The sequence below is a fragment of the Coturnix japonica genome, chromosome 3, assembly GCF_001577835.2.
Source record: "Coturnix japonica isolate 7356 chromosome 3, Coturnix japonica 2.1, whole genome shotgun sequence".
Lineage (NCBI taxonomy): Eukaryota > Metazoa > Chordata > Aves > Galliformes > Phasianidae > Coturnix > Coturnix japonica.
In genome coordinates this window covers 16,877,445-17,021,623 of record NC_029518.1, presented here as the reverse complement: position 1 = coordinate 17,021,623, position 144,179 = coordinate 16,877,445, and the positions used below count along the sequence as shown (strand labels likewise).

General features: G+C 39.6%; 2 protein-coding genes across 2 annotated transcripts; both read left to right on the top strand.

The window, feature by feature from the left end:
• The first annotated feature begins 29,646 nt into the window (after positions 1–29,646).
• RRP15 (ribosomal RNA processing 15 homolog) lies at positions 29,647–57,486 on the top strand. Its single transcript, XM_015857274.1, has 5 exons — positions 29,647–29,771; positions 33,201–33,469; positions 35,601–35,698; positions 36,569–36,770; positions 53,314–57,486. Exons 1-5 carry the CDS (start codon positions 29,711–29,713, stop codon positions 53,464–53,466), a joined length of 783 nt encoding a protein of 260 aa, XP_015712760.1. The 5' UTR covers positions 29,647–29,710; the 3' UTR covers positions 53,467–57,486.
• Positions 57,487–63,238: 5,752 nt separating this feature from the next.
• Positions 63,239–125,818, top strand: TGFB2 (transforming growth factor beta 2). The gene is made up of 7 exons (XM_015857278.2): positions 63,239–63,858; positions 101,281–101,444; positions 116,757–116,889; positions 117,006–117,116; positions 119,468–119,642; positions 120,204–120,357; positions 122,363–125,818. Exons 1-7 carry the CDS (start codon positions 63,516–63,518, stop codon positions 122,519–122,521), a joined length of 1,239 nt encoding a protein of 412 aa, XP_015712764.1. The 5' UTR covers positions 63,239–63,515; the 3' UTR covers positions 122,522–125,818.
• The last annotated feature ends 18,361 nt before the right edge of the window (positions 125,819–144,179 follow it).

Below are 144,179 nucleotides of genomic sequence, written 5' to 3'. Positions count from 1 at the left end.
TTGACCTTCTGTAGCAAAGGCTGCAGCTTGGCTAAATCCATTACTGAGAATAGAGTTTTACATACCTCACAGTGTAACCTGGGTTTTAAATTTTGCTAAGCTTTACCAAAAACCAAAAACAAACAAACAAAAAACACACCACAAAAAAAAAAACAACACCACAAAAACAAACAAAAAAAAATACAGAAAAACAGAAAAGCAAAAATAAAAAAGGCCAAACCAATAAATAAACAAATAAATAAGGAAATAAAACAAAAACCTCTTTCCCCTAACTTTCAGCAAAGGATAAATTGAATTTAAATAAATAGGCAATACTAACAAGATCTTATGTAGCCATATTGAGTGGGGTGGATGACTAAAGGCTTTGGCAGTGGAAAATAGTCCCTCTTCTCTCTAGTCTGAAACAATCTTGATGCACCACAGAACAATGATTCCTCTCACATTCAAAGAGGGTTTCATCTTCTATAAGAGATTTGATTGTCTCATCCACAAGACCAGTTATGCAGCACCTCAATTAATGCACTCTTAGGAGTCCTTCTAAAGGCATTCTGGGCTGGCTTGAGACAGAAGGCAACCTGCTGAAGTCCCACATGAGAAATATTGCTCCTGTGATCTCTGTGATCTTATGAGAGAGGCGCTTAGGCAGGACTGCTAGGAACTTATTCTCACCTCCTCTTAACTCGTGTCTTCCAGCTCATCCTGTCTGTTCTGTTTATTGTCAGCAAAACAAATGAAGAGATAAAATAATACAGAATTCTCCATCTTGTAATGCTGTAATAATTCCAGAAAATTTTATTTGAGACTGTACAATCAATAAGTAAACAGAGGTTAAACAGATGTTTGGTTAAGTAAGATTATTGTGATGTGATAATTAACAAACAAAACTGCTCACCAATGTTGAAGGCTCGCAGTTACCTCCACAAAGGAGCAATCTCCAGAGAGATATTCTTCCTTAGTGGCAGTCAGTCCTTAAATGAGGTCTAGGAGTGGTGCAGCCAGGCTCCACACCTTATGGTCACACAGCTGAATTGCCTTTAACTGTGCTCCTGCAGCTGACTCATTGATTGCCTCAGGTAGTCAATCAGAGGTTCAGACAGTGATCAACAGTTCCCATACAGAGATCAGATAGAATTGTTACTTATGACAAACTTTCTATGCTGGTGCATGTCACAGTGCTTTTTCTCATGCTAAATTTCAAGTAATTTTGAGTTAAAATGTGAATTAGCAGTTATGTTTATGCTTGACAGCTAAAGCTATTTTCTTGCTTACTATCATAATGGTATTTCTGGGATTTAAAAATTTATATGAGAGAATTATAGTTGTAGAACTTGTTCTCAATTATAATTTTGTCATATATTGGCTTGCAAATCACTAGATGTGTATCTCAAAAGATGTTTCTAAGTGGGGAGATATTTAGATAAGCATTGTTGTTTTCAAATGTGCTTGGTGCCTGATTCCTACAAAAACAGTAACTTTTCAGTCCTCACTCAGAACCACGGTTGCCATACAGGCACTTTAGCCCCATATATCTTTTCAAGACTACAGATTTTCTGAGCAAAACCTGGCCACATTAAAGATGTTGCCATTTAAATCTATAAACAAAGGTTTTACTCAATTTATATAAATATAAATACCATCTTCTCAATCTATCACTGCACTGCACAGTACAAATACATTGATTTTTAGTAGAGATTTTCGAGTAAGAAATTTTAATAAGAAAAGCGTGGATAAATTTTTAAAAGAATTATAACAACAAAGCTCCCTCCAAATTGAAGACAGTATCTAATACAGGTGAGTAAGAAAAGGGTTAAAAAAAAAATGCAAGAATTCAAGAAGCTTCGATGACTTTGGAAACACAGATCAAAAACAAAGAGACTGGAAGTATAATTAACTCCATTACTGCTCAGTCAAATGAAAACAGCTGTGACACCCCTTCTTATTTATGACTGTAGCAAATAGCTCTATTCCCTTGCTGGTTATTGCTGTAGGACAGCAGTGGTTCTACAGCAGGTGAAATAGAAACAAGCTGCTAATATTTATGTCACTAGATCAGGTTATGGATAAAAGATTTATGCAAAAGTTCTATAAAAATATCTAAGTAGCTTTTATATCTTCCTGCAAGCAATCCTTTTCAATAGCAAACTAAGTATCTCTTTATTAAATATGATTCTGCACTCTAAGTGCATTGTGGCACAAATGCAGCTCCCCTGCTGTTAAAGATGTATTTTCACTATAAACACAGTTTTGTTCACCCTGTAAAACTCATAAATAAAAAGCCATTTAGGTCTCAAAGGCCCTCGTTGTAGATCCTAGCTGGACTATGTCAATGACATTTATACTAAATATGGACTTGGATAGCCAATAGCTTGACAATAGAACTGCCTGCAGTATTTTGAAGAACCTGCATTTACTTTTAAGAATACAGAAAGCAAACCAGAAAAATAGTTTTCAAGTTAAATCTCTTATTTTATTAGGAGATGTCATTAAATCAGATGCTACCTTCTTTGATATAAAAAATGCGAGTAGGCATAAGATTTCCTAAAGCATTTTTTTATCCTGCAGCTTTAATTACTTTGCTTCCTGCATCCAATCAGTCTTACTTCTCACTCAGACAAACTGCCCATTAAATAATGACTGAGAAATAGGATTGTCAATAGCAGAACAGAAAATAAAGCAAGTAGAATGTTGCACACTTCACTGCTAACCTTTTTACCCTCTCCTTTGATCATCAACCATCCCTCCGCCCATTCCCCTTCATTTTTGATGCTGCCCACATTCCCCAACTTGGTCACCCCCCACTGCAGAACCCATCTGCACCACCACAGGCCCAGAACACTTTATCTTGCCACCCTTCTATTATGTAGGAGGAATTTTTTGAGCAACTTTCTGGCCCTTCACTGTTGTCTCTTGTGGGTACATCTTCATCAATGGCCACTTTTTTCCGGGGCAAACCTTCCTATACCACCCAAACAAGGTTGGCTCCTCCACCTACCCCCTGGGATGCCTTGCAAGATCTGACTCTGATAAAGTTATGAGCAAAATTTCAGCAGGTTCAATCTGTAGGCAGTCCTGTGGGTACAGCCACAGCAAACACATTAAGGCAACTCACCTTGTCACCCCAACAGTGAGCTACCGCTTTCTGCTCTTCCACAATGCAGATTTCTGCTGCTTCTAGGTGAACTATTTCATGAATAGATATGAATAGATATTCACAGTCAGCTGTAGATAGTAGTTTTCTCTCTTCGAGCCCTAAGCCTCCCAAGCCGATGGGAAAAAAATAACTGACATGGTTAAAACAGAAATAGACAGGCATACTTTTGCAGACCTAAACGACAAAGAAGGCAAATGAAAGGGAAATGATCTAAAAGTTGCATGTGATGATAATGTGTGTATATTCTGTACAAAAATCTTAGCTGTGGGATAGATATCATTTTTGTCTGATTATGGAAGACATTAGAAACCAAAAAAATGAGAAAGTTAGTAATTGTTAGAGAATTGTAGCTAGAAACTACAAGTGAAGCAGTGAAAAGAAGTGATAGGGAAGACAGGATGTGCAAAGCATCAGAACCTAAGGATTCTTGTTTCTTGTTTGACCATGTAGTGGAAATGCTAAGTCACGGCTCGAACCAGTGCTTGAGATTCTGGTGGGAAGCAATGCACCTGAGTGACTGGAAGGGATGTAGCCAGAATCCATCCCATTCCCAGACCTCATTTAAGGACTGACAGTGAAGGTGAGAGTATCTTGCTGGAGATCCCTGCCTACTGGGGGCTTTCCAAAGGTGAGCAGTTGGGTTGGTTTTTTTCCCTTTGTTTCTGTGTCTATAGCTGCTGCATTTGGGCTTGTTTTCATTTGCTGCAACCTAAGACTGTGCCACCCTGCTATTATTGCTGTACTTTCTATCATGTTATAGCATTACAGACAAGCAGCTAGAGGAGGATGAGACTGACAAGATACTCCAACTGTGTCATGCCTACAGGTTTGAGCTACTGAGGCAGGCTCTGACAGATGGCAATGAGCAAGAAACTGTCTTCTCAGGAGTATGTCCTTCTCTTGTCTTCAGCACAAGGTTGCAGACAAACCGTAGAATATGGTTCACATGATAATATATGTATTTTCATAGCATCATCCTTGCTATTTTGTAGCTTGCCAATAGCGTAACTATAAATTTTCTTATATCGTAAAATTTTCCTATACCATAATAGCAAAATTAGATCATCATAGCAGTCATTTTTGAAGAAGCACAGGAGGCTACCAACAATCAGCAGAGGAATAAATTAAAAATTATTTTGTAACCTTAATGTCAGATCCATGCAGAAAGCAGATTCATTACTCCAGGCACACATTCTTGCATTTGGCCTACAATCTAAAGACAGGCAATATTTAAGAATTAAGAGCAAGAAACAGATTGCCCTGGTAGAAGTCTGTTGATCTTCCAGCAACATAATCAAGAGAAGAATGTAAAATATTTGATATTCATATTTCTAGAAATAAAACAATTATTCTCTTAGAGTAAATATGATGCCATTAAATAAAATTTATCCAGAGAATAGACATAAAATAGTATGCCAAATCAAAACACAGGAGTTAAAAGTAAAATTAAAAATAACATCTGAATCAGACATACTGCACTTTAGTTAAAATAACAGCTAAATATCAGCTCCTATTCCTGCATAGGAACATCACTGACCAGCAAAAGACTGAAAAACTATTTTGTCTTCAACATAGTGAGGCTATATGAACTCTACTGAAGGGGGGGAAAAAAGGAATTTTAATTAATAACTGAATTGTTTATTAACCTCAAAATAAATTAATTTCTTTATCTGCTCATAGATCACTGAGATAGTAATAGTAATTAAAAAACAGATAAACTGTTCTAAAAGTCTACAATTTAATATACTTGGGAACGTGGGTTCTTAAAGATACAAAAATAAGGACGTTAAAAATCACCACACTGATAAGGTTCTGCTTTAAGAACAAGACCTCATATGCCAACTTTCAACAGAGAGTGATTTCTTAAAGTCAAGTCATAAACCCTAAAACTGAGATTTCATGGAGACACTATAATTTATAATACTTCTGCAGTTTTCAATTATTCAGATGCTCATGGCCCAACAAATTGAATAATGAATGGAGTAATGAATTGAACCCTGACAAGATGATAACAGAAAATATTATGAGTAGTCAATACACAGCTTAAACCCACTTACAGAAAGATCCCTCAAAGAAATAACTTGTTTGAAGGGCACATTTCTCCTAAAATCCAAAACACTTGCAGAAAAATGTATGTAGGAGTTGCCATTAACAAATAACCACTAACGGCACAAACCTGCAGAACAGTATATTTCTAGTGACTGAATTGTGAATCATAATCATAAATAGGCCAGTTATATTTTCTGTGGATGTGGGTTATGTATTTCATTATTGCTTTTTTTTTTTCCCCTCCTTCTAATGCCACACAGAGAGAAAAAGAATGGCCATATAAATTCTTAAACACTTTAGCTTCAGGCTTAGCCTTGGAGGTGTGATGATATTCCACAGATTCTAAAGCACTCCGGTCTTAACAGTATTTACTACGTTTGCATCAACACTGCAAGCGAGAGACGTAAATAATGAAATGATAAATATACTGTCCAGAAATAGTGAGAGGTACTGCATGGTTTTATCTCCCAAGTAGTATTTAAAGAAGTGAAAACAGTCACCAAATTCTGTGTTTATAAAATAAAATAAAATAAAATAAAATAAAATAAAATAAAATAAAATAAAATAAAGTAATACAGATTAAAATAGAATGTTCTTATGCATCATCAAAGAGAGATAACCAGTCTTACATACTGAAACTTTGATGAGACATTAAACATCTGCTTTGAACTAGAGGTAGACAACGTTGCCTTCCAAAAACTGGCCCTGAGGTTTCTGCCAAAATCAAAAAGAACCTCTATTGAAGTTTGAATCATACTGGGCTAACTATATGAACAGAGAGAAGTCCTCACCCTGCTGGAGCAGTTCTGAACCCAAAGCCAGTTCTCTTGTGGCACACTGCACTGGAATCCAGGGCTGGTCCTTGGGGCTAAGCCTATGCTTACTGTGTTCACACTGAAGACCCAGATAGTTGTAAATGCTGCAAAGCTCAAGACCATGTGTGACTACGCTTTTGTGTAGCACATGACTGTGATTCTTCACCAAAGAAAGAAACATTTGAAAAATGAAAATCAATTATTGCTACTGGGCATAAGCTCACCTATGAGTGAGGACAGTGGGAGCTGTTGCAGAGAAAGCCTATAACTATTTTCATATTGGTTGAAGATGGGTTCACCTTCACCCCAGTGGACACCAGATGAGTGGTGCTCAGCACAGACCCTAGGGCAGCAGAGAGAAGCCCATGGGATTCTTTCTGACATACTGTGTGTAGCTGAACTGTCTTAGTTTCAGCTGGGATGGAATAGTTTTCTTCAAACACTGAACACAGGCTGGAACTACTCTACATAGGGACTCTAATAGAAGAATTAAAGCCATTTAAAGGGATATAGCATATATCAACCAGAGAAAAGTCACCTAAAATATGTATTCCTGGAGCACCGACACTGTTCAAACTCTTTTTCCCTTAAGGTATTTTCTTCCTCTGGGACCTGTATTTGATACTCTCCTTCAAGATTTTTCGACTGCTTTTCTCCCACAGGTCTCATAACAGAAAAAACATAGCTGTACCTTTATCACTACATTATATTTCTTATACTTTGTCGGGTACCTTTCTAAGAAATTTATTTCCTTTATGAAAATCAGGCAGCTGGTGTGGATTCTGAAGAGCCCTGGGCAAGGCTGTTGTCTTTACATGTTTCATCTAGGGAGCCTGTATTATCTGAGTCCCTGTTGAATAATTTGGGTTAGACAAGACTCAACATTTTAATAAAAGTGGTCATTTGTCTCTATGTCTTATTTTGCTCACTAAGAATGACAGATATAGTACTAAAATAGGGGTAATATTTAAATTCTACCAAGACTAGTGTTTTAATATTCCCTCAACGTGTCAGGCTCTCCAGATGAAAGATGTCACATCATTATAAAGCCAATATTCTGCAGTAGCTTCAGTTACTTCTGTACTTTAGATCTTCATCATGTAAACTTATCTCCCCTATTCTTACCACTAGCACAGCTTGCTGCTGGTGTTTGAAGTTTAGTCCTGATTAGGCAGGATCAGAGCAGTTTGGTGGCCCTCATCTACTACACACCATAGAGCAACACATAGGCAAGTAGTTCATGCTGAGGCTAATATGGATTACCTGAGCAAATCCATTGCTCAGTAAAGGGATAGCTTCTAATTTACATATTGGTATTTTAAAAGCTCAAAACAGCAGCTTTTTGGAAACTGTTGTCCTATCCAACTGATCCACCTTCTAAGACCTAACAGCTAGATGATGCTTACTGGAAATCAGCCTGGGTCCCAGCTTACGCCAAATTCCAGGTATGTGAATTACATGTTACCAACTCAAAATCATTGCCCAAGTGACTTTTTACCTGTTTGAGGTAGAAGCAGCACCTCACTCATCACCATGATATACTACAGGTCTGTGGGCACAAAGAGACAGCAATTGCATTCACCAGCAGTGTTGAAGCTAGTTCTTTTTTGTTTGTTTTTAAAGTATATGTACTGTGAGTGCTTTTAAACAGATATTTTTGGCTACATATTGTCCTAATATGATTCAGCATGCCAGTGAGAGGATTTTACCTCATGAGCTTCTAACAGCCTGATGCATGACATTTATTACAAAGTTGAAGCTTTTCTGTTGGAACCTCTTTTTTCTAGTACCAACACATCACTGGTAAAAGCATTTACTTACATAGTGGACTTCAAAAATGAAGTACACATGAAATGCAAGCACTTAAAATTCCAAGAATGTTTATAAGTGTTATTATCTTTCTAATTGTTACAGAAAAATGAAATGCTAAATCATGTTTTATTGAATCATAGCTTCTGTGAGAGAAAATCTTCCATATGACTGGATCATGTGTCATTTTACCAACTTGAAAGACGCTTGAGTTAAATATAAAGTAACAAATTTGTTTTTTTCTTTTTTAAAATAATGCTTCACCATCAGATTTTCTAATCCAGTCAAAACTGCATCACTTCAAAGACTGATGGACAAAACAGTTTTATCTAATGTGCTAAGAAAGAACAGATCAATGAACACTTTTGACTTATCGAATATACTGACTTGATCTAGTGAACAGACAGCTCTACTTGGTGATTTTGAGTGGATTTCTTTAGTTTTGGATACAGAAATCTATTAAACATATTCAGACAAGTCTTTAAGAATGCGTACACACAAATTTAAAAGTGTATATAGTTCTGCTGGACTCTGTGGAAGCTGTGTTTAATGATCTGCACCTATGAGTGTTTTGCTGGATGAAAGCCATATAAAACATTGACATATGGATTAAAGCATATGCATCTATAAAAAGTATATTTAAATCAAAACTGTAACATCATCCTAATTGCACTTAGGTCCTCACGTACTTAGAATGTCCCATGCAGTGAATGCATATCCGGCACACAGCAGTGGACTGTCCAAGATTATGTGTCCTAAGTACCTGTAGATCTGACACTGAAGTCTGATTTGGAAAGGTAAATCACAAAGAGTACATGCAGTAGATTCCAACATTAAGAAAGGCAGCTTTATAAAATAATGAGACACTGTATTCAATATAGAATTTCTCATTTGTAGAACTACTTATGTTGAGATTCTGAGTGGGAAGGGAGGGGGTGTTACCCAAACTTTTTCTTGCTGGATTCATGTGAGGCAGAGTCACTGCAGCGCTAATTCCTATACTATAACCACACTCCTTGCCATAAAGAACATGAGAAAAACAGAAATCCAGTGTGCCACAAATGATAGCTCTGGCTGGGCTGTGTTGGATCACATATTAATTCTGGTATCAGAGATCAAAGAGAAGACTAAGTTTCCAGCCTTGCTGTATGCTGTCCTAGCAGACTAGGTGTCCTAGCTTTCCCCACAAACTTTCCTAAGCAATAAAGACAAATGATTCCTAATCACAACTTAGAAAACTATACTTTCTAATCCTTTTTTTTTTTTTTTCTCTAGAAAGTCCTTTAGGATTCCTTGAAGGGATGCATCTATACAAGCAACTGAGCAACAGTGTTGACTGATCTCTAGCTGTTCAGAGATGGAGTCATAAGTCTCACAGCAGTCTTCACAATGGAATAATGATAGGCACGCTCATTTTACAGATGGGTATGCAGACAGGAGTTTTCTGGGGCTAGATCCTAAATAAGCTAAGGCTGTTCATCACTTTCAAGGATGTAGAATCACAGCTACAGAAATGTATTGGTATTGCAGCAGTGCCCAGGCTAGTCTGCAGAAGCTCCTGCTACCTACGCTAGTTACTATTTCCCTAAACTAAACATGCATAGAAAAAAAACACCTGTTTGCAACTGAACATTGTACACAAGTTGATACATTTACATGTAACCGAGTAATAAAATGTTAAGATACTATCCAGGCTTTATCTATAATGGTGATACTTCCATTTTTATTTTTATTTTCATCTCCCAAGCAGAATGCTGAGACAGAACACTCTTGAGACCCAGAAGTGACTCTCCTGTAGTTGAAAGCACATCTGGCATGGCAAAGCCCTGTACTGTGTTTTTCACCAATCATTTCACCCACCTGTAACAGACAAGACCTTGTCTGTCAGTGGAGGTTGAATCTAGTGCTAAAAGGACTCTAGGTAGCATTAGGCAGACTATGGAGATTTTAGCAGGACTTCATCTGTAAATGCTTAATGGCTTTCTGCACTGCTCACCTAGGACATCAAGCTTTGTGAGAAGTCAAAATGACACAATGTCCATGTATGCTTGTACGTTTGATGTATGTTTAATATGTATACACAAGTCCCTGGGATTTTTTGATACTAAAATACACAAGAAAGGTGGGGGAAGAAAGCAGAAAAAACTCGCTGCTCATTAGTGTAAACCTAGTTCTTGGTACATTATGGAAAATTAGTAGCTTTTAAGAAAGGGCTTTTAATTGCTTAATCTAAGTAATGTGGACAATGGCATACGTGTTTTATTTTAGGGTCTATCTAGCCCACTCAGAAAATGTAATGGACCTAATTTTCATTTAGTATAGGTCTGTGCAGTTCCTAAAACATCTAAATGGCTATTAATTTAATCAGGTAATTTAACTATAGCTCTAGAAAAGGCCACCAGCTAGTTGTCACGCAATGATTATGAGGATGACATTTCTATCCCATGATGCCAGAGGCAGACTTTGATACATCATTTTCTTTTTGAAGGTTAAACTCAGATAACCTGCCTTTGGCATTTAATTAGCTACATATTAAACACTCTTTTAATAATAAAATGATTAAAAATTTTATTGCTTCTCAAATGAGGCCCTTTTAGATAGATTTAATGACTTGGTTAGAGCACTGTAGTTTGTGAACCAAACCTTAGTTAGACCAGTATATAGTATAATGATATGCTTTACAGCTTGCAAAATCTGTATTTTATTCAAATGACTGCCATAATCATTTTGGGTAAAACTTATAGTGCATTCTTCTGTATTTTTAAGTCTAACTGTTAAATGTCATTGGAAAGTAACAGAGAAGCACCTGATTTCAAAGATTTAGGGAAATGATCAAATTCAGACACAGTAACACTAAGATGCAGTATGATTAATTTACTGTATTTTATATGGAAATTGTTTATCCTTTAAAAAAAAATTCATTCTTCACAGTTTAATATATGTGGGAAAAAAAAACAAAAAAACCCAAAAAAAACCAAACACAAACCCTCATGTTCATTTAGCAAAGATAATAAAGCATGGAATAATAATAAAACAGTCTAACAATCTCCACTCTTTATTTGGTATAAATATGTTAGAGATATAATGAAAACTGACACAAAAAAGATAATATTTTCCCCATTCTTGCATGGCAACATCAATGTCATGACTACAAAATAGCTGTAAAGATAATTCCATGGGCTATGCCATCAGAGCAAGTATCACTATAAGGCAAAGTAAATACATGCCATTTAAATATGTATAGATAAATATATATATATATATATATATATGACATCTGCATACATGCATATTTTTCTATATGCTTAAAACAAACAAGTACATACATAGTATCTAAGGATTAAGGTAATTATTAAAAGCATAGCTTTTTGCAGCCAAGAGTTTGGTGCACCAAAATCCCATTCCCTTCACAGCCAGAACTAGATCCTTACAGAGTTAGTGGCAGCAAAGCAAAATGTAGGAATCAACCTACATTCCAGTCCCCTTAAAAATGGTTCCTTAGGGACTTATTTATCCAGTTGTCCCGACAATTACCATGCATAAATAAGAAAAATCATCTCCAAGTCTGGAGACAAGCACTTCACACAACTTTAGTAATGACATATTAAAAAGATTTAGCTTTCAAAAACTCTACTTTTACAGGCAGAAAGGACAGATTATTTTCTTTGCCAAGATATGTTTGATAAAGGGAAAAGGGAGACGGTCAGTACTATGGATAATTTTGAAACTGCTTTAGTCCCTGTCCAGATATAAATTATGACCATCTAGATGTAGCTCTGCTTGTTGGAGCACGTTGTAGGGAGTAGAAGTCTCTCTCTGTTCTTCTCATGACTCCTGTGTCAAGGCAGGATCACAGCAGTAAAATGTGCATCCCTGAGCTTCTCACCATTGACATCCACACAATTTTACACCTTGTAGTTGAAGCCACATACTTAAAGAGTTCCCGCAGGTGATTGCATCAGGACTGTGAGCATGTTGACGGGGCTCTAAGTGCCCCAAATGGCTTCTCATACAGAGGTTATCTGCTGCTGTGGCTTGTTGCTAAGTTGGCGTGGTTTTTTCTTGGACTTGTAACTGCAGGCTTACATGGCATTCAAAGGGCAGATATAACTGTGCAAGAAGTCTGGGCAGCCTGGTTTCTTCTAGCCGATGAGTTTTTCTGCAGCAGTATGAATGTATGGATGTTCCTAACATGTTATTTCTCAACTTTTTAGGCCACACCTCATTTCAATTAATTAAGACGTCATGCATCATTATACATTAAAGTGAAAGGGGAAAGTGGTGCTTTCTGTCTCATTTAGCACATGCAGCATATAGCCCTTGAGATGAGACAAAACCAGACCTGCTGCCCAGATATAGAACCACATAGTATATTTGTATTTTGGAGCCTCAGTAAAAGCCTTATCAGAGAGAAATTATCTAGAAGAAATTGTAGAAGATGCACCAAGAGAAAAAGACAAGATTACCTACTCTTAGGAAGATTATGTAATCTATTGCAGTATGCCTCCATTTTACAAAATATCTGTTAATCAACATGAAAACCATACCACGTATGGTTTTGTCTTAAACCATACCATGTCCCAAGAACCGAGGGTTATGGAGGCTATTTCTCATAGATAAGGGACGGGTTACTTGAGGAGATGGTTTATAACAGAGTGATGACACTCACACTACTGCCTTTATGGTCATCTTTTGCAAGGGATTTAGGGGAAAAAAAGGTCTCTCAGTTTGTTCTTAAGCATGTACAGATTTCAAAAGAACTCTACAAGAAATACAGCTGGAAAGAAGACAGGCCAAGGATTTTCCTAAGAGCCAGACAAGCATGTTAGAACAAAAAAAAATCAGTCTTTTTAGACTTTTATTTAGGAGCATCTGTTTTAAGAATACCTTCCATCCTGGTTAGCCTTTCCATGGCTGCTTTTGTTATCCTTTTTCTTTTACTTGAAAGATGAATCTTCCCTTTCAAACTATCTGATTTTGCAAGCTATTCCGCTGCTTTAAAGTAACAATAAAACAAGCAGTAAATTTGTCTTGAAATGCAAATGCTCTCTTCCAGTCATGCATATGCCTGTTCTGGGAGCATACCCACCCTCTGCAAAAATTCCTAGGCATACCAGCTTTCATATTCTCATTTTTCTTTGTGAATAATGACTATCTCTTTTCTTATGTTACACTTCTGTGACCAGCTATTCAGTTTCTGCTTTTCCACAGGGGAAAAAGCTATGATCTTAATATCACAGGATGATATTGCAGTATATTATTTTATTATCTATCTATGGTGCAGGTGAACTACTGAATGAAGAGGGTTCAGGCAGCACCTTTCTTGCTTTTACTCCTGGTTTTTTTTTGAGTATATATACAGCTTGTAGCTGATTTCACTTCTTAAATTCTACGAAGGGGATTCCTGGTGTGCTGGATTCTATGGCCAAGGAGTAAATCTATACATAAACACAAATTGCTAGTACTTTTGTTCCTCTTACAGTGTCCATGTTAGCACAGGGCTGAATATACCTACAAAATCAACACAAGTTCCAACAGGTCCTGCACAAATGCCAACAAGCACATAATTGGGTAAGAACCTCACTTTTGGAAAGACAGTCAGAAAACTCTACAACCTTCGGTGATGCTTACCTAATTCATTCAAACGTATCCGTTATAGTTAACTCCAGCTGGATTATATGTATTGTAAGGGCCCAGTGGCTCAGCTGAGGTAGTTGCTCTTTGCAATGAAAGAGAACCTTTCCCTTTCTCCCAGGCATGAGTTCCTGCACTCCCTGATACCTGACCAAGTCAGTCCATCACATACACAGAGAACAAATTTGGAAAGAATAAAGTTTTTTGGTTGCATCGTAAGCTGAGCTGGCTCACCAAGGAATCAGACTAGTACTAAACATGGCTTAAGGGAACAGCACTGTCTGGAAAAGGACAGTTTCCTCCAACAATAGTAAGGCTTTTGATGTTCTCAAATTATGCCTTAAATAGGAATGGAAAAAAAAGCTCTTCAGAACTCCTTCAGTGTAAAAAGAAAGCCAGTTTTAATCAGTACCTTTGCTGAGGAAAGAAAGTGATCCAACTTTGTATACATCAAAGGCTAATCACTAGCCTAACACCCAGATCTCTAAAACCATGGCATCCTACAGGACGTCCCTAATAACATGAGTAATATGATTCAGACCTGCATTTGATAATTGAGATCCAAGCTACCTACAGAGAAGTGTGAAGTGGAGCTGGAAACAAATCACACTGCAAGCAGAAGCCATAGAAATTTCAGATATTCAAAAACACATTCCCAACTAGTACTTAAAAAAAAAATAAAATAAAATAACAAAGATCTGTATGTAATGTTATGAGCTCATCCCATAAAAATACTATTAGCAAAATCAAGGACATTTATGGCACAGTGCTAGCAATGTTTACAGTCAGAATGCTTTAAAATAAGAAAATGAAAGATTAGATGGTCCCATAGAAAAGTTAGATGCACATTTTGTTGGGGTGACTGGAATCTTTCTATTGATTTCAGTGGACTTCCAGTTAGGAGTCAAGTCCTTGAATTCAATAGGTAGCTTTCTGCCTATGTAAGTGGAAATAAAAAAACGTGACTAGACTAGAACAATATGTGTTGAACTTCAGGCTTTCAACAAGTATTTTGTATACAATATTTTTAATTAGAACGTTCAGTGTAGTCCAGGATTATACTGAAATCTGAGCAGAAGATTTTTGTATGACAAAGATACCTAGGGTTTGACTAATAAATGTATGAGACACTTTTTAACAGTAAATAGTTCTTTGTTAAAAAATTGAAATTATTCTATAAATTCAGCTTTACCTTTTGTTATCTGAAACATATGAAAGGAACTCAACAAAAAACTAATATTGAAACAGACATGCAGTTCTATATTTCAGTATTCTTTAGGTCTGAATCTAATAGTTCATTTTAGTGGCTTCTAATTTCTGGACTTTTCTATGTACATTTTGGCATTTTGTTATTTATTTATTTATTTATTTATTCTTAGAGACTGCTTTCATGGTCTGAGCTACAACAAATCTTACTGCTAGTTCTGAGTACAGAAGACAAACACTGGTGTAGCATACAGTGTGTAACATTTTTGGTGGAACTACAGTTAGAACAAGAAGTTATCATACTATTTAAGATTTTTTTTTAATGAACGTGGACTGAATATCATGAAATTACATATGCTGCATTTGTTGTCCCAAAGCCATCTGAATAAAAGAGCATCCATTTTACATGAACCTGGACTTCAGTTACTGATGGATGTAGCAGCTTCTATGAGTTAAAGGCAGTACTGGAGGAAAAGGTAACTTGGTCCGACATCTTGGATCTACTCCATTTTATCCTAAAATTCCTTTTTTCTCTTCCAATTGTCTGGAAAGTTTCTACTGAAAATATTTGAGTAGCTTTAGACTTTCTTTTAGTCATGTTTCACTTCATATCACTTTTTCCTAGAGCATGTTGTCCATGTCTGTGTCCTGCATGATTTTGACAGACAAACTCCGTCGCCTCTCTGTGCCAGCGTTCAACCACACCAAGGAAATGCTTGCTTGTTATGGAATTGTTTGAAAATATTAAGCATACTTTGATCTGGCAATTGCTTCATGCAGAGGGATCAAGGACGAAGTTAGCTACCTTTGTGGCACCAGTATTGTAGGAGTGGTGAGGAAGTTATTGCTTTTTTGCTGATAACCCCATCCACTAGTATTCATCTCTCCTTGCCTTCAGTACAGCAACTTTGAACATCTTTCCATATAGGTAACATGTTCTCAGCTGTAGTCTATTGTAGCTGCTGAGTCCCATACACAAAACATAACAGTGCATTTTGATTATTGAAAATGCTTTGGCTGTAGTCATCTCTGTTGCAGAAGAGCAGTTTGATATGCCTAGTGAAAGTGCTTGCTTCACTGAGAAATAAGTAACGGAAAATACTGCCCTACTCCAAACGTTTCTTTACCAGCAATTTCATTTTTTTATTTTTTAATAACTTCCCTCAGATATGTACATATTTCGTAAGTATGATTATGGCAAAGATTCTTTGTTTTACAAAACCAAGTAAAATCCTGTTTGATCTAACAATTGCTATCTGTAAAGCACAAGAATTTTCCTTTCCATATATGAATCATGGAATATTATTCCACAAACACACAAACAAAGAAAAGTTGTTGTTTCTCTGCACTCTTACTGCCTTGCTCTCTCCCCTCAAGGACAGAATCTTGTGGGTTTCATGTAATTTGTATGAAAATGAAATGCTTTCCAGTTCTTTCATTTATGTTATGCAAAGTCAGTGTTCTCCTCTCCAGAATTTAAAGCATACCCAGTGAAACTTGACAGGTAAGGGAGGGAAGGTGGAGGAAGGTCTTAGAGGTCTGAGAAAGTGAATATAATTTACAATGCCTAAAACCATAAAATTTCATTAAATATGTAAAGCCAGCACAGCTACCAGGAGAGGAAACTATGTAGGGCTGGCCCTGAGCACTGAGGACACACTCCTCAGAGACTTGCTGGTGTCCTTCAGTGGAAACGGGACTGCACATTGGAAAGCTTTCCTGAGCTGTCTTAGCAGATATCCTGCATCTGTAATGTCTGTAATACATTTCCCCTCCCAATTAGTCAATAGCAAACAAATATATATGCAAATGTCACACTTCATCTGTCACATCTGGAAGTTGGCGTGAATGAGAAACCCTTATCCTCTTGCATGAGGTGTAAAAACTATTCCTTTTCTCCATGGGAAAGTAGCCAGACCTTTTGCATTTTCTCCCAGGAAACTTATCGACTCATGTTTTCAGCATACGCCCAAGGTGTATATACCGAAGAAATGCAAGAGTGAAACTCTACTCTCTGTCATGAGAAAAGCCCATCATCAGGCAAAATTTACCCTTGCCTCTCATTCTGAAATTCTTTCCTGTGTCCCCTCAGATCAATTCTAAAGAAACCATTAAAGCATGTTTAGGGAAGCATTCTCTTTCAGTAAGCAGATTTTTCCCCCAAAATGCCAGTTCTGAGCTTTCCCAGGCATATCATGCTCAGGCTGATGGGACCCATTTCTGTGATCTCAGTTAGAGCAGAGTATACTTAAAGACCCCAGGCACTCATACAGGCATACAGGCAGCCAGACTATATACTTCATATCATAACTGTAGTGGTCAGGTAAAACAGATCTGATTCCAAAGATTTCAAAATGTCTTATATTCTTTAAAAGGAGTTCTGAGTCCATATGATTTACTGAAATACCTGAGATAACCGGAGATTGAGCTAACTGAAATTCATCTTTATACTTTTAATTTCTTACTTGAGCAATTCAATTCCTTAATTTTGGAGGTTGAAACAAAAGTTTCATAAGCATGGTGTTCAGCCTCTCAGCTTTGCTATGGATCTAGAAAAAACAAGTCCTTCATAGAAACACACCTGTCTCCCTGTAATTCTCTAAAATACAGGATGCGATTAAAGGGCTGTCACGTCTTAGTGCAAGTATAAAAAACACTGGGGTTTTCCCTTGCATGCTTCACATTTAATCAATTTAAAACATGACAGTATTCCTAGAAAACCTTGTTTCTTAGCATATAAAGGCCCGGCATTCAAGCATTTTTGAGTGATAATTCAATAGGATTAAATTACACTCATGTGACAGCTGAACCACACTAATGAGGTACATTTCAGTAAACTGTTGACAGAACTGTCTAGAAGGCTTCTTTAATTTACCAACATGTAACAACATGGGAAAAGCATTAGTCAACTAGATGAAGATGAATAAGCATTGAGGTCTGGGAGCATTTTACATTAACACATGACAACCTAAAAGTGTTTTTGTCACTTGCTCTATTTAGCCCAAGGCAGTCACTGCATAACTGGTACCTGTTAGTGTGATTGACTTACCAAAGCAACAAAAAGGATTATATTTAAGAATTTCTGTATGGAAAACAAGCCGGAGAAATGTCTTCCTTTTTTCTTAAGAGATAACAGTTGTTTTGGTGGAAGATGTCTTACAGCTACAGTAAGGCTGAAAGAATATTAAAATTGCTTCAAATAGACTGCCAGAGTGCTACATCAGTTTTGTTTTTTCTTCATTTCAGAACATTTTAAGCTTGTTTAAAACATCATTCCATATAAGTGTTGACTAGCAATAGTATATACAACAGTTCACTAGCCAGACAGTGTAGGAAGAAGAGAGAAGGATGCAGAGACAGACTCCATAGCTTCCAGTAACATAAAACTACTCCTTCTGTATGTCAGATTCAGCATATATAGTCATTAGTATTTTTAAATAGAAGCTGAGGGGTAGTGAAGAAACTGATGGTATCAGTAAATGGTAAAACTATAATGAATACCAAAATGCATGAAGACAAAGCAATGCCAGTAATTTTAAATGTGCTGTTTCCTGTAGGTGTAAATTAGCACAGGCAATTTTAAAGGCATGATGAAAAGTGTCTTGCCTGTTGCATTCAACTGATCTATCTGCTGCATTTTTAAAATCAGGAAACTTAAGTACTTGCAAATATCTTAAGCAAAAGACTTACTGGAAGTGGTCCACTGAAAGTGTGTCTCTTGTAATCAGGTTGCATATTTAATGAAGTGAAAGAAAATACTTACTCTGTTCCTCCTTGGTATCACCCAATACAGTGTTCATGGTCCTATATGAGGTTTCTTTCCTAATAAGGACTGTATGCCCTGAAGTACTAAAACATTCTCTGATGAAGGGAAGAAAAAAGACGACTGGACCAGAACACAAGATTTCCAATGTAGTGGAAACAGAACAGTACATTAAATAACACTACAGTTGAGGATTAATGGGAAACAGGATTTTTTGTTGGCTAACCAATGGAGAAAAATCAAAAGACTATATTCGCTTGGATGGGGGTCCAACCTCGAAAAAGAGCCATAACAATCTTATTACATTGATTTACATAGAACAGTGGGAAGGGAAATGAGACAGAAGTGTAAATTGATCTTACCATGAGTAAAGCTGATGAGATCAGGAAATAACATATGCAGTCTTTTTTTTAAAAAAATCATTCTTTACCAGTTTGGATTTGTGCTACTTCATTGCTATGTGTGGGTTACCTATTACCCTAAGATTTTTCTATTGCACTATTTGAACACACAGTTTCCTTTGTTGGTTTCTAATTCAATTAGAATTAGTCATTCCAGCGTAATCCCAGTTTCTGTGATCACAGGATCGAACATTGTAGTTTCATACACAGTGAACAGGCTGGTGTTTTGAACAGACCATGCCTGTAACAAAAAGCCAAGAATTTTGAGTGTGTTCATAAAACTGTTTTGAAAATACAGAGAGAAATGTCTCAAATGAAAAATATCTGGAATGAGGAACAAAGGAGGGGAAAGGTAGCTGTCATGTTCTAAAATTGTTTCTGAAGGCTCTTATAATCCCTGTGATAGCTTATTGAAAGCAGTGATGCCACAAAAATAGAGTAGAAAAATAGATACATGCTGTGCTGATAATGCATCTTTTTTAACAGTTTGAGTCTCTGGGGCTAAAAAGGGCCGGTGCATGACTTTGTCTTTCCTCCTTTCTTTTCCCGCTCTTAACTCAGATGCAAGTGTATTTATCATGTATCAAGCAGAAATCTCTTTTGTCACAAAAGCTAACTCCATAAAGGAGTTTTACTATTTTCTGGAAAGAGGATTTACTTGTACAGCTTTCATTGCTATAGTTCATAGCATAGCTCACAGTCATGATGCATTTATCCACACAGAACTTTTTGAAGGAGGGACAACGCTTTTTTTGAGCACTGGGGTTAGAGCACTCAAACTCTAAACTTGCTTAATACCATATAAATGTCTGCTCCAAAACAAGAGCTTAAACTCGGGTCACCCACATTTTTCTGTATGGGAAAGTCAGCAACTGAAAGAGCTCTCTTTTCAGACTACCTTCTAAAAACACATACACCACTTCTTAATTGTTTTTTAGGTCTACCAAATGTTCAAAGCTACCAGATGACACTTTGATTATTTGATCAGGCATATTGATGGTTTTAACTAGGTTTCTTTCTGTTCATCTATTTTATTATCAATAGTTTCTAACTGTGGTGTAATCAGTGAGACTGAAAAGATTGGCATGTGTCAGTGTAAGGTAACTGTTGAATCACAGCCTAAACCAGTGATTGAGCACCTGGGGTATGGACCACCATTGGCCCTGGGAGCACAGGTGAAGGCAATTCACCTATGCAACCTCTTAGAATTCATTTAAGGGCAGACTGCTGCTAGAAAAAAATTTCTTTCTGGAGATCCCTGCTTTGTGGACTTTTCCTCTGTGAGCCTAGATCTTTGGAGGTGGGTGAACAGTCTGTTTTCCTTAGTTCTTCCATTGTTACACCTCTTGTATCAACTTTCCATTGTACTGTTATTTCTCATTGTTAAAATCTGCTATCTGGAAAATGCTAAGAGCCATAGAATCCAAACCATCAATTGAAGCAATTTGACTAGCCATTAGAAAGCATGGGAATTCAGTTAACTTTTGTAAATAGTACCATTTTCAACTTAATCACAATCTTTCCAGTATACCTTGTCTATAGTACTTTAAATCAAGAAAAATTTGCAAATTCAGGAAAAATATCAAGGGCAGGAGTTTAGCAATGATTTCTGTTGGGTTTTAGGGGAAATAGTCAGAAATGCTGAGAGATTGTTTCTGAAGATGTTGGTTGTATGTTGATTCATTATTGGAAGTTTGTTCAAATATCTCTCCACTCTTCCATTTGGCTCCTTGAATCCAACGTCCTGTTCTTATCTTCACTGATCCAGTACAGCCTCCCATGTTGAGCCATTTCCCAAGGAGGTCCAGTGTTACTCTTCAGAACATGTCTGTGTCTGTGTGGCATCAGAACAAGACCAGCAAGTACCACCCTGAATAAATTATGGTCATCCTAACAAGCAGAGCATCTAACCCCAAAGAGTCTGTGTTACCTGTTTGTGATTTGAGGTCTTGATTTGCCCTAACAGAAAAACTAGGATAGACACAGCAAGAATATTGTTCTACACCTTTTTGCTGTGTGAATAAAGTGTACCCCAAGCTGCTATCACTATGTTCTTCAGACTCTGAAAACTGACAATTCCAGGTCTGCTGTTCTTATCAGCTATGAGATCTACCAGTTAAAAGATGGCACACAGCTTGTAATGACAAATTGCTTAATTACTAGTTTGGCAACACATAATACTTTGTATTTGCTGTTAACATCAAAGCAGAAGAAAACGAGAAATACATCTATTACCCTGAGAAAAAAGTCTACTGTTACCATAAATTTCAGATAAAGAAATGAAGTAGGTTCAAGTTTAATCACACCAGCAGTAAATCAAATATCAAATTTAAAACAACGAATTACAAAGAGCCTCCTCACAGTCACTTAGCATTGATAAATTAGTAATGTAATATTAAATTATTCATATCTTTTTTTTTTTTTTTTCCTTAGGACTATAATGATATACTGTACACAGCACTGATAATTTACTTAGGCTGAGTCCATTCATTTAATTATGCTGCTAAACTTGGTAGGCCAATTGGTCATCATGAGAGTTTCCAGGCAAGCTAATCACAAATATATAGAACATGTCCCTTATTGTCCCCAGCGGCTAAGTGCTAAAATGCTATTTAGTGCTCAGAAGGTTAATGTCCTGCTTATGTAAATTGTCCAATTTAACATTCAGCAGCAGTATCATAAATTCTGGCTCCAGGATTTCATTAAACGTATGTTCAAACTAGTTGACCTTAAAGGTTAACAAGCACAAGTTAAACAGGACAATTATTTAACTCGCTTCTTATCAAGAGACTGAAGCGTTCTAGCCATTTAATAGTTATGCATACTTCACAATTAGAATTCTTAAAAGGTCTCTGATAAAGCGGCAGGTCATGAATTTTCATAAGGATGTCAGATAATAACTATTTATCTGCACTTGTTTTTCTTTCTTATAAACTTAAACTTTGATCTTAACATTCAATTACAAATGATTCCACCGAGAAAGACTAGGTGACTCAAGGAGCTTGTCTTCACATTAATTTGAATTTAAATTAAGCTTTAAAAACATCGCATCCATGTTGTCTCCTACAGAAATTAATTTGGAAGTTAGCAACCTACTCTTAATGCAAAAAAACCCACAACTTTGGCCTTTCAGCATTGGTCAGTTGAAAAGCATTGAATGCCAAATGATTAAATCAGGCTAATCATAGCATTCTTTATGTAAATCACAGGAAAAATGCCACCTTATACATTATAAAATAATTTAGACAATCACCTTGCCTCTTGATATGTTAACCGAAGATGATTCTTTTTATTATTTCTCAGAAGGATTTTCCAAAGGCTTTTGTGAAGTATGAACAACTGCAGCTCCAAAGGGGTGGCCACTAGTGCCACTGCTGCCTATGGCAGAAGTGATACACTGAGAGCATTCCCTGTGCTGACATTTTGCATCCCAAATTCACACTTCCCAGTGCAAGAGGATCTAGTCATAGCTTCAGAAGTACCGTAGAACACTAAACATATAAGAAAAGTCTCAAAGCTGACAGAAATTGTAAAAATATTATTTTTCAAAGCTCAGTTGCATGAGGTGGTTATATTAACCAGATAAAATAGCGACAAGTCATTTAATACACATAAATGATGCGATTCCCATAGTATTTTAAAGAAAGGAAAAAAACACACCCAAACAGGAGATAGATCAAATTACTAGACAAGAGAAAAATTCTTTTCCTTTTAGAGCATAATTACACATTCACCCATCTCACAGCATGATTTTGTTTGAGGCAAAACTGAGAACGCCTTTCGCAAAATAGGACCAGAAGGTGCTTTGGAGCAAAGATTTATTTATTTATTTTACTAGTAACTACAACAAAGATGTAAGCCCATGAAGATAGGAAGCTGACAGCAAGTATTTCAATGTTTTATTTCAAAAAATTTCCTGTCCTAGCAGGGACCATAGCACTAGAGATCTTGGTAGTCAGGGCATACTAAGAATACAGTTATGTCATGTTAGCCTTCAGGGGGGAGACTTAGTGTTTCTACTTGCAGCAGATTTATACAGCCTGTGGAAGTATAGTATATTGGAGTTTTGTGTAAGTAGAAGATTACGTTGGTGTGGTTCATCAGAGTTTTTGTTTCCTAAAAGCACTGTAATTTAATGATGAAAAAGGAGATGGTGAATAATCATTCATCTTCTTTTAAGGCTTATTGGAAGTCTTAAAGAAAGAAAATAGTTTTCTGACATATTGGATGTGACAGCACTTGATGACCTCATGTGTTGCTCTTTTTCCAAATTTCATTTTTTGAATTCTGGCTTCAAATTCTTCCTGAAAGAAGACATAAATAAAGCTGAAAAGCTAATGGACTAAAAACACTTGTGATCAGGTTTTCATAATGAAGATTATTAATGGCTTCCTCTGCACATGCACTGGCATATAGTGCAATATTCATTTCTAAAGTAAGATTTAGAGCCCTATTTGCAATAAAAAAAAAAAAGAAAGATTCCATTATATAGATACATGCAATGGATTTCTAATAAGGATAAACAGAAACATTTTCTACTTAAGGCACAAAGAAGTACCATAGAGCTTCATTGGGAACTCACACCTGTATGAGGGTTTCACATTTGTCTCCTTAGACAGACATGGGCATGTTTCCTTTATTTTTGTCAATCATGCTGAAAATCATGGATCTGGTTTTAAGCGCTAATTCACACACATCTTTCTTTGGCTTTTCCTGGAAATGTAAACCTTCAGACCTGAGAAGTCAGGTGGAGATAGTAAAGGCTGTCTTCAGACAACATATCAGTAAATAAAAATAAAGATGTATGCCCTCCCACCAAGCTTCTAACCACCTTCTTCCAGTTTTTCCTCCTTTTTATCCTTAAGGATAGTAGTAGTAAGGATAGTAATGATGGGTTTAAATCTAGAAACAAAGACACAACCTGAAAAAAATATATATATCCCTATACAAAAAGCTGCCTATTTATTAATACAGATCACCACAAACACTCTAAACTGACTCTTCATAAATCCCAGTCTAGCTACAAATTTTTGTCCTGATACTGAAAGCTAAGTTTCTTTTTTTCCATCTTGGTACCTCCTAGCAGCTGCTCCCCTACTGGACAAATTGGCAGGAAAACTATCACTCAACATTAAAACAAGAGCAACTACAGAAGTTACCACTTTTGGAATAAGCAGCATTGTTTCTGTGACTTTGTGCTCTTTCAATCATTTCTCTCAAGACCAATCCAAATGTTCGCTGAAACAGTACTAAATAAAAAAATTCAGCTTCTGTACAGATTGAAATGAAGACCTGTAAAGTTAACTTTTCTCAAAAGCTTTGTAAGTAATAAATCAATAAATCTCAAACAAAACCATAGGCAAATGAACTGAAGACCTTGCTGATATGTACTTGGTGGTAGCTGCAACCCAAAGATGACTGTGTTTTTGGGTGGGGTGGTTGCCTCCTCAGAGGGAAACTTAAGAGCGTTCTTTAAAAAGTTCCAGACATGAGATTCTTGATAGACCTCACCTTGTATAAATGAGCTTTTACTATGGTTAGGACTTAAGTTCTTATTCAGTTAAAGGAGAATTAGCTGCATTCACTGATTTGCAGTGTTTTATGTTGTGAGAAGGAGGGAACCCAGGAAGAGGAATTGATTTTTATAAACACATTACTTTGTAGCAATATATCTGAATACAAGGTTTAGTTTCTTGTATTTTATATATTCTTGTTTTCTTGCTACCAGCAAAGTTCAGGTTGCTGAAAACATACTATCACTTGAGTATGATAGAGACTAGCTGTAAACCAATTCCCATTGCACCTGAACTACTAGTAGAAAACAGGATCATTTCATTGAAGATATTCTGATATGACAGCTGTGCCTTTTTATCAGCAAACAGGTGCAAGAAGCACATTCCAGTTACAGCTCACATGCTTGCAATCTCATGCATTTAGGCTGCATCTAGATAGTTAAGCACATGCTTAGTAAGCACGTTTCAAGCTCACAAGCACTAACAGAGAGATTTTGTGCTAAGATTTCTTAAGAGCCTTAGAGTCATGCTGAAGCTTTTTGAAGTGAGGTTTTTATGAATACTCTCTGAAGTATAACTCACACAACTGAATGTTAGTGAACATAGATGTTCCATAGCTTGATACTAAGTGAGGTGTAAAAACAGATGCAGCTGCTGATCTTGTGCAAACAAGTTTGAAAGTAAACGTTAAGTCCAGCTAAAAAACAGAACTTCCTTGTCTTGCAGTTAAAAACTCAAGCTTATTTATTATGAAATCTTTCTTTAGCTCTTACATCATTGTACAAGGATATTATCTCATCATCCTATAATATAGTTTTTGCTTTGTAGCTACTATACTGTTTTTGGCTAACTCTTCTGCATCTGTTTTTAATAATGACTTTTATAGTCAATGTGAAATCACCTGGCTTTAGGAGGCTGTCACGACTGTTAACAATGTAGACTCGGGATGATTTTATTATTTGAGATAATTAGACATAGCTTAAAAAGATTAAAGTAACAAATAACCTTCTTTAAAATAAACGTGTTTAATCTCCATTAGACAATTCTGTAATAATAAATGCCTTAACTTGTAGGCAATCACCTTAGAGAATTATTTTTTTCCTGCAGTCTACAGTCTACTACTTTATAACTGGTGAGACATTCGTATTGATAGAATTTACAGCAACCATCACTGCAGAATCCTTAATGAATACAAACTAAGTGCCTATTCTGGCACGTCTTTCAATACTGAACACTTCTATTTTGATTTGGATATCTTTCTACTATACAGAGGTTGAAACCATAGTCGTCTCTGTGATATCCTAAGAACAGGGACAACTCTCTAAACTTACTAAAACTGCTGTTTTTTCATGTTTGCAAGCTTGTTTTTTCCTTCTCTAATCACGTTTATCTTTAAATTCTTTAAAATTATCAGATAATTAATATGGCTAAGTATGATTTCAATTTAAAAAAAAAAAGAAAAGAAAAAGAAAAAAAAGCTTTATTAAAGATCTGGGAAAAATATTGACTGTTTTCCTTTGTTCTCCAGTCTTCCCTGCTTTTACTGAGGACACAAAAACACATTTTGAGAGACGAGTTCTTTTACTTAAGTGTTTCTTGGAACTACAGCTAACTCCTGTGATTCAGATGGAGAAAATCTGGCATGAATTCCTAAATTCCAGTTACCAGTCAATGTCACTAAAACATCACTAGCATAATTCATTCCTATGGAATACAGAAACAAGTATGATTATGCAGCCTGAAGAAGTTAATGGAACTAGCAAAGAAGAAACAAAGAAGAATTTAAGATTTAGACACCAGGTAAATTGAATCCTTTTATCTCTCTCCCATTTCCTTATACAAATGTAGAAGAAAATAATTGCTCATCAGCACGATGAACACACACCTCTTAAACTAGGCAGATGTATTTCAAATGGCATGATGGTTTTGGTTGAAATCTAATATAAAATAATCAATATCTCCATACAGTTAAATTGAGATAGCCGCAAACTCAAGCACTTAAAAGTTGGGAAAACAAAATTTGAGATTACCCAGGATTATTCCAGGAATTCCATGTGCTGTGATAACCTGCCACATTCAACAGGCAATTTTTCACTACTTCTGTTTGGCATCATTTTTTCATGCCATGTCTCTCAGTCCCCAGAGCCTTTTATGTATACAGTGTGGTTTTCAACACTTAGGAGGATAACAGTTGTTCAAGTAGTTCAGTAGTTATCTGAGTTGTAAAAGACATATTTATGTTTTCAAATATAGGTATAAATGTATTAAAATGTTATGTTTATCTTTGTGTCTTTCCCCTTCCCCCCCCCCCCCCCCCCCCCCCCCTTTCTGGCATATTAAAATTTACTTTGCTGTGTGTAGGACTCAGGGTCCAAATAAATACTTAGTTGCAAGAAAAAGAGAAAGTTTCAGCTAATCTTGCTGGACTATAACCTACACAAGGCAAAAAATTTGCAAAAGGTCATGTAGTATTTGATAATGACTTATTAAATGCCAATTCATGGCATTTAGAAGAACAGTGATTGTCAAGTGACAGAACAGTTTCTGTGGTTTACTCATGGGCTGGTCTTCTTTAATCTGTAAATACCCTGAAGAACTGGGCAGAAAAACATGGCACCAGCTAACCAAAGAAATGGAAATGAGAATAAACATGTTTAAATCCTGTGGCAGTGGAGTGCTTTATCATGCTCATCTTCTATCTGGAATTATTGATCCCTTTTAGTGCAGCAACCAGGCTGTGAATATGACCTATGAAAGTGGCAAAGATTTTAAACTTTATTACACTGGCTTGGGATTCAACCTTCATTGGAACTGAAAGGACAATCATTCTGGGGATACATGTGATTCAAAGCAATTTGTTCAAAAAGCAAAGAGGAAGAGAGTGGTAGCAGTCACTGGGGAAAGTCACAAAGGAAAACAAATCAGAAGCACTGAAACATTCACTCTAGATAAGGCCACAATTCATGAGAAGTTCAGGATAATGCCACAAACCTATGAGGAACGTGTAAATGCTCAGTTCTCCTGGATGCCAATAACAATTCCTAGCACACACAGAACAGGTAATATGATACTTTAGAAATGATCACAGTGCTATTTTTATTCTTAGTCTATTCTTTTAAAAATTAAGCATGAGGATTTGATCCGAAGGCCACTGGAAGCAGAAAGTCTCTGTGTTTAAATCCACAGTGCTGGACTGATATAAAGTGAAAAGCACTGCTCTTGTTGAAAGCTCCCTACACTACTGCAGGGTCATGGATACTTACATATGTTGTGTGTTTAGAGAGGAAATGTACATATCCATGTGTCTTTCTTCATTCTCTTTGGAATTTAGTTTTCTGCAGAGTCTGAGAAAATCTGTTAATTCATTACCGCATCATGCGTTGAATTTTGATTCACAAGTATTTACATCTTAACTTCATCCCTTCTCTAAATTAGGTTCTGACTCTTATTAGGGTCCCAAATTACAGTTTGAAAGCAGTTTAAGTGCATGGGGAGAAGTGCTGGTGTGCCTGCTGAGCTCTGTTATTATTTGTTAATTACCAAAAATTAAATATATATATATATATATATATAATGTTGAGTTGTTAGATAATTGTCATGCACTGAAGATCCTGAAAAGAATGAGATTTGTGGTCACAAGGGTCTTTTTCTGGAACTGTTGTTGCTGGTTCATCACTTTCCAAGAGCTTCACCAAACTGTTCGGCAAATCTCTCCAGCTAGCTCAGCAGCTCCAAAGGAAACAACATCAAAAGAAAGCATTAGACTGGCGCTAAAACAGCGAAACAGCAAGCTCTGAAAGTCCCTCATATTTTAACACAACTCTCACAACTCCTCTGAGGTACGTAGGAATTCATAAGGATCACATCTGTGGCCCACAAACTATTCCTTTATGAAAGAAAATTCTTTCCAAATTTCTTAGCCTTGCCAGGCTTGTCCATGAACATCAGTGATGCCAGTGATTTTTGTTGCAATAAATAAATAAACAAAACAACAAAAAACAACTGCCCCACAGAGCAGCCCCACTTCTTTTTAAAGCTTCATACCACCATTATTTTTTTTCTCTTTTTTTCTATTTCACTCTTTTGCAGGCTCCTTTTTCTAAACTACTTATGCTCTGTCACCTCCTTGGGAATTTAAAATACTATGAATATATGCTCTTTTCTCTACAGTAAATGTGGATAAGAAACCCTTGTTATGTGGAACAAGAAGTTCTAGTATCTAGGAAAATATCTGGATCCAAACAGGCAAGAACCTCAATATCCACCACAAGAACCCATGTATTTGTAAAGCACAGTCTGGTGTACTAATTCAGGGCAGTTGCTGTTGGAATACCTGCTTCACACTCTAGATATTTTGATACGATGTTTGTAAGTCGTGTGAAATGCCTCATGGATCTCAGTGGATTAACGTTCTTCTTAAAACTGGAATTTGTTTTGAGGCACAAGCAGGTCTTCCCCCTGTAGCTTGATATGATAAGAAAAGTAAATGCTTTTTCTGATCTACCTCATGTTTATTCTCTCTCCCTGCTGGAGGAAAATGGTGCCACAGCAGGCAAAGACACCTTTCATACCCTTCCAATGCTAAGGTATAAGCTGCACACAACCTCTGGCCAGCTAGAAAAGGCTGGTGCATCCAAGCATATAGTGATCCGGTCTCCATTTCTATTTCTGAGCTGGTTATTTTCTGACTCAGAGTTGGTTATGTCTTATTTTGGTTGTCTGCTCCACATATAAAGAGCAAAAAGAAGAGTTCTCTACTCTTGCCTTTCTGTATGATGTGATGTACACCTCGCTATCTCCTGGCTGAAATATAGTAATTTAGTCCATTATTGGACCATGAATATTTTGGGGATTAAGAAACTCCAGCTAATACAGATTTCCACAGGACAACCCCAGATTAATACACTTTGCTTTGCCTATATTTCATCCCCAGTCCTCTCTCATATAGGCTTCCAAAGGTGTGAACAAGCAGTAACTTCATAACCAAAGTAATTGGACTTCTGGTATTTTTGATATATGAAGATTAGGCAAACAAAACAAACAAACAACCTCAGAAAACAGAAACCCACAACAATCCACATTTAAAATCTCAGGAAACACTGGTGAGCTGCATATCTACGCGCCACCTTTTTTACTTGTTAGTTGTTGGCTGCACCGCATACGCAGATCAAAGTTTCATGCTCTGTCTCATTAACCATGGTTTTATTACAGGAAAGAAAACAAGAACTACGGCAACACGTCCAGACACACGGAAACCTCTCACATGCCTGCAGACCTCCACCCCAGTCCGACCCGGAACCTTTGTGGGGCGGAACGCAGGTTGGCGGTGAGGGAGTCGGACCGGAAAGTGCTCAGAGGGTGCAGCGAAGATGGCGGCCACCGTGGAGATGTCACGAGGGCGGTCGGCAGCGGGCGAGGAGTTTGCGAGTGGTAACAGGGGGTAGCGGTAACGAGGGGGGGGATGTTCCTGTGCTTTTCCTTTGGTCCCCTCCCTGGGTTGTGACCATCCCTCCCTCTGCCCCGTGTAGCCTGCTGGCGGGGTACCACAAGCCTCAGCTCCCCTCAGGCGTGTTCCTATGGCCGACGCTGTTTTTGGGCTGCTTTTGGGTTCCCCCCGGTTTCTTCCACTGAACACAGCCCGCAGGCCGCTTCTGACGGGGGCACAGGCAAATAATTCTGGCTACCGTGTGTGTTGGGGGGGAGTCTGGGGGAACAGAGATACTTTATCTAGTAAATGTGTATGTTTGGTGGCCCTGCCAGGCAGGGGGGTTGGAACTACATGATCCTTGAGGTACCTTCCAACCCGGATCATTCTGTGATTCTGTGTGTGAGAGGCAGTCAGCTGAATCTCGGGGGAGGGGCGATTGGTGTTAGAGCTTTCAGAGCTTCTCTCAGCAAGGTGGGTTTTCTTAAATGTACGTGCTTACACTTAGATTGCTGAATAGTTGCAAATGAGGGGGAGTACCGAGATGTTTAGAGCTGGGGCTGGAGGGCTCTGTGGAGATCTGAGAATGGCCTTTCAGTATCTCTTTAGACTGTTAGAAAGGAGGGAACAGTTTGGTTAGCAGGGTATGTTGTGATAGGATATGGGGAAATGGTTTCAAACTAAAAGGAGGAGATATTCAGCTTGGATATAAGGAAGAAGGTGTTTACAGTCGAGATGGTGAGACATTGACACAAGTTGCCCAGAGTGGAGGTGGATGTCCTGTGCATGGAGATTCTGAAGGTCAGGCTGGACAGGGCTCTGAGCAACCTGGTCTGTTGTAGGTGTTGTTGATAGTTGCAGGAGAGATGGACAAGATGGCCTTTAAGGGTTTATTCCAACTCAAATGTGTTATGTATATTCCCACCCCACAGTGAGGTCTTTTTGTATGGAAACTATGTTAGACTTGAATCACTCTAATTTAATACACAGCTCTGAGTATCGTTTCCGATAGAATTAATATAATTTACATTACTTGGAGATATCTCTGCTTTACCTATTGCTACTGACACATACTCTCATACGTTCAAAACTGTCAGTGCTGGCTAAATGCTGAAGCCTCAGTCATTCATCTTTCTGCAATTGTTAAAAGTGCTGGTTACCTTGCAAAATGATTTTTGGTATTATCTAGTATTATTCTCTTAGTTTATTTGGAGAGGGTGTTATGTATAGGAAAAAATGAATGCATGGAGTTGTGGTTTATTTTGGTTCATGGCAATTTTTTAAAGCCTGTTTTGTTGTTTTGTGGTTTTTTTTAATAGATAACTGAAAGTTGTTTTGAAGCATGTGGCGTTCACACTTGGATATCTGTTAGCTGTTCTGCTGTGTGTAAGAACCACAGGTTGGGACTGTTTCAAGTTGTTTGGTAATATCCTACCTTGGAGGTGGCCTAGATTTGGAAACTTGATAGATTGTTTTACATGGTAGGAGCCAGGGTGTGGTTGTACAGCTACTTATTTATATGCAAAAGTGTGATCTGTTTTTAATTCCTTTAAAAATTTGGAAACCAGAATATGGAGACATACCAAAAGGAAGCTGGGGGTGGGAAGAAGAAGCTTTGTCGTAGTTTCTGGATGTGCTGAGCAAATTTGCTGCTTCTGATCTTCAGTTTTATAGTAAGGGATATTGTAAAAAATCATGTCTTAGTCCATACGGTATAAGTTAAAACATTGAAGTGTTCACTTTAGCTGTAGTAACAAAGTAATACCTATGTAGGTAATGAGCAAGCATTTAATGTTTCAGGTCCATGTTTGTTATATGGAGATAATGTTACTTTTGATGATAACCAAATGTTTTCCCAAGTTCTGAAGGTGACTGTGTGTTCAGACTGGCTTATAGCACTGTTTTGGTGTTGTGGTGTTTTATTGCTGGATCAAAAAGAATGTCGAGAAAGTAGAGTAATGAATTAGACTTATGTATCTTTAATTGAATAGGTAGGATGGATTAAAAACAGAGAAACAATAATAGCTGTCCCCATTATTCTACGGAAAACAGATCTTGTCAATTGCCTCCTGACTTCATTATCGTAACGATTGTTTTGCTAAAGTTAATTGAAGGAATGTAGTAATGTTTACGAAGTTAAAGCACTTGATCTGGTGGAACAAAACTTCTGCAATTTTTGAAATACTTTTCCTGAAGTAGTGTGAGAGGGATAGATGGATGAAAGGCAGTGAGCTGCGTGTTAAGCGGATGAGCATCGATTAGCTCATCTCGAGACCATTGGCTCTCTTTGCAGGTGGGACTGCAGGGGAGTCAGAAACCAGCTTTGTTCTACCAGTCACTTGGTGGACTTCCCAGCCTTCTATGCTGTATGTTATATATGTAATCTGAAACTTCTGAGTGGCATAAGTATTAATGTAATAGCAATCAGTTGTCACAGGACACTACTTGCCTGTGCTTCACAGTTACCTGAAAAAATAGGTAGACTGAAGTAATGAGGCAGTTTGGTGCACCCCAAACTTGCAGCTAGTTTTATTCTAGTTAATCGTTCTCTCTGTTGAAGTCTTCATTATTTGTCTGATGATCAAGCTAATGAAAGTAGCAGAATATACTTTGTGTTTGGTTCGCTGTCAGGTTGACTTTTCTTTCCTCTCTCACAATTCCTTGATTCCAGACTTGAGTATTTTTAACTCCAATTCCTACTTTTGTTTTGAATAGGGGACGGGGTAAGTAAGTGTGAATGTGGGTATGTTTTGTGTTTGAAGTATTTGAGCAGAAACAGAAAATGGAACAGAAGAGCTCATTTACTTTTGAAGAACTTAACAAATATTCTGAGTCTGTTTCACAGAACAGTTTCCCCTCTGGGTCCTTTGTGCTTAGCGAATCGTTTCTCTGGACCATTGTTTCTTTCCTGAAGCATGCGTCACTCATGTATGAAATGCTCCCCTACCTTCAATTTAATCTGCCTACATACATTTAAACACTAGATGTCACTGTTGCAGTTTGTATAGAAGTATATATAGCCATATATATATATATATATATATATGGATATGTGTATGTATATATACATATGGTTAATAATTACTTTTAACTGGAATGTACCTTTTTTCACCCAAATTTAACAATCCTAGTCATAACAATTTTCATTAATATAGTAATAATTTCCAGGACTATCTTCTCCCTTCTATCCAACCTCTTAAATTACTGTAAAACATTGGTGAGAGTAGAAAGCCCTTGCACTGTATACTTTCTAATAAATTCATAATGGTGGTTTCATACTTGCTCAAGCAGTGTTTTGAAGAACTAGTTGTAAAAGCAAGGAGTGTATGGTCCTGAGCTCTAATAACATTTGCATATGGAACAAACTGAACTTGGGATGGGTCTTTACTAGAGACAGAAATCTTTATACTTTTTTTTCCCCCCCCATATTCTAGATTCTGAGATAAGCTCAGGACTTCCAGATGACAACTACTCTTCTGGGGATGAAGCCTTGGATGGAGATGATGAGGATGAAGTGGCAGCAGATGGGCATGAAGAGAGTGCAGACTCCAAAGCTGGTCCTGGTTCAGGCTGGGCAGATGCCATGGCAAAAGTGCTTAACAAAAAGATACCACAAAATAAGTCCATCATCTTGGCCAAGAATAAAAAACTGGAGAAGGAGAGAGAAAAGGAGAAACAAGAAAGACTGGAGAAGAGGATGAAGGTGAGAAAAAGACTTGGTATTTCATTGTACAGTCACAGTCAGATAGGTATGTGGCCAAGAACACCCAAGCAGGGACTTTGAAGAGCAGCACTCATTTCTCAGTTTTGGAATCTCTCTGCCATTCTGACCCTCCTGTAGCTTCATTTTTGTGACCTTCCAGGAAATTATGCTGTCAAGGTTTTTTCCTTACTGTTTCTTCCAGGCTACCAGATGAGCTGATCTTTGGCAGTAGGGTGTTTGCTGTCAGCCATCTTAAGGTAATTTTGTTGAGAGGAAGAAAGAAGCAGCTTTAAGCTTGGAGACTTCTGTTTCCTATTGTTAATGAAAGATGTAACTCTTTTTATCAGTGTTGGGAGTGAAAATAGTTCTACTTGTAGAAGATGAGGAAGAGAAAACAGAATAGAAAGCAGTCAGATTATTTTGTGAGTCCAAAATCAAAGGCCTCAAGGTTGAGATTGCAGTAATCCATAATTTGCTTTTGATTCAGTTTGCCCCTTTTGGTTTTCCGTGGTGGTATGGTGGTGTCTGTGCTCTAAATTACTTCTAATTCTGAAAACGATGCAAAGAAAACAAAACTGTAGTGGTTTTTAAGTGTTTTTTTTTTCCTTCTTTCTTTTTTTCTTTGGTGAAATTTTAATTCCACATTGTAATTGGTTCACCTTCAGGCTAAAAATTAATTAACAGTTCTAATGTTTCATCTTGCTAGTAAGTAGGTTAACCAGATTTCCTGCAGATAATCCGGGACATTCAGCAGATAGGCTATAGCCTGCCCCTTTAATAGAGCTTTGGTAAGGTATCTCCTCAATTCTAGCTGTCCTAAATACTCATTGTCACCCATTAAATATGGAAATACTGTGAAGCAGAGGTGAGCTGCAGGTCTCTAAGCTGACCAGTTCACCCTTAGAAAGACTTCATGTCAGTCTGGCTTTTCTTAATTTCTTGCTGATGCGAGCTAGAACACAGCAGGTCTTTTGGTCAGAGGTCAAAACATGGTCATAAACTTGTGAGTTCATAGTAGTCTGCCTGAAATTATAAAGATCAGGGCTCTGAAATTCCATGAAAAGCTTCTTGTATAAAAACACTTAATGAAATATCATCAGAACTATGAACACTGAAAGATTGTTACAAGTTGGGGAAAAAGTAGTTCTTAATTTATTCCTGATGGAGGTGTTGGGGAAAGTATAGTATTCTACTGTTGGAGTTATGGTCATTGATTAGTTTTGTGTTGGAAACAGGGAACCTCGAAAGAGACAAAAATTGGTGTTGTACATGACAGTTACAGTGTTGTGGAAGGGATTCACAAAGTTACGGAATAACTTGGGTTAGAAGGGACCTAGTAATCAGCTAATTACAGCCCCCTGCTATAGGCAGGGTTGCGAGCAGTTAGATCAGGCTGTTGAGGAACCTGACTCAAGCCTGACCTTGAGTGCCTCCACGGATGGGATGTCAGCGGCTTCTCTGGGCAGCTGTGCCAGGGCCTTATTGCCCTCTGAGTGAAAAATTTTTAGTATATCTAATTTAAAACCTTCCTTTCAGTTTACATCCATTCCCCTTTGTCCTACTGCAGTTATCCTGTGAGTGTTTGGTACTCTCTTATGCTTGAGTTCTGCTCGTTGCAGTCTTGCTGTGCATCACTGTCAATCGTAAACTTCCTTTGTGATTAATTCAGTAGGGAAAATAAAATTCCTGAGACTTTAAATATTTTTTAATATTTAAATTTAAAATATTTAAATATTATGTTTGTCTTGGTGTGCCCACAAATTTATTACTTATAAATTTCTGTGTTGTGGCCTTGTGTTGTTGGACACTGTTCTTGAATCATTTCTTTGCCCATAGCTCTCAATGTGAAAGCACTTGTGTTTTGCTAGACCTTTTTTGTTTGTCTCATCCAGAAGCATCACTCTGACACAACTTTCTGTTGTAGAAGTGAAATGACTGAAATTTCATTGGGGTCCCATTTTTGGCAGCAGAAGAGACTAGCCTTAGGTCCGGTGCTGGAGCTGCCCTTACCCTCAACCAAGCAGAGCTTTGTTGATTTATCTTTTTTGTTCATCTTACTGCATGTTGTTAGAGTGTGCTGCATTCTTAAATGCCCCATGCCACTTACATTAAGTAACAATATTTATAACAGCTCGATAAAAAGCGGGAGTGGGAAATGATGTGCCGAGTGAAGCCAGATGTTGTCAGAGACAGAGACAGAGAGAGAAATCTTCAGAGAATTGCCACAAGGTAAGAGTTTTTTTGAAAGCTTTCTTTAAATATATGTATGTCTTAAAGGGAGGAAAAGGGGAAGGAAAGGCCTGTGCAGGTAGTCTGTTTCCAATCAGATTGAACTCTTAAGAAGTGACTAGCAGGAGCCAAGTGATTTATATGCTGATCTATGTTTTACAGTATCAAATTCAACAAGAGATTTCAAATGGTTTGTGAAAGCATAAAAATGTAGACAATAATGTAATGTTTGCTTAACAGAAGTGCTTTGTTAGACTCCCTTATTTGGTTAATTTAATGCTTTAAGAACGTGGAACAGTTGTTTCTGCTGTTCTGTTTTTCTCTGCAGAGAATTCACCAGATCCATGGCTGCTAAGTACAGTTGGCCGATTTGCATTATTGTAGTGGTGCTCATCTAGTTCTTTGTGGAGCATCGTGTTGATGTTCTGTCTGTATCTGCTTGTTTCCTTACAGGACTCGCTCCTGTCCCTTGTACCCTTGCTTCAGCTGCTCTTGAATTCTTGTATGAGGAATTCAATAGCTGGTTGTAGAATGACTATCATCCTTCTGGGGTTGAAACGTGTTTTTGTATAGATGGTTGTACAATGTATCGTGCTCGCTTTGGGATCTGAAAAGTTGTGTTTGGAGTTTTGTTGCTGGTTTCTAGTAATAAGTGGGAAGAAAGACTGAAAATTGAAAGCCTCCTGTATTGTAGTGAACGTTACTTAACAGAACTGAGATTCTGAGTAATTGCTTTTTGGAACTAGAAGCCAGCTAACATCTGAACTGGTTAGTTTCTTTGATAGAAGGTTCATATCTATAAAGGTAACATGAATTAAAAGGTTTTTCTTGTTTTTTTGTTCACTTCCTTTCCACTGCTCACCACTTTAGAGGTGTTGTGCAGTTGTTTAATGCTGTCAGGACACACCAAAAGAATGTTGACGAGAAAGTGAAGAAAGGTGTGAAATCTGAAAGGCAACGTGCTAAACTGCTATCATCTGTTTCAAAGAAAGATTTCATCAATGTTTTAAGAAGCATGGAGGGCACTAAAGGAAACAATAACTCTGCTAAGAAGGCTGCAAAAAGTGAACAGGTAGGCCTTCACCTTCTCAGTGTATTTACTGATGTGTCTGCTGATGTGCCCCCTGTGCAGAACAGCTGTATCAAAGTGCCTTGTTTTGTTTTTTTTTTTCTATTACTTAGCCTTTTTTACATTTGTATAGCTCTCCTGGGAGATCATCAAACATTTTGTGCAAATAACTTGTTTTACCTGTGCTTTTATTAAAATGCATATATTAAATAATATTTTAATTATTATTTTTATATCAAGTTTTGCGCATTGTGGAACAGACTGCTAAATCATAACGAATGTGTGGAGTTTGGGCAGTAGTAATTACCAGCTCTCTAAAATTGTTGGAAGATGTGGTACCTATTCATCCTGCATGGTGTGTATGACTGTGCTACTTCTGTTTACCCACAGATTCAGACATTTCAAACTCATTTGCTCTGGTTGATTAGGGAACTTTGGGGCTTTGACTTAACAAGTGAATACTGCAACAGAGAGAAACTCAGATGTGTTAAACATCTGTAGGCTTTTCTCTCTCAAATTCTTTGTGTGTTGGACTGGTGGAACATTACTGCTGATAAAATGTTTTGGAAAGAAGCATTTTAACGCACCTTTTTTCAAACATAGGTAAGATAGGCAGTTTAATTGGGCTTGTTTAGGTTTTTATCAGTCCAATCAATTCAGTAAGTAGCTCAGGGTTAAAAACAAGTTGCTCAGACATATTGTTTCTTGTATTTCAGAAGCTGTGCATTTTTGACATGCCATTTGTGTTCAGGTTTGAACTTTGTGCTTGATAGTGGGTGGAATACTTCTGTTGGCCCAGACTCACAGCAGTTAACTAAGTGGATTTTTGGTGCCAGAAAGAAATACTTTAATCAGCTGGGAGACAACAGTTTGTCATATGTTTTTTGTTTGTGTGTGCTTGGGGAGCTTGCTGAAATGCTGCCTGACATGAAGAGCTCATAGAATTTTCATGCAAATGTAATTTTAAAGTATTTTTTTTGAATTCCTTGGATAATGAGAACAATTTAGCTTCGTGCTGACACTTTATTTCTCCTTAAATAATTCCAGCTTGCTTGTTTGGGTGGGGGGCATGTGTGTGGTTTCTTTGTTTTTGTTTGTTGTTTTTTATTCCCCAGAAAGCAGAACATCACTAATAACATCGCCTACTGCTATTGCTGATGTTAAAGACTAGTCAAGACTGTTATTAACTCAACAGTCATGGGAATTATCTATCGGCTGCAAAAACATGGCAGGCTGACAGTGAATCAACAGCTGAGTAAAAGCTGGGATTCTTTCTTTCTTTGTCAGATTATAGAAAGGCAATTTTCTAATTACTAGGTTAAAAACAGACTGCAAATGTTTCTTTACCATAGGAGAAATGTCTTATTTTGGCAGCATTAGTAACAGCATATTTTCATTAAAAAACTATAGAGAAATAAAGCTTCAGGTACTGACTGGTAAGGTATTATTTTTGAGCTTTGGTAGGTTCTGCTTTCACATTGCTTGTAAACAAAAGATTCAGATTTAGAAGTTTTTCATCATGAATTTAAGGCTGTACTGTGAGTTTTTTTTTTGTTTTTGTTGTTGTTGTGTTTTTTTCTTTTTTATATTAGTGCTTACTTGGATAGACCCATTCTTCCTTCCCTGTCCTGTTTTATTTGTTTCAGCGCCTCTCGATTCAGACAAACTCTTTGATGACAGCTTGAAGAGGTGCTTTATTAATCAGCCGTTATTTCTCTTGGAAATACATTTTACCAATTCAGTACAATCCCATCTTCTTAGTTAATGCCTGAGATTGAAGTCAAATTTTGATCTTCAGTCTCATAATCAGATTTATACAGACATTCTGCCACTGTACAGTATTGCTGGCTTCCACAGTTGTATCTTTGTTTCTTGGTCTTTCAAGGGTATTTCAGAGAATGGTAAGTAGAGATGAGGCTAGAGATGGTGAATTCTTTACAATCCCTGGTAGATTTTTGAGCCATCTGAAAGCTTTTGTTAGGGGTGGTTTTCAAGCTGTTTATTTGCTGCTTTTTTTTTTTTCCTCTCCCTTTGTAGCAGCCTGCTTATTTTTTGGCAATTGAGAGTATAGTGTATATTTCTTTTAAGAAAAAAGAGGAATATATTTATTTATTTCAACATAAATTATAGAAGAGATGCCAATCCCGAACTCCAGGCTTTGTGCCATCAATTAAAATATAGTCCAGAACAATAAAAACAGTACCACACCCACATAAAACAAGCAGTCAGCAAGAAAAACGGCAGAATAAAGTTCTCCCAGTGAAAGCAATACTTTCTTTGCCCACTGCTTGTGCTGTGAAAGAAGACTTGACTCTATTTGTGAGAACAGGCAAATACTTACTTTTCTTACTCTGCAGTGGTTTTTGAATGAAAGATTTGCTGCCATATTTTTGAGGGTTTGGCTTCTTCCAAATGTTAGGAATTATTGAAGATAGCCCTCATAAAGCTCTGCTGTAGCTGACTATTCAATCAAGTATAGGTATGCATGAGAAAAATAAATCAAAAGCTCTGTAAAGACTATCAGTAGTGGTGGGATTTTGTTTTGGCACAAACCTTTTTTAAAGTACATTCTTTTTCTGCCAGTTTTTGCCTTCATGGGAAGAGCAGGTAACCCATACCCCTGCCAGAGCTCGCTGTTGTTTATAGTCTCATACTTCTAACCATTGGCCTAAACACCCTTTGGTGTACCCACCTAATGCAGCTGTGAAAGACGGACTGTCAGGCTGTGAATTTTTTTTCTGTGCCATTTGAAACTAATCCCTTTTCAGGTTTTCTGTGCCCAGATGGGAGTAATTACTCTTCTGAGCTGGAGCCAAAAGCTTTGCCTTTCATATCACTAACTGTTTATCAAGGTATTTCTTAATCCTTGCTGAGCCAGCTGACTTGTGTCATGTTTTTCCCTGTTTTTTTTTTTTCCTCTCCAAGGTACTGTACAAGATGCTTGCCTCTGGGTAAGATCATGTAATTTCCTTCCTCCACCATCATTTTATCTGAAAACTTTGTAATAGGGAATAAGAATGTAATAAAAGGGGGAAAAATCTCAGTGTTTTGGTTTTTTTGAGTGGGTTCTTTAAGTCTTGAGTGGTGGCATTCTTGTTTTGTGAGGGTTCTTTTTGTTTGCTTTTTTTTTGTTTGTTTGTTTTTGGCTTTTTTGTAAGCATTTATTGGGAGATACAAGGGCTGTCAAGTCTTATTCCATAAAATCCTGACAGAACACATGTATTTACTGGTTAGATCTTGGCCATTTCCCATCTTTCATATACTTTAAGAAATGTTATTAATCTACAGGTGTCTTTGTCTGCTTTCCTAATAGTAGTATATGCTATAGAAACTGTAGAGGCTGAAGTTATCTCTCTGGCACTAAAGCAAATGCAGGAATAGGCAGTGATCATTAAAGGGTTCCTTTTGCTATATGTAGAGAGTTAAGTTCCTTTCAGATGTATGCCTCGGAAGGATATGTCATAGGGCCTAATGTGGATGGTATTTTTGTCATGGATACTTTGATCTTTTAAACCCTCCCAGTCTACTCATTTCTGTAGGCTGTCAGCTGTTCATCTGACCTGGCCTGGGACTTGGGGTACCTGGTGGTCTGTAAATGAATGATAATAGATTGCAATCAGAACTGAACCTGTACTGCTCTTACTTATCCTTTTCTTAAAAAGATTGCATAAATGGAGTTCATTTGTTTTCCAGTTCTAATTTTTAATTATGATACATTACAATGATATATTTCATTATGTGCAATTGCTGGGATGTTAATTCCTATTAGTTGCAGACAATCTTGATACATATATAACTGGGTTCTCCTGAAATCCAGTCCTCCAACTGAAGTCAAAGACTCCACTGAATTAGAATAGACTTAGAGTTTCTTTAGGTGTCCCTAACAGATTTTGGGTGCTGCTAAGATTACTGTCTTAGGGAAGTACTTTTGCTTTCAGAGTTGAATGAAGTTTCTGATCTCTTAAGCTTGTAGAAGTGTGTTTGCTGGTGCAATAAATTAAGAGATCTGAAATCTTAATTGTAAGAAGGCAAAGAAATTCAGAATTAATGTTCCTGGAGCAGTTTCAGCTTTTTTTCTTTCACTGGATGGCAGTTAAACAGGGTTATTCATGCTGTGATTTCAGCAGAAGCACCAGAAACCTTCCTGCTTATCATTTGTGCTGCTCCCTGTGAAGTATTATTGGATGATAACATATTTTCTACTGGCATGTGAATAAGTGTCATGAAAGTTACAAATACTCTCTGTGACAGGCATAGCTTGTGCTCATCAACCTTTAATTTTGAATTATGCCTTTGCTGGATGGTGTCCTGAATGGTTATGTTTGCTAGAACTTGCAAGTTTTCTCACTGCAGCTCTGCTACAGAGCATTTAAAGGGTGGAACTGAGAGTAGGACTTTATGCTGTATTTCAGTCACTATAATACAATAATTTTTCTGTAATATCTGCAGCTACCTGTATGACTCAGAGTACAACTTGATTACTGTGCTGTGTTGCTGAATGGAAATTAAATTGTTACTGGTCTCAAAATAGTATCTATCCTAATATAACTTCTTGATGGGAAGGAAGATGAATGCAGAGGATTCTGCAGTTATTTTATATCAAGCTATTGACTGTGTGAGAATTGATTTTTCTATAAAGACCTGTATTCTCTAAAAGCTGCAAGTGTTTGGTAAGAGACTTGTAAGTATAGCCAACCTGACTCCAGTCATTCCAGACTTCTTCCTTGTGAGGCTTTAAAAATTGATAAATACTTTCAACAGCAGTTGGAGAACTGTTCAGGGGTGTCAGGATTACTGTGTTTCTAACTTCGAAAGCTTTGTTTTTTTTTCTCTGGGACACAAGAAATCACTTGGAACTTTCCTTTGTCAAGTTAGTTGAAGATACAAATGTGCTTTCCTGCTTAAAAGCTAATCTGTTTAAAATGTGCAACTGACTGACTTCTTTTTCTTGCAGATGAATAATTAGTGGCTATTGGCATCTCGTTCTGCATTTTTCCACAGTTTCCATACAATATAATTGGGGAGGGTGTAAATGCTTTCATTGTTTTCATCTATATATCTCTTCCAGGGGAAAGAATTTTCTTTAACCAAGTAATTTGTTCCTGAAATATGGGGATGAAAGCATAGGCTTCTGCTAGGAATTTGCTAGGGTACATCAGCACCTCTTGTAAGTTTAAAAGGAATATTTTATTCCAAACAGGTGCTTTCTGCATTTTAGGGCCAAGCATGAAGTCTTACTGTCTGGCTCCTAATGCTACAGCAGTCCTAACAACTTTTTGCATAGAAGGACCTGTTTCCTTTTTGTTGTCATCATTCATGCACGATCCAGTTTGATGCAGACAAAGATGCAGCTAGTACGTGATCAGCGAGGATAGATATTTTAAGACAATTTGGCTACTGACTTATCAACTGAGATGATGATCTCAGATCTGGGGAGACTGGTCCCCCAGATGTTTATAACTTGGTCAGGCCTGGGAATATGGTAATAGAGATAGCAAAAGACATATTCGCAACTCCAAAATAATCACTTAGTGATTTTTCAAGTTCAGAAAGAATGCATGACAAGACTTTAATCAGTGCCTGTAGGAAATACTTCTTTCCTCTTTAGGGCTGTAGACAAAATGTTCTGAGTTCATCTTGTCTTGAAACTGGTTGAAATAATTTTCATTGAAACATTGCAAAAACTTCTGCCTGAGGCAGGTGACTGCAGTGGAAAATTTCAGCCTAATGCAGCTGAAATTTGGCAAGTTTAAGTGAATATAAACAGAGACTAACAATTGAAATGTCAGGCAATATTGAAACAGCTCCATCTGTAATATTTGAGTAACTTGTCTATTTCACTATTAATGCACTGGGGGGCTGTGGTGTTGTTCTGTTTTCTCAGACAATGTTGCCAAGCTGGTTTTCAGTAAAACTATGTCTAAAATAACCACAAACTTGTGGTATACATCATCTTTTGATCTTTCTGTAAGTATACAAAGCGCAGACATCCAAAATGCCAAATCCTATTAGGATTCCTTTACTGAAGTGTAAAACAATGATCTGCAGAATTATTTTACAAGGAAATTTGTCTTCAGCTTAATCTGTGACTTTTTTTTTTTTTTGACTTAAAGTTGTGGAAGCGTATTGTGTGAAAATGAGAGCTGGGGAAAATCTTTCCATCATTACTTTCAATTATGCTCTTTTTTTTTTTTTTTTTTTTTCTGCATCAGTGGCAGAAAGCTCTTTATTTTCTGAATGTTTCTTTATTCTATTGGGACCTTTCACTCCATTCTATTGGGACCTTTCACTCTTTTCAAATTTCAGTTCATTCAGGCTTTTCTGTAAAGTATGTTTCAACTGTCAAACAGCTGCATCCCTTGTTGCTGCTGACCACTGACTGCATCCTGCCAGATTGATAGTTAATAACTTCTGGTTACTGCTTGTAAATGAATCAGCTTAAAATTTCCAATCAACGCCATCCCTGAGAAAATTTCAGAAGGTTAGGAGTGTGGACACAGCCTTGTCTTAATGAAGAGTTGCCATTTAAAAAAGAAAAGGCAATTCCGCTTCTACCTGGTAAATTGAGTTGGAAGTCTTAGTAAAAGCTGCTGTCTGCCTCTGGTGTTTTTCATAACTCTCTTATAGGCAGAGTGATGTAATTAGAGAAAATACAGCTAAACGTTTCACAGACTTTATAGAAGAGGGTCTCTGGAAGTAAGAAAGGTTGGGTGGAACTTGTCTATCTGAATGAGCTCCCTTGATCTAAGCAATTGCTTTTGCAAGTTATCTTGAAAATCGGTTCTCTTACTCTGAAGTTTTATTAAGGTATAACATGTTCTTTATATTTCATGAGTGTTGAGTTAGCAGATGTGTTGTAAATGACCTCTGCACACCTGCTCTTCTGTTTATCTTGATAGAGTTCAACAGTGATGGGTCAAACTGCTTACAGTTTCCAGTGGTTAGAAGGTTGCCGAATTCAATATTTACTTTTTTTTTTTTTTTCCCCCTTGGAATAATCTGACCAGTTTTTAATGATTGTTTATGAAATTGAGTGCAAGCTTGAAAAATATGTATTAAAAAAATGTTGCAATTACTACAAATACTTGGGAATATCCAAGTGTATAGTCCGTTTCTTAATATGTTTTCACACAGAGTTGTTTGAGAAATTACAGCAGTGTAAATTCAGAGAAATGTGGATTTGTGGGTATATAGGGTATGTTGCTGTATGGGAATTTCTAAGTCATAGCCTGAACCAATGATTGAGCACTTGGTAAGGAGATGGACAGCCCTGTGAAAGTCAGCACAAGTGAAAGCAGTTCACCTGTATAACCAGAAGGGTTGGAACCTTGTTCTCCCTAAGTCTCATTTAAGGGCTGAGTGCTACAAGGGAGGGATCTCTACATGGAGTTTCCTCCTTTGGGGGAGTATTTGGTGAGCTCTGATCCTTGGGATGGGTAAGCAAATCTTTCTTTTTCTGTATTGTGACCGTGGCTCTTTTATACCTGATACTGCTACAATTGGGAAGTCTTAGAGCTATAAAATTGTTTGAGTTATGGAAGGACCTCTAAGATCACCAATTTTTAACCCTCCCCATAGGTAGGGACACCTCCCATTAACCAGGTTGCACACAGCCCCATCCAGACTGGACTTTAATGCCTCCAGGGAGGGGGGCATCCACAGCCCCTCTGGGCAAACTGTTTGCCAAAAGCCATTTAAGTTAAAGTAGAGACTATGAGAGCAGGAGTATTTAGCCAGACAGGATGCTTAGTAGCCATAAAAGCTTCAATATTTCATGTTTAGTAATGAAAATATGCAAGAGGCAATTCATTGCGTTTCTTTTCTCCTTTTATGTTTTGCATAGCTATATTTGTTTCAGGACTCAAATGTAAGTGGAAATCCTGAGTCAGAAAACAGAGGCTGTTAGCCCACTTCTTCCTAATCAGCTGTACTCTGATGTGATTTCTTAAGTGCTGGAAGTAAGAGACCAGGTTATTTTTACAGTCTTCAGCATTTGAAACAACGTTTTGGGACTTGTTTTGCTGTGCCTCTTGTTGAGTCTTAATGGAAAACAGTGGATTCAGGTAATTCAGAAATCTGCAAGCTGATAATTCATTTTTTAAAAAGGATCAAAATATGCTGATCAGCCAATGGCCTGCATGCTTCTGAACTGTGTTGGCAGGCAAGCTTCTATTAATAGCACTCAGAAAGTCTTAGATTTCCAGCTGAGACATTGCCTGAATGTCTGTCATAAACAGGTGACATCTGGAAAAGTCTGTTTTGAATTGTAACTATTTTCTCTGAAGTAAGCTATTAAAAGACATTAGTACTGGACTTCTGAAGGATGGTGTGTAGAAGGCCTTCATTTTGAACAGATGCTCCAAGATACCTCTGCGTGTTTTCTAGGTACATTGTAAGGGTTCAGAAACTGCACCTTGTAACAAGGATGTTGTGGATCTGGGTGATGTTTGGGGTGATACCTGATCTTTAAACTCCCCCGTGTCTTCATTACTGCACTAAGTATGTACTAAGAAATATAGAACCAGTCTCTTTTTATCTCTGAATCACTTTTTTTCCTGGGCTGAAATGCTATCTATCTGGGAAAGTTCTTTTACTTTGTATCACATCCAAGAAGAAAAATACTTAGTTCTTTATTTTCCTTTTAGGCATATCACTAGAAGGTGGTAAGGAGGAGTCCATTTCAGTTTATTCTTGATAATTAAGCAATAATAGCTGGTGGTCATGATTACATAACAGACAATATTTTGTAGGTTGTAGTTATCTGAGGTTCAGTGTTGGTTGGGACAAAGAGCTTTTCTTTCTAATAGACAACGTGGTCTTATCCTAGTCAGAATTAAGATTCTCAGTGAAGCAGTGCATCTACCTTATCCTTAGTTGTCTTCTGAACAAAGAGATTATAATTACAGTAATTTGAATACCATAGCTAGTTAAACAAATTCTTGTCTGATAAGCAATGAAAGTAAAGCACCATATTATGTTATTAATGACAGCCTTGATTATGTGCTGTTTTCAACCGTACTACTCATTGGAATGTTGTCAAGAATTTACTGATCTACGTTCTGTCTGATCTTTGCTTTAAGGATCCTGTTGTTCAAGTAGATGAAATGCGAAAGCTGTATGGTGAATGATAGTTGAAGAAATAGATGTAGTAGGTGAATGCTGCAGTAGTAGTGGCTAGTATAGTAGGCAGTAAGTTCACTGCTGTTGGTGTGAAGGCTGATGAATAGGCATTGCAGATGTGAGCGTAAAGGCAAATAGGGGAGGATGATGAAGTGGTTTGCTTTTTAACAGGGGGAAAAGAAAACAAACATGAAAATTAGCAGTGATGACATATTGGAAAGGTATACTGTCTGGAAATGTGCTTCCAGATGTTTTTTCTGATAACCTAATAAAAGAACACTTTTTCCAGCTATCTTCTCAGTAATAATTTGCAATATACATTAAGCTGGTTTTATTTGTCTTAGTTTCAGCTGGGATGAAATTGTTTTCTTCAGAGTGTCTGGTATGACGCTGTATTTTGGTTCTAGGAGAAAAATGGTGTTTAAACGCACCAATGTTCATAGTTACTGCTAAAGAGGGTTGTACAGAGCCAAGGCCATCCTCAGTGAAGAGCCCAAGGAGCTGGGAGGGAACAGAATTAGGACAGCTGACTTAAACTGGCCAAAGGATATTCCATACTATATGACATATTGTGGAAGGAGTTTTGAAGGGGGTGGGAGTTCTCTCTTCTCTGCTTGGAGGCTAGCTGGGCATCAGTTGGGGTATGGTGAGCAATTGCTTGTGCATCACTTGTTACATACATTCATGTATATATATATATATAAATAGTCAAAACTATTGTACTCTATCTTACTAAGTTTTATCTCAACCCATGTTCAGCTCAAGAAGAGCTAGTTACAATAGCTCTTAAAAATTTTGAATATACATGGGGTGTTCAAACCAGTCTGCTTCTATTGCTATGCGTTGTGAATATGTTTCAGTTTATGTTTAAAATTAAACATTTAAGAATAATATCACCCAGACACCTGCCCTGAAATAGGATAGTTCTGAGTGGCAGGCAGTGTGGGATGGTATGGGGAGGTGTCTAGAGCAGCAGGCGCCTCCAAAGGTCTGCTGTAACCCTGGCAATTCTAAAGAGGTACAAACCACTGCAGCATGCTGGGCCTGGCCTATCAAGCTCTTTTCAACACTATTCAGCACCCTCAAGGGGAAGAGAATACTTCTGGATCTGATGACAACGCAACAGACTCTCCAGCTCCTGGGATAATCCCTGCAGCAATTCCAATTCCTGCAGTTGCTCTGAGCATTGTCAGTGGAGTGACTGCTGTCACTCTAGCCCTCTTGATGAGCTGCAGTTGCTCCTTCTATGGGTTCTGTGGCTGTTCCGCATATTGCAATGAGGAAAAAGAACAAAGCATTCCTCCTATCGGAGGTGCATCATGCCCAGAGGTACAGTGTTGTGGTATCTACTTTAAAAAGTCCACAAAAAAGCATTTTTATTCATAGGTGAGATATTTTCATCTGATAGTGTAGAAGAGTTGTTTGAATTTCAGGACATTGTCATTTTGCTTTATGTTTTATAGAACATGAGTTAAACATAATAAAATGCATTCCATGGTGGGTTTCTTTTAGTATGTGTAGGAGTGGTATAAAAGTGATTAGCGTGCTGGTTTCCTAACAACCTTCACAATTTCTTACCTCTCCCATTAGAAGTTAAATTGCTTCCTATGCAGGAGGGGGTTTGTGGGTTATTAGAACTAGAACACAATGTACTTTAGCGTGCCTACTTGTTTTCTTAATACAACCCAACAACTTAAAGATTAAAAAAAAAAAAAGCTATCCTTTTCTAAATACTATTCAAATCACTACTAAGAACAAGTAAATGTGCCCTGTTTGTTTTGTTGTTTATTTTTTGCTTTGACTCTTCGTGTCTATGCAGGTGGTTGAATTTCTTTTTTTTAAGCACAGTAGCTGGGAGAAGTGTGCATGATAACTGAAGTCGTCCGTTGGAATGAGCTTGACCATGTATGTTTCATGTTCAGCTTTGAACTCCGTGTTCTGACTGCAAACAGAATATAATTAAACTAATCTCACAAGTTATATGCAGAGTTGTGTTCCCAGGAAGGTGTATGATACCTTCTGGAGCACAGATGGTGGGGTTTGTTTGTTTTCTATGAGTAGCTCTCAGGTGTAGTATTTCTTATTGCTTTATTGAAAAAAATGTGAGGAGAATGCCTGTACAGTTGGACATACTCTTGGAGCAGCAAGTAGTAAAATTCCTTGTGTGGCAGCAGGATTTCTGAGACTGCTGCTATCAGAACTGGAGCTTTGCAAGAGCTGAAGAGCTCCAGACCTTCCTGTATGCAGAAGGGCCCCGTGTTACACTTGAATTCTTTAAATGTTTTGCTTTTTCTGACAAATACTGATTTATGAGGTTTCTAATGAGTGGACGTTGAAGAAATCTGTTTTCTCAAATGCCTGTGATTCTTTGCAACTGAGCATTTTGTGATGATGTTAATGATTTTTTTCCTTAAATCTAGATAAATACTTGTACGTAGAATTTCTGTGATGCAATTTGGAGCATATTTAAGCCTCTGCATGCCAACCCATAGCATTCTTTTCCATTCACACATCCCTGGTTGTAGTAAACCCCGGAGGAGAATATGAGGATGGGGAGATTCCACATGCAGGTCATTAAGTTGTGGGTGGTCTTTTGGTTGTGCTCAAAATTAAAATGAGTATTTGCGTTTCCCTCGCCTTTTGGTAACAATTCCAGGGCTTTGATTGCAGAGAGGTTTGACTGGTAACAACAGGATTCAGAACACTGCAAAAATTAGTTCTTGTGTTTGTTTAATAGCAATGTAACTGTGGGTCCTAGTGTGCGCAGGAGACTTTGTGGTCTGAATAAATCTCCCATACCATGCTTGGTGTTGTCACTTCAAATATACCAAAGCAATTGATTTCTGTCTCATTAAGAGAGAGAGTGTGAATGGTTGTTGAATGATTCTTGTCTTAAGAAATATACAATTGTGTAGCATTACTCTGCTGCAGTGTAGACTTCTGTTGTGTAAATGGCATGCTCTGCCAGCTCAAAAATGCTTTCCAAAATCAAAGTGAGTTTCTATGAGACATGAGCTCAGAAGTTCATGTCAGTGGTGGGTACAGCGCATAGTCTCTAGATTATTGGGGATTTTTTGTCTTTTGGGGATCAGGTGTATGTAGGAAGAATTGAATTGAAACTGTATTTCAAATAAGTGAAAATTGCAAGTAGTACTGATTATTAAGCCCAAGAGTCTTTTTTTTTAAGGTTTGGTTTTTTTTTCTCCTTTTAAAGGTGATCGCATATTTGGCTCTACCTAATGTTGCAGTTTGAGGTACTTAAGTTATAGTTCTGTTTGCTTCTAGCTGAGACAAAACTGAGAAAACTTACTTTTGTTTTACTCCTGAAGATAAATTTAAAGATTTTACTGGTGTTCCTTGCCTTGCATCTCTTCCTCATGCTTTTCAAGTGCTTTTGTTTTTTATGTTTATTTTCTTTTTTCTGTGTGTTCTTATGCTTTAGTGGAGATTTAACACACGTCAGTGTATGTGTGTGGGTTTTCTGAGCTAGGCTTAAGGCAGCTTTCTTGGGGATAAGGAAGAGAATAGCAGCAGTCATTTGGAGAAAGATGCAGGCTGGCAGGGAAGGGTGATTGTCAGATTTATGTGAGAATGCATTTTGGCAGATAGACTTTTTAACTTCTTTGCTGTGACAAAAGCCTCCCTGTATTTCAAGTTCTTAGATGTCTGTATTGAGCAAAACAGACGAACCTGGGGAGGCAGTTCAAATTAATTAGACGTGTTAGAATTGTTTTCTCAAGGCTTAACGTCGTTACTTTAGAGATATTTATGTTAGAAATTCCTTCCCTGACAGGTACAAATAAACGTTTATTGTATGTGATGGTAAAGAGAGATGCCCCTGCAAGCTGTGGTATTTCATCTTCTTCACAGAGCAAAGGCACGGGAGCCCAGTGTGCTGATTGTAATTCTTACATTTAAAAAGTGTTTAATACCCTGCAGTTTTTTGTCTTCTGAACAGTAGAGGAATTCAGACTTTACGGGAAACCCTATGGTGATATGGACAGAAATAACCTCTATTATCGTTGTGCAGATGTTCAAGTGGCACAAATGCTGTCTTTAATCTGTTTGCTCTATTTTCAGGACATAACCTTTTATACTGTCACCAGTGTTACAGGGGTTTCATCAGCCTGTTTGTAGGTCTCTGTGTTACTCCATAAGCATCCAGGAGACAATTGTAGCCTGGATCCTGTGAGTGATGGCTGCTTGTTCTGGGTGACAGACCTGAGCTTTGTTATTTGTTGGCTGATTTATTTTTATTAGGACTTCAGTAATTTCAGTTCTTCTTGTTCAGGTTCAGATTTCAGAGATTACATCTTCAACCCAGTAATAGTTTGGGAAATGCGTCACCAATGCAAAATCCTTGTATCAGACTTGAGCTAATGCTGTGATAGCTTAGGTGACTTGCTAAGCATGTAAGATGGCAGTTCTGGTATTCTCTTTCCTCGGGTGGGCTATCTGGCCTTCCCAGCAAATGGGCATTTGTAGTGGAGTTACACAGCTTTGGGTTTTGGTCTCTCTTTGCAGCTAATGATAACAAATGTGTCAGCGTGTACTAGTGACTTGGGAGATGCATTACTAACTGCTCCCTCTCTGACCTTCTGAAATAGGTTCCACGCCTTCAGGCAAAGAACAGACTTATTCAAATCTATGTATAAAAGAAGGGAAAACAAACAAACAAAAAAACCCACAATTGTTCACTCCCTACCTTACTGTTTCCCATAGTGTTAAGCAGTTACGTTTATACAGCCTGTTTTGTTTGCATTTGGGGATGTTCAAAGGGGACTTTAGTGTTGTGGCGGTATGTGGGAGAGGTGGATGAACAGCTGACTGGGAGTTCAAAGGCAGTTGAACAGAATGAAAGCTGTTTTCCAAGTGCCAAGAATCACTTCTGTTTTACTTAGATGGAACTAGATTATAGCATTGAAAACCCAAGTGCATTAACATTCTTATATAAAACAAGTTGGGAAGTGATATTGGAGTTGAACTAATTGTTAATTGTACAAATATTCTTGCTGCATATTTTCTTAAGACTCCGGGAATTTTATTTTATTTCTTTTTTTGGTGGTAGAATGGATTTGGGTAGTTTTTACTGTGAAGGGGGAAAAATTGAGAGGTAATTGAGTTAAGAATGAAGTTACTAAACATGGGGTTTTCTTCACTTGGTAGCATGCTTAAAATTGATTAAATGTTTGCTTTCAAGTATTTAATCTTCATCTTTCAGGCATGGATATGCTACCTCTGTCTTTCTTCTCAGCGCTTGTATAAACCTCTATTCAAACCTTTGTGGCTCCTTGCATAGTGGGTAATACTGCAGAGGATCAGCATCCCCCTTTGTTGAGGTCCTGCTTTTGTTCTCTTGTTCACTTTCTGAATAGTGGATTGTGATAATTTGAGCACTGGGCTTGTCAAAGCCTGAGCAGCCTTTCGTTGTTGCTGCTGACAATGTCAGTTCTGTGTGTGTGGGAAAAATAAATGACATCTCTGTTGGTTTGATTGTTATTGAAAGAAAAAGAAAAAAAGGGAAAAAGAAAAAAGAAAAAAAAAAAAAGGATTTTGTAAGGAAAATGGGGATTTTCCATGTGAGTATTTCATGTTTTGCTCTGTTATATGTTCAAATAGTGATTACTCCTAAAATATTTGGGATTTAAAAACAACTGAGTGAGTTTTTTTGTAACTATTTTGACCTTTTTCTAATCTGGAAAGGTAAATGTGTAGAACAGAATACTGAAGTTTTCACTAATATGTATTATTCTACTGAGAGTATTTTAAGGTCTTCCTACACACCTACACTGTCTGTCGCTCTTTTAATTCCAGTTAATTGATTACCCTGCCTGAGATGATTTCAGGCTTTATGGGGTGTAGCATTTGTAGTGAATTGCTGCAACGGTGAAAGTAGATAGGAGTCACTCCCGTGGGGAAAAGGGGAGTTGTTTTTCTACTGCTGCTGGAGATGGGAGAGTTACACCTCCAAATAAACATTAATGAGAGCAGCTGTGAAGACAAAAGAAAAGAATAAAAAGAACTCTACATCTTGAACAGCTTCAGTTGGTTGTTGTTTTTGAGGAGCCTGGGGAGATCCCTTTTGGAAGGGAAGGTATTAAGATGTAATCTTATTTTTGTGAGACTCACCTTTCACGGAGAGCTGCAGGACAAGTCACATTTTGAAATCATTTCTGTTTTGAGTAACTATTGAAAGCAACTCATCTGGGAGACTTGTACTCAGGTAGCTTCTGTTGGTGAGATGTGTTAAGTTTGCAGTGACAGATCTGCATTTTTTTCTAATTATTTCCTCTGTTAAAATTTATGTTATTTTCTCCTGGAAACAACATGATCTTCATCTGCAGAAGATACTGTAACAAATAACCCCTGTCTGAAGGTACAGAAGGCGTTAGTTAAATGAGTGAAGGGCAGTGGGAAAGACAGTCGTGTGAGATGCCTGTGTACCTGTTTCAAAAGAACTTACAAGAGTAAATTGTTTTCAGGCCCCCCAATTCCTTGGTAAAATAGTTTTTTCTTGCATGTTGAACACTAATGGTTCCTCAGAAGTATTTTGCTACTGAGGTTTAAATGACTTAAGTCCTCCTTTGGTACGTTGAATGCTTTCAGTGTTTTCCTTCAGTAAAGGCTGTGATCTTGGAATTACTTCATCCTGTTCTTTAAAGCTGTTGCCACAGGATGGGGCTGTTGTATCGCCAAATGTATGCCGTCGCTTAGAACAACCTAGCAATGTTTTCAGTGCTAACCTGAAAATAAGGCTCCTGTCACTTCTCTTCATTATTCACCGGTCAGTTTAGCATGGTTTCAGTTTATGCACTTTGAAGAAGCGCAAAATTTGGAATAAGGTGTTGTTGGCTTGCTGAGTGTAGATCAACTTTCAGTTTCTTTTAGAGGCAGCTTTGCACCATATGACAAGTCCAGGTAGTGAGGTAATAATCCACATAAAGGGGATTTGGTTCACGTATTGCAGAATATGTTAAATATTAAATTTGTGTTTTTTTTAAAAGCCTTTATTAAATCCATATTTGTGTTTTAGAAATGTGCCAAGAAGTGTTCTAATGAAGCAGCACCTGGGGGTTAATAAATGATATCATGAATCCATTCTGATTGCCAAGAAAGATTTTAATAAAGGAAGCCATGCCCAAGGTTGACTGTTTCATCCACAAGGAATAGCTGTTGTGTTTTTTTTTTCCCCTGTGTTCCTTTTATTGGTTGGGTAAAACAAATTCAGTTATTTGCATCAGGTAGTTATGATTCCCCTGTTTATCCACGTAACTTTTGTGTGAGGTGCTGGCCTTTGGCATGTCTGTCAATGCAAGTTTGTGTGAATGCCTCACATATTGTAGTTATATGAGGGCTTTCCATCTTCTACTGCCCCTTCCACATTCATCTCATCATCCTCTTCCTTCTCCCCCCTTCAAACATACAGGGTGAAGTGAAGTCTGAAGAGGGACCAGAATGGAATATACTGCGTGATGACTTCATGATGGGAGCATCTATGAAAGACTGGGATAAGGAAAGTGATGGAGAGGGCAGTACTGAACAAGCAGGTGGTTTAAAACAAGAAGATGACAGTGACTGAATGAAACTGAAAACATTTCAAGATACTTTATCTTTCTTTATTTGGATTACAAGTCAACATTCTGTGAATGTACAATACTTGGAGGCTGTCTCTTCTTAACAAGAGTCTTGCACAAATTGATTGTGTTTTATTTCCTACAGTGTCCAACTTTTTAAATATAGATTCATTTGCTGTACTGAAATCCTGAAATATTTTTCAAAATATGTATAATTTTCAACATATTTCCAAAACATTTTGTGCAGTCAAAATAGTGGCACTTGCCCAATGAAAGATGGATTTTGCCAAGGTCATTAAAAGTTTATACATTAGTCATGGCAATCGGTGTATTAGTGCGCCTGCATTTCCAAATCAGTGTTACACTTTGAAAAGTTGTTAGCAATTCACGGTAGAAATGGCTTACAATAAACACAGAAATGCTGTCACCTTGTAAAGTTATCAGGCTCCTATAGAGACTTTATTACTTTGGCTAGGAAAGGTTTTGTAGATAATAAAGAGAAGTAACCATTAATGTGATAGTTCTGGTCTTGGAGCATTAATCTGATTGAAGATAACTATGGAAATTTAATTGTAAAATGAGTTTTGACCCTACTGATTGGCTTTGTGTGTGTGTGTACTTATAAAAAGTAGGTATAAAAGCATACATATGTATGTATGTTTTTCCACTCCGAGTCTGAAGTTACATGTGTTAAGAGAACAGTAAGAGAGGAAAAGACAGTCACTGCTTTTGTGTTTGTTAGGGCAGAAAGGACTTTTCTAGCAACACTGTATAAAATTGTATTTAGTGTTGCTTCATTTGCAGTTCTGGTGTTCTGGTCTTTTTCAGTAAGGAACCGGACCTCTGAGACGCACTCTGGGTTTAGTCGACTATAATGCTAATTCCTCAGGTCTGCAGAGGGTCAAACAAAAGCCTTTTCTCTTAGGTGCATACTGTAATGATACCAAATGTTGGCTTTGATTGTGCTACACCAGTATCTCCTGATAGATTGTTGGTTGTAAAGGTGCAGAAGCTAACTGCGTAATACAAGTACTTCATATGCAAACAAATGTATACAGAAGGAATAGCATGGTCCTTAAGGAGTTTTAGATGAGAGGCTGGGGCTGAATTCTGCCTCCTTTGTTTTGGATTCTCTTTCTAATGTTGTGCAGCTTGTTTAATTTTGCTATCGCATTTCTCTGTTTCCCACCAGAAGAAAATGCTTTGGGGTCTTTAAATTGATACTTTATGTATTTTGTGCTATTCTGTCCGTATCTACATTTTCTTTCATGCAAGCTTTTCTTCATAACTGCTTATGTGCAATATATGATTCGGAGAGCCTTAAATTTTTACACTTCCACACTGAAATGTGTGGTAGAATGGTGGATTTAGGTTTTTCAATGAAAGCATTGAGGAGGGTTGGGGGGTGGTGAACTCTGTGTATATTACAGTTTAAAAATATACATACAGAATGATACAGAGAAACCCATCCTAATAACTGGCAGTGGTTGTGTTATCCCTAGCCTATTCATCTGGTATACATTGTAGCATAATTCTTTGAGGAGAACTCAAAGCTAACAGCAGAAATGTTTAGATTTTCAAGCTGCTTTGAGTGTTAAACATATTAGATATCTGGGTAGACATTAGTTTGTGGCCTGATATTTATTATCACAAATGAAGGCATACACCCAAAATATCAAGTGGCGAAACCACAGACGTTTGACATATGGTTATCGTAGCTTCTGAAGGTTAGACATCTGTACAGCTGTTCAGCTAGAGCTGGCATCTTATAGAGGATTACAAAAATATACTACAGTGAATTCTGAGTCGATAAAACAGCGTAATGGTCTAATGTGACATTGTTTTCTTTCTGTAGAGTTTAGTTACTTTGTGCAGAAAGACTACATCAGCACCTTTAAATCTGCAGTCATTCTCAATATTATTATCAGTGGTCTCTGTCTGAGATCAAGCTGTTAAAATTATCAGTTTCTATGAAAAACTAGCTTATGTCCTGAGGTGACTTTCAGAATACTTATGGGATACTCAGATGTTTATAGGTTTTATAATTAATTTGCTTATCTTGAGCTTCTATTCTGTTTAAAGTGCACAGCAGTGCTTAAGTATTTTGCCTGTAGGTTGAGTGTTTCTAGCCTTTTAAGAGGCATAATAGACTTCTATATCAAATAATTTTATAATTCTGATACTGTGCCTTGCCCTTTGGTTGTGCCATATGCAGAGAAGCTTCTGTAGTAACTTAAATAGATTAGTAATTCCAAAAGATAAACTTATGTGTTTTGTGGCAGATGAGAGCAGTATAATTTAATTTTAGGCTGATTTATTTCACAAGTTTGACTAGCGAGTCAAAAGTGCTAAACCCTGTTTGGCCCAGAGATCTTCCAGTCTCCCTTCTTGATTGTGGGATCATTTGTCTCACCTACCTTCCTACCAGCTTTTTCAGTAATATTCTTTCCTTTTGGATAGCTTTAAATGAACAGCCTTTAGCAGCATTTCCCAGCCGTTACAGCTCTCAGTCTATTTTGCCTGCTCCCATGAATATCTCTGCTTAGGCAGAACTGTGCTGCTGCCCTTCATTCCAGAGAGCATGAATCATCTTGACTTTGTATATTTCTGTACCTATCTATATAAAGCCAATAAAGATGGGGTGGTTCCAGTTTTGTTAGGCTTCAAGCCAACTCTAGAGTATGTAGAGTTTAATATTCTATGGATTGCATGCAAGTAACAAGGTTTTGTTTAATAAGAGAAGGCACAGGGTCAGCTCTTCCCATGTCTGTTCTCCTTTCTAGTTTCTCAGCAAGAAAAGCATGATTTGGCCTATGGAGAAAAGCACCATCTCACTACTTTTCTTCCAGTCTGCTGCTAAGGAAAGACTAGTGGTGGAATATCATTGTGCCTGATGCTGCTGCACCACCTGGTCTTCCCTGATGAAATGGGTGAGGTCCTGCTTCTGCAGCTTTGAGGCAGCTCCTCCTGGGGTTCACAAACTGAGAAGAGCAAAAGAACTGGAGACGCTTTGATGGAGGCCATAAAAGCATTCTGACTATCTGATGCTTCCAGAAGAAGGTGGTCTGTAAAGCTACATTTGCTCAGAGCTGGCTCAGTAGCTGTCTTAAGGGAGGAAGGCAGAAGTCATCTGGCACACAATACTGCGCAACTTAAAATGACAAACTCTTCTTTCTTATGAAATGTATCTTGGCATAGTTAATATCCACACAGAGCCGTCATCAATATTGCTTACTTCCAACCCCTCCAAATTGCTCAATGATTTCTTCAAGAGTTGCTGAAGTAAGAAGCGAGAGGGCCAGGAGAAGGATTTAAATGTTGAAGTCTACTAAGCTTGGATTAAATAGATGGAATTCTAGCACTAAATAAGACATTAAACTTAGACTCTGGGTCGTCAGTGATAGACATGGGAGACAGGATGAATTCTTGGTTAATGTATGGTGGAAAACTGTCTGTTTCCTTTGCTATTATCTTAAAGCAATGGCTCTTGATCTCTGGCAGTGTGTAAGCCTCAAAAGTTTCACCTCTGTAGATAACCTAGCAGATAAGAGATTTTCCTTGGTTGTTCTTAATCAGATACAGTGTAGCTGATACTACTTAGACAAAGCATTTAGTTTTTGAATGCATCTTTGCAATTGCTTTTCTCTCTTAAGGGACATGTTGAAATAAAAATGTGGTCAAATTAAATAGCTTCAGCACCAGAGATGCTTGTCTTGGTGCAATGCTTCAAGCTTGGGGATGATTTCTGTTTAAACCCATGTGTTTGTCAGATAATGAATTATGTTTTCTTCAAGCTTTCCTGTGTGACCGTGTGAGTACAGATTACTTCTGAGAAACACTTTGGAAGGTGATTTTAGGAGAAAGTATTGTTTCCTCGTAATGTCTCAATCATTCAAATAGCTCATGTTCCCATGTCTGTAAATGAATTCTTCAAGCCTTTCAACATTTTCAGTGATTCTTAATTTTGGATTTGGTATGTGCGTTGTTAATTGTATTAGAATGAATCTTTGGTTTCTTGTTCCAGGCGTGATGTGTGTGCTGTTTCTGCATGTTGCCATTTTGAAATAACAAATGTCATTAGAAGGCTGCTATTATTTGAGGTTAATATAATCAAGATGACCTACCAAACTGGTGATAAATCTGTAGCAAATACTATGCACTTCCTTCCCTCCTTATGCATTCTGCTGTCAGCATGCAGATAGCTTGCCACTGGGTGGAGATCACTGGGTTTGATCTCTGAAGGCCAAAGGCATTTGATGAAGTCTTGTAGAAGGCAATGACTTCTAGGCAGCCTAGTTTAGATCTGGCTTAGAGGTCATCTAGATTTGGGTCTAAATTGCCACTATCACAGAATCAATCAATGTTTACTTAAAAACTAATGTAAAACTGAGGCTCATGGTATCCCTAGCAGTGTGTGGAGCAGTGTTGTGGCTCTATGGGACAAGCTCAGGATGCCAGTTCTTCCAGAGCTTGGTACCATACAGAGCAGCTCTCAGGATAGCAGAATTGTGTCCAACTCACATAGATCTCATCTGTAGGGAGAGGAATCCCAGCTAAGCTGAAGTGAAACTTTCTGAAGAGCCACTCAAGGATATTGATTTCAGTAGCCAAGAACAGATAGGTTTAAAAATGAATAATGGTGGGAGAAGAGGGGAGAGGGGCAATACAAAGACTTCTCCAGAACTCATGTGAGTGCAGCAGAAAACCTTAATAAAAACCCCTTTCTTTCTGAGATAACTGAAAACAACAAAGCACTGTGTTCTGAAAACTCATTAGGATTATCTCAAACGTGTGTTGCTTAAAATACATTAGGCAAGGAAGTTCTGGAGCACCATTGAATTACTAAAGCTTTTCTTCTGTGTGGACTTCACCAGCAGCTTGTGAAGAAGCCAGGACTCCAGTCCCAAGGCTGTCTGGCTCTCACTAGGCTAAGTATTGTATTACTGCCTGGCCCATTTTTTGAATTTGCTGCCAATTAATCTTGTTCTATATGTAATCTCCTTAAACTCTCTGAAGTGCAGCATAGATGCGTATTCTAACTCAAGTTGCATCATTTTAATTTCCTGAATAGACTCCTGTAGATTCTCTGCTAGGAATATGGTATTTATAGGTATCATTTGTATGTTATTTAGTGGGGCATAACCCAAATCATCATCAAGCACTTCAAAAATAGCATGCAACAGCCGTAATGCTGAGGATGAGGTGCAGGTCAAGGGTTCAAACACAGAGATTAAAGGGATGGCTTCTGCTCTACCCTCTTTACTTTGTCATGCTTGCTGTAAGTGGATGTCAAGACCCTGTAGTACATAAACCACCATGCTTCTCCAGTTGTGTTTGGTAGTTTGTTTTTTCTTAATTTGTATTTTTAGTTAGTGAACCTGATCATTTTCCTCCACTGATATTTACAGGAGGAATCTTACTGACTTGAGTGGAAACAGGATTTCCTGTGGCGATTAAAAGCACAGGTGCTAGGATTAAGGAAGGCCTTCTTTGTTTTTGGTGGTACACACACTGAAACTGGAATGATACAGAGAGATGAGTGTGGTAACCCTGGGGCTGACAAGCAGATTTGGAAGGGTATATGAGAGGATCAAACTGGGAGGTGTAAGCATGGGGGGAAGAACTCTGGCATTCATAAAACTTTTATCAAGACTTGAGTCTTAACTAATTTAAATATGTGAATTGTCTGTTAGAAGAAGGAACTCCTCTGAGTGTAGCACTGTTGCACTGTCACATGCAGCCTTCATAGAAAAATGTCTGTTTTCAGGACAAAAAAAAAAACCATAACCCATTAATAACTGTGTTGATTCACTGGGAGCTATAATACCTCAACACCTCCCAAACATTCTCCTTCAGATTTTGGTCATTCTGGCTCAAGGTTTTGGGATCAGAATCCTGTCTGAAGTCATTGTTATTTTTGTGATTGCGTTCTGGATGCCCTTTATCAAGTTATGGTTTTTAATGCAGATTGCACGCTGTGTTGTGGGCATCGGGGCTTGCTGTAATCCCATGTTCTCACTTGGTGGTGGAGGTGAATGGCTTTGGGGCCACATCCTGTTGATGACTCTCTTGTGATTGTTTCCACTGAACTTACTCTATCCTCAGGAATGAGAACTTTCATCTATGTATATATTCTACTTCTATTTATTTATAGTTATACATATATATCAGAAACATACCTTTGATTTGCAAGTTGGCAAGTAGTTACATATGTGGATGTATATGTGGATAGCAGTCGTGCGTGTTAAGCAGTACGTTATATAAAGTAGCCATTATCTTCTGGAACGTGAGCGTTGCAGGAGCGGGCTGTGGTTGTGTGAAATGCAATCCCACTGGCAGTGGGGCTGCTTGTATTAGTAAGGTCAGCAGGATCTGCTCTCAGAATTCATGCAGGCATTACTGCACGCACTAATGAAGTGTATGGCGCAGAGGTATGGGCCTCTACTTCAGTAAAGATAATAAACCCCGAGGTTTTACTATTTATTGTGGTGTACATATTAAAATTTTCCGTTATTTGTCGTCTCCTTTTTGCCGTACCTTTATTAGGTGCCACCTTAGCTCTTCAAGCTGAACCCTCTTACATGCGCTTTTATTAGAAGGAGAATTTGAACGTTAATGCCCCGCACCCCGCATCAGAATAACTGAGATTCTACGTGACCACAGCAACTGCTGCAGATTTCTGTGCGTGCCACAAAGAATTAATTGTGCAAGCATCCCACAGTCGTCATCGGTGTGCAAGTTTACAAAAGTCACCTCTTAACTTATAAAAGTTATTCCTCTTCCAACAGTGTTCTTTAGTTTATGAAATGTGGCCAGCCACCTTACTTAATGACCTGGTCGTCAGCAGTTTTAGAAAGATTATTGCCTTTGTATTTCACGCAGCACATTTGCGTATAACCAAAACAATCTCAAAAGAAACCACAAATTGTAAAATCCTGACCACATAATTTTTAAGTTAATAGGAAACATGAAACTTTTAAGTTTAGTGAAGTAACTTTCCAGGTGTCCCTGTTTTTCCTATAAACAGTTACTGTTTATTAAAAAATATTAATATCAATATATTAAAAGACAGTATTGTATTAAATGCTTCAGAACAGATAAGTTCTGTTCTTTCCTTGTGTGAATGGTGAGAGCCAGTTTCTGCTTTCTGGTTTACAAAGCTCCTACTGACAGCAGGCGCACAGGGCAAGTCCATCCGCTTTGAAGAGGCAGAGGGAGAGGTAAGTGCTTGTTCAGTTCAGCCTTAGTGCCTGGTAATCCCTGCAGCTTTTGAAACTGTTTAGAAATGGATGAGGATAGAGGGCTTTTCAGGATAAAACACAAAGCCATAATTAGGATGGGTTTTGACCGATATATTGGTCCTGAATCTTAAAGGTAGAATGTGAAAGCTGAGTTACCTGTGCAGATCATGCCTTGAGTATATTCTGACACTGTTGTTCTTTGTCCAGCTTTGAGGAGTGGATGGAGTTTGGCTGGATAATTTTGGACGTTTTATCATGGTCTCTTCTGGACAGTGCCAGAAGATGTCTGGAAGGTTTCCTCTCCTAGGGCAGGTGAAGCAGCTCAGACATGTGCCATAGCTTGCTGCAGCTGCTGGCAGTTTAGCTCAAGCATCCAAGGCTTTGGGAGCAGAAAGGCCAAAGCCTGGCTTGCTGCTGCTTCTGGGAAGTTCTGCCTGGCAAATACAACACCATGGGGACACGGTGAGGTTGTAGGGAACTGAGCATCATTGCACTGGAGAAGCAAAGCTGAGATAAAACTGGGAAGACCTGACACTCTGCATCACACGAAGGGTTAGAAACAGAAGCAAAAGGACCAAATGAGAACAAAAGAAAGTGTCTTCCTAGCCAGGCTGCCAAATCAGGAGTGATCTCAGCAGAACCTGATTGCATGAGTTTGCTGTCAGCCTGGTTGCACCTCTAGTGGCTTCTATAAGGCACTTTGAAGCTTGGACCCCAGCACCTATGGCATACCCAAACAAGGCATTGCCAAGTCTCCAGGGCTGTACTTCTGAAAGAGATGGCAAAGTTTAGGTTTGTTTGGGTTTTTTTTCTTCAAATAGGAATTAACTGCAGGGATCTGTCAGGATGGTTCTTGCAGAGCTCTTGAGAGGTAACAGTTTCCTACTGAAGAAAAGAGCGGAGTGCTTTTATAAGATCATTAAGGTTGGAAAAGATCACTATGACCGTCTAGTATTCCAACCCTTAAGGGCTGTGAAGCCCCTGGGCAGTGTAGCACCGGCAGTAACCAAACAGCATGAGACCATATGTTCAGTGTATGACATTTCTCCGTTGTTTCAGTTGCAGCTTTAGGAGAAAATCACTTAACAGTCTTATTCTTTGGAAGAGTTTGTTTTAGGATATAAGGCTGGGGGGGTGTGCAAGGTCATTTCTGCAGGGCAGAGTGGGGCTCGGGGTCTGAGCCCGGCCCATGCCTGCACACAGCTCCGGGCTCAGGCTGCGATGTGCGCTGCGGCCGAAAGAGGCAGTGGAAAAACTGAATTGCAGACGCAGCCTGAGAATGCGGGGCTTGAGAGCTTCTGTCAAGTGCAGGGAGGAGGAGAGCAGGAGGGGAGAACCCGGAGCCGAGCCTGCTTCCCGCTGGAATTGCCCCAAACGTGCGTGGAAGTGAAAAGTAAAGAGTGGGGCAGCGCAAAGCCCGATGTGCTGCTATCGGGAGGTCCTCGTCCTGCCCCTTGCATACTTGCACGGAACCATATCCCGGCACCTAAATGTAGCGAGGTTGCCGTTTGACCCAATTACCCTAATAAAAGGGGCGAGGGGCGCTGCAGCCGTCCTTTTGAAAGAGGAAAAAAAAGGACGCGCCGGGGCTGCCCCTCTCGCCCCCGGCCGGGCTGCGGCTGGTCCCTGCCGGGCTCGGAGAATAAATAGGCGGGCGGCGGCGGAGCCCTCCGCTCTCTGCCCGCAGCCCCACCACGTCACTTCGCGGCGAGGCGAGCACGTGGGGCGGGGAGCCCTTATAAATCTCCCTCTCCCTGCGCGGCCGTGATGTTATCTGCTGGCACCCGTCCCCTCGTCGCAGGGAGCGCCGCGGGGCCAAGGGAGGCGGGGGGCGCCGGGCGGAGCGCTAGGGCCAGCCCCGCGGGGGAGGCCGGCCGGCAAAGCGGAGCTGCGGCCAGCCCCGGGCGGCCGCTCCGCGCCTACGATCCGCGGGAGGCCGTCGGGGCGGCGGCGGCGGCCTCGCTGAGTCGCGGCGGAAGGAGGAGGAAGAGGAGGGAGCTGGAAAAAGCCCCGCAGCAGCGCGCAGCGGCCCGGCCGGGGGTGGGTCGGTGCATGCGGCGCGGGGCGCAAGCAGCAGCCTGCGGGACGCGGCGGGCGGACGAGCAGCAGCAGCCGCCGCCGCAGCTCCGCCGCTCAGCGCCGGGGCCGGGCGCCGCAGCGGGGCCGGGGCTGCGCGCCGCCGGGCGCACACGTGCGCGCTTCTCCCGTCGCCGCCGCGGGGGCTGAGCGCCGGCACCGCGGGGCTCGGCTCGGCGCCGGCTGCGGCAGCGCCCTTCTGCCCATCACTTCTTCCCCCTCCTTTTTTTTTCCCTTCTTTTTTTTTTTTTTTCTTTTGGGTTTTCCACTGTGCGCCGCCAGCTCGCTGCGAACAGCCTCTTTTCTATTGACTTGATTTGCGAGTTTATCTATTTGGTTGGTATTATTTTTTTCCCCCCCATTTTTATTTTTCTATTTTTTTCTTTTTTTTTTTTGTTTTCCACCCTTTTTCTTTTGCTGCCGCTCTCTCCACCCCCGACTCTCACTAGGCTGCTGTTTTTTGGTTGTTTTTTTTTTTTGTGTGTGTGGGGTTTTTTTTTTGTATCACTATTGGTATTTTTTCCACTGGCGACTCCCGTGCGTTTGTGGATTGCAAGCCGTCCTTGCAGTCCGATTGTTCACTGCATTTTGTCTGCAGATCCTCCCTTTGTTTGCACACATCCCCCTGTTATTTTTTAATATTAGCCCCTCACCCCCCCCAACCCCCCTCCCCCATCGTTGTCGTTCGTGGTTAAAGTCACTCTTTTTTCGGGGGGCGCTGTATTTAAGCACTTAAGATGCACTGCTATCTCCTGAGCGTGTTCCTCACCCTGGATCTGGCCGCCGTGGCTCTCAGCCTGTCTACCTGCAGCACCCTCGACATGGATCAGTTCATGCGCAAGAGGATCGAGGCGATCCGGGGGCAGATTCTGAGCAAGCTGAAGCTCACCAGCCCCCCGGACGAGTACCCCGAGCCCGAGGAGGTGCCCCCGGAGGTCATCTCCATCTACAACAGCACCAGGGACCTGCTGCAGGAGAAAGCCAACCACAGAGCCGCCACTTGCGAGAGGGAGCGGAGCGACGAGGAGTACTACGCCAAAGAAGTTTACAAAATAGACATGCATCCGTTTTACCCCGAAAGTAAGTGCTCTGCGGACGTGAATTCACTTGGCGGTGCCCACCAGCCCCGTACATCACAACCCCTCCCTCTTTGCTCCTCTTGCTCTCAGCATCCCATCTGCTTGCTTATAGGGCTTCCTTTAGATGGGGGGAATTAATATGTTGAAGGGGGGAACTCGGTTGTCCCCCAACTTCACAGCGTTTCGGATCCCTGCTGAGGTCACCCTATGTGGTCCCCAGGGGTGCCCGTGCAGCTGCCCCGCTGCCCTGGGTGCAGCCTCTGAGAGGAGCCAACATCTTTCCGCTGCCGTTGCTTCCCTTGGAGTGTCTGGGTCGGGCAAGTTTCCATCTCTCCAGGACTGAAAAGAAAAGGAGGTCTTAAAAAGAAAAAAACAACAAAACCCACAGCAATCCCTCCTGGGTCTCCTTTGCCCTTCCAGCACTCTGCACTCGGTTGATGCTCAGAGAGCTCCAGCTTCCCCCTCTGTCCCTCCCCGCCTGCCCGCTTGGTGCATGGGCGCTTTCATTTCAGGTAGAGGAAAAGTTTTCCCTTCTGGGTAGCCTGGCTGCTTGGAACCTGTCTCAGCCCGTCTGCCTTCTCACTGCTGTTAACCACTTTCTGGCGATCGGTGCCGCATTTAGTGCAGTGGAAGGGTACAAACACACTGTGTTGACCAGATCCACTGAGCGCAACTAAGAATTGCAACAACGCGCCTTTTTGTTTGGGTTGTGAGGTCTAAGTTTATAGGGAGAAAAAAAGAAAGGGAGAAAAAAAGGGAAAAACACTGCACTCCCTTAAAAGAATCTCGATCATCATCGTGCCGAGGAAAGTGAAATACCAGAAGCAGAAAGTAACTCCTCCACTTGCGTACCCAGAGCCGCATCCCCACTATTTCGCCTCTCTCCCTTCCTTCTGTCTCCCCTCCCACAACTGGACGCCCCATCTCCTCACCGGCTGGGTCTGCAAAGCACATCCCTTTGGCTCACACAGATAATGCAGCCATCTTGGTAACTTTATCCTAGAGTTTCTAATTGCGTTTTCTCTTATTTATTTTTAGTTGAGCGAGTTGTAGCTTTGAGGCTTGCTCTGTCTTGCATGTGATCGTCCCAGGATGGCAGCCAAGGCATCCGAGCCCCGCGCTGGGCGCAGCTGCCTCCCTTTGTTGTTAAATGACAGCATCAGGTATGGGACACCCTGGCAGTCAGAGCCGTTTTAGTATTGTAATTATGGCACCATCCCTAATAGCCATGCTAAATACACTCCACCCTTGTTACCCAGCGGGAAGAAATACTTTTTTTTTTTTCTTTCTTTCTTTCTTTTATTTATTTATTTTTTTTTAAGAAAAAAATATATATTTGGAGCCAAGAGACTGTGAGCAAAGAGGTTCAGTGTAATTTGCAGCAATAGCAACTAGGTCAATGTTCAGGTCAGTGGGGTTTTGCTGAGTTTTGTTGAAAGTCTGCGCTTCTGTTTTGGGACCTCCTGGGTCACGTCATGAGTGGAGAAGTGGGCATCTATGGGTAGGGCTGGAATGGCTGAGAGCCAAACGAGGGGCAGTCTCTGGTGGTGAAATGCCTCAGTCCTGACCACACTCCATATGTCCCCTGCTGTGAGGAGACTCCCAAAGACCAATGGTCCAGAAAGCGCAGTTACCTGTGCTGTGCCTCTTGGGTGGTGTAGCAAAAGAGGATCTAATTATAAAGCCTTGTCAGAAGCCAGATTAGCACTGAGGGATCAATCCAGGCTTCAGATGAATAGAGGAGATTGCAGGTACCTACCAACAGAGTGCATCACAAGTTTGGGATCAGAGGGCCCTGCGGCAGCAGATTCCATCCTGCTGTGCACTGCCGCGAACATCCCAGTAAGTAGGTTAACTGCTTTTCCACTGCTCTCGAGTTAGACCAAACGGAGTGAACCTTTCCAAAAAAGACAGCAGGGACGAAATCGCCCCACCATATTTTAAAGGAAGAACTCGAAAGCGCAGCTCCAAGGTGTCTCAGAGCAGGTTTCTTTAACCCTGTGTTTTCTCCATGCCTGAGAGAGGCAGGAAGGAGAAGAGGGTCGCACGCTGCTGGGAGGAAGGCATGGGAAAGATCAGCGGTTCAGTCCCTGCCGCGAGCCGTGAGCTCTCGGCAACCGCCTGCGACCCAAGTATTACAAATATGCTCTAATTATACTCGTAGTCGGCCATATATCACTGCAGATCGCTGATAGGTCTTTGTGGGGCATTTTATAAAGTTCAGACTAAATATTTTTAGCAATGAGGAGATTTAAAAGGAAAACTATAAGAGATATTGTATATACCCTAAGGCATATTTTGTCTTAAATATTATCCTTGGCCAACTGTACTGTATAAATACAGTAAATATGAATAGAACTGGCGAGGTGCCAATCTCCTGGGATGAATTTTAGTCAAGAAGGTATTTATGGGATATAAATAATACTGTGTCAACATTTAAAGAAGGGATCTGATTAGTTTTGAATTTATTCATATTAATCTTTTCACATGCTGTTAGTTTAAGGCTCAAAGTAAAGTTATGCTAAGGTTTACCGATAGTTTGCACTGAGGAAGTAAGGGGGCATCTGGCATCTGGCTTGACAGTCCACTTGAGGTTAAAGACACATCCAGTGTGGAAATAGATGTGGAAATTCAACGAGCTGGGGACTGCCGGACCCAAAACCAACAGATGTGAAAAGCAGTGGCGGAAAAAATACTACAAAGAGGTTTTGAAAAACCCAAAAGCTTTTGTTTGTGAAGCATGCCTCTGTGTGTTGTGCTTGTGGCAGCGTGGGCTAGCTGCTGGGAGCTTAACTCCCTCCCAAGTGTAATTGGCAGCCAGAGATCGAGTCATGTTAGAGGTTTGTTGTTTATCGGTTCCTCATGGATGATCCAGGCTATTGACTCAACCTAGTTATTATTGATCTGAGGCTGAGTGATAATCATCACTGCACTGATAATAAGCAGAAATTGAATGCCAGCATAGCAGATTATAATGCTAATGCACAGCTGGGGGACTCTAGCAAAATAGGCAGCACGTGTGTGCAAGGGTTGGGCCTGATTCTGTTATCTTTATTCACAGCAGTTCTTATTGCAGACAATGAGTCGATCAGTACTGATAGCTGAAGGCTGTACAAGGCAGATTATGGGTCTTTTGCATGCTGTGAGGTGGCTCAGTAGCCCAAGAAATGGCAGTTATTCTGGGCCTGGTTCTGATGTCATGTGGATTTTGGGGTGCCTCTCCAGATTCCTGCCTAAGCTTGGTGGTGGGCCTGGGAGTTGTATTCAGACCCATAAGGATCATCAACTTGGAATAGTCTATGATTCTGTGATTTTGGGAGCTCTGCACCACAAATATCGCTTTACACAGGCTGGCATTCTGCTGAGCCATTCGCTTAATGAAAGCCAACATTATGAACTGCCTGTGCACAATGCCATGCTTCTACTTTGTCAACAAGGACTCGATTTACCAGCAATTACACCTATGTGGGCTCCTTTTCTTCAGGGCACTGGGGCTGCTGTGCTCTGACCTTCCAGCACAGCCAGCATCAGCACCACTATGTGACCGGCTCCAGCCGTGAAGCTCACATGCATGCACATTTAGCACAACAGAGAACTTTATGTTTTGGGATTTCTGATATTGTTAATGATATGAAAGCAGCCCTGAAAGGAACACCTTAGATTAAGACCTCCTGGCTCTGCTGACCTTATGGTAGGGCTCTGCAGCACCACTTTGGGGTACTGCCTCTTGTTCACAGCAGAGAGGACCTGAAGCAATGGGAAGCCTTTCCCCAGGAGGGATGTGGGAGGAACAGCTCCTTGCTTATGAATGGCACTTATTACAGGCCTCCTGTATGAGGATGTAAAAAACAGGAAATTGCAGATGGCTTTAAAAAGAGGCTGGGTTGTTGTCTGGACAGTAGTCATCTACATGCTACAAGGGATAATAAAATAATGTGCTCTGTGGTGCTGATCGGGTGAAATCAGAGAAGCTCTCTAACTCCTGCTCATGTTGAGCAGCTATGGGGTGCAGTGCATGTGGTCTGCTGCCGCCTTGACCATCCATTACTGCTGGGAGGTCATAGACTGGTGTGGTGAATCCTTCCTCACCACGGTTCTCTCAGAGTACAGAAAAGCAAAGACCCATGTCCCAGCCTGAGTTCCTACTACTGCAAGACCGAAGCATAGGGCTGTCTTCTGAAGCCAGTGTCATGGACCTCTCTGGGTCTGTTTTAAAGATCTGCTTCCACTCTGCCATTTGTTGAGTGAAAGGTTAGCTGAGCATCACAGCCCCTGCTACACCCAGCCTATCAGGGGTGTGTGTGTTTTGCCATCTCAGAGACCCACCTGAAACCATGTCCTAGTCTTCTACTTGTCCTAGTCCTCTAATACTGAAGGAGGTCCATGTCTGGAGATCTGCTGGGCCTTCCTGAAGCTGGAGCTGATCCTGCTGCCTGGTTTGCAGGGCTGGCAGGGCACAGGTGGTTGTGCAGAGACAAGAGGACTAATCATCATCAGCTGTTGCTTTTGGCTTAATTTGACCTCGATGCACTGTTTCAGTTCAGTGGCAGTCTTTAATGTGATTGCATTATTTTGAAATTGCTACTTTCAGAGTATTTCTGAGTTTTTGAGGTTCCTGCTTGTGTAATTACTGAGCAAGAAGATGAATGGGGGCTCCAGGCTGTTGACTTCAGTGAGCTTCTTCAGCAAGGTACTGAAACACACTTGTGAATGAACTCATTAACACTAAGATTATATGTGTGCCCTATTAGCTTCCTGAATTGGGGCCTGGTTCATGGGATGTTTGCAGGGTTGAGGAAAGCCAGACAGCTCAAATCCCTCTTGCTTCTTTTAAATCTGTCATTTGGTCATCAGAGCTTGGCCAGAAGGAAACGTGGTGCCAAGGTTGTGCCTGTTGTGAAACCACATACTACACGTTTTTGATTGGGATCAGGCAGTTTGTAGCCTGAGAATCATATGTCCCCAGGTACTGCTTATTCTAGCACTGTGCTGGGGATGTTTGATTTTGTTTGTTATGATTAACATTATTGTTTGGGTTCTTTGTTCAGTGGACTTTCCCGTCCTGCCTTCCACACCAGGCTGTTGGTTGTTTTCAGTCCATGCTCTTTGTGCTTAGCTGCAGCATTGCTCTTGGTGGACTGCCTGCAGGGTCCATCCTGAGCAGTTTGGTGCTTAAAGCACCTCTCCTATGCATGTCCTCGCTGTCCTTGCTGAAACTTGCAGATTTGTCTGGGACAACAGGATGAGGAGTTGAAGAAACTTGGCATAAAATGTTGCGTTTTACTTCCTTCCAGTGTGACCAATTGTTACTTATTCTCTACCAAAACAACACACCCCCTTGAAATACCTCTTACCCTGCAGCAAATGTTCTCCAGCACCCATCTTTAGTTTAGAGGGGATGTGAGAGTTTGCAGCAGATTTGTGGCAGAGAACATGGGGAGGACCTCGTTCAGGTTTTCATTTGGAGGATGAGAGAGGTTTACTGTGTTGTTGTTTTTTTCTGTGTGTGATGCTCACTGATGTTTTCAGGATCTTCCCAATACAGTTGAGCTATTTCCACTGAAATCTTAGGGCAGAAGCCTCTTTTAGTTTTTAGGCAAGGCCTTGCATGATGTGATGCTGGTAAGTGGCTGATATTCTGACATACTACTGCAATAGAGACAGCTTATGAATAATAGCCTGACTTCAGGTTATTATAAATTACTGTGCAGGTTGCTACAAATGATGAGTTGACCTTATGACTGACCCTGTTATGAGCTGGAGATTGGGCTAGACATCCTTTACAACTTGAATTAACCTGTGATCCTCATAATAATAATTTTAAATTCAAGAAAAACAATGCGTGGTGTTTCAAATTCCATCGGGTGGTCTGGAATCAACTATCACCAAGTTTCTAAAGATGTGCTTTGTTTTGTGAATCTTGTGTTTGTTCCTCTGCATTGCAGCTTCCTTGCATCAGAAAGTTCTTGTTCTTCTACCCTCTGCCCCCATTTTTCTTTTGTTTTCCTTGTGTGAATGTTTCTTTTCAAACAAGCCTCATAGGTTGCATGTAAATAGAGTATTGTATTACATTTCAGCCAAAGCTGTATCATCCTTTAGGCAAACTGAGGGGCAGAAAGGCAAATGTTGTGATGTTGACCTTTCGCTTTGTTTGTTTGGCTCCTTCCCACCATATCTAACCCACACTGCACTGACAAATACCGCATCTGTCTTGACAGGCGCATTCACAAATAGCCATTCATTCATAACTTGGAGCTGTTGCAAGGCTCCGTAGTGGTTGCTTAATCTGACAGTTGTGTGTTTGAGTGGAGACTTTAAAGAAAAGGCTTTGCAAAATGACCATCCGTTCAGTCTGACTTTGGGAAAACCAGGAGGGAGGTCTTGGGTGAAAGAGGATACTGTGCTTAAGTATGTGTGTGTGCGTGTGTACATGAGTGCACACACGCGCGTGCATATATTTCAGGGTTTTGAAACATCTGGTGTTGCCAAAGCCCAAATTGGAATGTTCTGGGAAGGATAATTTAATTTTTAGCTTCTGGATTCTTTTCAGTGATGGTAATTTCAACACTTCCTGGGGAGAGTCTATCAGTGGTTATGTGCATCAAATGCAGCAGTAAATCTGTCATTCTTTCCATTTCAGTTTTTCAGTCTTACAACTTCGTTATTTTTCCCTGTTTGGCTGGTGTTAGTATCCAGTGTTTTCCCTGGCTTCATCTCTTTTAAACCCCTGCCTTGAATTTTAAAAGGCGAGCTAAGCCTGCTGAAGTTCCTTCTCTTGTTTTTGTTTATGTATAGCATTTGCAATTCAGCAGCGAGCTCAGCTGATGGTAACTTATCTTTATCATGGTGATGACTGAAAGATAACAATCAGAACATGTTGGTTTTTGTTCCTTGGGGGTGGGGGGGATAAATGAAAAACCAACAACCCCGTGAGTGTACACTGTACTAAGGAGAGTGAAGAACTAGCAGCCCTGACTCTTTGGAAGTGCCAGAGAGTACCCAGCAATCCTGTATTTGAAGAAGGCTTCTGTGCAGTAATAATTAATAAAGCTGAGCCTGCCTTCATGCATAAAGATGATCTCTAGTCCCTCAGGCTGATCAGAGAGTATCCCTTGCTCATATGGGTGAGCCACATCTGATAGAATGTATAAATTGACTTTCCAGGGTGAGCAGTAATGAAGCACTTCTGGACAGCCCAGATGAGTTCTGGGAAAGGACAACCCATGCAGAACTTTTCATGTACTAAGTCACATATAAACATGGTGCAGCGGATCTGTCCTCTTTGGATGCAGTGGTGGATTAAAATCATGTCAGAAGATGCTGTCAGGCATGATGTGATCAGAGTCCAGTGTTCACCATAGCCTCTGGTAGGCTGCTTCTCCTCCTTCCACCATTAGTTGCTTCCAGGGCTGTGACAGGTTGGGAAAGCTGGGATGTGTCACTGCTGCCCTGGGAACACAGCAGCAGTGAAGCAGCTTTTCTCTCTGTGCTGAACTTGTAGCAGTCACACTTCTAGGGTTTGATGCAGGAATCAGTCCAGTTGACTGGGTAGTATCACAGCATTGTAGGTAAAATTTACAGAGGTGGGGGACAGATCCACTGAGATGTATGATAGCAGCGGTTTATTTATTTATCCATGCACCTGTGGGCTGTGCTTTCATAGGGGATATTTGCCCTCCAGGAAGGATAAACAGTATATGGTGTTCTCCAACATGATAGAACATTTTAGTCTGCCTGGAGATGTGCTGGATCTATGCAAATCCTTGATGTTCTCATTCTCGCCCAATCTAAGAGAGATCCAGCCCAGTTTTCTTGGCTGTTATAGCTGGCTCTGGGCTTCCCTGGCAGAGCAGCAGCTGTATGTATCTTGTGCCAATCACTGCTCTATATCAACTTTTTTCTCTGATGCACGCTTTGGAAGTGAAGTAGGCGCATTTCAACATTGAGGTATGCTGAAAGATGCCTGTATCTTTCATTTGTGGTGCTTGTTGCATGTTTACCTAGTGTATAATGGCAGGCTATTGCAGCGGACAGTACATACAGCTTCAGATTTGCAAGCAAGGAACAAGTTCCAGCTTTCTTGAAAATAAATTTGCTGCTCTGATCTAGTGGAGTGATAGGAACTGAGAGGCTTCCTGCCAGGGTATACAGTTTGGAAAGGAAGGGAGCTAAGTAAGCATCTTAGTCCCACTTAGGATGGACTTAAGCAGGTTGTTGGGGGTCGGAGCTGTCTCTCCTTCTCTTAATCTTGATTCTTTATCCTGGCTTGTGTTTATTCTCAATGCTAGGAACCATGTATTTGGAAACTTCACATCCCTCTTGCTAATCAGGGAAGAAAAGAACCCCAAAAGGATCTAGGAAAAGAGATCTTTATAAAGGTGGCCAGGGGCTGAGTTACAACACTATCATATGTCTGAAGGAACTTGTCTCCTTCCAAGTTGGAGTCCTATTATTTACCCACTTTACTGGGAGACTTAATTTTCTCTGGCTGGAAGTGTATTTGTTGAGGTAGAGTTTGGAAAGAAATCTGCCTAATGCACGCTTGCCACAAGGCCAGCTATACATGTGATACAGCCAAACCTTTCCATTCTTCTGCCTTTTGTGAGTATGTTCCCCAGATTAAGGGCTGTAGTCCAAAGCCTGCTGAAAACACTGGAAGTCTTTCCATTGACTGCAGAAGTGTTTGGATCAAGAATTAAGTACTGTTCCTTTGTTTCAGAGAACAGCCACATCTTCAAGATATACTGAGACGTGTTAGTCTAATGCAGTACTTTCCCTTTTATTCAGTTGCCGCCAGAGATGTTCTTCTGTGTAAAGCCTTGCAAAAAATAAAATAAAATAAAAATCACTTTAAAAGCAAACACCATAGTTGCTTATTGATAGAAACATTTGATGGCAGATATCATCTGGGAACAGCATATGGCAGCAACATGGCAAGAATTGCAGAAAAGGAGGCATAAGTTCACGTCGTGTACTTCTTAGGTATTCCACACTTCCCCCTATCTAAAATAAATGACCATGTGACTGCAAAGGTCTCGGCAAATAAACGCGCCATAATATATCTCTATCATCTTCCCCACAGTGAGTTTTTGTCTTAAAGTTCATCACTCTGCATCTGCAGGCTTCCTAAATACAAGGATAGAATCAATTCTTGGCACCCAGAATCTCAAGGCTGTGAATAAGAATGCGGCAAATCCCTGAGCAGTGGACTGTGAAGAAAGGTCAGGCCCAAGCCAACAAGGTGTTTTAATGTTATGAATAAAATCCTGAAAGTCAGTTCTGAATGGAGCTAGAGCCACAAAAACAACCTGTAGAAGTCAATTTACTGCATGATAAATACTAGGTTTACAGGCTGGAAAGCCAGGTAGTGCAGGAACAAGAACTGTGCTGATAGCATGAAAGTGCATGTGGTTTTCTGTAAAGCCCCTCTGAGTACGTATATCACAAAGTGCCTTCTGAAATAATGAGTTAACTTCTGAGGTACTTTTTTTTTTCCTTTTTTTTTAATTCCTTTTTTTTTTTTTTTTTTGTGGATGAAAGGTTGGAACAATTTGATTTTGAATTGGTAGAGCCACTCCAGATTTTTTCCTTGTGTTGTTGTAGTTGGAATCTGTGCAGTGATTGTTTAGGCAAGCAGAACCGTCATTGTGGCTGGGGTTTTAAGAAGCACCTAAAGGAGCTAGGAATTTCACTCCTGCTTGTTGCTTTCGGGATCCCAGCCTTTTACTCAGATAAAGCCTGAGTCTAGTAAATCTGCTTTGCTGATTAGAAATGTTCTGGATTCTGTTTTGTATCATGTTTGCATTAACTATGTGTTTTTCAAAGCTGGGAAGACTCACCAGCCTCTACAGGTCTTAAAAAGTAAAAAAGAGGCAAGAGAAAAAATGTTATTCTATCTGAGAAAAATAATCTCTGTTATGGCACTTTCTATGTCATGTTGAACAAAATTGAAATCCAAGCAATTTGAAGAGAGATATGAATCCAAAGGGCTTGATTCTTATTTGATCTAAGGCAAGATTACAGTGTCACAGGGTATGAAGTGCCTTAATGTAACAACAGCCAGACCTGCAAGCAGGTTTCTGAGCGTACCTTGATGTTATCACACAGCTGAAGTAGATATTCATTTCAGCAGGTAGGCTGCCACTTGTTGCCAATGACCTGCACTGTACTGTGCTTTTGTGAGGCTTGAGTTCATGATGCTCTAGAAGGTCTTGAGACATTGTAGAATAGACATTGACTGGAAGCCACCATTATGATCTTTTGATCTCCCTATGTGCATTTGCTAGGCCATAGTATTTCTCTGAATTCATTTGGTAAATTGTTCCGGCAACTAATTATATACATTTGAAACAGACATCTTGGTGATTTAAGTTTGTTGAGCATCAAGCTCTCACCTTTGACCCAGTTTAAACCTTCCCTTGCTGTTTGGTAGACCTTTTGTAGGTGCTTTCGCAACTCCCATCTTGAAACCCCACTGCTTTATTTACACACTGGTGGGACTGTGGAAAACAGCAGTTCAGAGCAGTTCTACAGGCTGTGCTGTTATCAGATGTACATATTACAGTCTCTCTGTGCTTACTTGTGATTCTACAGTTTATACAGCTAATTTCAGCAGTGACTTTGCTAGGAGCTCTACTGGGAAAGGTAAAATTCATATCTGGCTAATTACCAACCAGGGCGTTCCCCTCCCCAGGTCTTTTTCAGAGGTGCTGAGTCTCAGGACTGAATCCCCTACCCTGTAAGTATGATCTTGATCCTCTCTTCCTAGGGTTATGTTTTTATATCAGTCCTGCTGACGTCTCTATATCTTGGTGTCTGTGCATACCAAGCAGTCTAAGTCACTTGTATTTGTGATGCAACATCTTCACTATTTGTCACATCTCTATAATTATTTCATCTGCAATTGGTTAATAGTGGCTTAGTTTCCTTCCAGGTCACTGATAAAAATATTACATAACAGAGGATTGTAAAAATGAGCCTTATGGGACCTTGTTAGAAGCCTGTCTTTCAATAGTGGTTTCCTGCCTACCATTATATTTTGAGTCTCATAAAAAAGCAAGGCTTTGATTCCTTTACTGTGTGGCCATGTTGATGTCCTGCTGTTCCTGATTCTTAATGAAGTCGTTATGTAACACCAGCTTAAATGTCTTACAGCTGCACAAGTATATTATATTTAAACACTTGTTTTATCAATAGGACTGCTGGCTCTGCTCACTAAGATCCTGGATCAATGGGGTCTATTTTCATGTTGTTTATACTCCTTTAACTCCTGAGTTGATTGTCATTCCTGCATTTTGCATGTTTTGTTTGGGATCAATATAAGGCTGTGTATGTGAGATAGCAAGGGTTACTCTGTCTAGACAATATATGTTAGCAAATATGTTCCTTAATTATAATCTTGAAGATACTGTCCAGTGTTTGGGATCTGCTGAAAGCCAATGGAACTGAATTAGGTAGCTCCTTGGACAGCTCTTTATATAGTCTTCATACAAGTTACCGAGTCTAGCTCATGTCACAATGTCTGATTACATTAACTGTTGTTATGGGACCTTTTGAATTGCTGCTGGACAAGAAAAATCAGGGCTGTTTGGCTTTTTTATTTACAGAAATGCATTTCCTAGTCCTGTTCTGTTAACTTCAACAGGTTTTTATCTTGTATTGGATGTGTATTGCACTATTAAAAGTCATCTTAAGTTTCTTGGCCATTAAGTTCTTATGCCTGCTTGGTTTTCTCATTTGCCATCTGCAGTTCTTATTTTCTGATGCTGTTATTTTCTGTTCTCAGCAGCTATGACTTTTACTTGTAATATATTGTTGCTTTTTAATTTTATCTTCTTGCAGTTGCAGTCAGGGTCTGTCAGAGAGTATTCTGTCTCCAGAGGTCTTATTTGTTTACAATGGGACTATTTTGCCTGCATAGGATATTAAATATTTGTCCATAATCCTTCCCACTTTTCTATGTAAATAGCTCTGACCAACCGTTGCACCTCATCATTGTATTGTATCAATCTTTGTGTGACTGTCTCCTTCATAGTACTAAACCTGAATGCACTCAAAGTAGTGACTTTGTGATTTTGCACAGAAGATTAGATACTGCGATTAGTTTAATGTAAACTGTGAATCTTTTGAGTCATACCTGGGTAACCAAAGGGTCACGGAGTAAACTGGTGCTTAATCTGTATCCTTGAAGGTGCTCAGCTTGCTGAAGTGTGGTTATGTTGTGATGTTAGGCCTTGTGGGTGCCAGGCTTCCTGAGCATTGCTCAAGGAATGCCAGATACCTAAAATGAAAGGTCTTTAGAAACCAGCTGATCAGAGAATAGTATCTCATCAAGAAAGAGATATAAAGGTTCAACCTAATTAAGTTGATTCCCTTGTGCTTCGGGGAGAGGTGTAGCACCTAACTCTGGAATGGGGAGTAGGTGGAGATAATGTATGCAGTACACGGTCAGCAGCTGTCCAAGGATGGTTGGGAGGTTGCAACAAACAGTGCAGCAAACTTGGTCTTTCTTTTCCACATTCAGTGATGCAAGGCAGTGACTGTGTTGCAAAGAGGTATGAGGAGAGCTACTCAGTCATCTGAGCCCTTTGTCTATGAAGTATGTGTTAAACATGCTGTAGATGGCAGGATGGATCATAATTCATCCTAGTTTTTAGGAATCAGTAAAAAGACATCGGAACTAGGAATGCTGGCACTTAAACAGGTACTTTTATCTTCAGGGAGTAGTCTGATTTGGATGAGTTACTCTATAAAATAGAATAACCAGCTTTTCAAAATTAATCTTCTGTCTGACAGCCAGGCTTCTATACCTTGATTTGGAGCCAGTTATCCACGAAGCTCTTTAGATATGCTCCTTCAAGCTGTGTGGTACTGTTTGTCCTGCACTTCCCAAACCCTCTGTGTTGAGCTCCATAGTAGTCTCAGGCCTCAGCAAGCAGTTGCTCAGTCCATGAAGCATTTTAGGGATCTGCCTAGGCCAGGCTAGGTGAAAAGCAGAAGGAGATGAAAGCTGAGCAGGCAGGTGCGCGCTTCCTGTGCTCCAGCATCTCAGGGCAGTAAGTTCTGCAGGCGGGAGAGCTCTCTTAAACAGAGAATCACTTTCTCTGTGCTTTTCCATTCCTGATTTACACTGGAGCAGAGTGTAAATAATTTTAATTGCAGTTACTACTCTGAAGCAGGAAATTTTACGTGATTTTAATGTGGTTAATGGTGGTTCCCTCTGTCTCTAACATTCATCTGTTGCCTGCTGTCTTTGTCTTAATCATTTAAAGATGCTTTGAGTCTGTGAATCTTGACTTCTCCACAATGCACAAAAAAAGTTACTTTCTTTTGACTTTCTTTTCCATTACAGTTCTATTACTTCTTGTATAATTCCTTTTTTTTTTTTTTTTCTTTTTCCTTTTTTTTTCTTTTGCTCCCCGGAGTGCAGGAGTTGGACAATCCAACCTGCTTTTCTTGAAAATGACTTGCTTTCATTTCCTCCTCCAGCCAGGGAATAGTTTGGAAACTCAGTTGCCTGGACCCTTGGCTGAGCAGGAGGCAGCCAGCTGCACGGGCTGCCAAGGGAACAGGAGCGCTTCCTGGCAGAGGTGGGGCCAGAGGAGCCCTGCCTGTGCCGTGGGACTTGCTTTCATCTCCCGCACTCAGTAAGGCAGCGCTGAAATCTCCTGACCACGGTTTTATCTTCCAGTTAGAAGAGCTGAGCACTGAGGCCCACTCTTTTTTGTTAATATTTTTAATTTAAAGAAAAAAAAAAAGAAAAAGAAAAAAAAAAAAGAGCTACTTTCTCTTATTAGTAATGATAGACAAAAAAAAAAAAATACAAGTCTGTGCTGGACAATCCGTGGCAAATTTCTATGGGTGTGATTTTGAACAAGGGAGGATGGGCACTCCCATCTGCCTGGCAACCATTACTATCACCTTCAGTGAATCCTCTATTGTGCAATCATGCACATTCAATTCTTGTGTTACAAATGGGATCCAGGTCTGTGCTTTATCCATTTTTAAAGCTCTGGGGACACTTGGATTAGTGGGTTTGGTTTTGGAGCACTGAGTTTTGTGGACTGTCTGAGCCCTTTTGCTAGGTGAATTGCTAGGCAGAGGAGCGCTTCAGCACTGTAGTTGTATTTAGTGACTTGCAGACAGGTTGCTGTCAGCAACACAGCAAATCCTTTATTTAATAGGATGTTCTTTGAAATGAAATTTTGCAGGTTTCCTGTTAAAACTCAATTAAACTCAATTCCTTGGTCTGCACAGTTAGAATCTTTAACAGAAGTGCACAAGTGAGAGAGTTCTCTTCTAAGCCTCTGAGATGTCTGAAAGCATCTGTCCTCTTTCATGGTTTCGTCACAAGTATGATGTAGAAGAGGTCCTGGTGTGAATATGTCTTCTGTACATAATGTTTCCTGTTTTTTGCCTCCGTGTCTGACTGACATACCTACATCTTTCAGCATCTTCTGAGTAAAGTCAGCAAATGATTAGGGGCTCCTCTGAAGATCTGATTGTTTCATTATCATCAACAGCATGGGAATCCTCCCCAGAGCACAAAACCTTGTTATCATAAGAAAGCAGGGGGGAAGATACAATTTCTTTGATACATGGAAGTGTCATTGTTTGCCTGTTATTGTGAAATTCCAGACAGGGTGAGCTGAGCTTTACACATGTCCGGTCCAGGTTGATGCAATTCATGCTATTCAGGTTGGTCTGACTTACCTAAAAACAGGCCATATCACTAAGAGCAAATACATGAGATTTGTGCTGTGCAAAAAAACCATTTTCTCCATGAAAGTCTTTCTGGTAAGAATTTATGTTTCTGTCTGTAAGTTGGAGTGTCTGGGATCCTCCTATTGTAGAGGCTGGGCTAGCCTAAAGTAAATATGAGAATGCCTATCTTACCTTCAGTGTTACAAAGCAGTGATATTGTTTTTGGGTATTGACAGCTGAGCAGGTAGGCACAAGCATTCTTAGTTCAATGGAATTGGCAGCTATGGCAGCTGTGCTGGGTCATTAATAATTTTCTCATCACTTTTGACAAGGAATTTAGATTTTTATTGATGTCACCAAAGAAAAAAAAAAATGATGTGAAAGGAATCTTGTTTTTCCATGCTGGAAAAGTGGGGAAAAAAGAAAGAACTCTGCTCTGGATATTCTTTTTATTTTTATTTTTTTCCTTCTTATTGAGAGGTGCTAAGTAAAACATCCATGGGTAGGAGCAATCCAGCTGGGGCAGCTGTAGCTGCCCACATTTGATGAGTCAGGACTCTCCAGAGCTCCTGTGACAGAGATCCTTTTCTTTGCTCCCATTCTGGTCCTGTGAGTGTCTCAGCCAACTTTCACCCCATACTGCAGCTGCTGACAGAAAGGTTTTCTGATGTGTGGAGCCAAGGGCCAGCCACAATTTGTCCGTGTATTTACAGGGATCATTTCACTCCAGTGGAAGCACAGCCAAATATTTCTTGATAGAAGCATTCTGCATCCATCTAACAACACTATCCAATTGAGGCAAAGTGAAGAATGCCGCAATATTCTTGTAACTGTTGCTCGAGCTCCAGTGGGAGATCAGGAGGCCATTGTGAGAGGTGCTGTTGGTCTCACTGTACTTCTCCCAACCCTACGAACCTGAACTGAAAGTCAGATAAGAGTCCTCTGTAGTTTAATCAGTTACAACACAAAGAGCCTGTGTGCTTAGAAATCAAGACTTTAATACAAGTTTAAATATGGCTTTGTGGGATAGTGTTCATCTTCTTATGGCTGCGTTAGTCCATCATGCTTATCTAGGAAGCGATTGTACATGAGAAGTGAAGAAACTTCTTGTGTCATTCAGTACTACTGCTGGTTTTTTTTGGTTGGTTGGTTGGTTTGTTATTTTGCTTTTTTTGAGGGCAGTCATTAATCATGACCTCCAGTAACTTATTTCTCATCAGCAGCGTGGTGAATCTGAAAAGAGAAATTAGAGTCAAGAGGATATTTTCCCAGAAGATTACAACAGTTGTACTGGAGGTCAAACATTTGGCTTCAGCTATTGGCCTGTTTCACTTTAAACTTGAAATGTACATCAGCAATAGCAGCAAGTTCAAAGTTTAGGATGAAATAAAGCCAAAGACTAAGAAAAAAGCATATTATAGTAATTTTACTGAACCTTCACCAGCACTCTTTGCACTGAATATAACTCTTCTTTAACAAGCTAACTCAAGATAATGAATCACCAGTGGAGGAAAGCAGTGAACAACGTAGCATCCTAGACTGGGGAATTGAAAACCAGGGGATGAAGTATTAGTCATAATTATATATGGTGTTGTTTTAAGCATGAACCTAACATTAATACCACAGAGATTTTACTCTTTATATTTGTGTTATTCCACATTTCATATGTCCTGATATAAATTATTTTAACACATGGCTTATCTCCTTATCTTAAGGAGCTGTTACAGTTTATTAGCTAGCCAGTTGCAGGATGGTTGCAGCAGTGGATTCTAAGTGGATTATGCAGGAATGTTAAATATTTATATTTGTCTATATGTTTTTATTTAGTAGCATGTACAAGTCATTTCCACAGAAAGAGTTTGGTAAGCCTCTCCTCCACACGGGCTGTCATGGGAGCTTTCTGTGCCTGACAGCTTCACCTCCATGCTTACAGCTGTTATTTCCTTGCTGCACATGGGGCCAGGTTCTGTTGATTTTAGTAGAGTTGATGTATCGATCTTTATGCTCTGGGACCTGACCTAATGACATGCATTCCTGAATTACTTTGCATAAATATATCTGACGTGTCTAGGTATCAATGGATGCATTCATAAAGTTTGTTCAGAGATGCAGGCTGTTTGCTAGCAGCTTGTTGTCACAGAAGACACATGGAGTTGTTGTGGCTTCAAGAGGCCACTCAGCATTGGAAAAGAGTGTAGACTTCAGTCATACAGGTAGATATTTGTGAGAATTTTTCCTAGAGGCTTGCAGTTGCCACCACTGCCTTCAAATGCAGTTCTAGTGCTTTGTTATTCCTGGTGTCCAAAGGTTTTCATGTCACTTAGCAGAAACATTCCTTGCTGCAACTCAGAACTGCTTATGGTTCATCCATTGTGGACATGGGTCATTCTCTGCTTTTTCAGCAGCTCTTGACATAGCTGAAGATTGCTTTATTGCAACAACTTCAGTTTTCTCTTGTTTGGTCTGAGCGACCCAAATTTACCTGTTGGTCTGTATTTATTGCTCTGCAGCACCTAGTTGTATGAGTACTTCTGCTTTGACCATAAGCTGCTGGTAATTACCTTCTTGGTCCAGTTTTCTGGTCTTTCAGTCTTGAATTTCTTTTATTTTTTATTTTCATTTTTTCCTAGGCCATATTTCCCCCATCTGCTAATGGGCATGTTAGTGTCCAAACTTATTGAAGTCAAGATAAATGTCAACTGTGGTTTCTCCACTATTTGCAAAGCTTGTTATCCAGTCCTGAAGGCATTTCAGGTTGTTTGGACGCTAATTGCTTTTGACAAGTCCATGTGAGCTGTTACTCAACCCCTTATTTTCTTCCAGGTGCTAACAAATAGTTCATTTAAATTTTTTCCACTCTAGTTCTGTCTTTAATTTCTCACTGCTTATTTTCCCTTTTCTTTATATATAGATAGCATGTGCTGTAATCCAGTCTTTTGATACTGCATAGGAGTATAAGAGACTATATTCTCTTACATGTAGTTGCTAGTAGAATTGATACGGGACTTCTACCAAAATAGACAAAGACCAATGTATTAATTTGTGGCAGAACTTTTCAATAAATTTGGTAAGTGGAAAAAATAGTGCGGATGCCCACAGTCCCTTGTACACATGGGCGTGCATTGGCTCACATTGTTTGTATAAGAATGATAGAATAGATGGTGGGACTGGAAGCGTACCACCTTATTGTGTGTCATGTGTCTGTGCCTGGCTCTCTGCTTCTAAGCACAAACTGAGCATGTCAGTTTTCAGTGTGCCGCAGTCTTTGTTCACTAAATGTTTCCTCCACTGGTTTACTGCTTGCTCTGCACTTGGTGAATCCCTTATGTGAAAATAGATTGCAGCGAACTGACGTACTGACTTGTATGAAAGTCACTTGTCAATTTTGATTAGAGTCACCAGCACACTTTTTAAAATCAATCCAAACCATGTTGAGTAGTGTTCTTTACTGTATGTTACTTGAGGAATTCTAAAGCTGCCTGCTACAGGAGCCTATAAGAACAGCCATCACATCTAACATCATTTTACATTTTCATTACTGTTCCTCTTTTCAGATTGAATTAGGATTTGATGCCCTTTCAAAAATGGAACCTGTGAAAAGAATGGAGAAAAAACTCATGAGCATTTTTCTTCATGGCCCCTATTTTGAAATAACCAAATGAACTTGGAGTAACTTTTTCATGCTTTCTTTAAGAAATGAAAGTGCACTAGTATCAGCTATCTGACTGAGTGTCCAGCATTGGATAGATTTGCTATTTCAGATCATACAACTGATATGAGAAGCAGAATAGACTGAGTTGCGCATGGGAGTGGCAGGAGAACTACCCTGGTTTATTTCTGCTTCCAGTGTACTTGCACAGCATTTCTTTCCATCAGATCATTGAATCATTAAGATTGGAAAAGACCTCTAAGATCACCTTAGTTCAAATGTCAACCATCCCTACCATGCCCACTTACCACGGCCCTCCAGGATCGGTGACTCCACCACCACCCTGGGCAGCCCATTCCACTGCCTCACCACTCTTTCTGAGAAGTTTTTCCTAATATCCAACTTGAACCTCTTTTTGTGCAACTTGAGGCTATTCCCACTTGTCCTGTTGCTGTTAAATAGGAAAAGAGGCCAACCCCTCTCCTTGCCACAACCTCTTTTCTGGCAGTTGTAGAGAGCAATAAGTCTCCCCTGAGCCTCCTCTTCTCCAGATTGTACAATCTCAGCTCCTTCAGCTGCTCCAGACACTTTAGAGCTTCTTTGGAAGTGCCTCAGGGCCACAGTGTCCTTCTTGAAGTGAGGGAACCAAAACTGAAGACAGTATTTGAAGTGTGACCTCACTGGTTTGAAGGAAGTTGCAATGTTTTAATTTTTATCAGTTACAAACCTTGAGGGTAGGTGTGCCATAGTTAATTATGAATGTTTACAATGTGGTTGTAAGCTTTGTAGAACAGGGATTTGTAATGGAGATGTTAACACACAACCACAGACTGGTTCCTACCTTTAATACTTGTTCTGAAAGTAAGTTCCATTTTAACCTGTTAGAGTTATATTTGTATGGGAGTTCTGGTGTGAGAAGCCATTGATTACACCTTCCTTCGGACACTGTAGTTGAGAGCTCAGCTATATCCACTGGAGCATATACAGCATAAAGCTGAGGTTGAAAAGGATCTGCTTGGCTATTTGCTATGTTTCCACCACTGCTGGCGTGTCCTTTTTCATTTAGTCTACATGTGAAAACCAAGTATACAAGTTTTTAGGAGTTACCTTTCCCAGTACATTTAGAGGCCACATGGGTTATTATTTTAGAACAAATCCTTAACTGCCAGCTACAGTTAGTTGAAACGGAACTTTGTCAAACCAAGAAGATGCTATATTTGCCTTATGTACATCATAATCTTTTTATTTTTGTGGGAAGGTTCTTTTACTTAATTTACTGCTTCTGGTCCACTTGCCTTCTAGGTATTTATCATTGGTAGGCCAAGAATGCCAAAGGAAAAGCAATGTAGCAGTTCTGTAACTACTCTTAAAAACAGGATGGATTCCAAAGATATGATGTTTCTGCCCCAAAAATGCTGTTGTTTTTGATGCTAACTTGCTTCACATGTCTGCATAGTTGAATTTTGACCCTTTCCTCTGCCTTTCGTACAGCTATTCAGTCCATGTTGCCATTTATCAGATTCTGGAGCCTCTGGATCACCTTGCTCACCTCAGACTTCTGTCTGTTTTACTACACTCCTAATGGAAAGAAATGTTCAGCAGTAAAGGAAAGATTCATGATACAATCCCAATTAATTTCTATAGTAAAAGGCTTGTTTTCACTTTTTCTTGTACTGTGAGAGCACTTTATTTCTGCTGCAGTGATGTAGTGAGAACTCAGTTATCTGCCATACCCTGTTTTCTTGCATGGTTCTTCAAATTTAGCCAGGATTTTTTATTATTTTCTCAGTCATTTAAATAGTTATGTTTGCTTCTTATTACAGTTTTGCTCTTTCTAGGTTCCAGCAAAGCTTTTATGGATGTAAAAGAGTCTATTGCCAATTTTGTGTAAGTTCAAAAAATAGCAAATATTTCCTCTCTTTTACCTGACATGACTACAGAGTGGATAGCTGGTGTCCCTTACTTTTTAATCATAGGTGTCATCGCATAGTATTATAATATGTGTGCACATTATAAGAAACCAGGAAAAAGGAATCACCTCCTCATGATTATAGATGTAATTCTTATATGTGTTATGCAGACATTTTCATCATGTACTCTAAATTTCCACCTGTGCAATGTGGAGCTTTTCCCTTTGATAGTAAGTCAGTGCCTTGGGTTGGGTGAAGGTAGAATACTCCAGAAGCACACTGTTTTTCATGTACATATGTGTGATACATCACTGTTACATGTTCTTCTGCATCAACATTTACTCTACCTCCAGGATATACCAGCAGTGCTTTAAACAAAGTAAAACACCTAAACTCAACAACTAACCCTCTGGACTATTCCCTGTTTCTCAGGCTACTTTCCAGCATGGTGTTCCCTCTGAATATGGGTCTTCAGAAGCTTAAACATCCTGTGTAATTTGAGCCAGTGCCATGCAACTAAAACAACAAAGAGTATTTCTGAAGCTATACTTCCGTAGACATAGCTCAGCTGAATACCTGCAGAACCCTACCAGTAGGAAGTGTGACTAATAATGCATATAGAGCAGAAAATTTACAGCCTTCTGTGAAGTGCTACCATAGTTTTCATGCTTGTTTGAACAAATGTGTTTGAAAATTGTTCTTTAGGCTATTCTGAGAAGCCGCTGATGCATTCCTAGTCTGTTTTGATCTTTAAGAAGTGCAGACATTGACTCTGTAATTGCTATCCATATTCATTATTGCAGTCATGGTGTTGTATGATGCAATTTGTAGAGTTCTTTCACTGAATGTGATCTCTGTCTGGAGTCTGCGTTAGTTTTGGATCCTTCTGAACCATAAATGGTCAGAACATCTTTTTCTAATATTTAGTTGGAAATAATCTTGTTAGTCTGAAATATATATTCTATATTTTTTGTTTCTTTGTGTGCTTATGTATGTGTATGTGAGTCTTAGCATATAAGCCTCTTTCTCTAGCGAATTTTGTCTCCAAAATTTCTACATGCTCAGGTAAACAGAAAGTAGGCTGCTTGAAATTACAAAACCAACTTTTTTTGCAGTTATTGTTCAGTAGAGAATGGACTGGGAAAGTAAAACAAAATAGGCGAAATTTCAGGGAGAGGTAAAGGGTTGAGCAAGAATTGCAATTAGGAGTATCAGACATAGAGTCATCATTTGTTAGGTCTGTGCGTAATTCCACTGACTTGGCAATTCTGAGCCTGCCTGTGGCTCCTGTTTGTTCCCCCATCTCTCAGTTACCTTTGGTGCAGAAGTTTATTGCTGTGATGCGAGGAATGTTTGCTTGGTATGTATTAGTAGCTATCAATGCGGCAGTCATAAGGGATAAGAAACTCAGTCTTGGTGATGCATGTTTAAAGACCAGTCCTCTGTAGATGATCTGAAGGAGGTAGCCACACTCTTAGTGACTATTATCTTAGTGTGCTGGTAAGTGACATTTGTCTTATGCTTTGGAAAACCCAGCTGGATCCATCTAGCTTTTTCACTTAGCTGCAAGAAAATGAGACTAGTCTCATGAACGTGAACACTCAACTGTGAATAAATAGCACAGACAAGAATGGAATGCCTATTAAGGTATTGTCATTTATTTCCCAAGTGTTAACCTGTCACAAGGAAGGACTGTACTATAAAATGATGGTTGAATGTCTGTCATGACCTGTTACCTTGTATGTTCCTGCAGTAATTTGTAACCTTCTACATTCTCCTCCTTTTTCCCCAACTCGTCTTTTGTTCCAGACACTATAACGTTAAAGTATAAACTCTGCTCATATTGAAAAAGAATTTTAAAATGATCCTTTTTTTTTTCAGTCTGTGTGTGATTCTACTCTAGACAAGGCAACTTTCCAGATTTGCATTAACCAATATTTGAAATAGGATGGTTTTAAGACATAGAATGCCGTCTAACTCATCTCGCCCTGTTAGCTTAAAATGTTGCAGAAAAAAAAGGTATTTAATGTATGTATATACTAACATATATGCATATATGATTGGAGATCATGGTTTAGACAAGATAAAAAGAGGGTGGCTTTGTGTAAAAAGTAGTCTGCTAGAGTAAATCACTTGTAGGCATTAGTCTTTAGAAAATTTCTAGCCAACGTGGTCTGAGAAATAATGATAAGATCACACCTTCAATCAGGTGCTCTTACATAACCATCTGTGCTAAGTATTGGTGTCCTGTTGGATTTATAGAGGTTTTGCTTCTTTCCACTGCGCTGCACTCAGGAGATCAGGAGATGCACAGTTCCAGATCTGATATCAATATAAGGAATGGTGCTGAAGTGAAGCTATTGGTTAGAGATCCTCTGTGTTCTAGGTATGTCTAATACTGAGTTCAAATGCTTGGCGCCAGCTCAGCGGCATTTTGTCTGGAAGAGGATGTGTCTTACATCTTTGAATGCCTGCAAAAGTGCAGACACTGTGGAAATGACCAAGCAGTGCTGGCTGTATTTTAGGCATGAGAGTGGGCTTTCGTGCTTCTAACGCTATGTTATGATTTCTCCTGTCCTGATGTTGAACAAGTTGACATATGTCACTTTAAGAAAAATTTTATAATATAGCCAGCTGTACAGTTCAGGGTCTCTACCAGTAGGTAAGCGTGGCAAACATTTATTCACGTGGGAGAGTAAAGTTTTAAGCTGAGAATTTACTCTTCCTACCTCATGTTGGATGTCAAGAACCTAATCCATGTAGTTAAATTAATAGCAATTAATATGAAATTCTGAAAAGCTCTTCCAGCATCACAGGGCCTTGTAGTCCTGAATTAAGACCTTTGAAGTTAACTTTTTTCAAACTCAAGTTTCATACTCCATATAGATTTAGACCTAAATTAGTAGCGAGAGATAATTCAAATTTTCCTTCCCAAGCCATGTAGTTTAATGATATTCAGTAATGCTTAGTTATAAGGAGAGTTTGAACCTGTTGCTTTGTAAGTCTGTTTTTGTTCCTTAGCATCAGAAGTATCTTTTGTGCATGAGGACAAGGCCAGGTAGATGCCTTCTCTGTCTTCTTTCCTTTGGAGGATACTGTTAAGCATCTAATTCATCTCTAATTCATTGAATTCTAGGAATAGTTTAAGAGCAGTGGTCAAATATATGTCAGATTTTTCCTTCAGGAAAGGCCTTCAGCTGGCTTAAGTACCATTCTGTAAAGCTTGTGATGAAATGTCAGGATTTCATGCATTGGTTCTTGCTGTTATGCAGGAGATATTGCCAAGGGGAAAGCTTCGATGAGAGAAAAAAGCACAGCAAACCACCCCTTATCCTTCTATTCTTATATTTATGAAGGGTGACACCAAAAATGTAAACATGTATTCTGAGTTGAAAGCTTTTTTCAAGACAATACACTTTTCAGAGATGCTAGAAAGGTAACTAGCACTTGGCTCTGCCTTTACAAAAGCATTTCTTTTGACTATGGTCTTGACTGGTAAACAATGTTTCCACAGTCCCGGGATTCAATATCTTCTTTTGAATCAAATAAGGCCAGTTGAATTCTGTTTGGCAGCTGGCAACAGAGCGCATGTATTAAGGTGCCAAGAAGAGACTCTGCTGAGCTTCGGATGCTTTGCATTCCAGACCTGTTACCTTGTAAGAGTAATATTTACCAGATTTCAGTCTGGCTGGAGATGAAGAGCAGGCCTGTGGAGGAGAGACGAGCTGGGGAGATTTTAGGCTTGAGGAAGAAAAGGTTGAATGAGCTGGTACGGCATGCTGCATTCTTCCTGGGTAATTGACTTACGTGAAGGCAGTGTAAAGAGCAGTTTATTCAGGCTGAAATCAGTATGCGTGATAGTAAGAGAAAAACTGAGGAAGGATGAGGAAAAAATGAAAGGCCTACTCTAGCTGTGGATGAAAATCTGTAGGATTTGTTGAGGATATTGTGTTTGCAAACATGAACCAGTTCTTACAACACAAGAGCAGTTGTAACACTTTTTGTTCCCGTGCCTGCTTTCCATTCGCAAACAGTTGGCTTTGCCTACTAACAAGGCTTCTCCTTCAGAAAACACTATGAACTGTGGCTCACTAGAAATCTTATTTACAAACAGGGCTGGTAATGAGTAGCGCTGAGTGACTAGAACTCATGAACAGTTTTAATATGTGCAAATCCTAAAGTTCTGAGAAGAAATGAGGAAGATGTGCAAGATCAGCCAGATACCTCATATTTCACTCCCGTCCGAATGCTTTGGAGTATGATTTCAGATTCTTGTCTTAATAAACTGAAACATCAGTGAGAAACTGGATTCAGTTCAGTTGGACTTTATTTGATTATGCCTCTATGCTATTGTAGCTGAAAAAAATGCTGCAATTCCAAATATGATGTGTTACAATTGTGTGAATTCCTTAATCTGTTTTTCCATTCATTTGTGTAGTAATTAAAACCATAGACCTGGAAACGGTTTTCACAGGCAGCTTTCATTTGCAGAATCCTATTTCATTTCATTTATTTTATATTTTAGGAATCTATAGTCAGTTTTACTCCCCTTAACTTACAAAAGAGGGAAGAGCTTGGTGAACTTCATTATCGATCTTCATTTTGGCTCAGTTTCTTGCAAATTGGACATTATTGTATTGAACAGAATATGACAGCATAATTGTGCTGGAGTGTTTTTTTGTTTGTGTGCTTATTTGTTTTGTTTTTAAATTTAATTTTGGTCTCCTTAGAGGGCACCGCAAAATGCTGTAATGAAAGAATAATCACAAACTTAAAGAGGAAGGAAAGTTTTAAGGGACTAATTGAAGAAAGAAAATGCACAGTGGTTTAAAGGAATGAAGTAATGGGAGAGCTCCAAGTGAGATGAGGCAGCAAAAAAAGTAAAAGAGCTACCACAAACTGCAATGAATAATAGATGTACACTTAACAGCTGTGGTCTTGGGAGCTGTATAAGAGAAGCAGAAGAGGAGACAGCAGTTCAGGAGACAGCAGTTTGAAGGCACATTGCTTTATATTGTGGTCTGCAGCCATAGGTAACAGTCAGGACTCTGTGCTCCAAACCTACGACATCCAGTATGATGTCACCACTTTCAAGTTCTACGTGACTGTAGGACATTGCTTATGGTAATCTCTTCCTCAATAAGCTCATCCATGATGGAGCAAAGTTCGCTGCCCTTCTGGGTTTTGTAGGATACTGTATTTAACTTTCTGTTCTGCAAGGGATCTTCATTTACCAACTTCTGTCAGTTAGAACCATGCTCTTTTCCCACTTACAGTGAAAGATTTGGGGGAGACTGAATGGCTCTGTTTAGGCTGAAATTTAATATAGCTAGAGAGGTCTGGAGAGCATTAGTAACAGGTGGCTGTCCATTAGCCATTTTGAGATGGATAGGACAACCCATCCATTGGGTAGGTAAAATCTCTCTGTGCTCTCTGAAAGTTGGCACTCATCATCTCACACTGGGAGTTTGAATCGGAAGGCCACTGACAGCATGGGCATGAAAAGTAACATCTGTATCCCTCCTGCATGGAGATCTCCCAAAAACACAGGGCTTGGGTAAGATGGAAAAGCAGCAATGAAAATCATGTTGTGAGTGTGAGATGCATCAAGGATTTGGTCCTGTGAGGTCTCACTCTGAGGAGCATTGTGTGGCTCAGATTCCTGCCATTTTCCCTTACCGCTAGTCACCCTGAGACGGTTTTTAAGCATGTGGCTGTTCAGGAAAGCTCAGAAAAAATGACTTCAGCAGCAGTGTGTTAAAGTAAAGCAAATGCCTGTGCTCTTTATCTGCAGCAGAGTGATAGGCTTCTTACCCTGCTCTCCTGTGGAATATCCAGACTTATTTTATGGCTCATCTCACAGACATTCATTTCCAATTGGTTGAACCACGCCCCAAATGATTAGAGGCAAAATAAAACGTTTGCCTAGAAAACAAGATAAATGAAATTTGGATTATTCTGTGCTAAGGTAGAGAGGCACATAAACACGGCAGTACGAACAGCTTAAATTGAATTGTGAAATAGCCCAGGAATGTCTTTTCACAGCCATTTCCTTGATTTCAACACTACTGAGTTTGTCATGTATGACGGCTTTGTGGTTGTTGTGACACTGCTGGAGAAAATTGGATTTGGGGAAAGTTTTCTTAGTAGTTCCTTAAATAATTCAAAATGTTTTCCACTTTTGTTGTGCTTTTTTTTCTTTTTTTTTTTTTTTTTTCCTTTTCTTTCCAGCATAGCTTTGTTCTGTAGCTGTACTGTACATTTTTTTGTAAAGACTTTTGTATAGTATTGTTTTGCCGTGACAGTGTATAATCCTAAGGATATATCCAAGGGATTTCCAGCCATCCTCTTGGATTTCATAACAATACTTGTGATTAGGAGCCCTTCCACATAGAAAATTAAAATGCTGATGTGCACTTACAGACTTAAAGTGCAGCTCAAGTCATCCAGCACTAAAGGCACAAGTCAGAGCTTGCGATGAGCGTGTCTGCTGTAGGATTTGCAAGCTGCACCGATCTGATAAATGGCCTAATTTTACAGACAGAGACATATGATGGCTAACCACAGCTCATATTAAAATAAGTACTGAGTCCCTCTCCTTGGAGGGGCAAGCCTTAAAAACATGCTAACCTGATTTCTCACTGCCTGTACTCCTGCCTGAAGGTCGGGTTTAATCCCATCCCTCACAACACTGCTGCCCGCTGGGTGGGCTGCCAGGTCCCACCTGTGAGCAGCCCCATCTCCTGCCCTCCCTGCCAACAGCGCAGCTGGAGGAGCCCTGCTTTCTTCACCTGGCTTGCCTGCTCAGTTTTTGATGGATTCTGACGGATTCAATAAAACTATGTCTGCACAATGTATTTTTTTTAAATGTAGCTCATTAGTAAGTTGGCACTGAGATAACACCGGGAAGCCAGTTTTAATCCTCCTGGCTGGGCTGTCAGTGCAAATGAAATTCATGAGAATGGTGCCAAGGAGAGGAAGGATTTAGAGGGAAAACAAAAAACTTACATACAGTCCTTTTCTCAAACACACACCCATACATCTAACCTTATACCTAATCTGCTGTTGAGAGGAGGAGGGAAAATATTTTCTTAGATGAAAATGAGTCAGGGTTACTGAGGTCTAGGGAGCATGAAGCCTCCTTGGGGGTTTGTAGCTGCTGCAGGCAGCATCCTGTATAAAAGAGCACAATACATGAGGAATGCAGTTGGGCTTGTGATTGTATCTGGCACTTCAGCCCACTGAATAGCCTCAAGTTGCACTAGGGGAAGTTCAGTTTGGACATTAGGAAATCTTTTGCTTATAAAAAGTATGGTGAGGCATTGGCACAAGCTGTGCAGGGAGGTGGTGGAGTCCCTGAAGGTGTTCAGGAAACGTGGTGATGTGGCATTCAGGGACATAATTAGCAGGCAGTAATGGAGGTATGTGGATGGTTGGGCTAGATAATGTTAGAGGTCTTTTCCAACCTTAATGATTCAATGAGTCTGATGGAGAGGTCTCTGGTAACAGCTTACTTCCAAAGATAGCACTTCAGTGGTGTGCACTGAGAAAAAGGTTGGGAAATGGGAGAGAGAAAAATCTTCGTAATGAGGAAAGCTATTGCTCCGTCTGTTCAATAGCAGAAAGTTAAACTAATCAGGTATGGGTCACCATAGTCATAGCAGTCACAAGCAGCTAAACAGTGCTTGCATGTCTGATTTATTTATTTATTTATTTACATTATGGAAGATTGGCTCCTATTCCCTGACAAAGTTTTTTTTGTACTTTTTGTACTTTTTATCTTATTTTTTTTTTTCTTTTTTGGTCAGATAGGAGATTATACTTGCAATTCTTGCTTATGATTCCTAGCTGAAAGAGGAGCAGCCCTTCATGGAGAGAGATGAAAGACACTAGGAGTATTTTTCTTACATTCCAGTGTAAGCAGAATAGCAAAGTACATACCTGAGAATTTTCCAAACACAACACAAATCTATTTACATATTTGATTTCAGTGGTGATACATGATAACCTGGGATCTCAGTCAAAGGATCCTGATGGGGATTTGAAAGGAGTTCTTCTTCCTTGAATGTTCACAAAATAACTGCTGAAAGCTGAAGGACCTTTTGTTGGCAACCTAAATCCACAGAGAACAGGAGGCTGAGAAGCTGGAGATGGTTTCCTTGTGCTGAAAATCCTCTCAGTGTGTACAAGTGTGGGGGTAAATTCCTGGCTCTTTTGAAAGCAGTGAGAATGCTTTGTCAGTAACTTCAATAAGGCCAAAACATCACTCGGATTTCAGAGAGGCTTTGGTACCTTTGTAACTTGCGCTAATGCCTGTTGATAGATGCTGCTGCTTTCCTGCTAGTTTGTTGGGCATCTTCCCAGAAGAAAAGGATGTGTTGGCTCCCGTCGGGAATGAATGACCATGGGCTTGCTGCCCATGTCTGAGACCCAGAGTAAAGGACGCACCCAAGGATGTGCTTTTCTCTGTTCCTTTTAACAATGTAGTGTTGCATAAGCAATGGTGAGATTATAGTGGGGGTTAAGTTTGAGAAAGAGGGCTGTTCTGCTGTTTCTTCTCTCCATGTGTATTAATATGCCACAAGATTAAGATTTCTTTGTTTAGCAACATAGATAGCAGCATAGATTGTATTTGCTTTCCTTTTTGGCTCCTCTGTGTGACAGGAGATGTGTAAATAGGACTTGGTGGAGGTGAGAACTGGGGTCAGATCTTTTGGGCTTTCTAAAATGTGTGGAAATTTGTTTATGCTGAAAGATGGTCCAGAATGGAAAAACTGGCATTTGCCACTCTCCAGAATGTTTCCAAGTAATTAGGTTACCTCAATTAAACATTGCACAATGGCTCAAAATTAGGACCTGAATATATCTCTCTTGCCATGCGTTAGTGTTTTCACATTACCCAGCCCCTGTGTTTCGGCATGGGAGAGGGAAAGCAAGCCAACAGCCTGGAAAGACTTAAAGTCAAGCAGAGAGGAGAGTCGGGTGAGTTCATGTTACAGAATTTTTCTTCAAGAGATTCATTTTCAAGCTTTGTTAATGGCAGAAAACATATGCAGACCAGCATGCACCCAAGGGCTTTGCAGATAGCCCATGCAAGGTGCTAGCTCACATTTATTGTTAATTCATCTTTGGCAAATAGGCAAATGGCTGTTTTTCTAGGGAGTTAGGGGTGGGGTGCAATTCTGTGCTACATGTGCTGCTTTATCCTGAGAGCAGGGGGGCATAGTCTGGAAGAGTCCCCATGCCCATCTGCTAGAAGTAGCATCATTCAGCACTGGTCACATCACGTCTGACTTTTGTGTTTTGTTTGTGTTTTTTTTTTGTTGTTATTTCTTTTTTTCATTTTGTTTTATAATTATTATTATTATTAATTTGTATTTTTTGCTTTCCTAAAAGAGACTGGACAGTTTCCCCTTTCATTTTAGCTATGAATTTCAGCAGCTTGAACTGGCTTTTGATCTTTCTCCAGCTTCAGAGGTTATGGCTTAATACTCAGTCTGACTGTGCTAAAAGTTAATACTTAAGAATTTTGTTTTATAGAAGAAACAGTCTTCAAGGCAGTTCTCACTTTCCTAGAAGCTGCAGAACAAAAAAAGCAGGAATGTAGTTTTATTCAACAGAACATGGTCTTGGGACAGGAGAGTCTGCAAAACAAGACTCTGGCTTGTAAGTGCCTGTGGCTATAAAGGAGCAATAACAAATGTTTTTGGAATCTCTGTGCTGATTCATCCTAACACACATTTGAGGATATAAACCTAATGCAGGCAATATCTTCATCATTGTCATGGACTCTGCGTGAGGCCTTAGGTCAGCTTTTCAGATAAAGCACAGTGCAGATTTCTCCTCGATATTAAATTTAATTCCTCTGAATAGAAGAGTAAGTAGCTGTGAACTATTCACAAGACGGGCCTGTTAGAGGAGTCTGTTGTAGCCTGGACTTCTTGGCTCTTACCGTTGCACCAGACATGAGATGGTGTTGGCCCAGCAGTTTTTCTTCATACGGTACCAGTAAGATGGAGAAGAGATGAAAAAAAGAAGTCATGATTGATTGTTCAGAATACTTATTTTATCTACCTTTAATTGGCACAAACAGTGTGGATTTTTTTTTTTTTTTCAGGCTAAATTATGTTTCAGGTTGAGTCTGCAAACTAGTAGCTTCACTGGAATAACTGTAAAAGGGTGACAGAGTAATTCCAATGGGGGCGATAAATAAACAAATAAATAAATTGAAATGAGGGATTTCTGGCTGATTTGATTCAGTTAAATTGGCCAATTCAGTGATACATGAAAATTATGGTCCTTTTTACAACGGTCTTCAGACCAAACTAAGGAACATCCAAAGTCAGTTTCAGTTGCAGCTTGTAAATACTGTTAAGGCTTAACTTGTAATATGATTTGGCCCAGCCCAGCCCAGGGAGAAGAATTAAAATAATAATAATAATAATAATAATAGTAATACAGAGTTCTAAAACGTTTTATATTGTTACATTCTTAAAATGACAATAGCTGCTTTTCTTGGCAAGATTTGATGCCTGCTGTAGGACTTACATCCAACTTCAGCATGCTAGTAGAGATGAAATGACACAAATTAGGAAGCATGTAGTAGATGCTTTTCTTTTTCTGTCTTAAAATGGCATTCTTTTATTGTCTTTTTGTTTTAAAAAGGGAATACCAAGTGGTTCAACAGGGGGATGTATGTCACAAAGTCTGGTAATTACCTTGTTCTAAATCTGTGCCTTTGTAGACCTTTACTGGTGTATACTCTGTGACGTGTGAAGCTTGACAGAGACTGTGTCAACAGAAAAATAAACCATGCATTTGTGATATGTAAGCACTGCCAGGCATCTTTGCTCTGAGCACCTTGAAGTCTGCTAGTGACATTTATCGAGTCCTCATAGCCATTTTATGGAATAATAATTATATATATAATAATAATAATATATATTACAGAATGGATTCCCTGTTGAATGTCAGGAGCTCAATGGCTACTAATTACAAAGAAGAAAAAAATAGCTGATATATACTAAGATGTATAGTTGATCTATGTAGTAGGAAGTTACTAAAATAGGAGAATGTCTTCAGAGTTGGCATCTGTTAGCATAACTGATGGAAGAATGTCCTGCTTAAATAGCTACAGCAGGAAACCCTGTGAGAGTAAGGTTTGATTTCTTTCTTTTCATTCCAAGGGGAATTATCTCAGGACTGTAAAATGTTCTGTCTTAATAAAGACATGCTAAGGCTTTCCCCATTTGGCTGGGGTGAGAGGCCCAGCAGTCGGTGGTGGTGGTAAAAGAGAAAGGAGCCATTAGATTTCAGTCCTTCCTTGATCTGACCTTTAAAAGGGCCATACAGCAATCGGATCCCCAAACTGTGTTCATTCTGTCTTCCTGATGAAGATACCTCTGCCTTCCTTTGTTGACAACTGCCCATCTCTCTTGTTAAGTGTTGGCTATCCAAGTGCACTAAGACCGAAGATATTAGGTTCGTGAATCACCAGCACCCCTTTCCCTTGAATAAATGACATATCTAAAGTTCATTAAGTGCCACCAGTTGTTGGTGTGGGCCCTTCAGCCAAAACAGGTGCAGCAACAATGCACAGACATTATGCCTTGTGTTGTACTGCAGATGGGTGCATACCCTGTTCTGACAGGAAGGCTGCTCCAGAAACAAGGCAAAAGTCTTATTCACTGCATTGTCAGCAGCTTTCCTGTTTGTTGAGAAAAGAAACAAAAATTGAGGGTTTGCTATCAGTGAGCTGAAATCTGAACAGCCTAAATGGTCCTAATAGTCAGAGGATTTAGGGAAGCCTGCCAGAGAGAGGAAAGCATAACAACTGCGTTTAATAACAATCAAGCTAATCTTGTAAATATTTGCATGTGCTGCTTCAAAGCCTACTACATGGCCATTCATGTTCTGTAGTTAGAGAGGAGGGAAAAAAAGAAGGCGAGAAAAAAAGGGCACTCCATTTTTTTTATAGCTGCTGTAATAAGGAATGGGCAGAGCACCAGAAAGAAAAGGAAAAAAAAGGGAAAGAAGCCCTCCAAAGTTTAATAAACACAAAAGGGAATAAAAATAAATATTTGGAGCATTTATTGCAAGCCCTTGATGGAAGGATTGAATTGAAGTTCTCAGCCTTTCCAGTTTGAGCGTATGCATGATGTCGGCCTGTCTGACTTCTTCCAACAAGAAAATAAAGGTACTTACATTGTCTATCTCGGGCTATACAAATAATTCACTATTTTTGTTGGTTGGTTGTTTCAGTAACAGAAACGAAAATTCAGAGAAGAAAAAAAGCTCTTGTTTGGATACAAACAATTGGATTTAGGGATATTTTCCTTTCCAGAAAACAAGCACAACTCTCTGCTTTATCAGTGTTCTTTTTTGCTCTTGAAATGTCAGTGCACGTAGCACTTGTGAGAAAAGGCTTAGTTGGTATGATACAACTATTGAAGACAAGTGTTGTGTTATACAGGAGGTCCATGACTCTGGGAGTATCTCTAGGAGAACATCTTGGGGTTCAGCCTCCTTCGTTTCCACTTTTGGCTTGAGGGCATTCAAACCCATGTCCCCTTCCTCCAGGAGTGCCTTAGGATCTACTTGCTGTTTTGGATGGTTGGTGAAAGGATGTGTGCAGTCTCCTGATGGTAGTGTTCCAACCTGCTCCGTCCAGGGTTGTGGTGGAGTCACTGTACCTGTTTTTGAGAAAAAAGGTAGATGTGGCACTGATGGATATGTTCTAATGTGGTCACAGGCACAGGCTGAGTGGATTAGATCATCTTAATAGTCTTTCCAACCTTAATGATTCAATGATCTTATGGTAATATTAAATGGGACAGCACTGCAGGCTGGTCTCACACACAAACACTGAAAGTCAGGAAGAACTCGCATACTGGAAAACTTCCCAAGTTAGTAGTTTGAACTGTTCTGTGTAAGGCAGCTGGTGAAATTTTAAGCTCATACGAGGAATAAAAAGAATAAAAGAATGAACAAGCTAAGCCTGCAATGCTCAGTGTAAAGCACATGGATCTGTTAGACTAAAGGAAAGAAGAGGGATTCTGCCTTCACCTTCTCCAGTTGTGTTTTATAACTCATCTCAGCCTTACTGTGATGAGTATGATTATGACTATTACAGCTGAAAGTCTTCAGTCTTGGGGGGTTGAATTAATGAATAACTGAAAGATTATAAAAATGGAATCTTCCAGTGTATTTACTATTCTCCTCTCTCCAAAACAAAAGAAAATCATTTTTTCCAAGCTACAGGAAACATGATGATTTAATTCCACTCATCAATGATAATCTTACAAAGAATACTTAAGGAGTCTGGTCTGCAGTAGTGTAACTGTCTTTGTGAAGTTGTTCAGTCATCCTCGTGTCTACCGGAGTCACTGGGCCAAAATCAGAGTGAAATCCAGGGATATCCAACTGAGACTACATCTGCCAGGTTAAGGTGGAGTCACAGAGACATAAATTGCAGCATCTGAGACCACTTTAAAGGCTAATCCAAACCCTTGCAAACTCCATAGGGTTCTTCCTATTCCCTTGCAGAGTTTTGCAAGTCTCAATTCCCAGTCCTCATGTTGATGAATTTGTATGTGCAGACAGCCTTTCTTTCACAGGGAAAGGGCACCAGCTAGTAAGAAGCCTATATATTTTTTTTCCAGTTATCCACAAATAATGCCTTTTCCTGAACTGATTTCCCATGGATGCTGTTGTGAATGATAGAATAAATCAAATTTCTTATGGTCTGTTGTATGGTATAAAACCGTCTTGTGAAAGAGATGAAACTTACTTCAGAATTCATTCTTCTCCATTGTTGATGTCCAGTAGAAGGTAAATACTCATTCACTGTGTATTGCTCGTACAGAAATGCATGCACACTGAAGGAGTATTCCTTCTCTAGCTGATACTGTTTTCTTTATAAATGAAAGAGAAAAATACAAATGTAGAGTTGGTTTAGGGAAATTCTTTTGGTTGCATATTCACACATTTATAATGTATGGTATCTAAAATACAAAAACTGAAAAGAAAGACTGAAGTCCAACAAAGTTCTAGAAATAAGTTAGAAGCTAACTATAAATCAATCAGACATTTAAATAGGACTTTTGTATCTGAAATAAAATCAAGATGGACTGGGTTTGTCTGTGCCAGGGCAAGTGGCTATCTGCTAGTTTGGTTTGTCCACAGGGTAGGAAATTGTAGGCTGATGCCTCAAATAAATGATGGGGAAGGACGACTTACAACTCATCCTGGAAGCATCAATCTTATACATACATATTATTATGCCAAATTATATTCCTAGTAGGATTGGGTTTGGCAGAGAAACAAGTAGTAGTCTCAGAGTTTTCTGTAGCAGAAAAAAATAAATTTAGGAGATAATTTCTCTCTTAAATGAGAATGTAACCTTTGAACTGAGTAGCTTTTCTAAGAATTTTCAAAATCTATCAAAATTAAGGTTATCATCACATACAGTTAAGCTTTACTCAGTAGGCCTTCATTTAGATCTTCTTGAGGGAGAAGACTGGCATTGAGTGAGACTGACACTTATGTATTATTCAAGATAAACAGGGACAGTGTGGGTGGGGGGGTTAACTCATATCCCTTTCTCTTTTAGTTCTCATTATAAGATTGTAGCTGGTGGACAGTAGTACCGATCATGATGCATCAGGGTTTATTTTACAATACCACAAATGTGAAAAATTTGAGAATCATTTTCTTCCTGATTAAATGGAACCACAGGGAAGTCTGGGGCTTCAGGATTGTATTTATAGCTCTTGAACATTTGGCCATATCGAAAGTCTTCTTTGGGAAATACTCTTACAGAGGATTTTGAAACATTTTGAGAACTTTCACTTATAATGTGCCTATAGTTGAGGCCCGCCTTTCACTCTAAGATTTTTCTCAGCTCTGTGATTATTTTTGGGATTTTTCACCTCTGAACATTCTAAAACTGATTTTGGTTCAGTTATCTAGGATAATTTTGTAAATAATGTAAAGAGGATACATATACTTAATTATACTTTATTTTGTGACTGACCGATGCTTGATATTTATTCTGTAGTTAGTCTGAGCTTATAAATATGTATTTGAAGAGCTCCTACTAACTGGATATTAAATGTGCAAGTGAGAGCAGTGCTGCCTTGTGCAGTCTGGGACTGCTACATTGCTCAGTGATTCAGATAATAGGCAGTCTTGAAATACTAAATATTTGAAAGGTGGTCCTAAAGCTAAAAATGTAGCTGATTAATATGAATAGGTATTATTAATGATATATTCAAAGTATCTTTAATCATTAATCATTAGAAGTAAAGGTAGAAGTATAAAGTGGTCTAGGTTGGAAAAGCACTTCAGGATCACCATGTCCATCCATCAACCTGACCTACTGAGTCCCACCATTAAAACACTTAGTGCCGTGTCCACACATCTCTTAAATATCTCCTTGGTTGAGGACTTTACCACTTCCTTGGGCAGCCCTTTCCAGTGCTTGACCACTTTTTCATGAAAAAAATCTTCCCAGTATCCAGTCTAAAACTTCCTGGGGACGGTTTGAGTCTGTTTCTTCATGCCCTACTATTTCTCAACTGAAAAAAGAGACTGACACATACTGACACCCACTTCTCCGCAGCTTCCTTGGAGATGTTTAGAAAGAGCCATGTGCCCTCAAACTCCTCTTTTTGCTTTCTCCAATCTCTTTACATAGCAGTGCTATGTTGTGTATATCACAACAATGAAGAGTTACATAGCTTCCAGAAGATAGTACTTAACTCCAGCAGTGGCTGAATTAATGGGTGGCCTGGGTAGCCAGAGAGCTGGGACAGGCCCTCATAAGGCTTCAGCAGGATTTGTGACACAGATCTGGGCTCTTCATGGGAGCTTAATTACTCACCTCTCTTAATGTACAGGCTGTTGTCTCACACCACTACATGACAAATCCTGAACTATAAGACTAGTGGGAAAACTTAATGTTTTATAATCATTATCCAATGACTTTGTGCTGGCAAGACCCCAAGGAAACCTGTGAAGTTTGCTTCCTCTGCTGAAAATCTTCCCCCCAGCCTCCACGATAGTTTTCATCTTCTGTTTCTTTGTGCATTTCAAAATGTAAGAGGAAAGGAAACGTTTCCCTTAGCTTGAATGGAGATTTTATCAGGGCCTTTGAGTCATTTTGACTCATCTCTGAATTTGGCTTACCGTGCCCACTCTGCAATTTGAGGAAAATCTTGCCAAACAACAGGGTGTGGAGAATGTCACACATACAGAGCATGTTCAGAGACTTCTGCACATGGTTTTCTGTTTGTGCTTTTGGCCAGAATTAGGTGGAACAGCCTCAGATCATCACTGAACCCTTCAGGGTAATCCGAATTGTGCAAAAGTACTTTGCTGCTTAACCTCAGTCAGGGTTTACAGCTGCAAAGGAGGGAAGGATTGCTTTGAAATCTAAACTGATACCTTTGATATAATTTCTGAAGACTTGATTCTGTTTTTCTGTTTGTTTTCTTTTTCCTGATTTCCTTGCAACATATTGTGGTGGTTGGTTAAATTTATTTCTTTTGCTGTTTGCAAATGGTCGATATTCATGTAATTCTGTTTGTCTACTATCTACTGTTTGCTTTTTTCTTCCTTCTTCTATTCCTGCCCTTGTTATAACGAGAATGAATATTTTATTCCAATAAAATCCTTAATAACTAAATAGAAAACAAAACCTGAAGCTGATTAATCTATATGCTATGCCCAGGGAGAAAATAGATGTTAGAGAACATACAGATCAAACAGTTTCCTGTTACTTGTCTTCTTAGTATTTCACTTGTGAATTCCTTGCAAGTTTGAAGGCATTTGCCAGCTACAAACTGTTAGGATTTTTTTCCAATTTATAAGCATCTGAGATTTTTCAATAGTTTTTCAAAAGAGAGGGGTTAAATGCATGCCCTGAAGTAGAGATGGAAATGATTGTTAATCTCTATTAATCTGCTATTCCTATAATCAAACACACGTGGGGTTGGTTTTTTAGGGGTTAAATTGTTAATGATACTAAATTGGCCATTGGAAACTGAATCATGCTACAGATATTTCCTTTGGTGCCTTCTGGCTGTCTTGTATTGAAACAGATGAAAGAACAATGTATTATATCATTTAAGAAATATATAATTGCATTGCCTTCTTGCAGATGCCATCCCACCAAGCTATTACAGCCTTTACTTCAGAATTGTTAGATTTGACGTCTCGGCGATGGAGAAAAATGCATCCAACTTGGTGAAGGCTGAGTTCAGGGTCTTCCGCCTGCAGAACTCAAAGGCACGGGTCTCGGAGCAGCGGATAGAGCTGTACCAGGTAGGGCTCCAGCTGTTACTGCTGTCTGTCAAAAGTAGCCTATTTCCTATGTCTCTCCTGAAAGCAGCTTCATTCAAAGTCTTAAGAAGCTGAAATACACACGCTTTTCTAGAAAGTGTGCCTCAAAACTCCAGCCTTCAGCTTGACTTCCATATGGTGGTCCGGGGCTTGGAACAAGTCAGTGGAAAATTCAGAGTTTGTGGAGAGGGGAAGAAAATGATCTAAAGACTTTTCTTTTTCACTCTGGAGTGTCATTAAGACTTATCTCTCTTTTGTTTGTTTTCCAATTGCACTTTCCTGTTCTGCTGGTGACATCAGATGATTTATGAACTTGATCAGATGATGTTGTCACTAAAGAAGCAAATTCAGTCTTGCATAGAAACCATCACAACCCCACAAAACTTCCGCTGCGTGTAAACAAACTCAAGCAGAGGCTCCTCTAGCTAGATAGTGAGTCAGCGTGCACACATCCTAAATCCATTAAACTCAACTGCAAGGATTCTGTGCATTTGTTTGTGGAAATTCTGGCTAGAGCATATTTTGTCTAAAGAATAGTTCATCTTGCTGAGAAGCTCAACAGCAAAAAGGGATTTGACTCTGCAGTTATGTACTTTTTCAGCTAAAAACCTGCTAGGTAGAAAGTTATCTTGTAAAATAAATCATACCAGACCCTTCTTTAGCCCTGTTTTTGCTACCCTTATTTGCTGTATCTGAGCCTTACTGTGAGTATGCTGCACCACAGAGCCTGGGTCAGATTCTGTGGGTGCAAATTTGAGTTAGTTATCACCTTTACTTTCAAAGTTTGTATTTTGCTGCTTGATTTGCTGAAGCACAAACCAAGCTGGGAGCAGATAGAGCAGAATTTGTGCTTGTGCTTCTTGAAGTGATGCTATAAGCCAAACTGAGAGACTAAGGGCAGGAAACGATGCACTGGGGTTTTAAACATGATTTAAACAGGAGAGAAGTGTGATTCCCAACTGAATGGGGTTCAGGTCTGCAGGTGGTCACCGGGTGCTTGCTGTCAAGGTTGCAGCCTAGCTGTGTGCATCGCATGAACAGGCAGGCAGAAAAGGTGCCTAAATAACATTTCACTTGTTAAGAGAGGTAACAGGAATCTTTGATGAAAGCCACTAGTGTGCTCAGGGTCTGACAGCCATTACAAAGAATTACATTTTGAGTCCCTGTGATGGTGTCACACCAGCCTGTCAAAACAATCATATATTCTAGCTTGACCTCACTGTTCAGACATCCTAAATGGAGATAATGGTGTCCCTGGGCTTTCTGAGTGCTGTTAATCATGCACCTGGAAGGAATACAGCTGACATTCCCTGAGCTCGGCTCATTGCACCTCCATGTTTGAGGAATGTGGGACAGAAAGGGTTTGGTGGATATAGGGAAGAAGGGGCCTTTGCACAGCTGGGAATTTGCCTTGTGATGAGAAACAGCTGGAGCTCATTTGAGAGAGGCTCACTCCAGCAAGCCTGTGCCCATGAAAATAACTGACACCTGCACCCACAGCAGATACTTGGGTTCTTTATATAAATGTATAGCCAGTGAGTAAGGCAATCTCCTTTTCAGACTGGGTGGAGATATATTTAGTGAAGTACTGGGTAAGTAATGAATGCAGGTTATTGTAGAACTGGGGATTTTCTATACCTGGTCAGATGACTCAGAAGCAGCAAGGTGTGTTTATGCTGGGTTTTCATTAGGTATGTTACTTGCTACTTCACCTGTAGAAAGGCAAGCTGTCCCTGGAGCATTTCCTTCAGTATACTCATCAATTAGTAAGGTGTGCTTACTAGTGCTTTTCGGTGCCACTGCTCTGCCTCTTGGTCATATTTACCCCTTTGCTTTTCATGTAGGTGTTATGTTAGTTCTGTGTTGACTAAACTGCACAGGTTTATTACCAGGAATACCTCAACCCTTCTTCACAATGTCTGAGGATACATGCAGTGTTTAACAGGTAAAGCAAATGCAAGTAGTTGGAGAAGAGGCTTTATTGTAGAACAGTGCTATAGAAACATCCTAAAACTAAGAATATAAGTCTTAGAAGGTGAAACAAGGGAAGTCTGAGGAATAGAATGTAGGGAAGGATTAGCAAGGTGATGCTGGAGGAACTTCAGTGTTGCATAGTGCTAGAAATGATTGACAGTGAGGGAAGGAACAAACACAGGAGGTGAAACAATGGGGAGGATGTTCATTTCAGTGGAAGTGGGAGAGGCAAATACATCTTGTAAGGGCTGAAAACTTTCTCAGGTATGTTTGCTGGAAGCATGAGAAGCCATGCATGGAGACAGCCTCTCAGAGGAGATTGATGGTAGATTTGGCAAGTGTAGCTGCTGCTCCTCCTCCCTGCATAAGCACTGCTTCCTGTCTTGTGAGATAGTGCTAGGCTTGCCAGGGCTGTTGTGCCCAGAAGCAACAATGTGGTTTTTCATCTTGCATAAGCAACATTTAATTACTACTTTTTTTTCTTTTTTTTTTTTTTTAAATCCTTTTTCTTTCTTTTTTCCTCTCACTGACTTTCAGGTTGTCTTGTTTTGCTTTGCTGAAATATCCTGGATGAGTTTTTGAAATTCTTCTCATACCTGTAGTTTCAGGGAATGGTTGTTTCTGTGTCTCGTCTTTTCCCACTGAGCAGGAGGAGGGAGGCAGAAGTGTCCTGGGGAGAGCCACAGCTTTCCCGTTGTATTTCACTGGGAGGCTGGCATCTCCTGGATTACATGTAGGTACCCCAATGCAATCTGATTTTGACCAATGGCAGTTTAGTAGCAGTATATATACCAGTGATATAAAAAGGACAATACTATTCTGAAAGCATGCTTCAGGAACAGCTAGAGACAGATGTGCAGGATAAATAGAAAAAAAAATAAGCAAGCAAAACATAAATATTTTATTTTTCCTCCTGGTTCTTTCTTTGTGTGGTCCTCTGACCTTAGAGATTTACCCCTTAAAATGAGAAAGAAATGCAAGACTGCACCTTTTCAACCAAGCTTTCCTCAGGCTGCACTTGGCTCCTTTTTCCAAACCACATCAGAGGAGGACTTTGTGTTTTCCTGCAGAGCCCTGATTTGCACTGACTGCAGGAAGGCAGTCTGGGGCTGTCTGGCATGGTGAGCCTGGGCCCCTTGCTCCCAGCAAGACCCTGTCCCTCCCAGCACAGTCAGATGTACAGGACCTTGATGCATTTATTTGGGTTGTTTATCCACTGGGCAAACTGTCTGTGCCCTATGGTGCAAATGGGATTCTGAGCAATAGGTTCTGGAATTGAATTGAATGGAATTGAATCCTTCTGGAAGTGACCTAGACATATCCCTTCTCTTGGGTCCCTGGGTAGCCTGGCAGCTCATTGGCCCCATGTTCACATTTCCCTAGCTGGGATGTTTGCAGACTGCTTGGGATAGTGTATCCAAAGAATTCCTGGGTACAAGGTTAAGTCCCTTTTCAAGGTGCTGGCTGTCCTATGTTTACCTCCTGCAGGGTGCTGAGCAAAGCTCTGACAGCAGCACACTGTACCTTGCCATCTTCTTTCAACTCCTCTCCCAAAGCCACGGGGAGCAAATGGTAATCCCTGAGAGCAGAAACAGTTTCTTTAATGTATGATTTCACCCAGAATACTTTTCTGGGTATTTTAGGATTAGTCAGTCACATTTGTGTGTTCCTGTGCAAATGGGAAGCACAGCACACATTTTAAGTAGTCTTAATGATGGAGAAAAAAAAAATAGAACTCATAGAAGTAGGAATTAAGCTTCTTTTATAAGGTTGGTATAAAAGCTTCTGTCTTTTCTTGGCTCTAGTTAAGTGAAGCCACATAGAAAAGATGGTGCCTTTTAAAGAATTAAATTCTGTTATTTCTTCTGCCTGAAAGCAAAGGTTAATCCCTGGTGCTGCTGAGCATCAGCACATTGGAGAGTGGGAAGCTGCAGGGAAGGAAGGAAGCAACAGAATCCCATAGGCAGCAGCCCTATACTTCACTTTCCACTGCACCATCTTCACTTGATGCGCTTCTTAAGGCACCAAGCCTTCAGAAAATATTGAGAGGATAAAATACTTCTAGAGGAGGGAGTAATATTAAATAAACAAGTTTCAGCATCCTCCAGTGGCCCTCACTATGTTTTTAAAGATTTATGCCAAATGCAGGCTTTATTGGAATTTGATCAGATAAAGCTCGGTTGTTATGGGAATGTCTTTGTTCATCAGTTTTCTTGCCCACTTTGAAGACTTCGTCACATTTTTCTTTTATTAAGGTGCTTCTGAATTTATGAATAAACTCCCTTCACCCTTCAGAGAAAGCTTGCCTTTTATGAATAAGCATTCCAAAAAATAAACGGGCACCACTGCAAAGCTGGACAAGTGAAAACATTTGTGGGGTGAAAAACAGTGGTTCAGAGAGTGTTGCAGTATTGTTTTTGAGGTAGTTTTATTGTGTACAAACAATCAAACTATAACAAGTAATGGTTGCTTACTATGGAAGCAGTACTATGTTTTGGTAGTGCATCATAAAGCATCACAGAAAATACATCCAAAGAGCTGTTTTTTGGTGTCGTTGTCCTAGGCTGCCATATGTGTAGGTAGCTACTAGGTAGTGAATGGGGGTCCTTACCATATGGGGTGTCCAAACATTGTGCAGCGTCAGGCTAATGCCCAGGAGAACATTGCTTTGGGATGTGGAATTGAAAGATACACAAGCAGAAGACCTTTGGTGACCTTTGGTCTTTCTAACACTTTAGGAGTTAGACTCAGTGATCCTTATGGGTCCCTTCCAACTTAGGATATTCTGTGTTAGGTATGATCCTATCTATGCCAAGGGCACCCCCAACACTTGTGTGGGGCTCAGGAAGAAGTGGCCATTCTCCAGATAATATCAGACCTGGTTTCTTTAAGGGCCTGTCTCCTCCCTTAGAGGTATAAGAAGGAAGATGCAGTGGAACATATTACCCCTTTATGAGTCAGATTTAAATTTAAACCACAGTCAGTCTTTCAAATGCCTTCAGTTCAGACAGTGTCTTGATTTTTCAGTTAGGGAATGCATTTAAAATAAGCTTCTATAGATTTGGGCCATATCTCAGGGGTGTAAATCTGAGGCACTTTACATTGGCGGCAGTAGTGCTGCCCCAGATTGATCTCAGTATAATTGAGAGCAAAGGGTCCTTGCTGTTTTTCGGCCCTGAGGTGTCATCTCTCGCACCACAGAGCAAAATAGCAGGAAGCTATATTTGTGGCACTGAGCTGCTGTGGGATGTCTGGGTAACAAATATCACCTAGTAGCATTCAGTTCCAACTGACAGCCATTGCTCTGACCCATATCTCAAGTGGTATATTTGGATCCCACAATTTACGCCTTGAAGCCAGGCTTCTGCATGTGGGTTGGATGCAAGGTTATAATCAAGTGGCAAATGTGCAGTGCTTTCTGAAGTGTTAAACTCAGTATAAATTGTGCAGCTAACAACTAAGAATCATAGAATGACAAGGTTGGAAAGGATCTACAAGATCATCTAGTCCAACTGTCCTCTCTTTACCATACCTATAGAAAACCACTAAACCATATCTCCTAGCTCCTTATCCTCTTGAACACTGCCAGGGATGTTGACTCCACCACCTCCCTGGGCAGCCATTCCAGTGCCTGACCACTCTCAGAGAGAAAAAGTTCCTTCTTATGTCTAGTCTAAACCTCATCTGATACAACTTGTGGCCCTTCAGGAAGTTGTAGAGTGCAATGAGGTCTTCCCTGAGCCTCCTCTTCTCCAGGCTAAACAATCCCAGCTCCCTGAGCCATTCCTCATAAGACTCAACTTCCTGCTTTACCTACCCAATCACAGCAACTGAAGACCAGAGGATCAGAGGAGGTTAATTTTTAGCATACTTCAGTCAAGAATCCTTTTTGTAATTATTATTCCAAACTCTGTACCTACAAAATACTTAGTACATTTAAGACCACATGTAGGGTACCTTTGGCAAATAACTTGAGCATAGGCGAGGGGAAGTGTTTATCAGTGTGTCATATTCTCTGCCATTTGAAAGCTTATCTCATATGCAGCCAGCTCTTATCAGGAACTATGAAGTTACTGAAGACAATTTGAAGTGGTACATAAAACCTCATTAGCTACTGGCACAAGCTGGTGCATACTCTCAACTCGACCCTTCTGAAATGTAGGGCACTGAGATGATAGACAGATTTATTACAGTTTGCGGTGTGTGTACATTATGGGGAACATAGGAATGTAGGACATAGGTGAAAAACAAGCCTCTGTATTCAGATTCCTGCGATTCAGGCTGCAATGTGGCAAGGTAACCAGACGTGCAGACATGCCCAAGTTTTAACCAGCACTGCAGCTTGGTAGTTATTAGGCTGGGGAATATCAGGCTGGTGCAAAGAAGACCATCAGAGGTGAGCAAGGCATTGAGGGAGCTTTGTCATCAGATAGTTCATCTCAGGGCTTGCTAGGGAACAGAAATGTCTGGAAAGAGCAGCACTTGGGCCAAAATATGAAAACTGCTGTAGAACCTTACGGTACTTAAAAGCAAGTGACAGGCCCTCAGCAAAAGGACCTTAAAAAAAAAATAAAATCCCAGTATCATACCAGTATCATTCGGCAGTGATGAGACAACTAAAGGCCCCCCTTATGCCCTGCTACCCTATCCAGTAGTGGGCATATGAAGAAAGGCTGTGGATGAGAGGTATAGGAAAACACTGTGAAGCTTTGTGGGAGAGGAGCCTGTGCAAAGAAGAATAGATGATTTGAGAAAATAGAAGATAGGAGTGGTTTGTGTGGGAGTCTGTAAGTGGTGGGAAGAGAAGACTGTAAGGAGAATGGTGATGGAAGGAGGACAGTGCAGGCAGGAGGAAGGAAAAGAAAAGGAATGACTTGTAGAAGAAGACATCATTGTGGAAGAGGCAGTAGATCTCAATATTAAAAAAGCAAAAAAGGTTTAATGCCAAAATATTGGAAGAAAATGCATGTGAGCATGAAATGTGCCAATCAGGCACAAGACTGAGGAAGAAGGGGCTGGGAGAACTGAGCACAGAGGGGAGGTGAGCTCAGGAGTACCCTGCAGGACACACGGTTTGGCTGGGAGACAGGAGAGCCCACTCTGTTTTTGTTGACTTTGGCTGCTCCTTGTTGATATTTTAATAAAACATAACGTGCCTCTGGCAAGTTAAAGTTAAATGCTAGATAAGTTTACAGGATTTTTTTGTTTTGCTTCATTTTACATAAAATCTTTCTTCAGAGCTATCTTAAAATCTACTATACAGCAGGAAATTGCACTTAATATTTCAAAATCTTCCACGAGAAGGACCCCAGACCCTCTATTTTTATTTATTGCTTTCACAGCGCAGTCTTCCTGCCTGCTTAAATGTAAATGAAAGTGAGCAGCCGCAGGGCTGTATCCTCACCATACCCAGCACGTGTATCTGCCACAGCAGGTGGAAGGCCCTGCTTGGGGAAGGAGTGGAGAGGAAATCCCTTCTCAGTCTTCATCCTCTTTCCTGAGGCTCATCCCCTCACCACAGGGTATAACAGCAAATCTGCCAGTGATTCCCTGACATACTTTACTTCCCTTCCTTTTCTGACCTGCTTTAGCTGTACTTCTCCTTGCCCCCTCACACTTCACCTTCTTTTACCTTTAAGCGAGTAGCAGCCGACACTCAGGGAATTCTGCCACAGCTGTAGTCCATCCAGATATAAATGGGGCTGGGTTATGTGTGCAATATGTTCTTTTTATTTGCGAGTTTGCATGAGGAACGTGTCTGGCAAGTTCTGAGCAGATGGATCATACAGCTATGGCTTTTTTAAAGACTTTGGCAAGTACTCCATACCTTTGTATTTTGGCAGGAATTCTGCATTTCTTATACTAGTCTCTAAAGATTCTGCCCTCAGTTTGAGCCTGATTCGGAGACCTTCACAAGTAATGGAAAGGCTTCCACTGATGAGCAAGGGGACTGTAAAGCCCTTTTAACTCTGTTGCACTAAAGGCAGTTTCTGAATTGCTCTTTTCCAAAAGTGGTTACAAAAGAAGTGTGAAAGCTAGCACCAAGAATTTTGGAAAAAATACGTGATCTCTCTTGCACTAGTGGTGATAAGAAGGTTAAGATTCTGATAGCTGGTAGACTCCCAATTATCTGGTACTATATCAAGGTTTTGGCACTTTTACAGTGTATGTCTCTGCATACAATGAGTAAGAAACTGGATGGGAGAGGCTGTAGTGGTTTGCAGCAGAACTAAAGTTTTGCTTATCTTCGTGTCCAAAATAGGATCCAAGACCTTGAACTGAACGAGCGAGTGAGAAAAAGCTGAGAATTAGCATGGTTCTTTTTTTTTTCCTTTTTTTTCTTTTTTTTTCTTGTGCTTCTAAGCTTCAGGAAGGGGCTGGATGAAGTCCATGAGAACTGTCTGAGGAGACCTTTGAAATCTGGACTGAGGCAGAGAAGTGATTCTTTCAGTAGGGTGAATAGTACATAAGAATTTGGAAACCGCAAGCAGCTGCGTATGTGGACCTTGGGAATCCAGTTATTACTCTGCACCAGATTAGGCTGGAGTCCCTGCAGTGTTCTACTAGCCCAGAAGAGGTTATCCTAGATGGCAGTTTGTAGCCATGATGTTCTGCAAAGAGGATTTATCTTTTCTGTGATGTTAACCATCATTAGCACATCATTTAGTACTGGATCTCATTGTTTGGGCTTATTTGCTTTGAGCTCACAAGTATATGTCAGGTTATTTCCATCATTTTAAAAAGGCCATTGAAGTTCCAATGGAAACCATGGATAATGATGATAAGTAAGAGAAAGATTAGTGAGTCTGCCAAAATGCTGTAATACAGGAACATCACAGAGGTCTGAGATGACAGAGAAGAGAAAGGAAGGAAGGAAGGAAGTTATCAGAGAGCCAACAGCATCTGGAGGGAGGAGATCAGACCAGAATAAATGGAAAGGAAAAACAGATTCATAGCAGGTTTTTACAAGATAATACCATCTTTACTGTTACTTGGTGATGGCAGATCCCACACTGTCTGACAGCTGTGACTGCCATAATTACCAAGGCAAGATAGCAGACACAACAGATACTTTTAGGTGGCCATATAATCTTGTTATTGTGTTCTGAAAATTCACCAACTTGTTTTAAGAAAATATAAGTCACCCCAAATATTTCCAAACAGTTGGTGACTCTAATTCTCAAACCCAGCTATGAAATGCCCTTGTTGCTAACATTTCACCTTTGATGTGTGCTTAGTTTTTTTGGCTGCAGCAGATATATGTCATTGATGCATCAGCCTGTATAAATTCACTTCTGGACCACATTTGGTTTTGTTTGCTTGCTTGCTGGAGAGGCGATGAATTTATTAGCTAAAACTGTTACAGTGTTAATTGTACTTAATTGCAATTATCCTATTCTTTTGAAATTTATTGTGGTAAATATTGGAGAATAGGAGTATGTACTGTCCAGGCAGTCAAACCTGAAATAAACTAAGCAACTTGTTGTTATGGAGCTCTTGTTGTGTGAAAAAACCAGTGTGTCTTTCTGACAGTCTTTTTCCTTTTATGTCTAATGAGTTATGAAGACAGGCTCTTCTGCTGTCTGCTCTGAGTGGTTATTGTTTAAAATTTATACGCTAATGTGTTCATTGAGTTATCCCCTACTTTAGCTGCATGTATATATATGAGAAGGGGAGTAGGCAAAGGAAAATTTGAGCAAAGTAGTTGTCTTTCTTATTAACAGACTTTTTGGTTTTGGAGGATTTTGTTTTCAAACCAATCTAATTTCAATGATGCCAATTCCTGGTTCTCTGCTTAGATTAGCTTCTGATAGGCCCCATTTTTAAAGAAACCACGTTTCTACTGGTTTTGCAAATGTTCTGCTTTGTCAGTTATCATGGCCTTTAGTGTTCTCAGCGTACATCACAGTTTATAAAATGCAGACTAAGACAATGCCTTTCCTTACTTGTGTTACAGCTTCCTAAGAGTATAAACATATGTGCATATAAATAAACCGTTTATGTCTTCCAGTCTTTTAATGAAGATTTCAGCTACTTGATACTTAAACTTAGAAGTATCTATCACTTTATGCTGTTTAGTCAAAAAAAAAAAAAAAGAAAAACAATTGGAGTGGATGGCAGAAGCAATACAGAGCTCAGTCTTTTCTGGAAGTTTTCTTGTGATTCTTCTACGACCAGTTTATTATGACAAAATTAAGCTACTTCATCACTGAACACCTGGTCCTGGTGGTTTGGAATATGCTTACATGGTACTAACAGCCTCCTCTAACAAATGAGCACAGATAAATTCTAGCCAGCAGAGCAGAGCCTCCCTTCAAGGACTGAGTAGTGGGTAGAATGCCTTTAGAGATCCAGTGAAGAGTAAAAAATTTCAATGGGATTTATAAGGTACCCAGATTCTTTCAGACCTGATGAGAGAAGCATGTGAAGGCACTCACATCACAGTGATCATCAAGTGGTTTTCTCAAACACATAGCTGTACAAGCAAGAGCGATGCTTTGTTTGTGCCTGTCTGGCTGCTTTATGATCCTTTTCCTGCAGTTACCTGCAATATTCAGGTATCCACTGTTGTGTTTTTCTTTGTCCTGCTGGCAGTAGCTGCATGCATGTGGCATCTTGAGATTCTTCCTTGATATTCCTAAGATAATTCTTTTCCATGAGTATTTTAAGAGGGGACAGAATAGAAAAAAAAATGACGAGCAAAGTTTGCAGCGCTCATAGTAATGACAGCTAGAAGGCAAGGCTTGAGAATACAAACTACTTTGTCAAGTAGAGATTAATGAAGAGTTTTGGCTAAATATTTGCCTTCATGTGAAAGGAAGGCATTACATACAAAAGGAGGGCAGACACAGCCAAATTGTTCTTAAAGTAACAGCACTGATACTGAAGGAAGTTTATTCTGCACACTGTGCTAGAAATCTGCTGGATTCTCCTTTTGTAATAGTTCTACCTATTCAGCTAATCCTGTCATAATGTGATCATATGCCTATGCATAATCCTTTTATAGAAAAGGCAGCATTGCATGATCACTCTGTTGAAGAAAAGACTAAGTAGAGATGTGTGGAAGAACATCCTCGCGTTTAGAAGCTATAAAGATTTTGTACAACCTGAATTTTAAGTTTTGTTTGTCTTGAGCTTTCACTCATGCATGAATAAAGGTGTGCGTGTTCATACCTGCCTGCACTCATGCAGTTTTTGTGCACTGTCAGCTACTTGTGCATACACCATACACTTGTAAGTGAGGGGGGTAAGATGATGTGTGTGGAAATTGGATTGGATGGCTTTTCTATGTGTAGGTGGTATGCTCTTCCCCTACATGATACTCCCAGCCCTGAAAGCCCTAGCAATCCAGGTCATAAACCAAACATACCAAAGTCCTCCTGCCTCTTGAAGGTAGGTTTTTTGGATGCTGTTCCAGGAGGAAATGAGAAAAGACTGAACTACAAGTTTAGTTTGGTATTCTTTCTTTCCAGTGTTCTTTTTTTCTTATCTTATGTTGATATACTTGGAGCACTGAAAACTGTAGAACAAAGACATTCACCTTTCAGGCACCCCACAGATACAAGTTAAGCAACAACATTTTTGATTATGTTAGATGTGGTTGTGATGGGCTAAGCATAAAGGCAAGGCAGTGTTTACAGACAATGCAATGTTTATAGGTAAGGGTATAATATCTCTTCTAAGAGCTATAGTGTAGTTGGAAGAAGTAGACAAGCTTTGAAGTGGTAGAGCTGCAAGGCATACAAAAGGCTTTTCTTTTTTTTTTTTTAACTAAGCTAGTTGATTTAGTAGGAAGTATATCTCATGTAATTAGTTATTGGGAGTGTATTTGAAGAATGTATTGTTAGCCTTAAGACTTTCTGATAGGTTCCTACAAAGAAGCCATTTTAATTCTCACTGTGCAGAAAGTAGTTGCTTCAGCGTGGATGGAAATAGAGTGCAATGTACAAAAGTGAAGAGAGTCATTCATCTGGTGGGTTTGTGGGAGGAAACAGACTGATGACCCTGGGATTTTATCATCCATTAGCTCTGTGTTAGGACTGCTAATCCCACAAAAAAAAAAAAAAAAAAAAAAAAAGGGGGGGGGGGGGGGCGGAGAGGAATGGAAACAGTGAGGCTAAAAGATCATTTTTGCTTGAGGTTGAAGCAGACCTGCTAATTTCACTGTGTGTGGCACTCATATTATACTCAACAACATTTTGCTTAAGAATTACTAGTGCCTGTTTAATGCATGATGTCAGTTGTGGAAATTACTTATGCTATACTTAGTATTTTTTACTTTCTAGCTCATTCCTCATAACTTTTTTCCTGAACACACTACATAAACCACAAGTCACAGTTTCAGATACTGTAGACAGTGAAGGACGGATTATATCTGGCTCTTTTAATCTACACTGTCTATCCTGTCCTTCACTTCCGAAACATGCAATCACTTTTCTTATAGTTCATTTCATGGGTCAGGATGGGTGTACTCTGTACTACTGAATATGTGCAGTGATGATCTCTTGTCCTTCTATAAATGCCTTGCATGCCAGTTGGACACTGCCAATCCTTGACTTTGTCCTTTCATAGGGGTGAGATTGGGATAAGACATTCTCTTTTGGATACCAAAGTACAACTGAGTTTTCAAAACACATCTAAGACCAATTATAGTTAACAGCAAGAGATTACTTTTGGCACATTGCTTACTTTTAGATCCTTACATCACTGCCAAAACTGCGAGGTATGCAGTTTCTGGAGTCAGTGGAAAGATATGACCGTGCAGAAAGGAAGAAAAATTAGCCAAGTTCTTGTGTCCCATTTGCTCCCCTGTCCCTGCACCCCCACCACATTGCTACAGAGTGACAGCTGCATTACGTCCTCAGAAACACTTGAGTTGACCTGATAAAGACCAAAGGGAAGGCAAAGTTATATTTGTACTTCTCTGGGACTTTCCCAGCATTGATTGTGAGTTGTCTCATCTCTCTGGCACTTCTAGGCAATGGTAGTCCCCTTGCTGCTGCCAGATTCTCTGTAAACAGTTGTTCAAACACTTTGTTTGAAGGGTGCCCTGTAAAAAGGAGTCCTAGTGTTGAATGTTTGAGTGCCCTCGATTTCTACTGGAGACATCAGCATCCTCTACTATCAATGTTTGTTAATTTTTTTTGGATTGGGGCCAACACCTTTATATATCTTTCTTCTTCTGCTGTAAACATGAAAGAGTGTATCAGATTGCTGTTCTTTTTGTAGTACAATTGATACTGTAGGAGCTGCTGCTGCACTGTTGAATTTTGAGAGATCTAGCATTCATTTGAAATAAAGAGGGAGGAATCTCTACATGTTGGACAGAGTCTGGCTTTTTCAAGCTTGCTTTTCTCTTCCATTATGAAAAGATTAATTTTATTATGGTGATGTAATTTCACACCTCTTTTGAAATACCTTTCTATGTATACATTATGCAGTTTCATCATTGCTTTGTGCAAGTGGTTTGGTAGATATCAGGCTGATCTGGACTGAGAAAATAGGAGGAAACAATGAGACATGTCTGAGAGTTACTCATTTGGAGATATGCTTGAATGGCTAAAGAGTGGAAGAACCCAAAACAAAATACAGACTCACACAGCTGGCATGCTAGAAGTCACAAAGTGATGTTATAGCATGGTGTGTTGATTGGAGTTGACTTAACATGGTGTGGTATTCCAACTTCCTGCTTCACAAAACTATTAATGTAACAATAACTCGGAAACCAGAAACTTATTAGCAGCTAAAAGCCCCATTGTTTTCATCCTAGAGGTAAGGTACATAATAGCAGCCTGTGCTTGTTTGTGAGAAGGCAGTCAAGTTGTTTAGATACAAGGAAGACTGTGAGCAATTGAAATTCCAGGCATGCATTCCTGTGCCTTGAAGGGGGGGGAGTTGAGGATTTTTGTATAGGTAATTTTTATTGCATTCTCAGCAGCAAACTTTGCTGAAACCTTTGACTCAAATACAAACACAGCTGGCATCCAGGTTTGGACAGAAGCAGAATCATCTGTTGTGCAGATCTTTGTGTGGCCATTATTCACACCTGGCTGGTTTTGCATGCCCACAGGTTACCTGTATAGACAATACCTTCTTTCTGTTTAGTGTGTAACCAGTACTGAAAGTGATCTACTGTGCAGATTAGTTAAGGGTAAGCAATATCATATCTTCAGTGCATAGACTGTTTTGTAGTTTAGCTCTTGATAGCACAGGATCATAGAGTGATTGAGGTCCTCCTGAGGTCATCTGGTCCAACTCCCTACTCAAGCAAGGACGCCTCAAGGTTGCCCAGGACCATGTCCAAGTGTCTTTTGCACATTTCCAAGGAGGACACTCCACAACATCTGGGCAACCCATTCTAATGTTCTGGCACCTATGCAGGGAAGAATAACTTACTGATGTTCAGACAGTACCCCTTGTGTTCCAGTTTGAGCCCTCTGCCTTTTCTTCTCACACTGGGCACCACTGAGAAGAACCTGATCCATCCTCTCTGCAGCTTCCCTTCACATATTTACACACGTTGATAAGATTCCTCCTGAGCCTTCTGTTCTCCTGGATGAACAATCCCAGCTCTTTAAGCCTCTCCTCACAGGAGAGAGGTGTTCCAGTCCCTTGGTCTTCCTAGTGGGCTTTCTGCCAGTGTGTTACTATAGAAAATGGTGTAGCCTCTGTTTTGAAGTTCCAGTTGTTGCGATTCCTTTGACCACTAGTGCTGCAGGACAAATTTTCAGTGCAGTCACCCTCTGTGAATTCTCTTAGGAAGAAGTATGTGATGACATGTTTTGCTTGGGGACAAAAGCTTGTTTCCTTGAGGTGTTTTTTTTCATCACCTTCCTCTCCCCACACACCCAAAGAAGATTCCTTGTAAAGTAAGGAGCAAACATGGGCATGCGTCACGTGGTATTTGAAAGTCAGGCATCATAACTTCAAGATACGCTGCAGTAGCAGCAGAGCAGCACTATGACGTGGTAGCCCTATGAGGACTTTGAAGTGTGGAGCAATTGATGATGGGTAAAAACCATTTGCAGCACTATTCTAAGGGAAGTGAAAAAAGACTCCATTAGCCAAGTACCTTTACTGCAATAGTCAGACTGTTGAATCCTTGTTGCTGTTGTCATTGTAATTGATAGTAATGATTCTGTAGAAACTAAGACATACTGTACTTTCTTCTGGTACTGAAAACTTCACTGAATGTACATTTGTTGCGTAGAAATTTGAGCTGTAATAATTTCTTCTGCTCTTTGTAATGCTGGTGGTCCACTTTAATGCAAATCTGTTAAATATTAACCTGCAGACAATCATATTTGTTATTTCTTGCAGGTTCTGAAATCCAAAGAATTATCATCACCAGGACAGCGCTACATTGACAGCAAAGTGGTTAAAACAAGAGCTGAAGGAGAATGGTTGTCTTTTGATGTCACTGAGGCTGTACATGAATGGCTCCATCACAGAGGTGACAAGCAGTGTTTTGTCTTCACTCCTGCCCCAAGCTGTCATCTATTAACTCAGCAGTATTTCAGGCTCATTCCACTTGTAAAAACCTATTCCACTTACTTTCATGTTTTGCAGACAGGAACCTTGGATTTAAGATAAGCTTACATTGTCCGTGCTGCACCTTTGTGCCTTCCAATAATTATATCATCCCAAATAAAAGTGAGGAGCTTGAAGCAAGATTTGCAGGTAACGACTGAAAAATATATAACTTTTTACTGTTGTGTAACTGACTGGGTGGGGGGGGGGGAGGAGGGAAGGATCTCTTACCTTTCTAAAATTGGATTCAGCTGATGGAAAACTTACATATTTAAAAATCTTGACTCTTAACTGGTAGGAAATGGTGTTAAAGGCACAAGGGCAAAACTCTTGTCAGCTGAACTCTTCTAAAACCAACTGAACTGCTCTAAAACCAAATGGCATGAGTAACCTGTCTTGTTCCATGCTTGGAGTTTCTGTGTCCTTAGATATCTATGTTAAAGTTTGCAGCATCCACATTGAATATATGTACATGCAGTTTTGGATGCAGGAAAGACTAATGTACAGTAGACCATCCACTTTTGGATAATCATGAGAAAATTTACCAGATCCTTTCAGAATAAACCCTTTGCTGTCCATTCTTACATTGTAACAGTTCAGGCTTCAGTAGAGAAGATTACTGGAGAGTCCAATTAAGATAGTGCTTGGCACATGTGTAAGCTGCTTACAGTAGATATGTGCGAATGTGGTGTGTTTTAAGAATGTGTATGAGAAAGTAATACTTATACGGCAAATTTCCAAACTATAGATAAGGCAATAGTAGGCTGGTTTCCTTACAGAGGCACCTTCCTTTTTGTATAAAGGGCCCAGTATTTGTAAATAACTGCAAGAGTGCTTCTAGCTATTTTTTTTTCCTCCTTTCTTTTTTTCATATATGTCTATAATATTAAAATTCATCTGAGCAATGACATCATTTCCTTCAGAAATAACTAAACAATAGGTGCCAGACTTGAATAAATAAGCTTTCATACTCCACTTCAAGTGAGTTGTGCACTGAAGTAACAGAAGGGGTATGCCTATTTAATGTGTTCCTGCTTCAAGCAGTGTAAGTCTGAGTCTCAGATGAAGTCAATATTATATAATATTGGTTATTTCAATACATATACTTTCCATCACTGGCATCTGTAATTTATTGTTACTTATATATTAGTTACACGATTGCTTTTTATTCTGATAGCTTGGTAAAAACTTAAAGATTGGACTGGATAAGCAATAAAAAGAAAGAAATATGTAGTAAGGGTTATGGATGGATGTGCTTTCTGTGGACAGCAGACAAGGTGATATACAGAAAGCATAAGCTCCAGTGTGTTTTTGAGCCATTCGGGTTTCATTTTCTAAAAGGGAAATGTTATTTAACTGGTGATGCCAGAATTATCATCAATCAGTGCATATTGATGTATAGACTATATTAGAATCCACTCATGCTGTTTATCAAGTTTTCATTTATTCAAATATATCATGATTTGGTTCATTGGTTTTCCAAGGATTTGGCTGTATTCCTTGTCAAATATTACATGTATTTAACCATTGTTCCACTGCATTGGATTTTTCCTTCTCTAGGTAAATACATGCATTGTAGATATGAATAAAGCCATTGTGTGCATTTAAACAAAATGTTAGTATGATATTTGATCCCTGTATTTTTGCATGTTACAAAAAGTAACTTTTTTCCTTTAGATAGCATTATCTGGTTCAGGAGGTTAATTTTCAAAAGGAAAAAGAAGGGACATAACATGAGCTATTTAATTCCTGGGAAAGGCTAAAACTTGGGTTCTTTTGCCCATCCCATTGCTATGATAAGAAAGCTAGTAAGGCAGTTAGAGTTTCAAGGGAAAATATGAAATATGAGACCATTGATTTCCACTACAAAAGTAAATATTTTGATCAATGTCCTTGCCGTGATCATAGGGAAGAAGAAGATAGAATAATGGATTTTACTGGGAGAATTAGCAGAATTCAATAAACTGACTGTGAGAGACAGAGAATTTATAAGCATTACAATGGTGTAAACGTGATGGAGAAAACTAATGAGTTGAAAGTAAGCAGTGAAAAATGCAGCTTGATTATCCAGAGCAGCTTTAATGCTACTATGATGTTTAGAAAGGTGCACTGCTGTTGGAAGACTGCAAGCTGTTAGAATACTGCCCTAAGTGAAGTAGTAGAAGCATCATTGCTTCAGGCATTTGAAACTAGTTTAAGCAATGTAGATGCACTGGCTGAAGGGACTCCGCATATCTTTTCTGTTATTCATTTCAACAGTTTTGGTTCTGAAGTGCCATTAAGCGGCTATGAATATGGGAGGGCTGATACAGTAGGTGCATGAGAACTGTGAATATATTTGGGATCTTGGGCTGAAATTTGGCTCAACTTTCCCAGTAAATGTGCTCAGTTGATGCCATCATTGCCCAGGTTCTGACAGCATTTTTTTTAAAGAGATGGTTTATTTAATTTGTGAAGAAAATAGCAACATAATGTTTATCACCAAAATGTATTTTTTGAAGGTATTGATGACTACACATATTCCAGTGGTGATGTGAAAGCTTTAAAGTCCAATAGGAAAAAATACAGTGGGAAGACCCCACATCTTCTGCTAATGTTGTTACCCTCCTACAGACTTGAGTCGCAACAGCCCAGTCGGCGGAAGAAGCGTGCTCTAGATGCTGCCTATTGTTTTAGGTAACTATGCATCTATGTTTAGTATAATTTACATAACTGTGCCAGCTTCTAAATTGTAGTGCAGTTGCTTTTCATGTAAGCAGACGTTTCTTTATGGTAGGCATTTTACAGAATGCGGTCCTTGTTCACAGACCCACAGTGTCCATGCCCAAAAGGGTATCTGCCTAGTGCGCTCCACTCCCGTGGAGATGGTGCCTGAAAAGGAGGAAAGTTAGGACCTCAGTATGCAGAAACTGAGCTCCACCGGGGTTGATTCCCAAGCCTATCGGCTCCATAGTTGTAGCCAAATTGTCACCTCCACTGTGTTGAGAGGTGACTCAGTACAAGCTGGAGAAAAATACTTCAGTGATCCTCCATTAGCTTTCTATAAACAAGTTTTACCATGTCTAAGCATCTCATTTCATTTATGGTATAAACCACAACAAATGTGATTAGGTTGTGAATTTTTGGGATTCTAACTTGTTTCTAAATCATCATTCAGAGAGCAAACAACTGGATTATTTTTATTCTCTGTGTTGTCTTTGTTATGGCCAATGCATTTGTCTGTATTTTATTTTCCAGGAATGTGCAGGATAATTGCTGCCTACGTCCACTTTATATAGACTTCAAGAGGGATCTTGGCTGGAAATGGATTCATGAACCTAAAGGATATCACGCCAATTTCTGTGCAGGAGCCTGCCCATATTTATGGAGCTCAGATACTCAGCACAGCAGAGTAAGTAAAGATTTTGGTGCAGGTAGTAGCCTTAAGATGCATCAGAGGAGATTCAGCGTGGACATTAAGAAAAATTTGTTCTTGGAAAGAGGGGTGAAATATGCCAGGAGGTGTTCAAGAAGAGGGTAGATGTGGTGCTTAGGGACATAGGTTATCTTCTGTTTTATAATTACAGGCTGAAATATGTTTCTGGGACTGTCATCAGTTTGAGAGCCTAAAGCTTCAATTTATTACCTCATTAAATAAGAAAATATGACCCTAAAGAGAGGCCACACTTGCACGTGGCCTCAGACTAGAGTTGAAGCCTAAAGGCATGCACTGATCCAGATATATACTTTTCTAAATGTGGTAATCAGTGGAAGGTATGAATTTATCTAATACTCTTTGTGGCCGTGAGCATGATACAGCTTTGGAAGGCTGCCTGAAAAGGGACCATTCAGTAAAGAGCATGAGTGAAAAATGGCAATGAGTTCCCTCAGCCAAGGCACCTAGGGAAACATAATCAGAATGATTATGGGACTGAGTCTTACCATCCAATTTTCACCTACTTTATAAATTGCTCTTTTCCTTTTTATATTGTTAGTGTTCTGTTACTGTGCTGAATTTCATGATGATGTAGGGATAGATGTACTTCTTCAGAAGAGGCATTCATTCTTGTACATTGAAAATTTATTTGAGCAAGAATGACCTTGTGTCTGGGATGCTTATGAATTGATAGATGGTTGGGATAGAATCTTTAACTGTAGGGATTGGATGGGTTATTCTAGCCAAGTGCTTTAGAATGAGTGATAATTCTGCTGTGAAGTGCTTATTTTGCTCAACTGTCAATAAGGATGTCTGGACTGTAGTTGCATGAAGCAGGCATTTGCACTGCAGTTGTCATAAAGAAAGAATTTCACACTCAGGTCCATACTAAGGATGATATCTCTTTTTTTTTTTTCTTTACAAACCTTCTTTTAAGATCAATGTCAGCCTCTTGTTCAAGAGAGAGATTGCTTTCCTTTTTGACTAAAGGCACAAGGTACAGACCTAAGTGCAGGTATCTTTTGTGACTGTCAGTGGCTGTGGCCTTGTAGTACCGGCAGTGGCTGTCAGCTGATAGTGGTAAATATTTTTTAATAGAACCTATGTTTCCATGCTTGTGTGGAGTAGTAGCATGCACTGTTTGGAGCAGCACTTGTTTTTAAAGGAAAGAGGAAGAATAACTGTCATGGTCACAAATATGTGGTTTGGATAGTTACCCAAATAGGCAGAGGTTGCTTAATAAAGTAGTTAGTGTTGCTGTCCTGAACAGGTCTTCTGTCTCTAAAAGCTGTAAATGTTGTGTTGGAGCTCTAGGAAAAGGTCATTTAGTGTTTAGCTAACACATTAATGGCATCCTCGGAAATACCTGTGAATCATCAGTGGGTAACCCTACATACTTCCCTTGCAGAGAACCATGCATATGAATCCAACATGACATAAAGTACCAGTGCTGCTGATCCTCAGCCACAGCTGATGCTCAGTTGGACTACTGAGGAAGTAGTCATAGCTCTTTAAGGCTGGCATTAGTGGATTTACAGAAAAGTATCCAGGGATGAGAAGCAAAACAGTACTTGTGCTGAAGGATTCTCCTCTGCCTTTGGTGTTCCTGTAAAACCAAAATCCTGTAACAGTAAATGACAGTTTGAAGTTGCAGATAAAAATATTTCAGTTTCTTCCTTCCCTATCAATACAGCGTGTGTGCTGCTTTGAAGAGCTACGTTTTCAAGTCAGGCTACAGGCACATACCTGTTTTAAGATTTAAGGCTGTGGGGATAAGACATTAGGAAGCTCAGACTATTTGTGACACCAGGTTGAACTGGAGAAGCATGCAAAAATATTCAAATCCAGGCATCTTTCTTCTGATTTCACTGGGCTTTTTCCCAGGCACTGGAGGAGGAAGTGATGCAGAAAGGAATTTGCTTTCCAGAGTCGAGCAGGCAGAGGAATCTGTCTTAATCTCTTATTTCCTTTCTCCTTCTAGGTACTTAGCTTGTATAACACCATAAATCCAGAAGCTTCTGCCTCTCCGTGCTGTGTGTCCCAGGATTTAGAACCCCTCACCATCCTCTACTACATTGGCAAAACACCCAAAATTGAACAGCTGTCCAACATGATTGTAAAGTCTTGCAAATGCAGCTAAAGGATACCCCAGAAACAGCGTGACGTGTGTGTATCAAAAATAAATAAATAAATAAAAATAATAACCAAGAAAAAAAAAAAGAGAGAACGAGGAGGAAAGAAAGAAAAACAAAAACCCAGGTTCATCAGTGTTAAAAGGAACAAAAAAAAACCACGAAGAAAAACAAGCGGTACTAGTCTGAACTGTTTGAAAGTTTTTGTTGTTTTCTTTTTTAAACTGGCATCCGAAGCAAAACATTGAAGGCCTTTATCTTACATTTCACCTACACATAGTGTGAGATAGACAAGAAGCAAAGTTAAAGGAAAAAAAAACACAAAAAAACAAACCTTTTAAAAAATAAACACTGGAAGAAATTTGTTAGTGTTACTATGTGAAAGGAAAAAAACAGGAAAATCCCATGAAGTGGAGTTGCTGTATCTGTCCCGTGCCTTACTTGATCTCTCTGTATTGTTATGCAATAGGCATCCTACCCATTCCTCTTAGTTGTAGAGTTAACAGTGCATTATTTATTTGTGTGTAAAAACTATCAAATGAACATTTCCGTATCGCCATTGGAAAAGGAAAACCAGCAAATGTGGACAAAATGGAGACCAAATAAGCTGCCAGAAATACATAGAAAGCCTAAAGGAACACCAGCTCGAAAGTTTCAGAAAGTAATGGTTAGTTTAGTTGGATTTAAATAGAAATCAGTTATTACACTATTGAGAAACTCTGCCTTTAAAATACCTTATTTTTCATGCCAGCTGCCTGGAGAGGCTTCTTGTAAGGTCTCAAACCCTTGTTTTAAATACTGAATAACTTACTAATAAAGGACACTCTGTCTCAGTCTCAAAGACAAGTCTATAAGATTTTTTTAATTTTTTTTAATTTTTTTTTTTTTTTTACTGTAAATGATTTAAATGTCAGTTTAGTAAACCAGTAAAATATTTAACATGTACTGGTCTAATCTTCAGACCTTAATATGTTGCTGTATAGCTATGCTATGGGATTTTTTGTTCTTTTGGTATATGTAACCATACCTAGAGTATTGCAATAGGTGGGTAGTAAAAGCCAGCTTAATTGGAAACATATCTGTAGATCTCTATTTGTAAACTATTAAAAAATTAAGTACTTTATGTGTAATGTGTAAATTTTCACCATATTTTTGTACTCTGTAATACTGTCAGCTCTCATGAGTTTGAATTTGAATTTGGGGCTCTTTTTGATCACTCAGAATCATGTGTTTCCCTCTAGCTGGCCAGTATGAGTAGAGTCCCTATATTTTGACTTGCACTACAAATACATGTTTTATAATAATTGCTATACATGTGCTTTGTATATTGTTCATCATTATGACATAAGCTACCTGACTCCATTTGTGGTTTTTTTATTTTGTTTTATTTTGTTTTATTTTATAAAAAAGGATGGATTGAAGTGCTCTTTCCTCCCCTCCTTCCCTCCTTCCTCTCTCATCCCCGTTTGTAACATTTGAATCGCAACGCGGTTCAGAGGCAGAGAGTGACAGCCGGTCCTGTGTGAAAGGCTGGCATGCACATCTGCCTCAGCAATGCCTTTGCATGGGGCACGGCATGGTAGCAGGCTGCCCTGGGTTCGCACATAGCAGGACTTGCCCTGTGGTTAAGCTGTGGGGCTGATCCTGCTCCCAGTACAGTATCAGAGGCTTGCCTTTAACTTCTGCAGTGGCATGGCATGATTTGCAGGGTCAGACTCTTGAGTTTTTGAGTTTTCAAACCTATTAAAAGAAGAAAAGAAAATGGAAAAAGAAATATGGGGTCTCTAGGGCTTTGTTGCTGTTACGCGTTTGAATACTGTAGAGGGAGTTAAAAAAATAATCCACGTTATACATTTCTTTTCTAAAAAGTTTAAATTGGCAAAAAAAAAAGTCACAAAGAAGGCGCAATCATATGATGAATGGCTTTGCATGGCAAAGCTTGAAAACTGTGTTAGAAACGTGCTACTTGGATGAGAAGGACATTTTCTGTCATTGACCTGAGTGGTGTCAGGAGGATGCTCCCGAGCTTTACATTGTCAGCTCCAGTTCTAAGATGTGCAATTTCTTTGACTTCAGCAGAACACTGATGCAAGGCTGAAGTACCGCAGCGGCTTGCACCCACAGCTCCTTGGGACTTCAGCAGTCTATGCTTATTGCCTTCATAGACATGTAGCCCCACAGATGATCTAATCCCACCCATTGACTCAGCACAGAGGAGGAGGTACATTAGACTTCTGATTCATTTAGTGAGTTGAGATGAACAAGTGAAAAATCTGTCCTGCTAACACTTGCTTGAGCCAGACTTACTCCAGTGAGAAGATGCACTGAACTCAGTGAAACTCCTCAGGGTAGTAAATACTCTGGATTTTGCTGCATACAGCAGCAAAATTAGTTTTATCAGGTTCAGTATGAGAACTGTATTTTTGTTGGACAGGAAGGGAGACATGGATGAACACATTTCATAAGACTGAAGAACATTTTTGCAATTCTCAGCTACGGGAATGCAACTCAGAGTGGATTTGAAGCTTTGGAAAAGTGGAATACAAGATAGCATAGTTGTCCAATTATACTCACTATGCGCTGGACGCAGCTAAAGATTTTGGTTTGGGTTTGGAGTTTTTGTTGTCTAAATTTAAATATAAAGCCGTATTTCTGTAAATCATTACCACAAGATCAGATACTTTTTTTTTTAAAACTTTTTTTCCTCAAAATGCACTGATGGTATTTGAAATATTCTTATAAAGCTCCTACGATTTTGTTTTCTCCACTTTATTAGGCACGTATTTCCCTTAATTACCAGGGACACTATTAGATATGATCCTACAGTGTGCAGAACTCATGGGTGAAACACCCCTCTATAGAGTGGTGTGATGTGAGGCCAAACACCACTCAGGTCTGATGTCGATTACCCACCCACCCCCCTCCATCAAACGATGTTTAGATGGGACTGCAATGGTTCAAAGACTGTCACAATAAGTAGGTACCATCTCAGCAAAGTCCCTGAGCATTGGTGATGCCCAGCACCTGGCAGGAAATGTTCCGCACTTTGAAAGGTCAGACCCAAAGGAGCTGTGTGAGCCTGAGGGGGGTCTTAGCACTTAGCTGAGTGGGTTAGGACAGCATTTTTTATGTGTTTAGCAACAACACAATTGTATGGTTGGCATGGTTTAAAAGAAAAAAAAGAAAAAAAAAAGGAACTTAAAGGACAGCTGTGTTGTACTTTGGTGATCGATTACTCTGTATTTTAACACATTGTATGTCTGTTTTTGTGGTGCTCTAGTGGTAAATAAATTATTTCAATTATACGCTGGTGTTGTTCATATGACAGTGTTCTTCTGGCATAGGCACTTCCTGAGCTCAGGATCAGCTTAATTGGTGCCAAGCACTTTTTCTGTGGGGAACCTTGATGTGGTCCAGCACATCTGCTCTTAGGACTACTTTCCCCTCAGTGAGTGCAGAATATGCCTTGGTCTGCAGGCAACAAATGATTTCTGGTTGACTGCTCTGAGCAGCAGCACTATCCCATGTATGCACAGGACAAGGACTGCCCCAGGTAAGAGCAGTTTTACCCCATGACCTCACTATGCCCCATCTTTCACCAGCACCCTACCCAGACATCTAAAGGTCCCTCTGTATGGCTGTTACTCCAGGCATCAGTTACAGTGGCTTTCGCCTTTGTTAGCTCCTTAGTACCAGCCACAAACTCATCTTGAAATGTTTGGGGTTTGTTTGTTTGTTTGTTTTGTATGCTTGCTTGTTTTTATAACAAGAAATAGGATTCCATAGCAAGCCTCTCTCTATGCTCTCTGCAATATATAATTGTATTAACTAAGCAAATATGAAGTAGAGAGCCAGGCATTGCAGCTTTTCTTTGCTAGCCCTTCAGCAGCACATATGAAGCAGATTGGAGGAAAGGCTTCAGTATTGGATCTTGCTTCCAGAAGATGGACTGATGACAAGTAGCACTGAACACCTTACCTTCTCTTCCATGTGCTTTATCTGGGATCTAAGGGGTGCATAACATTTCTTGGCGTGAAAGAAAGAATATGTTTATGCCAGATTGTTTAGTGCTATTGTGATAAATTACAACAAATGGACCCTGTGGTCTGTGAATATGTGTTTAGGAATGCAACTTGGGATAAGCAGTGAGAACAATCCTAGGGGCCATTTCACCACAGTTACGCTCCAGCCTTACAGCGGAGCCTTAACTGATGTCATTGAGTTTATATTAGTGTAAAACTGGTCCTGCAAAAAGTTGACAGATATTATTTTTCATTGTGTTTTTAGTTATCCAGTTACATGCTTTTTACATACATGTAATCTGCCAGCTCCATTCCTATTAAAGGTAGTATTCAGTTTATACTGGTGAGAATACTCTGCAACTTTGGCTGCTTTATTTCTGAAATCAATGAGTAATGGGAGAGTTGGAAGTTCTTTGTTGATTGGATCTTTTAGATAGGAAAGTCACTGTGGTGCCTATGATTAAAGAGGAACAAAGTGGAAGGAACACATTGTGCTAAGAGAGATTTTACAGTGTGGGGATGAAAATATGGAAGTTCTCCCTTGACAGTGATATTAATGCAGAATATTTTGGTGCTAGATTTGCCTTTTACCATCACTGATACAGCATCACCAGGCTCTATCAGTAAAGTCCTTGCCTCTCTGCTTGAATAAAATTGTGGTTAATGAATGTGGAATATTCAATATAGGAAAATCCAAACCATGTAAATGTCTTGAAAACCAGTCTTTAGGCCAAAATCTGCCTCTCAGATCAGACGAAAAAGATTCTGTGAGGAGCCATGAGTTCTGGAAGAAAATAAACCGAGAGGTTATGTAATTATATGTGGTTATAAAGTAGATGTGAAGTAATGTAGTTGGCTTGTCAGTGGGTATGGGTGTAACAGTAATTTCTTCATCTGTATAAAAATAAAATTAAATGGAACAGAAAGCTGATGAGAACTTCCAATCAAATTTGATATGCTCATTTAATGAAGTAACCTGCTGGAATCTAAAACAGAACCCCTGGGGTATAAAGCTTTCTTAAAACATGTGGTGGTCCAAGGAAGAAATCGTTTGTTTGAATGATGTGTTTTAGTGCCAAAGCAAGATGATAGTAGGGAGGAAGGTTCACTGGTCACTGATCTTTGGCCTCAGCAATCTTTCCCAAACTGTAGGCTATTCTCAGTTAAAAGATCCATGCTAATTATGTGGAATACTTTTCTATAAGAAATGGAACAAGGTAGATTCAAATGACAAAAGGGAACTGAAACTCATTTTGTTCTATGAAATATACCATGAGGCACAGAAAGCAGTTCTTACATATTTAATCCAGCTAATTAGAGGTGGACCAACACCAAATGTTAACATGTGAGTCTGCATTTTACCAAATACATAAATCAGGTATTTTAGAGTTCTGATTTTCAAGTAGTCTGGATCACTTTTCCAAAATTGAGTTAGGCTCAGTCCCCACAACTGGCTTATAATCAAACTTTAATCACCAGATTCACTGTTGGGACGTATAAGGCTTTTACATGTGCCAGAGTTTTCTTACACTTGAGTAGCTCTTAGGCAGGTACAAGTCTCTCAGAGGAGTCGGACTTTTCCCAAGCACAAAGATGTGTAAGTCTAATTGCCATTTGTAGTAATGGCAGTCAGACAGTGTCCCTCCAGATCAAGTTCATTTCCAGGGGACTGGTAGTGGGATATCAGACTTTAGGTGACTTCATTCTCCAGTAATTAAAGGCTAAGCAGTATGGAACAAAGTGATGGGGTTGTAGGTTTTTTTGGTTGTTTTATTTTTTGCCGTCTGCTGGAACCCATGTGAAACAAATCAGCAGCTTAATTCCAGTTCCTAGTATAATCTTGTTGGCTGCCTCCAAGGGTATGCAGACTAATTTCATTCATCAAAAGAGGAAAATATATATTTATCAGGAAAAGTGTGCTTTTTTTCCCCTTGGAAAAATGTAAATACCAAAGACAAAACATGCTGCAGTTCATGGGCAAGTTATGCATTCCTCTTCAGTGTGTAACCTGCTCTCAAAGAGGTGGTCTGGATCAATTTGTGAACATTTGGGAGTGAAAGCTGGATTTAGAGAGACTCTGAAATGCAATGTTTCCTCCACTTCTGCAAAACTTTCAATCACAAAAAAAAAAAAAAAAAAAGTCAAAGGATTGTAAATAAGAACATGATCTAACTTTTACTCTGATACCCAGTTATGATATGTGCAACACAGAAGGTGAATCACCACAAATCTTGGCTCTCAAAGACAGCCAGATGATGTACGCAGAGCCAGGTCACAGAAAGCAGAGCAGGAAAGATGAATACAACAGAAGGATTATGTCAGCACAAAGTATATGACCTAAATAAACCCACAGGATCAGGATAAGTACACTTTTCTTTTTTTTTTTTTTTTTTTTTTTTTTTTTTTCTGTACTTTATGCTTTGGCCTTGGCTATGTTTCCATACCACAAAGGGCTGTTCCCATTTCTTATCCTTCTCCTTGCAATAGAGTCATCTTTTCAGAGGAAGGAATTTACCTTAGAATAACAAAGTCACTGATGTATTTAGAAATTTTTATCAGTCAGAAAACATACCACGAATGAGCAAGATCTTAATAAACTTTTCCAGTAGCTAAGGGCCCCTAGCTTCTTCCTTGACCTTGGTTTTATAATATTAAAACGTCCTCCACTGCACTGCGACAACAGATGATGTCTATCAGGTAGCTGAAATTCCACAAAGTACTCCAGGAACTAAATGAGAAAATTCATGGGTTTCTCTAGTGCCAAGTCCCTTCAGGATGCCCTGTATATCCAAGTGCTCTTCAGGCTGGGCATAAAAAGGGCCTCAAACACTAAGCCAGCAATGGGTAATCCATGTAAGTAATGCAAACATATGGTGATCTGGTCTCCACAGGGCTCCCAGGTTGCACCCAGACAACTGTCTCACTGACCAGAAATCCTTCCCCCTGTAAGCAGTGCAGGGCCAATCAGTGACTCTCTTGCCATTGCAGGAAATCTGTCTTCAGAAGATGGTGCATACAGAATTAGAGCCTGCTTTGAAATTTGCACACACTTGCCATGTTTATATAGCTCTTTCTGTATTCTTAAGTCCCTTGTTCTATTTGCTAAGTATTTTTGCACTTTCTGGACCACTTCACTAGTTATATTCTTAGCAGTCTTACTGTATGGCCCAAGGGAGTTAAAAAAGGAAATTTCAGACTCTTTCACTTCTGGGTTACTCCAGCAATAGCAGGTTGTTTTTGTAACTTGTGTTGCTAAATACAGGAAATGACTTTTGGAGGCAACAGAACTGAACTGCCTGGTCTTATTCCCAGCTCATGCATTAGCTTTACTCAAGCACAACTGTTTCAATAGGGGACACGCCAGGATTTAATGTCATCTGTACAAGAACAGACAGGCTGTTTGTCATTTCACTCATGACTTTGCATACAGCATGTGTGTTTGCAAAAATGTTAGAGTATGGATTGCCACAAGAGCCTACGTGAAAGCATCTGTATTACACATTTCATTTTATATTTGAAACCCAGAAAAATACGAATATGATCATTTTCCAAAGGAAGAAATTAATCCAATTATTACTTAGATCAGTAGTTTAGCAAGGTGTTGCTGTCATCCAACAGTAATGAAAATAATATACTTTCATACTGAATTCAATTACACTGTACTTATTGAATGTGTATTTTATACTACTATAGATAGGGTAAACTTTCCTTCTCATTTGCTTGTACCTTTCTTGGATCATTTTCAGGCTGAACTTTTGATAATGACATTCAGCCCAGAGATAAATTTATGTACAGTTTTATCAGACTTTGTTGAGAGATCTTTGACTTCTGAGAGAACAGGCAAGTATATTTGCTTTTTACTCTCCAATCAGAAATGCTGTGCACTCATAGCTCAACTTGAAAGCACAACTCAGACAAATGCACTCAAAGTTGTCGGGGTCATATAGCAAGATTGGTATATCAGTTTTCATTTCAAACATGAAAGCAAGTTTCCAGTGCTCCTGACCATAAAGAAATGCTTGAAATCATGAGCTGTTTTGAATTAACATGGCAACATCTACTTGAATTTGCAGAGTAACTGGAACAAAGCATTGAGCGAAATGGTGTTACTTGTGTATCTTCAGTTAAGTGCTCTGCTTAGAGGAGTAACTTCTCCCCAGCGTCTCCGGCATTCAATGGAAAAGAGATCTCCCAAGTGTAACACTTTTCTTCTTTCTCTGGTACTGGAGAAACAAGAACAAAAGCTTCGGGTTTTCCAGTCCTTGACAAGAAAAAGAAATAGCTAATCTAAACTGGACAGTATTATTTCCAGAAATTAAAAAGTGTACATTTGCAGCATGAAGTGGTCCATCTGTACGTATACTGAGAAGTCTTTCTAGAATCAGAGAAGTAGCCTCCACTTTTTTGAGAGCAAGACGGAGCACCTCGGTGCCAACTCTCTTCACCAGCTAACGGGAAGGAAAGGCAGACTAAGTCTTCAGTTCAGAGCTGTTTTTTTCACTTCTGATTAGTGGCAATCTGACAAGAAAATCAAGCTACGATAGCCCATTGAGATAAGGTAGATCTTGGGAGAATAAAGGCTGTGTTCCGACTTGTCTTGGTGTTCAACCACCGCCTGACCTAAGAGAAAATCTAAGCATGAAGGAATCTTATTCAGCAAAAAATAACCGCAAAGAACAAGAACTGCAAGCTGCATCTCCAGAGACGAGCAGGCAGAATGAGAGGTTTTAATCCCAAACAAAGACCTACTCAGAAAAGTGTAAGAACACTGACTATCTCTGTTAAGACACTTAAAGAAAAATGATGACATATCTCTGGGCTGGCCAGGCACTGCGTGGGAGTAACAGCTTTGCAGTCTAGTTCAAGCTTCCTCATGAACTTGCTTTACTTACTGGTATGCTTCTGTCTCTGAGACTTGATCTATTTCTCTGATCTTTCTTTTTTTTCTTTTCAAGAGTAAATCTGTATAGAATGTGTTTGTACAAAGGGATGAAAAGTAGCAAGTACCCAAATAAAAATCAAAGGTCAATCAGGCTCTTTCTGTGTGAATCACCATTATATCCGTATTTCCTGCTGGAAATAAAACTATGATTCTTTTGCTTTATTCCAAATCGGCTATAAATTACTTACTAGATGTTGCACAGTCAGCATGTCTGCACTAAAATAATTCCTAATTTGTACCAACAACTTTTCTGTTTGTTAGGTTCCATCAACACACACTTGTAGAAGCAGGAGACAATGGTCTTTGATTTCTACTGCCAAAACAAAGCAAAACAAAAAACAGCAGAGACACTGGGAATATTATGGGCAGCAGTCTGATCTGCTTCCAGACACTGTGTCAAACCTGATTCTTGCATGTCTTCCTTCTGCAGCTTGTCTTCTGAGATTTGGAAAGTTACCCAAATAGTCTGAGATTGCTTAATAAAGTAGCTAGTGTTGCTGTGGTGCCTGATGTTGATTTTCTTGTATGTGATGGGGACATCACTTGGAAAAGAATATGGGATTGAATTTAGTCTGTCAAATCTCCAAACAGAACATCAATAACTAGAAGACATTCATATGACCTTGAGTAAAGCATATTGGCCTGTAGCTACGTTTCTTAAAGTAGAAGAAGCCTCACTATCTCCTAAACTTGGAATACTGTTCTGCAAAGTATTTCTTTGGTTGCTGGTCCCATTCACCCCTCCAAAAGTCTGCCTACCAGAAACCAAACAGACCCCTGAAGGCACCTTTCATGATGGAAACAGACTGAAAGCCAGAAAACACTTAGATCTTTTTATAGACTTGGCAGCCTAAATATATTCACAGCTAAAGAATATTCATACAAATGGAAGTAACCCATATGCAGTGAACAAGTAGGGCAGAAATATTCTTGAACTGAAAACCAAAGATATCTCTGCAGAAAAAAAATATGGAAGAGGTATGTTAAAAATGCTAGCTCAAAATAAATCATACAGCTGACACTGATGAAAAGCCATCAAATTTCCACCATCCAATTAACAACACTTTTTTTTCCTTTTTTTCTTTTTCTTTTTAAATTATTACATTATTGCTTTTGTAATACTAAACCTGATGCATTTGGCCTTCAAATCTAGCACTGGTTTCGTGCTTAAATGAGAAATATTGTGTTTTTATGTTAGTAGTTTAAAGCAGCAAGCAAACAAAGATCAAAGTGTCTTGAGAACTACATTTAATTATACTAGCTGCCACAAATGCCAGAGCAAGATGTGGCTCTTTCATAAAAGAAAACACAGTAAAACAATATTATGCAGTTTACAAATTCCATCAAACCACTGTACAAATAAACAATGCTACTGAATCACACAACAAATCATCTTACAATTAGGCCACACAAGACCATCTGGTTTACAAACCAGCCTACGAGCCAAAGAGGAAAACTTTGAAGATAAATATTGCCATATGTGGAAGCCCAGGAAAAATATTACTTACTAGCACGGAGCATCATTTTGAAATGTAATTCTTGGTGGGAACTGAAGATTTCTTACTGAGGCTAATACATTTTGCAAGAAAATTCACAAAATGGAAGAAGAAGGTGTTACAGATAGGCCTAGAGACTGCAAAATAATGAAAGCACTTTTGAAGTAGTTGGGATTTAGCCCACCCTCTGGTTAAGGACAAAAGTTCATTTGGAAGTTTTAACATTTTCTCTGGATATTTGTCTAGTTGCATAAGGGAAATACTCTGTTGCTTCCCAGTTAGATTTTTCTGATAATGACAAAAAGTAGAATTCAGTCTATATGAGCTTTGAAAGGCTAAAATAGAATGAATTTATTACTCCTTATTATACCAGTATTCAGAGGTTCTTTCACACTGACAACTTCACTGAACTTCAAAGATGAAGAGCAAACTCTATCAAGGCAAACAGATATACAAGATGTCTGCTTTCAAGCCATACATTAGCTGTGTAATTTAGGAAACTGGAATTCAGCATTTTCTGAAAATCAAGGCACTATAAGGCACCTAAAAATGGACACTAACAATCAAGATGTCTAAAATAATCTTTCAAAGATTTTTACTAATGAATATGTTTTTGTGGTTTTTTGTTTTTGTTTTTGTTTTGTTTGTTTGTTTTATTTTGTTTTGTTTTTTCCCAGAGTCAGTGGTGAGTTTCTTTTTAGTATCACTGATGAAGGACTCGGTCCTTAAGTGTAATGATATAATGGTCTGAAAGGGAGAACATAAGGAAAAGCACTAAAACATAGAAAGTGAAAAACCAAAATCAGTGTCTATCCTTCCAAACAAGAGTTGATTGAAATAAGAAATACAGAAGCATTTCATTTGTTTGAAATTTACAATCTCCATGCAGCTCTGCTGGTTTGTTCACAGTTTGTTTTGCTTTATGCCATGAAAGACCACGCAATATGTGAAGAGGTTTACCTTTCTCTCTTTGAAACAAAGAATGAAAAAAAAAAAAGTTGAAATATTTAAAGGGATAGTTTAAGACATTTATAGCACGATAAAATGCCTTTTAAACTAGATTGGTTTATGTGCAGTATATAGGGCATAAAATTGCTTCTAAGCTTGTAATTGACATCTCTGACTCATTAAATGTTTTCTTTCTGTTGCAGGTATTTCTTGTAAAGTTGATCAAAGGCTTGGATTCTCCAGAAAACAGCTCGTATGTTAAGAATAACTCAGAAGTGCTGAAGACACAGTTTTATTCTTGCAGAAATGCGAATGAAATCTGTGTTCTTGGTACTGTGGTTTCAGAGGTGGGTTTAGGCAATGTTTTTACAAACTAAGCAAATGCAATTAAAAATGCCTGCCACTCCTACTAATTTTCATCCTGAAACTGTTTATAATATCCCTGCAGTTACCCAGCTTTGATTCTTTTCTAATCTGTGTGTCCAGTGCCTCACCCTTTAAAGAAATGATGCAAAATTAATGAGGCATTTGGAAGCTTTTGCTTCATGTCAAGGAGATATGAAGTCAGACATGAGTATAATACATCACAAACTATCTTGATGCACACTGAGCCTTTGAGCTGGTTCTCTGCTGATTTAGTTCAGCCTAGTGGTTTCAAGAAAGATCTGATTTACATTACTGCAAGGCTTAATCAGGCCTTGATAAACCAAAATAAGAAACAAAAGTGTTGTCAGCTCAATTATAAGTGGTACTATCTTTGGGACATAGTAACCTTGTAATTCATCATATATTCAACAGGTGCTGCATAGCACAGGAAACACTATTGTGTATTGCACATATTGTTATGTCAAGAGAATCTTATCTCAATCAATCTCATGTGTACTTGCATCACACTCAATGGAGTTTCTGTAAGGTTTCTTAGATCACAGTGTCAAAAAAATGTGCCCTTCTATAATTTGATATATAACAGTTAATTTTCACTTAGATGTGGCTGATTGCTTACACACATAGAGATACAGTCTCTGTATATGTAGGCTATATGGACTGGATGGTCAGGGCAGAATGGGAGATCTCACTCTTTGGTAGCATTGGGCAACAGTTTGTATAGAGGTTTGTTTATTGTTATGTAAATGTCTGTCACTTTTAATTAAAAGTAGATTACTGCAACATCTTTGGAGGAAAAAACAATGGTGTGTGAGAGAAAGTTTCTCACTTAAAAGTACAGAAATGACATTTTCTCCTCAAGAGAGGTTCATCTGTGGCCTTTTTAACAGAGCTGCAGCAGTTTATCCTGGCTGAGGAAGTGCTCTTCCCTGGTCAGCGGTGCTACTCCTGAGATGGCTTAAAACACACATGAATCAAAGAAGGAAGATTTTGGGAAGGAAAATTTGGAAGGACTGTGCCATGGCAAGGCAGGGCGGGGAAGACAAGAATGGTGCCTGGCACTTGTTAAGCAGGACACCTCTTCTTGTGTGTTTTATTATTACATTTCTCACTCTGCTGCCTCCTTTTTCTCAGTGTTCCCATCAGAGAGAAAGCCTCAGAGGTGGCCATCCCAACCCTTCAGAGGCAAAAAAACAGAGAGAAACCTTCTGCTGCTGAGTGTTTGGTTTTGGCTGAAATACCAGCAAGAGATGAAATCTCTCCCATCTTTGCAGAGGCCTGTCTCTGAGCTGTGCATGTTGAAGGGCACTGACTCATGGTGAGAGACATCATCAGTTCCTGCTTGCCAGGATCCCAGAGGGGATTCCCAGCCACCTCACTCATGCACAATGCCTCTGGCATTCGGTGGCTTGCCCAGCATTATTTATTTGATTTACCTCTATTTTGTCTGGAAAAGACTCGTCTGTTTTTCCTCCCAGACTCAGGTTTTTCTCTCAGCTCCTGCCAGATCCTATAGCCACAAATTTTTTGAGCCTCTTTAGAGGAAGGGCCAGCCTGTGTCCCTCAGAAGGATGTGGGACTGGGGCTCACCACATGAGGGTATGGCTGGTCCGTAGTGGTGGCCTCAGTGAGAAGCTGTGACTTTTGGCCACCTGCAGCTTGGCTCTAAGAGGGAGCTTCAGCCTTGCATCCAGCAGGGCCACTGTCTCACTGCCAAAGACAGGTGGGACAGAGGGAAACAAAGGTGTGGTGGTGATGGGACACTTGTCCAGGGGATAAACAACACCCCAGCACACGGCATAGTGTCACAGGAACTCACAGATACCCACAGAGATGCCCCTCTCCTCACCTGAGGCTGCCCTCAAACCATACATACCACGGAGACAGGGAAAGGGAGAGGGGAAAACACACTCCTGAACCCAGACAGACTGGCTGTCAGTGTCCCACTGGCATTCATCCAGGCAGGTATTCATTACATAGATCCAGCTTTTTAAATGTGATAGAAATGAGAACGGTGAGCCTAATATGTTTTTCTTCTTGTGAGATGAGGGGGCAGAAGGGAGGGAAATAACGTTTACCTCATAATTTCCCTTTCTCTTCCCCCCTCTGTGTAAGCCACATTATTCTTTCTGCAAAGGTACTTGGGGAAACTTGCTAAAATTTTCCCTCATGCTTGAAATTTACTTACCCTGGGTAACAGGAAATGTGGAGTCTTGTGATGTAGATTGTTATACCAGATGGTAATCTTAGCACATGCTATTTGTGTAGATCGGTGGTGCAAGTGAGTCATCATTTGTAGCTGACCTTCACTGCTGTGAAAATGCTTCTTTCAACAATAACAATAACAATAACAAACATCGTTTCAGTGCCGTTTGGGACAGCGCAGCTGGAGAATAGTTGTGTGATCTGCGAATAGTGAAGTTGGGCTCAGTGCTCCCCACAGAGCCTGGTTACAACGCGTCATGAGTGGGATCCAACAGTCATTATGAGTCTTTCCATCAGCTCCACCGAGCTCTGGATCAGGCCCAGGTTGTGTTGCATCACATTTCTGTACAGCCTCCTGACGTTCCCCTCCTGTGCTCCTCTGTTTGCAGGCAGCACTTTCTGCACTGGAAGTACTGGAGGCTGTGCAGCTACCAGATCACATTCAAATGATGGGACCAATTTGCTGCTTTTTCCACAGGCCTTCTGTTTCCCTGAATAGAGGAAAGATGGAAGACAGTGAGGTGCATTGCTTTATGCTTGCAATTTTTGTACCTGGAGGAGAGCTTTTACCTGAGCCAGATAGTAAAAACTCTTGATATTTTAATGGAGGATATCAGCTTTTGCTGGGGAAAAGTGCAACATTCATTCCAGCTCAGCTTCACTATCTCTTCCCGTTGTCTGCACGCCCTGTGTAATTTTGGGGGATAAATTTGAACATACGTTCCTGCTACAGCACATCTGCAAATTAAAGCCCAGATCTTGCAAAAAATTTGTTTAGTGTAGAGTTGTGGCCATGAATAGAAATTACAGTTGTTACCAGTAATGCCACTGCAGTCCTGTAGAAATCCAGACACATTATTTGACTACACTGTTTCCTGCAGCAACGAATTCCACATTGTGAAGAAGTATTTCCTTTCATTTTCCTGACGATGTCCCTGTGCTATGGGATTTCAGACAAAGATTTATACTCTGCTCCATTAAAATTAGGATAGTGGATGTTAACAGAAAGGGCTTTCTGGCCTTTTGTAACTATCAATAATTCAGTCCTTACTAGCTGTCACAGCTTTCCAGAATCATTGATATGGTCATTTCAGTACTTACTTCACTGTGTCCTAGGAAAAAGGGTATGAATTTCAAACCAGATTATCAACTGTGCTGAGAAAGTTGTCAAATAAAATAAAGTATTTTGGTAAGGAGAACTCAGAAACCTATCAAATGTCTAACTTTTCCAAAATGATTACAAATCTCATCTGATAGAGTGAAAATCATACTGGCAATTAGATCAAGAATGGCTGATTAAATTCCTTAGGCTTCCCAAATTGCAACAGTAGTATTTGTTTCAAAGATCTTATAATGACTGTATTTAAAAGCCTGATATTCAATACTCTCCTCTAAATTGCTCCTGATGTCAAATCAGGGTACGCAACATTCTGCCTACAGCATATGCTATAGCAGATCCATGAATATGACCTTCATGGCAGCATGTACCTCACTTGCCTTGTGTTAATATTTTCTTTGAAAATCAGAGTAGATGGATTTTGTAGAAGAGGTAGTAGGCCTGATTAAAAGCCTATGAAATCAATGGAAAAAATTTGGCTTCCCTGGATGTTAATGGACACTGAACTAGGTCCCTTGTCACTGATTTTGCTGATCACAATCACAATAAAAATACCTGTCTTCTAATACTGCAATGTACTTCCTAACTAGAAAAGTGTAAGCAACAAACACATTAATCTTAGCCTAGCCTACATATTTCAGCTGCTTTGATGTCATTAGATCAGAGGATCTGACAAAGCAAGAACAAGCTGTTTGTAAAGAAGTCTTTGGAGTGTAATGAAATTATATATTTCTTCAGTGGCCTTTATTGTTCAAGAGAGTTTCTTATTTGTTACACTGTCCTGCGGGTAGCAGTGATAAAGTGTTTTAAAACTGAAGTCCATTTTGTTGCTCTCACATCCAATATATGCAATCCTTTTAAAAGGCAGAAAAAATCCTGATGTTTGAAAAAGCTGCTTTTGGTGCCAAAGCAGACAGAAAACGTCTATGCTTCTGTAGAAATGCAAGGGGAATAAAGCTGTTTCTAAGGGGATAAATGTCTCTCTTATTTCCTATTCCCTGTTACTTTGGTTACTGTTACTTTTAAACATTCCTAGCATTTTGCACTTAATAAAAAAATGGCAAAATCCCTATTCATTTCTAGACACTATTTTCAAACCAAAGCTGCTTGTGTAGAAGAAAGGTGTAAACACCAAAGTCCATCCCACTCCAGTACAGTAACACGTCCTAGGTGGAGCTCTTGCCACTCTTCTTGTTGAAGGAAAGAATGAGAGAAATAAAGAAAAAGGGAAAGATATGAGCAAGCATGATGCCTTGAAAAATATAGTCATAAGGCTCAAAGCTCTGCCCGTTGTCTTCAGGCTCCTTATCACCATCAATTGCATTTCTTTCTCCTGTAGTTTAGCCCATGATCTGGTTCCTACATATGATCATGCTACGACATTGTATACAGTCCCCAGTTATAGACAGTGAATAAAAACAGCTTCAGTTATTCTTGCAAGGTACAGAACTAAGTGATTTGGTCTTGGTGAAGACAGTAATTAATTATAGCCTGTCTCTTGTCTCATGTATCCACCTATCATCATCTATTCCCCTCTGCTGCCAGTCTTTCATCCAAAACTGTTACTTAGAGGAAGTAAACAGTAGGCAGCCCTACTCCCCATCCAATTACAACAGCCACAAACCAGTGTGTACACATCAGGACCCTCAATCTTCTTTGTGTGCAGCTGCATTAAGTCAAATTATGATGTCGCATTAAGAAATTGGCTCTAATCCTAATTCTAATAATGCTGCCACATGTTTTGCTATTGAGTTGCAAAACAAGATTTTTGCTGATTTTGCTGATTTTGTTAACAGTTCCAAATTACAGGGCATCAGTACTCTCTGTAGTTCCACTCTCTGAGTAGAACTGCCAACATATTACCCACCTTGCCTGCTAGGTGGCCTCACTTGCACCCTCCATGCACTATGCCTGGCTAGTCTGGGGTCAGAGCTTTGGGACTGTCATCATCACTTCCCATTTAATTCTTCGAGGATTCTTTCCATTGATTCATGTTCACCATCTGCATGGGACTGGGCTGGCATCTGCAGTGTAGTGCAAGAGGTTACTGGATATCTGAAATACTTTCTTTCCCTCACATTTGCCTAGATTTGTGTCACACCAGCCATAGATTTGTGTCATGCAAGGCAGACTGTTTAGGATTTTATTTTCACTTTTAAAGCCTGTGAAAGCAATGAGGAGCTTTCATCACAGTCTTGCTGATTCTGAAAGTACTTGAGTTTTCATTTAAGAGTAGCATCTGTCTTTGCACTGTGGGTTTTTTCCTTTTCCTTTCCCTCCTATTCCCTTTCCTTTATAATGAGATTCATTATTTATTTTCTTCCAAGCATTACATAAAGTAGCATCCCTGGCTGAAGTATCTACAAATATGGCAGTCTCTGATGTTCCTCATTTGTCTGTCATTAGTAATATCCTTTAGTAACCTCTGGCTAGGACATTTTTCAGATATGCAGTTCTTCTGGTAATTTATTTACTCAGGGTAGTTTAATTCAAAGGCAACATCTGGATTTCAATGGAACCCAGTCTTACAGCTTAGCTGACTGAGGTACCACAAAGGTCAAGAGAACTGCCCGTGGTGATACTTCAGTTCCTACTGAACTTAGGACCTTCCTGCCTCTAAAACACAGTGTTGTAACTCATCTCTCCTCAAAAATCATATTCTCCAGGAACATCTTCTTTCATCAGGCCCTGCTTACATCCTTCCTTTTTCATGTTTGCTTTTAGGCCAATTGTATATGGTTACTTTATCAGCCCTGCAGGATGATCTTAAGGACCTCTAATTTTGGTGCTGCACTTGCTTCCAAATAATACTTCATGCAAAACTTTTATTGTTTTGTTCAGGCTACAGACAGTGCTTGAAAGTGTCCTTGAAGCCTGTGAAAAATGGTTTTCTCTTGCTCACAAATTTCTGGGATGCACAGATATTTCATCATCTGTGACTGCATTGTGAAATTGTGTCTTGTTAAGAGGTTTTTGAAGCCATAAAATCCATACAAAATAAAACCGTATTGTCTTCAGCTATTGTTTCTGCACTAATTAAACATCTCTCTGAACAACCAGATTCAGGATCGTGTAAACTCCATAATAAACTTGTAATGAAAGAAATATTCAAAGCCTTGGTGATTAATGAGCAGATGTTAACAGGCAGTGCAAACTTATGGGAAACCATTTCTAATAGTGATGTCAACAGAGAACAATTCACAGACATAATTACTAAAAAATTATCAGAGACTTCCTTGTCAAGTATTTTGTATGTTTATAAAGCTGTTGGTGACTCACTTCAAGCAGTCTGGGAGACTTATTTGATTTGGAATCAGGGTTTTATTATAGCTTAGCTGTTATGTAATAGTTTACTCAGACTAAATGGTCAGCTATTCTTCCATGTCAACATCGTCCTTATGTGTGCACTGAGGTTCCTTATAAGTCTCTCAGCAAATCATATCTAACTACTTTTCCATACTTTCACCCCTGGAATACAGTCCTCGTTAAAGCTGAGTACTAGAACAGCCCTTTGCTTAATTACCCATTAGATTGTCTGTCATTCACTATAAAGTTCAAGCCCCACAGTACTAGGCACCTTGCACAGTCAAGTTCTCTGCATCACACAGAGCAGATCTCACAAGCATGCAAGAAACCTCAATAAATTTTGCTGATGTTTGTTTTAGAGGTAATTTCATAGCATGCAGAGTGCTGCCATTTATGCAAGGCAGGTGCATTCACTAATTTCCTAGGCTGTAACACAAACTGCAATTAATGCTGTATGTGTCTCCAGCGTCATTCGTGTTCAGGCAAAGTAATCTGGATGTAATTTTCACACTGGCTCTAGAAAGATGCATGAGTGATTCCACAAGTTTCTTTTTTCAAGGCATCATAGTACGATTAGCTGTAGAATTACCTGAATTTAGAATTGTATAAAAGCTTTCCACTACTTTGGGCTCTTCTCTGGGAGACTGAGCATTTTATGCAGCTGAGATGTAGTTGGCATTCGTTGAAAGCACTGAGATCTTTACCTGTCAACACAGAGTTGTTGCTTTGATTTTTATGCTATATGCTGCGGTAGTGACAAGCTGTAGTGGAACTGCTAAGTCATAGCTTGAACCAGTGATTGAGCCTCTGGTGGGAAGGCAGGGCCAACCCAGGGAAACTCAGGTGCAAGCAATGTACCTAAGTGATGGAAGGGCTTGGAACCAGGATCCAACCCTACCCAGACCTCATTTAAGGGTTGGTAGGGGGGAGGTAAGGGTGTTTTGCTGGAGATGCCTGTTCACTTGAGGACTTCCAAAGGTCAGTAGGCTCTTTCCTCTGTTTTTGTACCCTTGGCTGCTGTGTTTGAGTGAGTCCTTGCTGCAGCTTAGGATTTTGAAACTTACTTGTCATTGCTGTGCTTTTCATCACATTACAGAGTTATATATGCCATGACACACAAATAATGGCTGCTGTGCCCACCAGCATAATACTTAGATTTATGCAACCAAAGCATGTGTAGCATTACCAGCAAAGTGTAGTAACTTTGGACTGACATCCTGAGAACTCTCTGCAGTGTACTATGTTATTCTACACATTTCATGCTTTCTCATTTGCAAATGTTATTTAGGTCAAACTTAAATTATAAGCTGTTGTCACCACAGAAGCACAGCCTTTGTGAAAGACTTGTCCCATCCATGGTGGTGTTTAAAGCAGCCTGATCTAGTGGCTGGCAACCCTGCCCATGGCAAGGAGGTTGGAACTAGGTGATCTTTAAGATCCCTTCCAACATAAGCTGTTCTATTAAACTGTGAGCTGTATACTGGTGCTGACCAGATTTTTCCCCACTTGCCTGTCTCTGTAAACAGCGCTTGTCATGCTGTGAGGACCAGGAGAGGAAGAGCAGGAAGTGATACTGACCCCCCACGGCCCCATGTCCTCCCTGTCTCTGTGTTTCTGTCCATCCCATGCCACACAAAGCATGGAGACAGATGTATACCACTGGAAACAAGGATACTAAGTGTAATATCATATTTCTCTAAATACATCATATGAGGGGGCAGCAGAGACATGCTACAGTTTATTCTCTTTGCAATGGCTTTTATAGTGTTCCTAGGGGTCTGTTCATCCAAAGAATATCTTTCCTGGGAAACAGACTTGTGTCAGTGTTGGCTGTCAACCTGGAAAAAACTAGCACAGTGTGGAGAAAGTGTGGACCCCTTTTTGCATCTCATCAGTATGGGAGGCTTGCAGACTATTGCAAGGGCATCTAAAAGTGTAAGTGTTCCCCAGGGCAGTGTCTTCAAAGCTTGAATAATAGATGGGTATGATGAAATTTTCAAGTCTGAGAGACCTGCCTTCTGCTGCTGCGTTCAGCCATAGTTCTGAGCTGTGTCCTGCAACTTAGTAGGTGGAACCTGTCCTTTTGGAGGACTCTGCTTCACCTGATCTCCACCTGAAATCCTTCTGCTGAGCTGAATGGGTATTCAGCAGTACCCTGAGAGCAGCAGGTCTGGTGCATCGGGTGGGAAGGGTCATGCTGGCCAGCTCCAAGTGGATCTTGCAGGCAAAGTGACCCTGGGGCAGCCCCAGGGGTGTAACAGGCTCTGCACTGTGTGCTTCCATGGCAATGAGACCTAAGGCATGGAAAACTTGAAATGCACATGGGTTTCTAAAGGGTAAAAAGTTATTTTAAGTACAGAGTGTTTTTTAAACTATTTACGTATCTAAGCTGTACTCATTTATTGCACAAGCAAGCAAGGTACTGAAGCCTCTATTTAAGCATGCAAATGCTCTAGTCAGCTTCAACAATGCTATTACATGCTTAGAATTGAGTGCCATCATGAAAAAAATCCTCAATATGTGCTTTTAATAGGCTTTGCAAAGTCCATCTCTACGCCTCTGAATTGCATGAGTCATTTAATTCAGCATGAGCCTCATTCAGCAAGCTGAAGTCTGCAATAATCTTCTGAATAGTAATTATCACCTTCAATAGACCTTTCAGTTACAAAAATGTTCTGCTTCTTCACATAAAAGAGGTAAACAAAATGTTATTTGCTAAACAGTAATGGCAGTAATATTTGGAGGTATAAAAGAGGTGGAGAGAATGACTCATGGATGTATAGCTCTGAACACTGAAGCTACTTCTGGATGCAAAGGTTAAAACTGTTATGAAACCAGTGAAATTTTGGACTGTTTTTACTTGGAAAATTTTGAAGTAACACCCTTCAATACATTTGAATAGATTTTTTTTTTTTTTTGGTTCTTTAGAGGCACGTTTAAAGAAACTTTCAAAAGACTTTTTGCCTAGTTCATATTCACATTTTTAGAAGTTATTTTCAATTTTTATTTGTCAGTGACATTTTGGTGAGCTGTAAGTGTGCACTTGTGTAAAAAGAGCACTCGAAATAACATCTCAAAGTACAAAAAAAGAACAACCAGTGCTTTCCTATGGTGATTTTTGTTAATTCTTATAAAATATATGTAGAGGAGAAATGGTTTGTGTGGTGACCAAGTGGTTAAAAAAAACAGATCCAATAAATACTGTGTTTTGGATTGTTTGTATCTTGCTGGAGACCAGGGAACAGA

What these genes read in the sequence shown, in the direction of transcription:
- RRP15 (XM_015857274.1), top strand. Translation starts at nt 29,711, where the DNA reads ATGGCGGCCACCGTGGAGATGTCACGAGGGCGGTCGGCAGCGGGCGAG. An exon ending in CTTCAGAGAATTGCCACAAG is followed by an intron (nt 35,699 to 36,568) that starts GTAAGAGTTTTT and finishes TCACCACTTTAG; the next exon opens with AGGTGTTGTGCAGTTGTTTA. An exon ending in AGGCTGCAAAAAGTGAACAG is followed by an intron (nt 36,771 to 53,313) that starts GTAGGCCTTCAC and finishes TCAAACATACAG; the next exon opens with GGTGAAGTGAAGTCTGAAGA.
- TGFB2 (XM_015857278.2), top strand. Translation starts at nt 63,516, where the DNA reads ATGCACTGCTATCTCCTGAGCGTGTTCCTCACCCTGGATCTGGCCGCC. An exon ending in GCATCCGTTTTACCCCGAAA is followed by an intron (nt 63,859 to 101,280) that starts GTAAGTGCTCTG and finishes GCCTTCTTGCAG; the next exon opens with ATGCCATCCCACCAAGCTAT. An exon ending in TGAATGGCTCCATCACAGAG is followed by an intron (nt 116,890 to 117,005) that starts GTGACAAGCAGT and finishes CATGTTTTGCAG; the next exon opens with ACAGGAACCTTGGATTTAAG.